We start from the raw sequence: 125,562 nt of genomic DNA, 5'->3' as shown, positions 1-125,562 counted from the left end.
ACAGGTTTATATTAGTGTAAGAGAGAAAGCGAGAGAGAGAGAGAGAGAGAGAGTACGAGATGAAGGAAGCGAGAGGAGTGAAGGAGAGGAGAGATGAGAGAGAGATGTCGGATCGAGAGGAGCAGAGAGAGGAGGAAGAGGGAGAGGAGAGAGTGAGAGAAGGAGAGGAGAGAGGAGAGAGAGAGAGAGAGAGAGTGGAGGAGAGAGGAGAGAGAGGAGTAGAGACTTAGAGAGAGGGGGAGAGAGAGCGAGGAGAGGAGTGAGAGAGCGAGAGATGCATGAGAGAGATGGAGAGATGAGGAGAGACTGGAGCAGGAGTAGGAGAGAGAAGAGAGAGTGAGATGAGGAGAAGAGAGAGAGAGAGAGAGAGAGAGAGAGAGAGAGAGAGAGAGAGAGAGAGAGAGAGAGAGAGAGAGAGAGAGAGAGAGAGAGAGAGAGAGAGAGAGAGAGAGAGAGAGGAGAGAGAAAGAGAGAAAGAGAGAGGGAGAGAGAGAGAGGGAGGGAGAGAGATACAGGCATACATACATGTATACATAATTTGCATTAGGTTTCATCACTATTATTTTCATATACTTGCCTTTCTATATATATATATATATATATTATATATATATATATATATATATATATATATATATATATATATATATATATATATATATTATACACCTTACATTTATATCTACATATGTAAATGCATTTATATATGCATATATGTATATATATATATATATATATATATATATATATATATATATATATTGCGCATTACCATCTTGAGAGCATCTTTCGGTACGAAAAGAACAAATCAAAGATGAACAATTGAGGTAATGCAAAATTGTAGCATTACTTTCATACATATAAAATACGCCCATGATGAAAACACTACAAAGACACGAACAGATTGCAGCAATCACATCTGTAGTATTACCGCTCACCACCTAATAACTCAAGGGTTGTGCAAGAATTTGTTTGTTTATTGTTGGAAAGAGCTCGTCGGTAAATATGTTTTCCCAAATTTAAATGTATCTCCCATCATTGCACGTTTGAAGAATGTCAGTGCTGTCCGTCGGTTATGTCAATGTCCTGTCACGCTCGTTTCGCATGTGCTCCAGAGGTGCCCCGTCACATGGGTGCATTGTCAGGTGTCGTGAGGGCATGCCCGTCACGCCAATGCAGTGTATGGAGCAAAGTTTGTAGATTTCGATATTGCAGTTGAATTGATACACTATATTGGTGTATTTTAGTTAGTCGGTTTCGTTTGGGCTGTTTCTTAGAATATAAGTTAGAGATTCTCCCATTGTGACGACAAAATAATTTGCCAGGGTCGCTAAGGAATAGAACTAAGTGTGCAAAATATAATACCCTGTCTTGACATGACTGTTGATAGACAAGGAAAGCGACTTAGAACGACTTAATATCGAAAGCAGGCTAACAGAGGATGGTGCTTCAATAACAATAGTGAACATCCTCAACGTTACGGAATTAGTGTCACAGGGTCATCCCTTAGACGAGCATTTAAGAATTGCTCTGATTGGACAGAATTGCATTCGAAATCGGTACGAATCAGACAGATCTTGGTGAATGGTGGGTTTTCAAATTCCGACTTTGAAAAAGAGTTGCAACGGCTTATCACCAGACACTTTGACAGCCAACCAAGACAAGGCAAACAACCAACGGACCAACTGAATTATCGAAATCAAATGGCATCTGCCTGCAAACATGGCGCCAAAGCTCTACGGAAAATCGCCTAACGACATTTTAAAGACAAGAACGACCACAACACGGACATTATCATCTATCATCGCAGTAAGAAAATCTCTAACTTTTATGTGAGAAACAGCCCACACAAACCCGATAAACTAAAATACACCAATGTAGTATATCAATTCAAATGCAATATCGAAGGCTGCAAACTGCGTTTCATACACTGTATTGGCGTACCAAAACGATACTCACGACGCCTGACAATGCACTTACGTGACGGGACACCTCTGGAGCATATGCGACACGAACACCCCAGAACATTGACACGGTAACAACTAACATTCTTCAGACGTGTAATGACGGAAGACGCCATTCTAGTTTGGGAAAGCATGTTTATTAACGAACACTCTCCAGTTGGTAACAAACAAACAAATTCTTGCACACCCTTGGGTTATTAGGTGGTAGGCAGCAAGTAATATAGATGTGATTGCGGCGACCGCTTCGTGTCTTCGAAGTGTTTTAATGACAAGTGCATTTTAGCCGTATCACAGTAGATAGGAGCTTGTCTTACCACAACTGGGCATGCTTTATTTGTCTTCTCCATACCTAAAGGCGTTCTCACTATATATATATATATATATATATATATATATATATATATATATATAGATGATTGAAATATTTCAATAAATTTAACTACTATAAGAAGGTAGCGCGATGTCACACAAGGAATCCTTTTTGCACTGTTTGCACTGATGTACGGTTTGGCAAAGCCCCGGAAAATTTCGTGATCCCTTGCATGCTACAAAAATACTAGAAATAGGCCAGTCGGCATTGTTTTGGGAACGAATGGGAAAAAGTTTGTTCGATCAACTTTTTATTCTGTTTTATTGTATTTGACAGTGACAATCAAGGTTGAACTGATTGGTCGAATCTAGGAAGATAATGGGTGCTTTTTCACTCCACACCCAAGCATAAAACTAGTTATAAGGCCCGGCAGTAGCCAGTGACCATCAGTTGGGCACATAATCGGCTAGCGGACTAGCTGACGGTGCCGGGTCAGCTCGCTGCGAGACCGAAAACCGGCCAGCCGTGACCGACTCGGATGTGCAGAGGCCATCAAAGTTTGTCCTCTACCAAACAGAGCGTACGTTGTAATCCTAGATGGGGCCCTCATCAAACGGAGCCTGCAACTAGAACCGCATCCCCCAAGCAGGAGTGAAGTGCAGTGCACCAGCAACTCGACTCTCTTCTGCGCTCAACCCCCTCCTCACGTAACCGCGGGACAAGCCGTTTCCCCGGGTCTTCATGCTGCCGTGTAACCGCCAGCCATTGGCTGCGACTCGGAGCCGAGGTCCCTCCTACCCCCCGTCCAATCTACATGGCTAGCGAGGAAATGGCTTAACGCCCGCGCAGCTCCCAAAGCAACGCGATTGTCACTTCCGTACTTGCCTGGCTGCGGCGGGAAGTTGGCTAACTTTTTGGCCGGCGCCGGCGGGCTCGCCGCGGCGACGGCGTCAAGCTGGAGTCTTCGTGATCGACCCTGCTTGTACTCGGCGCGTCTCCGAGGGGGGGGGGGGCCCCCCCCCCCCCCCCCCTCCCCAGAAGGTGGGTATTTTCCACCTTCGCCGTGTGTAGGTTGCAGTGATGCCATTCTGGGTGATTTTTTCAACCCAGAAATATCGCGATTCCGTAATGCATAATTTCCAGATCCCAGGATATGCCAGGATTAGAACAAAACTGTGCAGACCATTCGTTTTAATGGATTGAGATGTGTATCGTTGCCAAAACTATGCATATTACCAATAAGCAAGCCACACTATCAGTTACCAGATACTCACCTGTACCCATCTACGGTCATCGGAAATGGAAACCAACTACCGCAAACCTAAAGGCGATCTTTAGAATCGTTGGCTACGCATTGTTTTAATTACATGTGATATTGTATTAACGCATCCCCAGCTGCTCATAGCCCTTATTTGCTTTTTCAAGCAGCGTTCGGATTTTGTCATTTATCATTACGGCTCTGGAATTTCCATATTTAGGTCACCATGCATCAGTGTTCTGCGCCCGAGCTGTCAACATGCTAAGCCATGCTCAACACACACACTACCGTGTGAACACAATATGCGCACACCAAGCTGAAGCGGCATCACTTTTACCACATTCTCAATTGATAGAACAGTAACGCCAAGCGTTACAATCCAATTCCATAACAAAAAAAGGTTTCTGGCCTTCAACGAATTGTCATGAATGACGATTTTTGAACGCTAATTTGCATTTCACTCTGGGAAATATCGAAATGCTGTGGGACTTAAGAAACTTAAAACCGGGATAGTTTGGTTTACATCATTGTCTGGACAATGATTGGAACTGTGCCCTTAATGATTCATTACATTTACTTCCCCATACATTTGGCATCCATGATGTGTTTTTCTTAATATCACTCACCACCTGTTTTTGGAGAAGTGGCCCAAGTTGAATCTCTAAAACTGAGCATTGAACCAAACCGAACAAGCTGAACAAGCTTAACTGAGCAAAAATCTCCGGCTCTCGCTGCACCTGGAGTCTCAACGGATCGCGTTGGCCTGCAATCCTAGGTTTTCACGCATGCGCTTGAGGAGGTCAGCCTTGCACAGTCCGCTGATCTGTCACCTGATCTGTCACTTGATCTGTCTCTTGTAATGTTTTTAGTTAACTTTTAAAATTGTGTTTTCCAGGAAGGAAATCAAGCTGGATTATGCGCCTTTTTGTTAACATCGGGATGACAAAATTGAGCAAATTCCAATGCCGGAATTGGCCTGGCTAGTCGAGTCCGGGATTCCGAGATCCTTCTCTTAATATTGTCATCCGTGGTTGGTACGCCCATCCCTTGCGGCGGGTGGGTGCCTCCTCCCTCCTCCTCGGCGGATGGGCAGCATCCTCCTTGCGTCGGGTGGGTACTTCATAGATTCATACGCGGCGACAGGTGCCACCCTCTCTCACGGCGGGTGGATGCCACCTTCTCTCGCGGCAGGCGGGTGACTCCTACGCGGCGACAGGTACCACCCTCTCTCACGGCGGTTGGGTGCCTCCTCCGTGGCGGGTGGATGCCACCTTCTCTCGCGGCAGGCGGGTGACTCCTACGCGGCGACAGGTACCACCCTCTCTCGCGGCGGGTGAGTGCCTCCTCCGCGGCGGCAGCGGACGGGACGGGATGACGCCCCAGACAGAGACGCAGCGACGACGAAAGCGCCGGAGTCAAGGCGTAAGAGACGGCCGAGATGTGCACTCGGCCGTCGGGCGGCGGCTCGTTGACATTTAGAGGACGCGACGGAGCGTGAGATGAGTAACGCCTCCTCTTCCCGCCCCCCTCCGGCTCCACTCAGCTGTACCCCCCCCCCCCCCCCCCAGTTCGATGAGTAGCACCGGAGCGGATCTAGTGCAGGCCTGTTCAGTCGGTGTCGGCGTAGCTCCAGTCCGGCCACAGCCCAGCTACGCCCTGGCATGGAATGTGCTTCAGCGCTGTCAGCCTGCAAGTGCACTCCAGGCAAACTCCAGGACCGTGTCGAACTGGACCACGGCGGCTCTCTTCGTGATGTCATTAATGGTAGCCATGCTCCCAGTCGTCAGTGCAGGCCAAAGTCGGCAACCTAGCCATACAGCACGCCTACCAGCAATACCCAGATGAAAGTATTGTCTAATCTGAACTTACAGCGCACTAGTCCGTAGTGTTAAGCCTTTGTGCTTGTTGATTGCGCTTGTAATGGTGCTTAATGCGGCTAGTAACTCAAGAGTTCACTAGCATCGATCCACAGTCGGATCTTGTTGCAGAATGGGATCGCATCACAACGCAGTGACCAGTGACCAGTGCCACGTGTCTGGCTAGTACGATAGCCATAGTTCCGCCATTTTGTTTGATCTGTTTCAGTCTGGTGGCAGTTCAGGTCCTCTCGAGACGCGGAAGGACACAACCGAAGATGATAAGGTGTCGTCCATCCCGTCAGGCTCAGCGCTCTGCTCAAGTAGAAAACGATTCGGAAAACGGTCGTTTATTCAGCGAGTGTACGCGCTGGTCATTATCCGACAGGTAATGTAGCATTTCAACACTCGGCTCAGATCGTCCAACACGAGCCTACATCATCATTGAGCTCACACGCGAACTTTTGACAATGCATCCCATGAATGGAGGAAGAACGCACCAAATGTGACGCTTATACAAACAGGTACCCTCATAAACATATATAAATACCACAAAACAACAGTTGAACCGGGAATGGACCAGTGTCATCTGACACCAGCACCACAAACAGCGGGGCCCCACACCCATCACTAAGCGTGCACGATCCATGCATGACTGTGCACATAAAACAATTTTGGATTCAAACAAACTGGATTCCATACTCCCCCGATAAAGCAGCACGCGTACGAGCATGTGGCAGTCAGGTCTAGCGGGGGAATCAGCCAGGTCTGTCATGCAATAAACGCATAGCTGTCTTATAGGACGTTAGAAATATAAAGCACGCTCGGGTAATGCACACAGGGGTTCGATCTGACAAGTTTCGTAGACAGCATGTGGCAAAATGACTTACCCTTCGTCAGATGAGTAAACACTGAAAAATTGGGATCGGTGGTGGCTGTGATAATGAAAAAGTAAATTCCTGTCGATAAAAATGATTGCAATGGCAGCTTTATGGCTCGGGATTCAGTTTTTATTTCAGTTTTCCGCACCAGATTACATTGCTTTACCATTTTTACGAGTGAATGCGGCACATTGTAGGCAACCCGTTTGCCAACGTGGACCACGCATCGGGCCCCACACCAAATTTCGCTAGATTTAGAGGTCTCTTGTATCCAACTTTGCAGGGCATGTTGCCAGAGCCAGAGGATGACGTTATTTAGTACCGCAGAATATGTTTAAAAGATCGACTTTTGTCCGCTTAAGTCACGTACAGCGGAATACATTTGAGATTTTACAACAGTGCACACAGTGCCATGATCTAGGCAAGTACAAAAGGTCAAGCTGGGTTACTCCGGGGTCAATTAAAGACTTACGTTGAGGTGATCCCCCCCCCCCTCCAGAATGGCGTGATTTTAACAGCGGCACATAACACGCACCTTTGTGCATGGTGTAAGGACTTCGTTTGCCAATTTGGCGACCAACGTCATTGCCTGACCTAATGTGACGCCGGCTTCAGATATCCTTCGGAATTATGTCAAACATTAGTGATATTCATTACATTGCCGTCAGTAAGTTAACTAACAAATAGCACCTCAAGGACAACTAAAACACAAGAAATGTGTCACACAGCACGGCAAAGGTGTCATGCAGAATGGAGAGCGCCGAGCTTCTTCACCTTTACCTCTAAGGCCTGTGAGGACGATGTAATAGATTGATGCCCTCCAGAGCTATTTATGGGTTGAATGAATCCGAGATTAAATCGAATAGGATTGGGTTAACTTAAACGCTAGCCAATACTAAAACATTGAAAAAGAGAGAAAGTTCTAAATGTTGAGTTATGAAATAGTGAACGTGTCCATGCGCTACATTCAACACCTGTCTTCAACTGGATAGGGTATGGTGAAATGGACGGATCATTCCGGGAAATATTTTCGCTGAGAGGGATTGTGAAGGCTCGGCTTAGGGAGTTTGTGCAAAAAGCGCATTTTAGAGCAGACTGGATTCGTGATCGATGGATTGCACTAGAACGAATTCTGAGCAAATCGGTTTATGAAGAGCTACATAGACTTGACGCCGTGTGAAGTGGAAACTTTAACCAAGATGTAGTTAAACTGATAGCGCAAACTGGATAGGCTGGATTTATCGGCGCGGGCCAGTTTCATCTGCGGGAGGCCGAGCCTGGCATCGACGCCTCGTGGGCTGACAAGACGCTGAAACTCAGATACACGGGAGTGAGAGTGAAACGTCATGGACGTTATCTGTTGAAGCAAACTCCTCCAAAGATCACGACCATCAGCACTTCAGAGCCAACGCACAATCAAGATAGCGTGCCGCCGGGGCAAGACTAATACCGTTCCGGCCTCCATGAGTGCATTCCCATTACGGCTTAATAACCCGCTTATCTGCTCTCCTACGGCGCCCCGGTAGCGCCGACCCACACCGGTGGCGGCGTGGCCCATGCAGAGGGCGGGACTTTGCTTGCGACACGCGCCCCCACTGAGGTTAAACTCAGCAGGCGGTGCGGAGCGCACCCACTCACGAGCGTGTCTCGAGCCGAGCGCCCGCGCGCGGCCGTCTCTGATAGAGCCGCACACTGGGCACTGGGTTTGCAAACGACGCCGTGTGCCACGTCGCGTGACCCTCTGGAACTTTCCAGCGTCATTGAGCACCATATGACACCCGCCCGGCTTCGCTGCCGCCCAGTCTCCGTCGACGCTCATAAATGTGAAGCCGTAGTGCTGAGCTCGTCTCTGGGTGACGCCACTATGCTTGCGAATATTTAGTGTCTCAGAGACCGTTTAATTTTTTCCACTTTGGCGAGGTGGCTCAGAGACCTCTGAGCTCCGAGCTGGCGGCGGGCCTCAGAGACTGCTGTGCGGCCCAGGTACCGCCGAGATTCGGTCCCGTCGTACGGTTCAGATGCTGCTCAGATTCTGTCCTTACGTCGGGTTCAGATACTGCTCAGTTCCCGACTGCGGTCGCGCCACTCCGATTCAAACCCTGAGGACAGAGGGGCAGGTTAGGGTCTGGTGGTGCGGCCACGGGCGTGCCACGCATAATGTCGCGCGTTGCTCAGCGTAAACCAAGGGCACCACTGCCACACGCATTCGGAGGAAGGGCTTCGACGTCAACGTATTAGCGCGTCCGATACCTCAGTTGGTTAGGGTGCCGGCGTTCTAACCAACTGAACCAAGAACCAACCAGGGCAGGCCTGCCTTCTGATCTACCCATCAGCGACGAGGTGGGTTAGAGTCGCTTTAGGTGCACGTTATGATAGACAGATATGTCCTGCAGCCAGTGGCTGAGACCGCGTTAAAGGTCAGTTGATGTCAGAGAGCAGGAGGGACCGTGTCAAGCATTGCGGGACATTCCATTTTTGCCATCAAATTCTGTCCTTGACCTGGAATCGGATTCACGATCGGACGATACGGATCACGGCTCACACAACAAACAGCTTTGCATGCGCTCGGATCCTAAAAACATGTATATTCATAGAGTTTGGATTAAATTAACAGTCTGTCACAACGGGAAACAAATTGTAGTCGTTCATGTGCATTAAGGTGGGTTTGGGATATATATATATATATATATATATATATATATATATATATGTATATATATATATATATGCACACATACATACATATAATTAGTATATCTTGCAGAACCTTCTCTTTTACGCATGTTTGATTAAGAATGACCGTTGACTCAGCATTGACGAGCGTTTTTATGCATCGTTCGAGTTTGCGAGCTTTCGACTTAGTGTTATCGTTTAGATCAGAGATAGTGCGTTCCAAATAACTTATATCTCCGTCCATCTGTGCATTTTTATGTTTCAAGATCTCATCTCATCGTCGGCGGTAGTGTTATCTGCAAAACATCTTCCATTACGGAGAAGGGAAATGAAGCATGGCTGATTCAATTCACACCAAAATCCTATTATTACTTTGATACATGTAAAATACTCTATGCATACATAGTGAGAACACCTTTGAGTATGAAGGAGACAAATCTAGTAAGCCCCATTTTCGTAAGACAAACTCCTCTTATTACTGTCATACACATAAAATGTCCCCAAGCACTTCAAAGACACGAAACGATTGTCACAATCACATCTATAGCACTTTCCACCCACCACTTAGTAATTCAAGGGTGTGGGAAAATGTGTTTGTGTGTTAAAGGCAGGAGATAGTTCGTTAATAAATACGCTTTCCCGAATTTGACGGCGTCCTCACTCATTGCACGTCTGAAGAATGCCACTTGTATCGATGTTCTGGGATGTGCGTGTCGCATATACTTCAGAGGTGCACCATCACGTAAATGCATTGTCAGGCGTCGTGAGTGTCGTGGTCACGCCAATATAGTGTGTGGAACGATGTTTGCAGCCTTCGATATTGCATTTGAATTGATACAGTACATTGGCGCATTTTAGTTTGTTGGGTTTGTGTGGGCTGTTTCTCATATGAAAGTAAGAGATTTTCCAGCTACTATGATAGATGACAATGTCTATCTTATATGGTCGTTCTTGTGTTTTACATGTCGAGTGATGATCTTCCGTACAGCCTTGTCGCCATGTTTGTGGGCAGATGCTTTTTTATTTTGGTAATACAGCTGGATGGTTGCTTGCTTGTCTTATCTTGGTTTGTTGTCAAAGTGCCTTGTCATATGTCGTCCAATCAGAGCAATGCTTGAATGCACGTGTAAGGAATGACCCCGTGACGCTAATTTTGTAGCGTCGGGGACACTCACGGAGAGCGTTAAAACATCGCCCTTTGTTAATCTTCTTTCGGTATACGGTCGTTCTAAATCGCTGTCATTAGCCCCGTTTACAGGGGGAATTGAAAATGTTGACGGATTGACATCAAAGCTAGTCACCTGCAGTTATTTTAATAGTTTTCCTGCACCCGCGGTGCTGGTAACGTGGCGCCTTTGAGTCAAGCTGTGCAGCGTATTGCTATCGCACTGAACTAGCTGTAATAAAAACCTTACCTCCCTTCTGGGAAATCCGTGTCAATCTTATGTCCTCCGCTACAACTTAGTAATACTACCGCACACCACAATACCAACAGCAACTATGTCATGGCCGGCGTCACCCTAAACGTGGTGCTTCTGCGGCCTAACCCTCGTGCATACACAGATTCCAGCAACCACCTGACAGCTGAAATTAAACCTGACCAATCAGCGAAGAGCTTTCAAAGATCAAGATCGATAAAAATGGCATATGGAAGCGAGGTCGTTCATCTCGGGACCGCTGGACTACCATATTCGATATGGTAGCTTGGCACAGATTCGTTCCAAGATGCTGTATTCTCAATGCATAGAAATATAGTTCAAGATGTTAAACTGTTGCGCAAGAGAATAACCGAGATCGCCATCATTGGCACTCTTTTGTTTCAGTCTGGCAACCATTTATTTTCCAATGTAACCAGTGCAATTGTCCATCAACGGTCACGTCAAGAAAGGGTATTATACTTTGCACACTTAGTCCTTCTGTGAATTTTAGACCAGACTGCTCTTCAACGTTTTTTTTTTCCTGAGACGTTCTAGGTGGTCAGTGTCCCCAGCCTCCACAAATATATGCTCTACATAGCGACAGTAAATGTCCGGTCTGGTGCTGTCTTTTCTATGTCGTCCTAATATATATATATATATATATATATATATATATATATATATATATAAAGAGGCCCGGGACTCCGCTCACCGAGTCCGGGACTCGTATGACCGAGCCCGGGACTCCTTTGGCCGAGCCCGGGACTCCGCTCACCGGGCCCCGGGACTCCTCTGGCCGAGCCCGGGACTCCACTCACCGAGCCCGGGACTCGCCGCATCCGACCGGGGGCCAGTACTTCGCATCCGCCTCCGACCGGTAGTCCGTCTCCTAATCTCATTGTCACGTCATTCACTGCGGAACTTTAAGCCCCGAGCCACATTCGATTTGGCGGCGAACAACGGGCGAGTACTGCACGCCCTCCGGGGACGCCGTCCCATCACTGGTGTCGACGGTAGAGGCAGACAACACCGTCGATGGAAACGCGACCGCAGGGCTGAACCTCAACGGACGGGCAGCTCCTGACGAGAACGCGTCCAAGTCGGGACGGAATGGCACATTCACAGCTGGGAAGTTAGTACCCTGCGAGAAATCTCTTGCGGCATTTGGAACAAGATGCTTGCACCTGCCCCTCCAACGGCTCTCAGCATATCTCTTGTCCCATCTTAAGGTGGCATAGAAGCTTGCCCTATGTCCTGTAGTCCCCATAAGGCTCTCCGGTGTCAGTTGGCAACCACGATGCATTAAGTACGCGTACTTCTAGCCCTTTGGTTCTGCGTAAGCACAAATTATACAGAACAAGAAGAAAAAGGAAAGCGTTTTCAAAAGTGCTTCTGATTAAAGAAATAACGAAAAAGACACATTAATGCATTGGCGCGCTGCGGGAGACTACAATAACACTGAACAACTGGGTGCTGATTAAACACAGCACACGACCTTCTGCTTTTGTGGTTTTATACTTGGCCTACGCAAGCTAGTCTTCTCGTCTTCATGCAATGAATATGGCAACTGTGATTTGATTGAGGTCATGCGTTGTTCAAAAGACACTTTAAAAACGGATAACGGCGAACAAGTAAGCGCAAATTAGCCCTTAACTTACACATATTTGAACTCCGTGCACCTGGACTTATGTGAAATGTCGCCACACAGTGCCCAAACTTTTTTTAGTACAAATGAGAGTGGTACAATTGATAATACCAACAAGGTATTATCAATTGTAGGAACAAGAAAAGGAACGAACACCAGCCCGCTTTCACGGAACAAATGCTCTGACCATGTAAGCGTGACCCACCGTTCGTTGAGAACAGCCTTACTTCCATATTGTATTTCGATATAGGGCGACCGCCTTGTCTTTGGGCGCCAAATTTCGATAATCCTAAGCATCCTACCAAAATCCACAACCGGAAGAACGACACCCTCCTCATCTCCTCCCACCTCCGCATGTACACCACTCTGTCGCTTTGGCAAGCTCTCATCTGGCAGCCGGACGCCGTGTCCACCCACCGTCGTTTCTGCGCGAGCGGTCGGCGGGTCGCCGGTCGCCGGCGCGACCGCAGTATTTGTTGTTGTTGAGCGCCGGCGTCGCGGCCTCAGGCGGACCGCTCGCCGCTCCGGACGGTGCCGCCGCGGGCGCGGGCTGGCAGAACGACGTCTCCACGCAGGTCCCCGTCTCCTGCCGGCCGGGGGCAGTATGACGTGCGCTGCGGCGATGGACACTCGCTGGCGGGAGTGGGTGTCGCCGGAGCAGCCGGCGGTCCGGCGGGGTGGACGGCTCCGTTTGACGATATGAGAGGCCGTGCGAGCGCAAGTGCCAGAACACTGGATTGATGAAACGCAGGCGTCGACGGCCGAGGTTTTCGAAAAGCACGAAGTGGAGGTCCGCCAAGATACCACATGGGAACGATTCCCATTTCATCTGACAGTGGGCAAGGCCTGGCAGTGGTCAATACGAGCTGTGACAATATGGCTGAAGAGTACCAACCACCCACTGCCGTGGCTGCCAGGCATAGTAAAATGGATCAGGTGGTGTTGAAAGCCGATGCATTCGCCGACTATCCCGACCCTAACCCGCACGCGCGCAATCCGCATGCATGAAGCTGAAAATAGAATGGAGTTGCACTGCATGCCGTTGCGACACTTTGACCTTTAGATAAATACTCTGCTGCGATTTTCGCAGTCCCGTTTGATCAATGATGTGCGTAGAGGAGTTTCAAATAGGTTCGTGAGGTTGAAAGGTGGACTGAAACTGGCGCACTGGCAAACTATCCGTGGCGGTTCATTAAATATTAATAGTGATTTATGTCCCAAGAGCATCAGCCAGGATATGGCTATTGCGTCTTAACGTCGAGCAGGGGATCCGAAAGCTTCGCAGTCTGGGACGGCGCTGCGTCTTCCGAGGCTGCTGAACGCATGGAGTTGAGTGTAAGCATGCTACGGACTAATCCATGGCTAGTGATGCTGTTCCGGCCGGGTACCAACACGATCTGCTTTTCGCGGAGGGAAGCGCTTCTTTCCATCTGCACGACAAGATCCGTGTAAGCGATCCCTACTGGATGTTGTGGAGCCGAATTATCCAAGCGGCACGCACGCAGCAAGATGGCATCCGAAGGTCACGTACGACCATTCCCGGCAGTACACAGTACACTCGCAGACGTCCATTTTGAGCACACGCTGTCGAGGTCCTCAGCCCCGCTGGCGCAGATGTTAATGCGACGCCTCCACCGCCGGTGAGCAAATCCTGTCCAGCAGCCTGGCGCTCCCGGTGAGCCCGGTGAGCGCGCCACTTGACGTATCGGCCAGATCTGATCCGAAATCCCCGGGGTAACATCCTGACATTACAGCGTGATTAGGTATGCAGACGGCTTGCTCCAATATCGCCTAGTAAGAGCAGTTGGTGCATATCAAAACGCAGCCCGCGCCTGATCATAAACCGTGCGGTGCCGACCGCTGGATCGGGGACTGCAGAGGTCCTTCGGACCGGCAGAGCAGCGAGTGTCATCGCTCCCGTCAAGAGTGTCATACGCGCCTACGCATCCGGCGGGATCTCAGCCTCAGCTCAGACTGCTGCGACACAGACTGCTCAGACTGTTGCAGCACACTGTTGGCTCTCGGAGCAGCCAGACGGCACAGTCCGGTACCGCCCACGGACTGCTCCTGAGAGAGCTCTCAAGTTTGCCTCACTCGGGGCGCCATGGGATCCTGTTGGCGTATCGGTGCATCGGGTGAACCATAGGGGGTTGGTCCCAGACACTCATGTTAGTCAGCTGTTGATTCCTATCAGTTTTCAACTCCGGCGTCCTCAGCATTGCGGGAGAGTTATTCATCTTTAGCATGTGGGCCTCTCAACGCACGCAACATAAGTATGTGCCAAGAGCCATTGGTGTAACCAAGCCTCAAACACTACTGGGGTTCAGTTCTGTTCTGGTGTCATTTAGCATGGCCAAAACATAAAAAATAATCCAATCGGCGTAAAAAGGTATTCGGGTTTGAAACTCTCCGTCAGTAACGGCGGTTACGCCCGTGCCAAGCGCTAAAGCGACCGGGAGTACGGCCAACACGCACCGTACGTTAGCTAGTGCTGTGGGTCTGATAGTCGGCAAACATTACTACAAAGGATGAGGTGTTCACGATAGGCTGCACAACATTCATGGAAGTTCGTCTTCTTCACAAGGCATTGATGTACGTGTTGCGGTCTACTTAGCTGTCTGCCTCCCCTGAGCGCGACCCGTTCAGTCGAACAGCCACTGTTTACGGATGACAGTTTAATTTGTCAGAGGTCAATAGGTTATGAGCGATCCGGAACAAATGTTAGTTTGCATGCACCGAGTATGCTTATAGTGGTATCCATAGCCACATGTTTATGTTTTGTGGTCGCAGTAACATTTTAGTCAAATCGCCATTAAGTATAGATTTGAGAAAACGTCTCACGCAGTGGCATCGAAACAGCAGGCAAGTAATCAAACAAAAACATCCTTATCAGAACAGGCACCACCGTTTAAGCAGCATCGTATTCATCCGGTACCACATCAGAAAGCTTATCGGTGCCTTCCCACACGCTACGGTCTGGGACCAGCTGTACTAACCGTACCGCACACCGTCCGACCCGGTCTCAGAGCCCCGTTACGCCGGCCCTCCGTCTAAGATCATGCTCCTCCGCTCCCACCCCAGCCGCACCGCACACCGTCCGACCTCGTCTCAGAGCCCCGCTGCGCCGGCTCTCCGTCTAAGATCACGTTCCTCTGCTCCCACCCCAGCCGCACCACAGCTGCGGGGCTCTGAGCGGCTATGAGACGGCTCTGTCCGACCCCGTCTCAGAGCCAGGCTCCGCCGCCGCTCCGTCCGAGATCGCGTCGCCCCTGCTCCCGCCCCCGCCGGCAGCCGTTTTTACGGCGATGCGAGCAGATGGGCGACGAAAGAACAACGCCTGCCTGATTCCCATTTGCCTCCCGCCTCGTTAGTTTAATTCAGCGGCGGGCGACGGCGCTCGTCGCCGCCGCGGGCGCCGCGCCTCGTCACTGGCGCCTCTCGTGGCGGGGCGCCCGGGCGCCCTCTCGGCGGCTGCATTAGCAGTGCTGAAGCGGGTGCCGCGTCGGACCAGTCGGGTAACGATCTTTGATGTCCTCGATTCCCGCGCTGATTTGGATTTATCGGCGCGCCTCGTTGTTTTGAAGCCGGGGATTATGGGTGGGCCGCCGGGGGGACGCGAGCGACGCTGGCCGGGTCAATGGCGAGCTGGCCGTTTCGCAGCGTCGCCGCTCTCCAAACGGCGGCACTCGGCGATGTCCGGCCGCGCGCGGCCGAGCCGAGCCGGTCCCCAGCCGCAGTATCGCCGCTTGGTTTGCCGTGAGATGTCGGCGCTCGGTCCGCGCGTCTCGGCCGCCGGCCAGCGCGGAGGGCTCCGCACTAGCCCTCGCTGTCTCTCGGCCGAGTCGCAGCGGCGCGGAATGGGCGCACGCAACTGGAACGCAGGCCTGGCGAGCGCTGACGGGCACTGCCGCCGGCGGCGCACCGGCCTCCCGGGGGCGCCCGCTCGCTGCTGCTCCCGGGGGACGCAGCAGCGGGCGGGAGGGCGGGCGCCGCGGCGGGATCGGTCGGTCCGCCTGTCATCCTCCCGGCAGCAGACGGCGGGTGGGCCGGTCAAGCCGGCAAGCGACGGTAGGGACGGGATAAGGGGCTCGCCCCGCGCCGCGTCCGCTCCGCCCGCCTCTCACTTCTGCCGCCAACACGGCCCAAATGCCACCGCCTCTTATGATGGCCCATAAAGTCGAGGACGCCACTGCGCCCCGAATTAAAGAGTGGACGGCGAAATCAGGCGCGTTCAGCGCCACCATGGCGTCAGCATACTGAGCGCGAGTGAAACTGCCCATGTCGGTCTATTGGTGGACGAGCCGTGCCGGTACCTTAATCGACGACTGATATTGGTCCAGTACTGGATCGACCCTGTCAGTTCGCCCCTTTCGGCGTGTATCAGTGCGGTTCCGGAAGGTCGATTTAGGCTTGCTTCCTTAAGTTTCTTGCCGTCAACTTTCTTGTGCTACTTGACTCCTATGATGTACATGCCTGCTAAAGGAATCTGCACGTAAAAGAGTCCCTGCGGACGAGACTGGTCTCGCTCAGTGCGGGTTCCATGCGGCCCGTCCATGAAGGCCCGTACCGCTCAGTTTCTGTAAGGTCGAATATGGTTGTCCATGGCTGTAACGTTCGCATTCGTCCTCTGCAAGCTTCGATTCGACTGGATGCTACACGCACCGTGGTCAATGAAATTTACACGTCGGACAACAGCGTCTTACAAACTAGCCTAAAGGCAGGATTTAGTTCCCAATAAATTAGAAACATGGACGTATTGTTTGTTGCTGCTGCGGTTTGGCCTCGGCCATAACGCAGCGGACTAAAACAATTACCGTGATTAATGGTTCGCTGACCGCATAATTACTTCCATTTGCAATTCATGCATGTTGAAGATCTTACGCCTACCGAAAACTCTGTTTTTCGTTTGTGTCACTATGACGTTTTATTCATCTTGTAACGACCCTGCAAAGATTTGACACGGACCCTGAAGGAGGTGACTATGCTCTCGTGATGCTTCGCAAAAGTAGCACTATTTCAAAAATGACAAGTGGTTTTTGTTGACATTGGAAAGCGGCTAACTGGAAACATAAATTTCAGTTCGGTCAGCAAAAATAATTTTACTTCTACTTAGAAAAATAAAGGCTAGGAGCAGAGAGAAAAAATAAAACGTATTTGGGGAGAGCACAAAAAATATGCTAAACGAATTGGAGGAATGTGTCGGTGCGTTCTGTTCGTGCACCTTGCTCTTATACAATTTGAGAAAAAGTACCGTACCTTCATGGCCGTGATGCTCTTATACGATTTGGGAAGAGGCATCGTACCTTTAAGGCTGTGATAATGCATTATTATAGTATCCTCCGTAATTAAGCTATTACCTTACATGGTCAAATGCCGAGGTGACGTTCTATTTGGTTTCATCAGCAAAGCACGTGTCGCTACACGCCGTTGCAACCGGACAGCCATCGCAGGCGACGGCGGCTTCCTGAGAGATCCTTCCAAGGCAGCGAGGCGGCCACCGTCGGCCCGCTCCCACAGGGCGCGTGATTCAGCAAGTTCCGGGCGAGCTGGCTGCCATTCAGCCTGCTAGACTACCACCAGCGCTATGAGTTCCACGGAGTTCGCCCTACGCGGTGACGAGCTGGCGGCAGGTCGGAACTCCGCTCGGCCGGCAAACGGGCGATGCACTCCGCCGCGGAGTTGCTGCCGACCGACACTAGAGACAGCTGGAGCTGGGCGATGAGAATCTGAGTTTGAGAACCCCGATCGGACGCGCTGACGAGAGCCTGTCTGTGAAGAGCGTCGGGTGTGTTCATCTGTCACTGGCGGAGGCGTGGGACCGTTGGCCACTGACGCGCGTGGGATCGTTTGTCACTGATAAACATGAAATCGTCTGGCGCGGATTGAGGGATGTAACAGCTCCGTGCAGCGAGCGGCAGATGGTTGTCCCAATACCCACTGGGAGCAGGACGGGCAATCACGCCCACCCCCTCCCTGTCACCTGCCACCCCCAAAAGCCAGGCCTCAGGCGGATGTACCGAACTGATCTGCCTGCGAAGCCCCAGGCAGGAGACTCCTCTCTCTCCTTCTCTCTCTCTCTCTCTCTATCTCTCTCTCTCTCTCTCTCTCTCCCTCTCTCTCTCTCTCTCTCTCTCTGATTTTCTCTCTATCTCTCTCTCTATTCTCTTCTCTCTCTCTTTCTCTCTCTCTCTCGCTCTCTCTCTTCTCTCTCTATTCTCTCTCTTCTCTCTCTCTCTTTTTCTCTCTCTATCTCTTCTCTCTCTCTCTTTCTCTCTCTCTCTTCTCTCTCTCTCTTTCTCTCTCCTCTCTCTCTCTCTCTATCTCTCTTCTCCCTTCTCTCTCTCTCCTCTCTCTTCTCTCTCTCTCTCTCTCTCTCTCTCTCTCTCTCTTCTCTCTTCTCTCCCTCCTCTCTCTCTCTCTCTTCTCTCTCTCTCTCTCTCTTAAAACCACTGGACAAAGAACAGAAAACAGGGACGGTTCTGTCTGCTCCGTAACCGTCCATCTTCCCAGTCGATCATTCTTGCAGCCATTCCTGCAAGGAGGCGCATGACAGAACTCGGCTCGCGCCGGATATAGTTTATCGGGCAGCCGAGAGGGGCGGGGCGTCGTAACTGGGCCGTCCATCAGGGCCGCTTCGCCGGCCGGCGGCTTAGCGCGTTTATCGGTGGGCGGTGACGATGTGTGGGGTCGTAAAGTGGGCATCGCCAGATGGTTGTGAGGACGTGGTCTGCACATCAGGGTCGCGTCCGGGCGGCGTCCACCACCCGCAGCAAGCGGACGGTTCCCCCACCCCGCAGCGAGGGCGGTGTCCCCGCCCGCAGCGAGCGGACGGTTGTCCCCGGCCCGCAGCGAGCGGACGGTGTTCCCCCCGCAGCGAGCGGACGGTGTCCCCCCCGCAGCGAGCGGACGGTTGTCCCCGCCCCGCAGCGAGCGGACGGTGTCCCCGGCCCCGCAGCGAGCGGACGGTGTTCCCATCCCGCAGCGAGCGGACGGTGTTCCCGCCCCGCAGCGAGCGGACGGTGTTCCCATCCCGCAGCGAGCGGATGGTGTTCCCATCCCGCAGCGAGCGGACGGTGTTCCCGACCCGCAGCGAGCGGACGGTGTCCCCCGCCCCGCAGCGAGCGGACGGTGTCCCCCGCCCCGCAGCGAGCGGACGGTGTTCCCGACCCGCAGCGGGCGGACGGACGGTGTTCCCATCCCGCAGCGAGCGGATGGTGTCCCCACCCAGCAGCGAGTGGGTGGTGTCCCCGCTCCACAGCAAGCAAACAGCGTCCCCGCCCCGTAGCGAACGGGCAGGGCTCGGACGGTGCCCCATTCGGAACACCGGTGGCGTCCGCGAGCTGCCCCTTCCTGGAGTCCAACGGGGACCAGGTGGCGTTCTGCTGTGGAAACCTGCCTCTTTCTCAGAACAGCCCAGGCGGTGTTCTATACTGAGCATGAATCGAGGTCGAATGTAGAACAGAGACACTGAGTTCCAATATGATGATATAGATAATGCGGGAACAGATATAGCCGAGCAGACTCCAGCGATATAAAAAGGAGGCAAGAAATACTGTCATAGTCAGGTGGCTGGACGCAAGAGAAGTAGCACGTAGTTTGTGAAGCCACCGCAGGGCGATTGCACGGACCCATGCCAAGCGAGATTCTGGGCACTGTGAAGTGCTCGGCGTTTTGGACACTATGGCGTAGACATCTTGGAATCGGTAAATAATAGCCTTAGCAGCCCGCTCCCCAGTGATCAGCGGAGAGCAGTGACCGGATCCAGCTCGCATGACCAGATGATATACCAATATTTCCTAGATGTCCGTGATATTTAATGTCCAATATGATCAACTTTTGTGATGGCGAGGAATCCATACCACTTCCTTGACAACCTGCGGAGAATCAAGGTGAATTAACACGCGCCCGGGTGAGGGTAGGCGTCAAATTAACCCCCGAAGGTTTTCCTGAATGATTTCCGAACGGCGTGACTTCACCGCGCCAAATTTGGAGAGCTTTATAGAATTGAATGGCGGATCTTTTGATGCAAAAGTTTAATGTACTTGCCAAGGTTGTTGACCAGTGACAGGTCAAAGTCAGGCCATGGCTGTCAGCGAAGGACATTTCTGAGGAATTGTTTGATGCCATCCCACAACGGAGTGTTGAACGAACCCATACATATATGAAATAATACCTAAGACATTAAACCAGTCGAATTTAGAACTACAACCAATTCAACTGACCCAGGGTAAGTTGTAAAGATCAGGCCAAGGTCAAAACTAACCTGTTTTTTTACTCGAGAGCTTGGTTGATGAGGAAGTTTCTGGTGCTTATTTCGAATACATTAGTGACAGTGACTGACAATAATATTCCATATTACAGACCACATCAGACCGTATTTCATATTTCAGACATAAAGAGACCGACAACAATACTGCACACTCAATAACACACATATGTCATGGTCTTTTAATGGCTAGAATAGATCACTGAACTAAAATGACCGAGGTCAGTATTTTGTATTTTAAGGAACATGCCGTTTCACGTAATCCCTGACTCTGATCTGAATGGCAAAATGGGAGTAATCTCGTAGGTATTTGGTCACCTTGACCATATAAACGTCACACAAGGTCGCTGATCCTTAGTTGAACACCACTGACCTTTTGCTTGGCCACAGGTATCTAGCTTCACGCCGGTTGCATTAGGAGGTCTGGGCCATTTGCGACACCAATCTAGAGTTTGATATTACCTGACCTCACCTGATCCCAAGGTCATGACGTATGAGCCTAACATTTTGACACAAGTGGAATCTATGTACGGGCCAACCTACCCTATAATTGAGGTGTTTCTAGCAGGGATGAAAAAGCTTTTGATTTACCGGATATGATCGCTGACAAAAAATAACACTTTTGCGAGCCAATTGGTGACAAAATAACGAAAATGTAAACCAATTTCATTAGACCATACAATATTACCACTTACTATCCCAGCTTAACGAAACTCAAGGTTTGGCATTGGTCCATGCTTGTTAACACTTGCAGCGTGATCATGTGTAGAACACATGCCGAAGCGTCGGCGATTCACTATATCAACAAATTCAATCATAAGATGCTGCCAAATGTAGTAGCTTTAATCAGGATAGTTTTATCAAGTACCAGAAAGATATTACAAACTATGCTATATTAGTGCTGACGCCACAGATCAGCGGTGACACGGTGCTTTTCCAGTGCCCCTCAGATCGGTGCTCTTCACAGATTTTGCAGTCAAGACTCACTTCACATACCACACAGTATAAAAAAGCAAATAACCAGGCTTATTACTAGTTGTAAGGATCGCGGTTCGCCGCAGCATCTTGCGACGGACGTGATCAGTTTGCTACGCAGCGTTTTAAACGTCGTGCCATTGGAGACACTGTTCGTTGTGTTCATGTCGTGAGAAGCTGACTGGCTAGAAGTCCGTAGCTAATCGTCGTCTTTTTAATGCAATAACGTTAAAAGCCTTGCCGATTTACGAGGATTGTTGTGTGGATATCTGAGCTGTAACTCCAGAGATAAACGGAGGACGTCGGAGCGACACATCTAAGATATTCATCCGGGGCTTTCTGCTGCTGAGAGTAACAGCGGTTTTGAGGTAAGAGACCGAGCATCACTATTGTAGGCCTCTCACATTGCCCGTTGCGCTTCTGGCTTAGCGCACTGATCGGTGAACAGGCATGAGACAAAACGCTTTTTACTTTCATCATATTACATATAAAGCTGAGTGAGGGCGTTTGAGGTATTAAAAAAGGTGCTGCTGTTTGTATCTATATATACCAATTTTGCATGGGTTTTGCTCTAAATGATTCGGACTACGTTAGAATGTGTGAGTTCTGCACCGGTAATGGTTATGCGAAAATAGTGTAGGTCGCCCGCGCGCTCACCTGATGCACAATGACGCCATACAACCAAAGGTGACATTGTAGTCATGTGCTTGGAGAACCATGCTGTCGGTAAATCTAGGACCACAGGGATGCAGTTTTGCAAAATACGTAGGATTGAAGGATGGAGAAAAGGGGATAAGAAAAAAATGACTGAACCTGCCTCCAAAATGCACTCACAACAGTTTTCTCAACAGATTTGACGCACTTTCTTTTCACAGTTGAGAACAAGGGTGTAGTTTCTGGAAATTGGCTTGGGAGGTCACCCCCTAAAAATAACCAATGATGAAAAATAATGCCTAAAAATGATAACTAAAAACAGGAAACTACATCCATAGGAGACACAATCCCCTCCATTATCTGAATAGGAAACTGCACGTCTCCAAGCTGATTATGTTAAGCATGTCCTTATCTGATAATTGTATTTTTTAAGCCTTAACCGTCATGCACTGCTTAATGGGCAGCAAATGATACTTAAATGCAAATGAACTAACGAACCAAAGATGTTTGATGGTTACGCCGCATCGCATCAAATTTGTCTTTGTTCTGTGGTTTACTGCATTTAAAGTTATATTGCAACGGTTTCTGTGAGATTCGGCTGCAGGTGACAATTTAGACGGTTCCAAATTTCGTCGGTGACAGAAAAGGCACTTTTCTCAACCCCGATTTTAAGCTATCTTAGTTTTTGAGATTTCAGGGGTCAAACTGAGCCCCTTTCCCGAGCAAAGGGTACTCAACGGCCCCCGGGCGCATGCTAATCAAAGTGAATACCGCACCCAAATATTCAGTTTGGGTACGTATCCTAATAGCTTGGTTAGTGTCAAAACCAAAGATAATTACAAACCTGACATCAAGACGAAGGACAGCCCCGGAGTCATTTATAACTAAGTGGTCCGTCTCCTGAGTCCTCTCCTGAGTCCTGAGTGGTTGGTCCACTCTAGCAAGGCCAGTTTTTATACCCACAATCGATCATAGCGACACCACCCCACGAGCGAGGGCGAGAGCTACGACGAACCCAAAACGCCTGCAGCAGTACCAATCATCGGAATGAGGGCGTGGCGTTCCACGCCGCCCAAGGCTCTAGCATGCATAGCTTACAAAGGGCCGGCGGGGGGGCAGCGGTGGTCGATGCAGTTACCGGCCGATCTGGGGACAGGCAGCGGGTGAGGGATAGCTCACCTGGTGAGAGGCGGGATGAGCTCACCTCTCAGGAGGCGAGATGACTTACCTGGTGAGAGGCGGAGATGGCCCCCCCGGTGGGAGGTGGGATAGCCCACCTGGTAAGAGGTGGAGATGGCTTACCTGGTGAGAGCGGAGATGCCTCACACTGGTGGGAGGCGGGATAGCCCTACCTGGTAAGAGGAGGAGATGGCTCACCTGGTGGGAGGCGGGATAGCCCACCTGTAAGAGGCGGAGATGGCTCACCTGGTGGGAGGCGGATAGCCTACCTGGTAAGAGGCGGAGATGGCTCACCTGGTGAGGAGGCGGGATAGCCACCTGGTAAGAGGCGGAGATGGCTCACCTGGTGGGAGGCGGGATAGCCTACCTGGTAAGAGGCGGAGATGGCTTCACTGGTGGGAGGCGGGATAGCCTACCTGGTAAGAGGCGGAGATGGCTCACCTGGTGGGAGGCGGGATAGCCTACCTGGTAAGAGGCGGAGATGGCTCACCTGGTGAGAGGCGGGGACTCACCTGTCGAGAACTGCGGCCCGGTGGAGGTGCCGTCTGCAGACCCCCGTCTGACTCGGCCAGGTCGGGGTCGGGTGGCCAGGGCCCGCGGTGGCGCCAGCGGTTGGTGAACGCCGCCCTGAAGAGCGCTGTCGCCATATTCCTGTGCTACCTCTGCAGTGGGGGAAAATCCGGTCTCAGAGGTCTCCATGCGCCCGGATCAGTCCCCATCAGCGCGCAGGCGTCGCACTAGTGGCATTGCGTTCCAGCAAGTTCGCAGCATGTAGTAGAACGAAGTTGCTACGAGTATCGACATTTTGACATCCCTATCCGTGTTGATATATTTTTGTCGTCATTCGGACTTTACGATGCACTCAGCTGCTGAGGCTATGTGGCGTCGCCTGCCTCTCCCGCCGGCAGGAAGGGCGGGCGACGCGGGGAATCGAACTCCGAACCTCTGGTTTCCCAGACGCGCAGTGATTAACGCAGACGTATTAACCGCTACATTATCAGTACCCTTATAAGCTCATGAGGCCATTACGAAATGCTAAATAAACAAGTATAAACTATTGTCTGCACTCACTGACAAGTGGCTACATCAAGCGAGCCTTTGTCGCATCGAAATTGTGTTTCTTCGAATGCTGCCTCCGAGTGTCTGGATCTAAGCTTAAAAGCCATGGGTGCTTTATTTCCCCGACCGCGCGATGCATTCCAAATACGCGGTGGCGCCAAAACAAGCTCAGAAGTTTGCAGTTGGCCAAAGAAGTCAGCACCTCAGGGCGGCTGCTGTTGACAGCTCACCTTTGAAGTGCAAATGATTCCACAGTTAATACATTACTGACAAATTTCGAACGAAGTTCGCTAGTTTATTTCCAACTTTGCACTCACTGCATATAAGAAAGCGCGTTCAAGTCGCTAGTTTAGGAACCCGAAAGTTCGGAAGTAGTTGGTGAGTCTCCAGCGGAAGGAGACACTTCTGGGCGTTTTATTAACTTCTCGGAGCACCTCCAAGAATGGATGCCGCAAACGTTTTGACGCAGCCGAAGCGGTGAGCGGTTTGCTGAGGGTGTTGCTGCTTAAATCTATTGGTCAATCGGCTAAAAGACAGCCCAACATTTTCTATAAATGCCTAGTGTCGTGGGAGAACCCAGCCATGCTTGATTGGCATAGCTATAAATCGCACCGCCACTGCTTCATCAAAAGTAAACCATATGGATTCACACCAGTTCAGCAATATGGATCCCTGATGTAGCATGTCCATATGCTACGCGCGCAAATAAGACGAACTACAAACAGCCGCGGCGTGAGCGTCACGAAGTGGCAGACACAGGCGAAAGTGAAGACGACGCTCATATTTTTACGCCTCTTCTTGTGTCTTCTGGTGAAGCCAAGGACGGCTAACCTGGTGACAGGCGCTGTCGCAGCCCACCTTCCCCTCCTTTCCCGTCCCGGTGTCTGCCCCTCGTTCTCATCCTTCGCTCTCGAGCAGGCGTGTACCTTGTTTGTCTGCCGTCCGCGAGCGGCAGTGGCAGACGAGGCCAGCTGTGAGCGCCAGCAGCAGCAGGCCGCCCAGCACACTGCCCACGATGGCGTACAGTCGGGCCCGGGAGCGGTCCACCCCTCGGCTCGTGACGACCGGCACCAGAGGGCGCCGCGCCTCCACGGACGAGCCCGTCTTCGCCGCGCCCTGGGCAGCTGTCCACACAGGGGTACTGTCAGGGGTGTCCACAGGGGCGCCATTCCGCCAGCGATACACGCTGCCCACAGGGGCGCCCCAGGGATCCCCGCTGTTCACACGAGGCGTCTCAGGGATCCACGCTGCAAACAGGTGGAGCACGCCAATGTGATGGAAACATGGTGTACGCTACGGGACAGTCTACATCACAGGGATATTTGCGACGAACGGTGCAGCAAACATGCGGTGCCCTGCGTGACAGGCTAACTTGCAGGGTGCTGGTCCCAACCGGATTTGTACCGTCTTCCTGTTATCACTGTGCGTAAAATTCTGGCGGTCTGGCGGGATGGCGCTCAGCGGCAAAAAAAGGATCTTCACCAAGTCGAGTTATCAACGTGTTCGACGTACTGGACACCGCTCGGCGTTTCGCGTGAGCTCGGTGTAATGCAATGTGCTCCAATGACGTGTCATGCGCACAACAACACGAACAGCCTTTACACTGAACTTCTTTACGCCCCTTCCGTACCCCCAGCCTCCCCAGCTTCCTCCAAAGAAACGGACACATAAGCCGCGAGGGTTGAGCCGGCGGCCGGCTCACCTCCCGTGCGCTCGGTGACGATCGGCGAGAACTCGGACACGCCGCCCGCCAGGTTGAACGCCTGCACCTTGATGTCGTAGGACGTGGCCGGCAGCAGCGACGTCAGCGTGTGCGTCTTGGTCGTCTCGCCCAGCACTGTGACCTGTAACGGCGATCCTGTCCAGCTGATCACGCTCAGCGATGCGTGTCATTCACGCTCTGGCATGGTTCAACTTCCAAGCACGAATTCTGGAATCAACCACTGTGCCAGCTTAAGGCATTGTTTGGGTGCATATAGCGAATGAACATCAGTGGCTGACTGACTGGACGCGACGCCGAGTGCAACGGGCATCGTGGGAACATCCGGCGAGACAGTGTATGCCCTAACGTTTCAACTGCTGGGACATAGCAGCCTCTTGTAAGTTAACAATATTGTAAGCTCAGACTGAAGCTCACACAAAACATGCGCAATATATGCTCTTTATCAAAATGTCCTTCAAAATATCTGCAGTCTTGATAGCTCTTTATTATCCCCTAAGTATTTTAAAGCCACCTCTTGCTGAGCATTGCAAAACGTCTAAATAGCAAAAAGCCGGGCTAAAACGCTTAGAGCTGAACGGGCTTATCATCATGACCATCTTCATCATCTATTTACACGCGCCCGGGTGGCCGGTTGGATACCCTTGCTCGGGTGGGAGGGGGGGGAATTTGACACCCCTAAGATCTCAGGAACTAAGAGAGCTAGAAACGCCAAATTCACAAAGGTGTGTTGACCTGTACGTGAACTCACTTTAGTCAAGATTTACGGTTCCTAGGTCATGACCTTCTGGTCAAATAGGGTCAAACAAGGCCAAATCTTGTATTTCCAAATCCTGTATTTCACATTTTCACAGCGTTCGCTCAAAAGAAAAGGGACAGCTGTCATAAAGGCCAAACAAGGCCAAGGTCGGTCTTCAAAGGACCCTAGAACCTAGATAACTGTTCTAAGGAAAAAGCTCACATGCTCATCTAAGGTAGTGACCTTGTTTGACCTTTTGAAGGTCATGGTGGCCAAAAAAATACAACACCTCTTTGGGTTTTGCATTTGGATAACCAGCAAACATTACGCTAGACGGTATGTTCCTAAAAAAAAAGTTGACCCGGGTCATTCTAGGTCAATGACTTATTCTGAACTTTGAGAAGTCTATGGAAGGTATATAATGCGGTTACTGCTATCAATAACTTCGAAATAAGCACCAGAAACTACCCCATACAGCAATCGCAAGAGTATCAAAACAGGTTGGTTTTAAGCATGGTCTGACCTTCATACCTGACCTTAGATCAATCTGATCTGTTCATTCAATTGTTGTGTTGCCTACAAAAGTATCTCACAGATGTATGTCTTCATCTAACACTCCGTTGATAGATCAGATTAAAAGATTCCCTAGAAACTGTCTTGGCTGAAATCATGGCCTGACTTTGACCTGCCACAGGTCAGTGACCTTACAAGGTACATCTAAATTGCTGTTGCCAGACGATCCGCTGTTCAATTTTCCATTCTATGAGAAATTTGGCGCGGCTACGCCGTGCCATTCGTAACTCATTCCGGAAAAACCTTCAGGGGGGGGGGGGAGGAATTTGATCCCCCCACTCGAGCGCGTGTTAAACGTCCTGGCGGACAACATACAATGGGAGAACATCCAACTATTTGGACGATTAAAACAAAACAAAATGAGCAAAAACGAACGCACCGAAGGACGCCCGTACCGTAAAAATGTAACAGTAAAGCATGTTTTGACAGTAAAACATTCTGAAATTTTGGAAGGACTGCCCTTAGCGTTGTGTCAAAGTTTAAATTGCATGTAACGAAATTCCGCACGTCACACAGAATAGCACGCACACATCACAAACTGTTATGGGCGCAAAATGACCTCAGTAGTCGGCACGTCCCAAAACTCCAATCAACAATAAAACGCACATCGCACTTACGCACTTACATTCAGTCCAAATGGCATGAAAACATGAACAGTCGTCGACCACCGGTTAAAACGATATATATCAGATGTGTGGTTCAATAGACAGCGATCGGACATTTAACTGTGTTATATAACAACTGCAGACTACTAGCGTCGCGCCCAAAGCGCAGGAGAGCCTAAGGATGACTCGATACTGAGGATGCAAGGCATTGTCGGGGCACTTGACAAGGCGACGAGGGAAAATGTACCGTCACCAGTCACCAATCATTACAAACGGGTTAATATTGCTTAAACTTGTCCACCAACCCACCGATCCGCCATGACCGCCAATCTAGGCTTAACAACTTATCATAGTTTAGTGGCCGATTAGGCTGTCATAATCGGAACATTTTGGCAAAGGGCTCACCTGTTCCTGTATTTCACATTTTCACAGCGTTCGCTCAAAAGAAAAGGGACAGCGGTCATAAAAAATGCAAGGGTTGCCCAATGCAATAGACAATTTTGCTGCTGCATAACTGCGTTGATATGGACAGTGATACGTTCGTTTTGTCCACAGGTGAATATACTCCGCCATTTTTGGGGCATGTGCAGGGAAAAGGAAAGCACGTTTGTTTAGTTACCCTTTCTGCTTAGATGTGTCAGACAGTCTAATTGACGCATCCATGGGCGTTCATATCTTTCTAGCCAAATGTAGTTATATATAAACACATGCACTATGCGTCATTCGTGCGAACCCATTAACTTGATCAATGAGTCGTGGATAATGTGTTATGACAAGGAGCGGACGGCGGGACTTCGTTCGGTGTTGTGACCTTTCGCGGGCCGCGCTGGACCTCGTGTAATGCTGTGACCTTTCAAGGACCCGGCCCGCCGCCACCGGTCGCGCGACGCAGCGATCTTCAACCCAGCCGGCCCATCCTGGGAGCAGCGCGGCGGTTCGCAAACACAGCTCTGACTTCAAGGGAGACGGTAGCATGCCAGTGAAGCGCTGCTTAACACGGGCTGGACAGGTAGCAGGCCCTGCTCGCTGTGCGTCATCATCTGACAGACGGGCTCATGCTGTGGCTGAAAGTCACTGTCGCATGTGCAGTGCCATTTTGGTTTTAAAACAACGATGTGCCACTTTTGGTGAAGAAAAAGGTGCAATTTCACGATGAGTAAGTATATTAGGTGCACGGACACAGAGGGGAAAAGAAAACTTAACGGCGATGCTTGTAATTTTCCAGTGACCCTGAATATGACAATACAGGCGAGGCATTTCGCCACCAACAGGTGCTTGCAAATTTCTTCTGAACACTCCACCCACTGTACAGTGCCATCTAATACGCCAAGCGTCAGCTTTGCGGACGGAATGCTGCCGCCTTCCACTTCAATGAATCAACCGCACCAAATAGCGCTCGTGCAGCCAGTGGGTCGCTGAGGCCTGCAAGGCGAGCCCCACGGTTGCAGGCTGTGTACAGCATGCATCAATCTCGCGCAAGGATCAGCGCCAGTTGGACCACAAAGCCCCGCACGACTGCTGCGGCTCGGCGGCTGCTCCAGATGGTCCAGCAGGCCCGACATAGACCCACAGAGGATTACACGGGCGCCCCGGGGCGTCTGCGTGGTTCTTTTGGACACGGATTGGACGTATTTCAGTCCGTTTTCACGGCACGTTAGAATCTATTTGACGACTGCACTCAATTCCTGAAGTCATAAAGTGTTATGCCTTATTTCGCCGAGCCTAAGGTACTGTACTAAACCGTCCATCCGAGCATGTGATCAGATCCAGCGGCTGTCTGAACATGTGATCAGATCCAACCACTGCCTGAGCATGTGATCAGATCCAACCACTGCCTGAGCATGTGATCAGATCCAGCGACTGTCTGAACATGTGATCGGACCAAGCGACTGTCTGAACGTGTGATCATGAGGAGACCGGGGCACAGCCGCTTCGGAGCCGAGTTGACCCTAGCCATAACCAGAGAGCTGTAGGATCTGGCTGAGCGTCAACACCAGAACACCTGCACTGATGCTTGATTGCTCCATGATGGTGGGATGCATGGTGTCCCCCCTCCCCACAACCTCACTCCAACCATGGGACTGTGGGCCGACCATGGGGTAACCCACCTGAGGCGACAGTTCAGCAACGTCCGTCCGGGACCTTGAACACTTCCCTGAATTGAAATGTGGTAGGCCGTGGCTTCTGTTATGTAAATAGAGCCGCCACACCGCAAAATAGAGGTTGGGCAGGGATGTCGAAGAATGCAGACTGAGGTACCACGGCAGTGAGTAAGTGTTAAGCCACCACAGCACAGGGGTTGGACGTGCACACGCATTGTGAGGGTGGACGCTCGGGTCGAGCTGTCTCACGGTCACATAAGGCAGAGCTAGCGCGACGAGCAAGGTTGACGACTGGCTGGGGGTACCGTTCGGCATCGATGGAGTGAAGCTGCGCCCACAGTTCGTGCAAACAGACGTCAGAATCACGGGAGAAGTGTGTTTTGCCTGGAGGCATTCACGGGTATGATCTTTGTTACCCAATAAACCCGCTACCTATGAAGCTATGCGCGTACTCACCGCTACCCATTCGTAATTAGTTGTACCCATCCGCTGGCCACCCAATTGCATTTTTCAAAGGCTCACGTTCAAAAGTATGGAAGAGTTTCGGGGCATACTGTTTGTGTTGGTTATCGTGACAGCAGTGCAAATGGAGCTAATTGTGGCGGAAAGAAGTGCGAGCGGTATTTTTAAGCTTTAAAGTATATATATATATATATATATATATATATATACAAATTTATACACATATATACATATCTAAATATATGTGCGTGCATGCATGCGTGCATGCATGCGTGCATGCGTGCGTGCGTGCGTGTGTCCGTCCGTTCGTCCGTGTGTGTGTGTGTGTGTGTGTGTGTGTGTGTGTGTGTGTGTGTGTGTTGTGTGTGTGTGTGTGTGTGTGTGTGTGTGTGTGTGTGTGTGTGTGTGTGTGTGTTGTGTGTGTGTGTGTGTGTGTGTGTGTGTGTGTGTGCGTGTGTGTGCGTGTGTGTGTGTGCGGTAAGCTCTCCAGGATGTCGAAGCTTCCCGACTTTTCGGAAACGGCATACCCATACCTGTACCCGTGCCCTGGATTTTACATGAGTTGTAAGTTTTTACGCATCTATATCTTCATTGTCCTGGTTTTTCTCCCAGGAACGAGACTCACCACTGTCTTATCTGCCCTGGATTTTCCCAAAATACATAGCCAGCCCAGTCTGTTACCCATTTCAGATGACTGCCCATGAGTTTGCCCACCCCTGAAGTCCTGTAGTTATCACCGATGGAGTCACAACGAGGAACATTAAACTTCAATCAGCTTATGATATTGCCATCATGCTGTAACATAAAATGCTGCTGCCAAATTACGGCGCCCTTCGATACCCCATCCTGTGAGACGGCGCGCCTGCGGCGGTCGTTCACTTAGCGACTCTGGTGTGTGCACTACACCGTGCAGCCGAGTGTGTCATCGGATTAGGCGACCGCCTGAGCATGTGATGGAGTTCGATCGTTCCCCTGAACGGCTGGTGGGAATGGCATGTGATGGACGAGGCTAAGCAGGAGAGAGAGATAGTGGTGATGTAGTTGTAGTGCCGACCAACTAACAATAAGTAGTAAACCTAGAGTTTGCGCCAATAGTATGCCCGAGCTACGTAAGCTGAAGGCACGTTCTAACCCGTCAAGTAAGCAAAGGTTTGCATAAACACAAAGCAAGGCAGCCAGCACGTTCTGCAGTAGTCACCTGTAGATTGCGGAGCAGATAAACAGACGAAAAATCAAACCGCAACCCTACCGCATTACATGAAAATGACTTCAAATCTAACCACTGCCATCTCCCTTCCAGCTGTTAACGAGGCCCCACCGCCGTCGGTCTCATGGTAACACCCCGCGGCAGCCACCCCAGTCCGCCCCGTCCCCCGTGCTGCGAACCCGCGCGCTCGCCGCCGCTAGCCGCCCCTATCTGCTGCACGGAGCACCCGAGCTCCAGCTGCTGCTCTACCGCTGCGAGTCCCACCTCGCGGCAGTCCCGCCCCAGCCCGCAGCGCTCCCGAGCCCCGGCCGCCGCTCCGGCGTCCCGGCCGCAGCTCCGTGTCGGCCTCGAACGGCGGCCGGCTCGCCGCCCAGCCGCGGGCGTCTCGACAGGGCGGGACTGCACAGCCGGACGCCTCTCTCGCCGCGCACAGTCGAGCCGCCGCCGCGCCAGCGCCACAGTCTATGTCGATGCAATGCGATATACCTTCGCCGAGGGTGTCCCGCCGGGACGGGTACATCGTGTTACAGAGAGTGGGGTGAGGCAGGCTCCGGGGCTAAATAAGACAAATGGACACTGTGGACAACTGTTTGTGAATCGCACGGCCGATGGAAGACACGGGAAAATATGCAGGCAGTTGTCTTGTGCTACTCCATCACGAGACGAGAGTAGGGCAAGCTTTTCCGCATATTTGACCAACAGTGCGCTTGCTCACTGCCTATATATGTTCTGAGATTTTCAGAGATATTAGGTAATGCACATGCATAGATCCGCCTAATACCAAACGAGACAAGAACATGGTATTAACAGAGACAACCACAGCAGATTCATGGGATCCAAATGGTTCACCCCATGACTGCAGTATGTGGAGGGAGAATGCCCACTAATTATTTACGGAAGCAGAGCGCATCGGCAAATTGTTGTTTTATGAAACGCACACCAAGTGGCAGTGCGCTGGCCCGATTCATTTAAAACCTTTCTGTAGTTTAACACGATTCCTCCTAACGCTATCTTAAATCTGTGAAGGGCATACCGTGTGTTGTGTGCGGAGGAGAGAACGGGATAGTGGTACTCTCAGTTAGCGATACTTTAGTGCACCAGTGAACACAACAAGCGAAACTGACAACATTGCAGATCATAGGGAATTGTATTAAAGAGCATTTAGACAGATGAAATATATTAGAGGTGAAAAACAACTTTTGAGCTGAAAATTGTAATCTTATTCTAAGTAAAGATAAGCCTTTTGGATGACACAATTTCTTTATTTGCAAATGTTTTTATTCGGCTGTTCAAGGGTCGTGGTTAGTTTAAAGGGCCTCGGGTGAGCCATGGGACCGCCATGCCAACACTCCCAGGGTTGGAGACTGCCCTCCTCGGAGACGGATCGTACGGCAGCATTATCTGACCGCTGCATCCTCTCTGAGCACCTTGGCAAAGGATGTGGACCGCCCGCCCCCTCATTCAAGAACCCGCCGATCGGGGAATAAATGGTGTGAGCGATAAGCACGCACTGCCCCGTGTATCGCGCTTTGCCAAACGCCGTACAGGACATTCCAACATTGCGACACGTGTAGGGTATGAATCTCAAACGCTCAACATAACTCGATGTGCACCATACACACTTTTTGATAGCCACTTAGTCCACATTTAAGCAAAACATCGCCAATACGTGACTCGCTTTTTTAATGCTTCGGTGGGAACACAGCGCAAACGATGCGTCTCAGATGCGGTCAAGAGCCAAGCAAGAACAGCCCGCACCTGGCCCAATTCTCGTCTGGATGACGTTTTTATTACTAAAAGCTTTCCGTTATTAGCTCAGCTGAGTCCATTAACTATTCGTAAGCATCTGCGTCTGAGAACGGCCGCCGAGGGCCACTAACCTTGGAGTAGTCTCCTGCCGTTGTGGTGTCACGGTAGTAGATGAAGTAGCCCTCTATCGGCGACGCCTGCAAGTTGTAGTACATCCACGAACACCGGATGCCATTGGGACCCTCTGAGCTATGCATGGTGATGATGGGTGCTCCTGGAGGCTTTGACTTCTTACTCATGCGGATAATCTTGACTTTTCGTGAGTTTGGTCCGTGTTTGTTGTCTTTATTTTCGTAAACAGCTAGCACGCGGAATCTGTGAACAATGAAACCGATATCATGTCACTTGCATACCGCCACACTTGCCTAAGCAGATGCTTCCACCACATAAGACACCATTATACGAAAGTTTACAGACCACAGACGACCCTTTCATCCTCTGTCTTGCTTCATGCTGCATCCTCGCAACACCCCGCTTGTCCGGGGCAGGCTGCACGCGTCAGCCACGAGTGGGCCGAGAGCCCCGTGGGAGGGGGGACCCCAACCGGATACCCAGCGCATATGCGGGGGTCAAAGCTCGGCGGTTGGTCCGCCAGGAGCATGCAAGTCTGCTCCATCATTAACCACTTTTCTTCATCCCACAGACCTGAAATCATTGTTTCTGGTCGAAATGGCTCTAATCCAAACAACCAAACTTACAGCTGCCAGCATTTAGTATATTAAGAAAAGCTCCCGAAACGGGCTTTAAGTTCCTCAAAGCTGAGATCATAACACACCCATTAGCAAGTCGAACAACACACAAACGCCCCAGCCACCAACAAACCGACTCAACAAGCGCGTTCCGGACCGCATCGCAGCCGCCCAGGACCGCCACCGCCGGGAGACGAGACAAACAGCGCACTCACTTGTACTTGGCGCCGAGCTGCAGCTGGCCGACCTCGAACGAGCGAGCCGTGCCGGGCACGTCCGAGTCGAGCGTCTGCCAGGCGTGCAGACGCCGCGGCGCGCGCCGGTACTGGATCTTGAAGAAGAGGATGGCCAGGCCGTCGTTGGGCGGCACGTCCCACTGCAGCATCACCGAGCTCTCCGAGATGGGGTACACGCGGGGCGCGCCAGGGGGCACCATCAGCGCTGCCGGACACACGGGTCGGGTCACGTCGGGTTGGATTGACTCGGACAAGATGAGATAAGATCAGGTCAGGTCAGATCAGGTATGGCCGAGTCTGGTCAGCTTAAATCCGCTCGGATCGGTCCGGCCCGGTTTTGGTTTGGTTTGGCTTGATTTGGTTCTCACCGATCTGGTCTGGTCTGGTCTCCCTCCCCCACCGTGCTCAACCCCACCTCTCCTCCCACCGTGCCCAACCGCGCCTCTCCTCTCAACGTGCTCAACACCGCCTCCCCCACCGTGCTCACCCTCGCCTGCCCTTCTGGCGCCGTGACTGCGCCGGTGACTGCCAGTGTGACGGGGCGCTGGGGACGCCGGTGAGGTAGGCATGGCTGTCCGGGACGGCAGCACGTCCAGCGATACGGTCGTCTTCGGGATCACCTGCCGGACAAGAGCAGCACGCTTTTTCCAGCTCTGAGGCACGGCTGAGGGCGTGCGCTGGGAACTGCCGGGCTCCAAAAAGCAGCTGACTGAAGAGCCGATTCGTAATAAGAAGGTGGTGCGACACGCCTGCTCATTATATTCCATACGTCTTTGTGACGCATGGACGGGCGCAAAACTGCATTCCGCAAACAGGGCAGGTATGGGCAATAACGCTAGGTGAAACCCGCGCCGCAAATTTCTTACAGAGTGTCTATATTCAGCGGGTGCAGAAAACTCGCGGCAAGCCTCACTGTGCATCTACTGCGGCAGTGACCCTGCGCTGGTGACAAGCCAGCGCAGCAGCGCAACCGGCCGCTGAGCCGCTACCTTAAGAAGCACGGCGGTCTTGGCATGGCCCGCCTCACTGCGGCCGAAGCACTGGTACAGGCCGGCGTTCTCCCGAGTCACGGCGTCGAACAGGAGCCGGTCGCCGTCCAGCCGCGGCCGGCCGTCTCCCACCAGCGGCCGGCCGTCCAGCACCCACTCGAGCCGCGGCGGCGGCCAGCCGCGGCCCGAGCAGCGCAAAGACGCCGGTGAACCCTCGGGCACCGTCAGGTCCGAGGGCGAGGTGTCCACCGTTGGCGGTTCTGGTGAGGAAAGCGAGCGTCAGGTTAGGACAGCCGGCGAAGCCTCTACCGACGGTGCATTTGGAGATAGGTCAGATCAGGTCGGGTCGGGCGGGGAGAGTTTAGGAGAATTCAAACAGCTCCAACACAGGAGCCATACCAGACCAGCGTGAGCAGCACAAACCTAGCGCTATCACGCTGGCCAGAGCCCGCCTGACAGCCGCGTCTTAAGGTGCGATATCCCTCACCTGTGACGCGCACGGCAGTGGCGGCGGTGAGCGACCCCTCTGAGCCGGTCACATCGCACGCGTAGTCGCCCTCGTCGGCGGCCCGCAGCCGGGAGATCTCCAGCCGGCCGGCCAGCTGCACGTAGCGGTCCGACCAGCGGCCGTCCAGCCGCCTCCAGGACACGGCGGGCAGCGGCCAGCCCTCCGCCGCGCACTCCAGTCTGCGAAGCGCACCGGCGGCGGTCAGAGCCGGCGCGCAGGGGCACGCGTCAAGCGAAATGCGCGTGTGTTTGAGCGCGCGTCATTGGGGATTTACGATGCGTCTTGCAGCCAAGGCTATATGGCGACGCCTGCCTGCCTTTCTCGCTTTGACCAGAAGGGCGGGCACTGCGGGAAACCAAACCCCGCATCTCTAGTTTCCCGGCGTAGCAGCTTAACCACTGCACTAGCGGTAACCCCAAGTGAAATTCGAGCGCGCTCATGAGCACGGTTTGGTGTTGTGAAGGACGTCGTGTCTAAGGGACACCGTGGCAGCCTTTGCCGTGTTTTTTTGTTTGCCTTTGCGGGGTATGGAGTCAAGACAGCCTACAAATTTGATCAAACGAGAGGATCAGGTTAGAAAAAAAATAATCGAATTCGATTACACGTCCATCAACTTTTCCAGTACATCAGAGCAAAGCGGCTGGCAAATCTCCGGATTGCGGTAAAGGCTGGCCTAGCCTGGCCTGGCTGGCACATGTCGATAAGGCACGACATTGAATGAACAGCTTTTTACTTTTTGGCACGACTCAACGTCCAAGGCACAAAGCCTCAAACTTGTCGGAAACGACAACAGACAGAATAAACGCAGCACTAGTGAAGAGCACCTCTTGCATGGAGTTATGGCATCACCACATACCGCTCACACAACATGACCAGTCGCGATGACTGGCTTATAGAGCAAGCTGAATTTAGGCTGTGGTCATTAGGCTGCGAGCCGCTTTGTGCAGACCGGCGGCGTATGACAATAATCAGGTCGAATCTTGGTCAGGCGCGAGTCTGGTTGGAGTTAAGGTGCGGTGCTAGGCGATGGGCGGTCGTGAATATAGTGCACCTGAACCCTCGGTGCCTTCGACGTGGCGGCCGTCTAGAACTGGACAGTACGACATGGCCAAAGGAGGCGCGATCTGTGCGGGTGGGGGAGGGGAGCTGACCTGAGGGTGTCTCCGGCTGCGGCGCGGTACTCGACGCGGGGCCGCACTGTCAGCCGCGGCGGCCGACTCTCCGCCGCCTGGCGCACCTCCAGCCGGGTGGCAAACCGTGCTGCACCTGGTGTCCGGATCGAGGATTACGCGCCTGAGCAGGTGTACAGCCCGGCGTCCGCGCTGCTGACGACGGTCAGGAGAAGGCGGGGCCGCCAGAGAGCAGCACCGCCGTGTCTGGGGATGGGCAGGTGGCACCACCGGGTCAGGCAGACCAGCGGGGCATGCATGGGCACCTCCAACGCAGACGCAGTGATACCGATCTGGGTCCTCAGCCGCCAGAGTACAGCACTAGTTTGTGCACGACAGTCAGTACGCGCTCTAATCCCCTTCAACTGAAGCAGTTTGAATCAGCACACGCCATGTTCAAATTAATAGTGCCTACTGGAGCTCGAGTGACGACGAGTCGTCGAGAAGTTTATTCATCAGATGCCAGGGGACGCTTCCGCCGCTTATGTCCTACGTAGGTGCATCATAGTATTATGCAAAGAATAGGTAAGTTTTCGGTCATATCCATTTGGGCAAAATGGCAACAGCCACGGAATGCTACATGGTAATAAATGATCACACGACATGCTTTACACGCGTAAAAATCCTATATCCACGGCCTTACGGCGCTGGTAATTTTGGTTGCTTGTGCTACTGTCTGATAAGGTTCCTTTCACTCTCCGATCTTTTCAAGCCATTGTAAGCCACCTCCTTCTGCACTATGCGTCGCATCCTTATCTGAATTTAATAAGTCATAATTAGGGTAGGATATGAGTATTTTCATTGAAACAGAGGGCGTAAATATAATTTGCTGTTAGGACCAAGTAAGTCTAAAGCGACAATAAACAATAGCTAACTAGCCCCCCGTCTCAAGGTCACACTCTCGGCACTCGGTGCCAGTCGGTGATAGCAGCACTCACCCTCCTGCGGCGCTCACTCACCCTCCTCCAGCACTCACCCTCCTCCTCACCCTCCTGCGGCGCTCGCTCACCCTCCTCCAGCACTCACCCTTCCTCCTCACCCTCCTGCGGCGCTCACTCACCCTCCTCCAGCACTCACCCTCCTCCTCACCCTACCGCGGCGCTCACTCACCCTCCTCCTCACCCTCCTGCGGCGCTTACTCACCCTCCTCCAGCACTCACCCTCCTCCTCACCCTCCCGCGGCGCCAGGGGCCGGCCGTCGCGGTAGAACTGGACGGCGGCGGGCGGCGCGCTGGCCGGCGGAGGACACGCCAGCGAGACGGAGCCGCCGGGCGGCGCCACCAGCGTCGCGTTCTGCCGCAGCGCGAAGGGCTCTGTGTGGGCCACCTGCACCGAGGCCGGCAGAGAGGCCAGACCGATCGGTGCGATCCAGGCCATGCACTGTCGGGCGGACAGGGCGGATATGAGCGGCGGGCAGGGCAGACACGAGCGGCGGGCAGGGCAGACACGAGTGGCGGGCAGGGCAAGACACGAGTGGCGGGCAGGGCGGACGTAAGTGGCGGGCAGGGCGAACATGAGTGGCGGTTACAGCTGATGGCTGGACACGGGTGGTGGTCACGGCTGATGGCTGGACATGGGTGGCGGTCACAACTGATGGCTGGAGACGGGTGCCGGTCAGAGCTGATGGTTGGACACGGGTGGCGGTCGCAGCTGATGGGCGGACACTGGTGGTGGTCACAGCTGATGGGCGGACACGGGTGGCGGCCACAACTGATGGCTGGACACGGGTGGAGGTCACAGGTGATGGCTGGACACGGGTGGAAGTCACAGCTGATGGCTGGATACGGGTGGAGGTCACAGCTGATGGCTGGACACAGGTGGAGGTCACAACTGATGGCTGGACACGGGTGGTGGTCACAGCTGATGGCTGGACGCGAGTGGTGGTCACAACTGATTGCTGGACACGGGTGGTGATCACAGCTGGCGGATCTGAGTGATGAAAGTGCCAGACTATGTCAGGCTGGCGTCCACGTGCAGTCACCGACTGACCCTGTACTCTCCGGTATGCCGCCGGTACAGATCCGGATCCTGTCCGATCCGGATCCGCAGCCGGCCCGGTCGCACGTCTATCGTCGGGTCGCTGCCAGGTTCCAGGGGCTGCCAGTCGCGCAGCCATCTAGCGAGAGAAAAAGACACTGCTGACATCAGATTTCACCTCACGATGAGCCCCGGCTGGGTTTGGCGGGCGACGGCACGCCTTGTGCCAACTTGCCAAACGCAAAATGGACCACACGTAAGTTACAGATAGCTGACATGAATGGCTGACACAAAACCGACAAAGCAGGACAGATGGAATGTTTGGAGACATGGAACACCAGCAGTATGTCACCTATCACAACGACTTCTTGGCAGTGATGTGTACAGTTGTAGCACTTCAAAAATGTAGGCTATTAGTAACCCCAGTGGCTTAATTTCGTTTGAGATGCAGAACCACATCAAGCTTGTTTTTCACCTATAGCCTCTAATTCCACCGCTAAGACATCTCTTGAAACGCGGCACTCGACAAAGGATTTCACAAACTTCTCTGTTTCGCTCATTCCTTCAGCATTTTGGCAGTCGCTTGCAGCGGTGCATAGACCAAGCACGTCTGGGACGGCCAGCGGCTGGACCAGTGACGCGGTGCTCACCCGAGGTGGTCGACGGCCAGGTTGGTGGCACATGTCAGGACCGCCTCGCCACCAGGCAGCGCCACCACCGACTGCGGCTCCTTCACGAAGAAGATTCCCAGACCTGCGGGTTAGGTGCGGCGCTGTCAAGAGTCAAATCCAGGGGGAACGCCGAAAGTGAGCGTGGAGCGCCCAGTGCGGGACGCAGTATGGCGCATGGCGTGTCCAACAGCGCGTACTGTAATCGGCAAGAGTTTATGGTAAACAGCAGCTAGGGGTATTTTGCCGACAACATCCCGTGTTTACTCTGACCGCACGTAGCCTCATGGATATCATCACAGCGTGGCTTCAGATTTGTGGGAAGTAGATCTAGCTCCTGTTCATTACTGAACACGCCTTAAGGAGAAGCGGTTGGCACCTAACATATTGTTCCAGATATGAAATAACCTCCTTTCTACTGGCTCGGTAAGCATACTGCATGTGATCCATACTGTCCTGGTTACTGATAGATGTGTATGATGCAAGCGTCGACTTGGTTCACCTTTGATGAGACATGTGCACAGGCGTAATAATTGGACATAAAAAGTAATCGCATTAAAGTAATCGCGTAAAAAGTAAATGCGTAGAATAGGTTGTCCTTTCACATGCATTAAATTGCCCAAGCCGTCGGTCATTCAGGCATCTGTCGACAGCTTTGGAACAATTTCAGTATCTTATGCCTATTTCCGAGCAAAACTATCATCAGTTCTTGAAGATAAGGCATCATGGAAGTGACGTTTATCATCTAAACTGTTCGTTGTTGAGGGACGGTGCGACGGCTGAAGCGATCTCAGATGAGCGTCAGTCATGTGGAGCGGAAGCTGGCGCGTAGGTGGTGCGGCACACGTGTCTTACAGCACGACACGGGAGCATCGCGCATGTGTCTTACAGCACGACACGGGAGCATCGCGCATGTGTCTTACAGCACGACAAGTGAGCATCGCGCATGTGTCTTACATCACGACATGGGAGCATCGTGCATGTGTTTTACAGCACGACACGGGAGCATCGGGCAAATGTCTTGCAGCACGACACGGGAGCATCGCACACGTGTCTTACAGCACGACCAGTGAGCATCGCGCGTGTGTCTTACAACACGATACGGGAGCATCGCGCATGTGTCTTACAGCACAAGTGAGCATCGCGCATGTGTCTTACAACACGACACGAGAACATCGCACACGTGTCTTACAGCACGACAAGCGAGCATCGCGCATGTGTTTTACAAAACGACACGGGAGCACCGCGCATGTGTCTTACAGCACGACACGAGAACATCGCACACGTGTCTTACAGCACGACAAGTGAGCATCGCGCATGTGTTTTACAAAACGACACGGGAGCACCGCGCATGTGTCTTACAGCACGACGCGTGAACATCGCGCACAGCTCGAGAACCACGCGGTATGCTCGCCAACGTTTTCACTATCTTACTTCAGCGTACTTGGGTCGCCCGATGCTCTCTTTCGACATGATTAACAAATCAAACGCAATTAAGCAACTAGCTGACCAACAGCTCATTTTCCAAAGCTGCAGCGACGAACATCAACCAGACAATAAGTCTGAGATGCTACAAGCCACCTTGATTGCCGCGCGACTTTCAAAATGGCCTGCAACTCTGCAATCAGCGGCTGCACCAAGCGTCGCTTCTGGTATGCCGACTGTTTCCATGACCCGTCCGCACAGTGATTAGGCTGCACCCAACACATATCTCGGGCGCCTTGGTTGTGCCGACAAAGGCAGCGGTGCCAGAGGCGGCTCCGCCCACCCATCTCCTCACACCTCGGCTCTGGCTCTGGCCCGGCCTCACACCTCGGCTCTGGCTCTGGCACGGCCTCACACAACGGCTCTGGGTCTGGACCGTACCTTACACCTAGGCTCTGGCTCTGGCTCTGACCCATACCTCACATCTCGACCCTGGCTTCAGACCGGGACCTCACACCTCGACGCTGGCTCTGACTCATACCTCACATCTCGACTCTGGCTTCAGACCGGGACCTCACACCTCGACTCTGGCTCTGACTTATACCTCACATCTCGACTCTGGCTTCAGGCCGGGAGCTCACACCTCGGCCGATCCCCGACACGGCGGCTGGCGAGCCGGACCAGCCGACAGGCGGCAGGCGGCAGGCGGCGGCGCCAGCTCGGCCGCTGACAGGCTGACGGGCAGCTGCAGGAGGAGCCCGCTGCTGGATGGGTACCACACCAGGCAGCCCTCTCCATCAACACGGCATGTGGCGAGAGGTATCGTACTACGCGACTGCGGGGCGTTGAGTTCAGACGGCAAAAATAACTGAGGGTTGGTGATGCTCCATTTCGCAGGGCTGAACCGCTGTGAGAAGCGGCGGGGGATCAAATAAGAAGAAAATTGTTGCATGCAGAATGTACGATGCGCTTCACATCAGGCCACTGGAGAGGTGTCACTTCAGCAGGCTCAGTAACATCTGCCCGGATCACATTGCTACAGATACACACCCGCATGTGTGACTCCTGTGCGACGATGCGGATCGGATGCGGATGCGGATCCTATGTGGATCCTATACCTATGTGTCTCGATCTTACCATCAGAGTCGCACATGATCCATACTTATGCGCCTTGTACTCTGCGCCTGTCTTGGCCACGACGTGCCATCCGGGTTGTAGTTCAACCACGTTTGTTCCAAGGCTGCCTGTCTATCTTGTCTGTTCCGAAGTGACTGTTGCTGTCTTGGACGACCTGTCTGCGTGCGGGATCAGTCAGCTTGTTTGTGTCTATCCCAAGACAATTTATTCACTTCTCTGTCGCCCAAGGGCGATGCTGCGATCTTGTTGGAGGGTGGAAAGCTCTGTATTCTTGAGGCCCCGACCATGCAAAGGCTTCCTCGGGCTAACTGACTTTTCAATATGTTCCGGCTGATTGTGCTTGTGGCTACTTTGTAATGCAATGTTTAATTATGTATGTGCATAATTTCCGGTCCTGCCGACAGTGACAAAGTCGTTTATGTTTCCTTACACCCAAAGTCATATCTCACTTGTCCGAGGCACGGGTGACTGTCAGCCGTGCCAGATATATGCGAATTGATTTAACATCGTGCCTACCAAACGGACGTTGGGGGCCGCCTTTTTGGCAATGATATGTGGGAACATAGCCATCATGTGTGGGATTCTACGATCTCAGTGCAGCTCTAGCTTTCAGAGATTTGCGTAAAACCATCCAACAAGTCTGCATGACTTATCCCATTATTGCTGGCAAGCATGTGCCTGGATCCCGAGGGTGGATCCAGCATTCCATTAGGCTCCTTGCTTATGGGATCCTGGGATCCCTTTCCGGAACCTCAGGCACATGTCCCAATTGACTGAAGCGTCCTCTCGAGCCAAACAAACGCCTTCTCTCCGCCGCGACGGGGTTCCTGATCATGAAAAGGCAGCCTCTGTTCCGAATGCGGTCTCCCGCCTTGCTGCGGGAGATGTGAATCCCTCCTCTGTTCCCTACCTTGGAATGTCACTGCACAGAATATCAAGTGAGAATATTGACTGAGATAATCGTGCGCTGATCATCTCAGTCATTAATCTTCTGTTATTGTCTTGATAAAGACATTTTGCCAAAATGTCAACCAATCTGTTACTTCATTCTTCAGGGTTTTCTCCGAGGAATACGGCTGTTGCTACCGTCTAATCTATGTAAATAATGCTCCTCACGAATGCACTGAACAACCCCTTGAAACTTGGCATGTTTGCCCAAGCATCGTTTTTACATGCTGTGTCAACATTAAAGGGCAAACATATCCGGGAGTCCTGGGCCACATTATGCGCGGGCGTTCATTGCAATTGGCTATGTTCTCCTCAATGTCGATGTCTATGTGATAAAAGTAAAATTTGCCTACTGTTTAGTCCTTCGGAGTTCAAAGAAGAGACGTGTGCATAAAAGTATGATCTAATATAAACCGAATGTACCATTGTTGGCGGCGGTAGTTTCAGCACAGCAGATATTGGGGGATGCATAGCAGAATGAGGAATACTGACAGCAGCCTTTGCTGCCGTACAGTCACATGGTTGTTTGCAGCAGCGAACAGTCTGACACTTTGCATTGACCAAGGCGTAGGATCAAATAACTACCCGTTCATTTGCCTATTAGTCTTGCAGGCGCTTTAGGTGAAACAGTTACGTGTATGAAGTACATAGAAGCAATATTTGATATTCCGTGCAGGGACGTTCCAAAATAGAGAACGGAGAAGGTATTCGCATTTCCGGGTAGGCAAGCAGACATGTTTGCCTTTGCTGTCTAACGACAGACTGGGCGCCTGCTCACCTGGCTTGCCCGAAGGCGCCGGCAGTGCTGTTGCTCTACAGAAGGAAGGCGTAATTCGCATTCTACATTTTGAGAGACACGCCCAGACATATCTCGCTTTGGCCCGAAGCATTGGCGAAGTTCCCCCTGAAAAATGCTATTGCACTCAACGACATGCGGTATAGTTCATTGCACCAGCTTACGACACACATCGTCCCTCTTTCGTGCAGCAGTCCAACCCGAGGCAGCGCATTACATCCGGGACTTCGGCTTCCGCGGGCGCCCAACCGCTGTTTCGCATTACAGCCCGCTGGCCGCAGAGAAAACACTACTAAATCACCGCTGGTAGCATCCCGCCGATGACGGACGGCCCTCCCCACTGGGCTGCCTACTGAAGTAGGAGTGGGGGGGGGGGGCATGGGAGCTAACGGCGCGTGACCGGGACCGTGACAACATCAAAGGCGCCGACGGAAGCCGGCTGAGAGATGACCGTCCAGATTGGGTTGTGAAAAGCGAGAGACCACCGCAGTCACCGTCAGCACCCAGCAGACTGTAATTAGAGGTCTTCGCGGACCGGCTTCCGTCCCGGGTGGGACTGGACTGGTTCAGGAGAACCACAAGCCACACGGGTTGAAGCCGGGTCGTGCACCCAAGATTGTCGGCATAAGTTGACCGGGGCCAATTGACGAATCTGGCGTGATACTTCACACCTCAAACCCAAATGTCCAAATCTCTAATGTAGGATATCAAATGCTTCAAGGTCACAAATGCACCGGCAAGAGATACTTCTTCGCAAGATATGTTAGGCCGGGCTGAAGCGCAATGGGCATATGTGGGCCAGTGACAACATGTTTCCCATGATATATTCAAGCGAATGTCATTCCGCACGCATGAAGAGGTGCAACTCACGCACTTCTGCACATGTCTGCACCACATGCACAGACTGACACCCGGCACTCCATGTCTACACCCGGGTTCAGGGCCGACCGCGAGGCTTCTGTCATCGCGACACGCTGCCGCTGCGCTGTACCGCGCTGTTGCAGGGGGACAGGCGGCGCGGCGTGACCAGTTGGGGTCCGGTCGTCCCTCCCCCCTCGGGCACGAGCGACCGTCATCCGTCACCGTCACCGGCCTCGGTCGGCCATCTGTCATCGGCCGGCGCAGTCAGCGGACGGACCGGCCGCGGCGGACGCGGTCAGTCGGCTGAGCCGGCTCCGCCGCCGGCGACCGGCGGGTGCCGCGCGCCGAGCACCGGAAGCCGGCGCGAGCGCTGGTGGAGGACGGGAGGACGGTTTGCAAAGGGCAGTGAGGCGAGGGAGCTGCGAGACTGGCGCTTGTGGAAACCAAGCAGGGTTGTGCCACCATGGGTTCCAATTTTTCGAAGGGGATGTCGAGAGCTTACGGCGATTGATTAAGGCAACGGTGTGCAGGCAGGCGGTCAGTGTAAAAAGAAGACGTGAAGCGAGTTAAAGCCACTCAGAAATGACACGCAAACACTTCACGTCGGCTGTAATGCCGCCGCCTGTAAGTGTGTTCAAAAGGCCCAAGCATGTCCTTCGGAGTACCAATGAACAGAAGTGAGTCCCCGAGCTTCGAAATCAAACATAAGGAACCACCTGTGACGGCCACGCTCGTCTACTCGGAGCGGACGAGCGAGGTGCGGACATGGTGCGAGGTCTCCACAACTGAGACCAGGGGGCGCCAGCAGCCGGCTCTCCGGATGGGAGACCCTGTCAGCGCCAGCTCTCGGCCGCGCCCCTCAAAGGCCGCACCCAGCCGACCGTGCGGTGGTCGTGCGCCCGCTGGCAGCGTGCTGCCGCCAGGGAGAGGCGGCCAGTGCCAAGGACGGCTTCCGCCGCGCTAGATTCGCGCAGCTGTGATCTGGGAGTACCGGGCAGAGCGGGCTGAAGCGCCGCCGAAGCTGCGCAGCCAGGCACGCAGCCAGAGCTGTCAAAAACGGGGGCCGCGAGCCAGTCTTGATTGATGAACAATCCGTATTTGTCACCACCGCCTCTTTCTGTCGTGTTCGGCCTCGTGTGCCCGTGCTCGTGCACTTCGCGAGAAGACAAATCGCTGACTGGTAAGGCGGCTTGCTGACACTTGTGCAAGTCACCAGCACACCATCGCAGAACTAATCCTTGAAGGCATTTAACATGCATAGGAATAACACGTGTTGGCGCAGGCGGAGAGATGCTTATAGGGCTGTCAGCAGTCCACAATCAACGATCTATTCCGAAAACAGCCGTGATAGGACTTTGTAAAGGAAAAGCCCCACGGCGAAAATCTACTAAGTTGGATCCATTGTTCGACACGGCGTTTGGTGGGAGCCGATACTAAGGACATGCTAACGAGCTTGGCTGTTGAATAATGTCTATCTGTGACGATTTATTAGCCACGCGACAAACTAGCAGAGTGATTGCTTATTTGAGCTTGAGCGCGCGCCGACAGCCGACCACACGTCTCCCATGCAGATGAGCCCGATGCAGCGAAATGACGATCCATCAGCGAGCCAGCCGGCCGGGAAGCCTCAGTGATATCTCGGTCCACCGGTCGAGCCCCGGGGTTGCGTGAGCCGACGCCTCTCTGCCTCTCATCACCCGATCGTAATGACGGCCTGCGGTGCTATCACCTGCTCACGTGCCGCCGCCTCATCGCGCGCCTCGCCCGCCGCCACGCCGAGCGCGACGCCTCACCTTGCTGGGCGGCGATGAGGCAGATCCATCCGAGGGCGACCAGCAGCCGGAGAGGGAACATCTCACAGACGCTGCCGTGCAGCACCCATCGCCTGCAACATCGGACCGGCGTCAGCGGCGTCACCAGGGGACCGGCGTCAGCGGCGTCACCAGGGGACCGGCGTCAGCGGCGTCACCAGGGCGCAGGACCGGCGTCAGCGGCGTCACCAGGGGACCGGCGTCAGCAGCGTCACCAGGGCGCCGGGTCGCAGAAATTAGTTGGGAATGCGCCAACAAAATGACTATACATACCTCCGAAAAACCAAAAGCGGACTTCTCCCCAAATTTTACCAACCGCCTTCTCCAAGTTGGGACTGGAGCCCTCTAACTGAATGGGAGGCCGCGCCGTCGTCTGTGCCGGTCACAGGTCCCTGACGGGTCGCGCCGGGGTGCCAGGCGGTGCACAGGTCCCCAGGAGGTCGGGCCGGGGTGCCAGGCGGCGTTCATCCGCCAACTCGACAGACGCTTAGTCAGCAGCGAACGGCCACGGCACCGGTCGAAGGGCATATAATTCAGTATCCCGTGTGGCTCGTTTATAGCAACATGACAGGGGTTCTTCATCGACAAGGTTATTACTGAGCACCATAAACAGCAGAGGCGGCTGCCGCAGGTCTGCGCCGGCCTTGACCAGTCGTAGCATGCCTCACACTCCGCCGAGGTAAGCTCGGTACGGTACCGGGCTGCAACAAGCGATCGCTGTTCAAGGAACATAAGGCTGCAGTCAGGGAGATTCGAAATCTTAGGCATGTTGCTGCCGGCCCGGAGGTATGCTCAGATCGTATCCGTTCATCACCAATAGCTTATGCACTACATGGCAACACACCGCTTATCCCACGCCTCCATACAGCAAGGAACACGACTGGGTAATTTGAGATCCTTATGATGCATTGCTAACTGACAGCTGTCCTGAACGGCGTCTCTATGCCGTAATTCCCAACAATCATTAACACGATGCGCCGCGAAGTAAGAGATCCATTTGTCTGCGAAGTAATCGACCGCCCGTCCATGCATACCGACTTCATTATCTCACCGTTTGGGTATGTGTATGCGACTCAACTCCGGCGGCGGCACATCGCACACCGCACGGCAGCTGTGTGCGATGTGCCACTGATCCCGACTCCATTATCTCGCCGTTTGGGTATGTGTATGCGACTCAGCTCCGGCGGTGGCACATCGCACACCGCACGGCAGCTGTGTGCGATGTGCAACTGATCCCGACTCCATTATCTCGCCGTTTGGGTATATGTATACGATTCAACTCCGGTGGTGGCACATCGCACACCGCACGGCAGCTGTGTGCGATGCGCAACTGATCCCGACTCCATTATCTCGCCGTTTGGGTATATGTATACGATTCAACTCCGGTGGTGGCACATCGCACACCGCACGGCAGCTGTGTGCGATGTGCAACTGTGATATCCCTGCCCGCATAAAGTGTAGTTATGATCTTGACTTTTATATAGGCCTGTCCACTTTCAGCTACCTCGGTTGTGTTATCAGAAAGTGCGTGTCCTTTGCAGCACTGTCTCACTCTGTCGTATTAAGAGATTCAAATGGCCTCACCCACTGTAAGCGGGTAACGCGAGGGGGGCACAGGGTTAAAAAGGACTCCTGCTGGTAAGAGCCTCCTTCCCCAAGAAAGAGATCCCATACTTAGCCCGACTGATTTCGAGGTGTGGATTTTGTTTGTTTTAATTTTGTTTCTTGCCAGGAGCCAGAGGCCAACGGAAGATGCAATTCTGATTCTATGTTGAAGGTAATTACCTAAAGGTATGAGGCGTAAATGATCGCATGGAATGAGCCGCCGGCACTTTTTTAACGCCGCAGTGAACTTTTTCTAAACCGATAGCCCTCCTGGGATTCGCAGTACATTTGCAGGTTCTACAAAGAAGTGAGGACGGACCCCGTGGATTAAACGTACCTTGCGGACCGCAAGGACTAAGGTCAAAAACTTGTATTGACATGGGCAGCCTCTGTTCGTCTAAGAATGTTCATCTATCGTTCAAATTCAAGTGGCGAAAGAGCATCCAGCATGGTTTTGAACAAACGCGCTCACAGGTTTCAGACATGAACACCGATGCACAGCGTTGCAGTCTCCATTGACCGCGCGGGTTTGGAGTTGTAGCTAGCACTAAGCAGCCAACGAGAGGACGAAGGCGATACATGACTGACAGAAGCACCTTTGAAAACGCTATGACATAAATTTGTAATTAGGAAGGTAGTCCTTGCCATCGATTTCACTGCTGCGATTTCTTCAATAACGGGATAGACTGACATTTACAGCACCGCGAACTCCTCACGTAATTGTGAAATTTGTTTTTTGTGTCGCGCTAACTGTCAATATGCTCAAACGGCAAACGTAATAGGATATATATATATATATATATATATATATATATATATATATATATATATATATATATATGTAATATGCAGTCCAGTTTAATCTTTGAACGGTACGAATAAATTTGAAGTGCTATCAGAACCCTTATTTTGCGACACACGGTCGTTCCCGGGCGTGCTTCGTCCGTCGCCTGGCGTTATCTGCAGCGGCTAACACCGTTAGGGCTGACAGAAGCTGCTACCCCGGCTGTCGGTGTTCTTGGTCCAAAAATATCGAGAGCACGCATGCACGAGAGCACGCAAAGCACGCACGCAAAGCACGAGAGCACGCAAAGACATCTTAGTATAATTTGCTTCATCGGTCTATTCTGAAAAAGGGCGGGGTCCTCAGATAAGGCTGGATCGACTGTGTCAATACGCAATGTTGTCCCCATTTTGATCCATCCTATTGCACTCTAAAAAAGCGCTTACCTCACCTTCGCCGGGCAAGGGGCCCAGTGTGTAGAGAACTAAGGGCACGTCATTTCTTTCAGTCATGGGCCAAATGGCCATTTCATACCAGCCCGGTATGTCTACCGGCTGCCAAGCTGGCGATACATGGCGGGGCCTCCTGCTCGCCCCGGAACCCTTTAGAGGGATACATCACACATCGGTTCCCTCTCCGATATGGGAGATCCTCTCACCGGGCAGTTCTGACCACAGAATCCTGACCCCCCCCCCCCCCCCCCCCACTGACCCAAGAAGGTCCCTTCTCGCCACAGGTGTCCAATGATTGGCACAGAGCCTTCAGTTCGGCTTATCGTGTCCCTGGCTGAAAAGGAGTGGCGGTCCCCAGTTCGGTGCTGAGGCTCCTGATTGGCATTCACTGTTTCACTGTGGACTCTCGTCTTAAGTTTTCATATCTATCTCCTTTCATTGTCAGAGGCCCCCGACCAACGGAAGAGGACCTCTGACATTCAGGGTTCCGTCTCTGTCCCTGTTCTGAAAATGCGCCTCTGGCTGACTTAGAGCCCCCATATGGTATTGGTGATCCCTGAAAGACAAAGGAGCCTCTCATTGCATCAGGAGCCCCGACCAACGTAAATCGCGGGCTCCAGACTTATCCCTGCTTAGGAAATGGACTTCCGGGGCTCAGACCGACACGTAACCGGCTGATCGGTGTTGGTCGTCCCCGGCCCAAATACAGGCCCGCGTCCCAAGGGTTCCCAACCGGTGCAAGGGGCCGTCTGACCGACATTAGGGACGACGGCCCTACGGGCTGGCGTCCTTAATACGTCCTACGGCCAGCCCTTCTAGTTCTTCCGGTGCCTCAATTGGGGCCTTGATCGCCGGTTTCGGGTCCCGTGGGACCTAAGGAGGGGGACACGTGCCTTCCGTGTTGCTCCCTTCCCGCACCCATGACTGCAAGTAATGTGGAAATGCAAGACAAAATGTCCATAAAACTGCCTCACACTAGACGTATCTAGGCTGTGCTGTTCAGAGCTGTAGCTGCAGGTAACGTCAGAACATCTGTCAACAGCAGTTCTATCCGCCTGTTCAACTCTGCTGGCGCCGAGGTCTCGTTAAGATGACGTCCCATGTGACACTCCTGCTCAAATATGGGCTTATTACAAGGGATCTTGATTTGGCCGCTCTTAAATGGTCTGGAAGACCATACTGACCACCACCAATAGCAGTTTTGATAATTTAGAATGTAGCCAATGCATTCAGCTTCAAATTCTCCATGATCCCTTCGACTGTCCACAACCATAACATAGCTGCTTTCCGAAGACATCACGCTTAAACTGTGGAATTCTTCCACTAAAATCAGAAGATAGTGTTGACAATAAGCTTCTTCTCCTCCAAATGTCCCAACACTGCCATCCATCTACGATCGCAGTCGATCGCCTCTGCTTGTACCTGCAGACAACCGACCTTACCGTTCGTCACTGGAGTCAGGCGACCCCTAAATACGTTCCAGACGACAATGAATCCCCAGCGTCCACCTCAGAAGACAGTCCCTGACTTCTGTCCCTGAGTACAGAAGACCCCATAGCTCGTCCTGGAGACAGAAGATCCCTTAATCCTCTTTCGGGTGTAAGTAACGCACAGTGTCCGCCCCTGGAGACAGCCGACTTCTGGCGTACGTCCATGAAGTCAGCCGACTCACACCTTTCGTCTCTGGAGACTGGCAGCCCTTATACTACCCTAGCCGACAGTCAACCACTGACGTTAGTCCTTGAAGACACCGGAGACCTGCTAATCGTCCATGGGGATGGACAACTCCTATGCCATCCTAGGTGGCGGCCAGTACTAGTGTATGTTGCTGGGACCAGCCGCTGGGGCCAGCCGCTGCCCGCCGTCCAGTCTTGAGGCGGCGGCCGGACGGCGCCGGCCAGCCCGTGACGTGCTCTCCCGTGACGCGTCGACGCGTCACGCCGCCGCCCGCACATCTCAACAGAGCCGTGGGAGCGGCGCCGGCGCCGGCCTACGCGCCGCGCACCCAGGGGAGGGCCGCCGCCCGTAAACAGGGCGGCGGCCGCAGACGCGTACTCCGGCAGGCCGGCGCGCCCCTGCGCCCGTCGGCGGCGGCGGTGGCGGACGCCGTGGTGCGCCGGGCTAGCGCACGGAGGCAGACCCGCTGCTGGTGTCGCAGGAACAGGGTGGAGGGGTCAGAGGTCGCGCGGGCAGGTGGCCCGGATTACGCGTACGCGTGCTTCATGCCGTCGTGTGGCTGAGCGGCAAACAGTGCCGACTATCGGGCACCGCGCGTATCCGCGCGGCGCACGGGACCGGAGACCACTGGTCGGCGGCCATGCGCCCGTCTGTCACAGCGAGGACGGATCGGCCTCACAACGCGACTCCCGGCGCTGATGGACCGCAGGGCCCGCGGGACCACACACGCACACGTACCGTCGCGTGGTACGCACACGCACCGCGGCCAGGCCATGGACGACAGCGACAAGCCGCAGCGCGCCATCGCGCCCGTGACGTCACCATCCAAAACGTGCGGGTGGCGAACGCCAGTCGTCAGCCACACATAGCACGGTGACGCGCACCAGCTCGCCCCCGGCGGTGGATCCGGACCCTTCCCGCGGCGGCCGACCCGTCCTGAATCGCCTCCCGGCCCGCTGCATAGCCGGACGCGTTCCGAGAACTGGCCCAGGCCCGCCGCCATCGCCAGGCTCACATTTCACACCGGCAAATGGCTCCGTGCATATCGTGCCAACTTCGCTTCACAAGCAATTGCTCAAGATTAATGGGGCGGGCAATCGCTTCATCCCATGCCAGTTTCATTTCAATAAGTTATGACTTCCAGCGTGGGTGCGGTTCGCCCCACAGCCCACGTTTCGTAGCGGGCCGCTCTGTGTGCGGGTTTCTGCTCGGTGTACGTGCAATGATCGACCTGCTGTTCATACAGGCCGGCATTGCACTACGAACATAGCATGTAAGCAGGTAACTCACAGCTAGCGGGGCTGTACGTTGTTTCCTCAGTTACAGCAAGCTGCCCGCCTCATGAGAATGGATAGCCCAACGCCGACTCGACCGCCGTCGGAGCTGCTGAAGGTCAAGCCGTCGAAAGGACACAGTACTGCGGGCGTGAATATTGCGCCCCGCGTGCGTGCAGTGTGCTACCTCTCTCCGATGAGCCGTGTCGCCGTCGCATGCTCCATCCAGTCTAGTGCACGAGCCGCGTGGAGCACCGCCGCGAGCAGCCAGCTGGCGGCCCGGCAGCGCCACCTCATACCCGGCAGGGCGACCTCCGCGAGCCCTCGGCCGGGGGCGGCGGTGGTGGCGGCGGCGGCGGCTCCCGTGGCGCCGGCCCGCGTCAGGACCCGTCGGGGCGGCGGCGGCGGCGGCGGCTCCCGTGGCGCCGGCCCGCGTCAGGACCCGTCGGGGCGGCGGCCTGGCCGTTATTTACCGGCCGTAAAGATGGGTTTGGCGCCTGTCACGCGCTCTCCAGATGGTATCGGGACGCGCCGCCTCCAGTCCCGGTCAGGCCGATCCAGGGGTCACGGTCAACGGCTGCAGAGAGCGGCCGCTCGGGCTCCTGATCGACATGTGTGCGTCCATCGCAATTCAGCAGGACCAAATTTTTCAGCAGGACCAAATTCAGCTTGGAGTTGGTGCCGTTTTATGCACAACCGCACGTGCAAAGGTCCCTCTTTATCGCCTGGGGTTGGAAATAGTCTGTGGGAAAGAAACAAGATAAGAAGCGCGAGCACGGGCTACCTGGCTGGTCCCGTTCCTCATACATCCCGCGATCTTTTCTCGGCCCAACAGAATCATTCATTAAGGTCACCTGGGTGCACACAGCTGATGTTTATTGCCTCTGATGCTATTGTTCCATTGAAGGTATGTTTTGGACCGCATAGTTCAGAACACACTTTTTCTCAAATAACCTACAAGTTATTGGCTATGAATATCTTAACAGCTTTTGAGTATTTCACATTATTTTTGTTTAATTCTTGGCGTTGAATTTTACATGCGGCGCAAGACGCAAATAAATGACATCCGATTGCACACCTGCTTCATGTATAAATATGCCTTCGGCGGCCGCATGAATTTGCAGGAAGTTGACCTTACAAAGTTCACATGTTGTTCTTGCTGTACCTTACAAAAGAACCATTTGGTTACTCGAAACATTATTGTGTGCAAATGTATGCCGAATCTGAACTTTGTAGCTTGTACAGGTTTGGAGCGGGCCCTTATCGATGATATGCTCGATATCCTCCGTGTCCCTGTATGCAGATGTACCATGCACATACAATTATTGAGCTTATATTTAGGTGCCCCTGGTGGGATGGTCTATACTGCTGTGACTGTTCTTTAGCTCTGGATAGATCTTGATTCGCCTGGGTAGGCAGTTGTCCTCAAATATTCATACATAGAGCAATGCTATGACCTTAGGTCTGCGGTGTATGACAAGAACATACGCGAACGAGAATGCAGGGACAACTAGCGAAACTGATGCAGTCACAGTGATGCGGTACGTTTATTAGCGTCATGTTTCGAGCAATACTTGATTTGAAAACGGCTCTTCAGTATACGGCACTTCATTAACATGCAGCGTTAATAGCCCGTTGAGCCCATGACAGATACAGCTGCCGCTCAGACACCTGTCGGTCGCTTCAAATATCCTGAATGCGTCTTTATTCGTGAAAATGCAACTTAGGGGTTTGGCATTGGGGACCATTCGGTACGTCATGCTTCTCCCCCCCCCCCCCCCCCAGTCATACGCATGCACCAAAAGTACTCCAAGACATCATTAGATACTCCGGCCACGTCTCCGGATCCCCATCCGTCCGTCAGTTTTCTTGTGCGCGTTTTTCTCGCCGGGCCTCCGGAATGCGAGGCGTGCGCTGAATCCCAGCACCCCACTTGACCGCTGGCTTCGTGCGGACGCGTCCCGCTGCTGCGGATGAGTCATTGCAATAAGCTGTCTGCATCGATCCGGCTGCGAGCACCGCGGACCGGCCCGGCACCACAGTGCACCGTCTGCGATCTCCCGATCAGACCGTCCATCTGGCCCCAGACACGGGACCCACGCAGCCCGGCCACTGGACAGGGCAACCCACAGCCGTCGGCGCGCCCCGCCCGTAAATACAGAGATAATCCCCCCAGTAGGCGGCTCCCTGGCGTCAGTACCCCTCTGTCGCGCCGGCGGAGCCACCCGGTCACCATGTCCCCAGGGGCGGCGGCGTCGCCCGCAGAGGGCTGCCCCGCCAGCTGAGCTCGGCCACCGACGACAGAGGCGATTGGCCGCGCCCGCTGAGGTCACCCCGGCAGCACAAAGCGGCTGTCAGTTCTGGTCTCAACAATGTGTCTCGCATGCCACGCTGACGGTGGCTTCAGTTGGTGTCAGGCTCAGGACAAAGGGGCTAGATGATGAGGCGGCGTCTGGAGTGCCGATGCCCTGGCGCGCATTGCTGTCGGATGCAGAATATGTTGAGAGAGCTCCTAGTGTGCAACTTGACAACGCGGCGAATTTACTGCGGCGTAAAGCCCTTGCGACTCCGATCAGCTGTCGTCTTCCGAAGGGTGTGCATACTTTACCATGTATCATAACTTCAACGACACCTGCAATGTGCAGCGCATCAACCGAAGTTGCGGTCGCACTGCAGTTGGTCAGTCGCTCCCGCCCTCGACGACCGTGTCTAGCGAGACGCCCGCCCATGATGGCCGCGGCCTCACGCCCCTGCATTCTCAGCCGCGCCGCAGACTCCTGATCTCTTCCATGGCAAAAGGGATTGCGTGTGGCCCGCGCTCACGCCCGCGCGCCTCCGGCAGCGGCCCGACACGTACCCGCCATCCAATAACAGGTCAGGTCGTAAACGAGGCGCCAGTTCCAGGCCATTACACACCAGCTACACAATCCCACATCGACGCTGGGAGAATTTATAGCCAGCGACAGAGAGACGGACGCCGGGACAGGAGCGATTACAGCGGCGGCATCGGTGCAAGGATAGGAGCGGTCACAGGGGCGGGGTCGGCGCTGATCGGAGGAGGTGCGGTGGGTATCAGGAGAGAACCGGTCGGAAGCGAGCGCTGCACTGTCCGGCAACGTCGGCCGAGCGCCTATGCCGGCTCAGCGTACCCACGCAGCTTCGGCAGCCGCTGCGGCGCCACGAATGAGGACGTAGCCGGCCCCACGACGGTTCCACTGTCCTCAGACAAGTCAGAGCAAACTGACTTCGTGCGGGCCCGGAAGACCGACATTGTCTGCCCGCAGAGCACACCGCTGCGCATGCGAAAATGATTGCCTCTCCCACTGCCGCTGGGAATTCGCCTTTTGTGGTCTCAAGGCTGTCGCCGCCTCTAAGTCGGCGGCGCCGTCCGTCCATCCCGACGCGCCGAGTTCGCCTCTGGCCGCGCCGCGCTCGTCCCCGCCGCCGCGCCGCACTCGCCACCGGCCGGTGGGAGGTCGGCGTCCGTCTGCAGCGTCGATACGATCGCGGCGCGCCTGCGGTCCGCGCCATAAATCGCCGCTATTAATCGAGCCGTCATGTTCGGCCGCGGGCGGCCGCGTCACAAACAGGTCCGGCTGCGCTGCGATTGAGACATTCCCGGCGCCCGACCGCGACCCAGGGGCGGGTCCCGAGGGATAGAGGGATCATGAAGAAAGAGGCGCGAAGGATGGAGGGAGGGGACAACCGGGAAGGAGGAGAGGAAGAATGGAGAGGCATGGTGAAGGTGGTGATGAAGAATGAAAGGACGAAAACATGGATGGTCAGACGGAAGACAAATGGACGGAGACAGAAGGATGTGGACAAAAGTATTGCGGGACGGAGGGACAGATAGGGAGAGGAACCAATGCACAGAGAGGGAGAGCCAAGAGCATGGAGGAGCATGGAGACGGAAGGGCCGATATCAGAAGGGACGCGGGGTTGAAGGAACAAAGAGGCGTGGAGGGACGGATAGAGCATGGGTAACCATGGGATAGAGGGATGGAGGGACAGACGAGCGGGAACAAAAAGACGGAGAGACAGAGGGATAGGGCAACATAATACTGCGGAGCTTCGTTAACAGTGATGGGGGTGCGAATGCATGAAGGAAGGATACAGAAATTCGGACGGTGAGAGACTGACCCAGGAAAATTGAGGCTGTGGAGGAATGAAGGACCAGAGGAAGGAAGAATTAGTGAAGAGAAAGGCGGAAGGGAGGTACACATTGCCCCATTTGATGGTTGAGAGAAACCAGGATATCGCGCAGAGACGGACGGAAAGGGAGAGAGAGAGGGGGGGGGGGGGTATGGCGGCGGAGAGGAAAAGGGGAAAGTCGGTTCATTGACGAAGGGTGAAAGGTGACGAAATTTCATGACGAAGGGTGAGGAGGAGACGACTCTTACGGGCCAAAATATGAAGAAGTATGAGAGAGTGCCTCACCAAGAGCCACCGGAGACGTGAGAACCGATGAAGCAACAGCCACGTGGCAGGCGAATACCTATGTGAACAGCGCGTGGAGGACAGCGGCCTGAACAAAACGGGACATCAAACAGAATGCCGTCTGTCAGTGGCAGGCCCGCTGCTGGTCGCAGCATGAGCGACCATTCGCAAATCGGGTTATGACTGATGACAGCGTCGTGAGTCGGCGGTTCGAGGCTCATTCTGCAGCTTCTCGACCCACCACGGCGGACCCCCGACTGGTCAGTCCGAGGACCAGCGGCCCACACAGAGCTGCACGCTCGTTAATCAAAGCCGCCGCGCCGCTTCGGCGCCGCTGACGTCACGCCGAGAGCTACGCGGTCGGAGCCGAACCCGGCGCTGTCGTAGCCGAACCCGGCGCTGTCGGAGCTGAACCCGGCGCTGTCGTAGCTGAACCCGGCGCTGTCGGGGCCGAGCCCGGCGCTGTCGTAGCTGAACCCGGCGCTGTCGGAGCCGAGCCCGGCGCTGTCGGAGCCGAGCCCGGCGCTGTCGGAGCTGAACCCGGCGCTGTCGGAGCTGAACCCGGCGCTGTCGGAGCCGAGCCCGGCGCTGTCGGAGCCGAGCCCGGCGCTGTCGTAGCTGAACCCGGCGCTGTCGGAGCTGAACCCGGCGCTGTCGGAGCCGAGCCCGGCGCTGTCGGAGCCGAGCCCGGCGCTGTCGGAGCCGAGCCCGGCGCTGTCGGAGCTGAACCCGGCGCTGTCGGAGCTGAACCCGGCGCTGTCGGAGCTGAACCCGGCGCTGTCAGAGCTGAACCCGGCGCTGTCGGGGCTGAACCTGGCGCTGTCGGGGCTGAACCCGGCGCTGTCGGAACCAAACCCGGCGCTGACCACTTCCTGGGCGATGTCGGCGCGGCTTGAGTGATGTGAGCTGATAGGATTCCGTGTCGTAGGCGGAGTGTACGTCAACAGAGGGCAGCGCTACTGCCGGTAGGTAGCGCAGTACAATGGCAATCAGAGCCTGGACTAAGCTCCTAGTATGCAGTTATTGTAGTGAAGTAACGGATAAATGAAATTTACGTCCAGATGATTAGCAGCAACTGTGCTGGCGCCGCATAACGGCGCTACCAGCAGATGATTTGGTTGTGTTGGCATTAGCAGGTAATTGTTTGACTCCCGAGGTACGACGAGCTCCAGGCGCGGAGATCTGTCATAGGCGAAGATGTTGTCTCGCGCTCTCACAGCTTATTTTGGCTTTGGATTTTACTTTGGTGTGATATCGGCTTACGCAAGCTATGGCGTTTTTTACCCAGCGAAGCGCAAACCACGTAGTTTGCTCCCCCACACGTGCATTACTATGATAAATCCAGCTCCTGATAGCTGGAAAAGATCTTTCATTGAGCTAGAAGCTCCGCGTCGTATTGAGATCATTTGAGTAGTCAGGAGCTGATAACTAACTGGTATCGATCATAGCTTGTCAGAACGATTTCGCGCGCACGTTATTTCTTCCATAGCGTGAGTTTTACGACTTGTTGTCAAACAGGTCCATCCATGACGACTTGAACAGAGTGAACGCATTTCACATCCATCCATTCTATAAAAAGCACTAGCAGACTCCACAGTTAAGTGCATTTCATCGTTAGCTTTGTATATGTTTAGAAATGGCCAGTAAATAGCACGGCCACAGCAAACATGTCCTTGTTTTGACACACGTCAATGTTTGTTTGCCTGGCAATCGAATGCTCGTGCATCCGAGGAAGGTGTCAAAACAGCCCTCCGCAACTGACCTCGCTGGGGGCGGGCTCTGCGCGCCAAGCCGCTGACTCATGCCGCAATACCTCCTGGGACTAGCTGGTCTCCGTGGTCTCCTGGGACTAGCTGGTCTCCGGGGTCTCCTGGGACTAGCTGGTCTCCGGAGTCTCCTGGGACTAGCTAGTCTCCGGGGTCTCCTGGGACTAGCTGGTCTCCGGGGTCTCCTGGGACTAGCTGGTCTCCGGGGTCTCCTGGGACCAGCTGGTCCCCGCATGTTTCGTGGAACCAGCTGGTCCCCTCACGCCTCCCGGAACCAGCTGGTCCTGCTGATTCCAGGATCAGCAGGTCCTGGAATCAGCGTGCTGTTTATGCAGGACTAAGCTCGCATGTTGTTTGTGGCATTGAAGTGGCTTCGATATGCTGTTTGTGGCATTCACAAACAGCATATCCTCAGCGAGTGCGCGCGTGAGCAGTCAACGGCGGCTGGCCCGGGGGGCTGCCAGCTCCTGAAGCCCCTGTTCCTGTCATGGAGGTCTCTGTCTCCTGTCCGCAGGGAGCAGCTCGCCGGCGCGGACCCAGAGCTGTGCCGCGCTGCCGCCGCCGACGGCAGAAGCGGGCGCAACCCTGCACCACACCCGCCTCCCCTGTGCCGTATTTGTCTTCCGCGCGGCGGCTGCCCGGCGTCGGCACAACGAACGTTGCCCGCGCGCGTGCCGTCCTGACTCGTGTGCGGCTGACAGCCCCGGCCTGCGGTCCGGACGTGGGAGACGGTCCAGACGCCGGCAGGCTGCATCGATACCCAGTGACTCGACATACACGGCGCCTCAGAGCAGTCACTTGTCGCATGAGGTGGACTGTGGCACGCTACTTGTAGCTGGTCCGACCAGAGTGACAGCGTGTTTTGTGCCTGGCCATCATTCGTCAGGGAATACGTGAAACTTCATTTCAAAGTTCTGATTTCTGTCCGAGTTCATTCGATGCACATGGTGAAAAGTATTGATGGATTTATCACACTCACGGCAACGGCCGCAAACATAATACACCACTTACAGTCAACCTCCTGCAGCGCATAAGACCACACTCCAAACCACATCTCCCGCACATTACGGCCTTGTCATCTGGACGCGCCAACTGAACCCATCTCACAAATTGGCGATGACACCCGTCGCGTGCTGCAGCGTAGCCGCGGCAGCCGCGCCGACACTGCAGCGGACACCCGGCCGTCATCACGGTCTGTTTTGCTCCGGCGGAATTGCTCGGGTGCCGCAGATCGGATGGCCGAGGCCGGCTCCGGCGTGTTTACATCGTTAAGCGAGCAATTTGTCTCCATTAGGGCGGCACGGGCAAGAGCACGCGGCCGGTCATCCCGCCGCGGGACCGGTCGACATGTCTGCACGGCCGGGCCGACCCTGTCAACACCAGCTCCCGTCACTCGGCGCGGGTACGCCACCAGTGGCCAGATATGCAACGGCATCCGTGTTCACTATGCGGTGTTTTGATGAAAAACTGCACTGCCCACAAAGTTTAATACTACGAATGTTTTGTGGCGGACGGCTCTAGTGTGAGGCATACATTACACTCAGCGACACAGTACTAGTTCATGACATTTGCATCGCTCTTTCCATGCCCTGTCTTTCCTGTTTCTCCCCAACGGACAGCTCCAAAACTCGGGAGTACTGACCAGTTTCCCGCAAGCTAAAATCTTCGCCTCCATCCCCTTCACACGCAGTCGTATTGACGCTCATCTGACACATCTCACACACCCTTGCACATCTCCTTCATGCGTGTCACCGCGGTCGTAGCAGCACTCATCAACGCTTACCGATCGTCGGCCTCCATCCAAACCCACGTCGTAGCTGGTCGTAGCAGCACTCATCAACGCTTACTGATCGTCGTCCTCCATCCGAAGCCAGCCCCGCCCCGTGGCGGCGGGTGCGCGGCGCCCACACGCCGTCACAAATGCATACTTGAACGCGCGCGCGCGCGAGCGGTCAGCGGCGGCTGGCTCAGGGGCCGTCCACCGGCGGCGGGCCGGCGCGCCGACTCCGGCCCAAACAGGCACCATTTACGCAGCGCGGCAGATCTGACGATCGTCTCACTCGTGGCCAACACGCGCTGGGCGCTGCTCAGGAGCGGCGGCGCGGCGGCGGGCCACCGCGGCACCAGCACACCGGTCCCCGGGGACCTCGGGGATCGGGCGCCAGCACACCATCCGGCAGAGAACCGGGCGCCAGCATGCCGGTCCCCGGGGGACCTCGGGGATCGGGCGCCAGCACACCATCCGGCAGAGAACCGGGCGCCAGCATGCCGGCCCCGAGGTACTAGGGAGACCGGGCGCCAGCGCGTCGGCCCCCGAGGGACTAGGGAGACCGGGCGCCAGCACGTCGGCCCGGGGGATCACGGGAACCAGGTAACAGCACGTCGGCCTGGGGACCGGGGGCCAGCACGCCGGCTCCCGAGGGATCAGGGGGACCGGGCGCCAGCATGCCGGCCCCGGAGGGACCGAGCGCCAGTGCGGCGTCAGGTTCTGTTGTCCGCGGACAGACCGTGCGCGAGACAGAGCGCTCACCGCCTGAGCCTGACAGCGCAGTCGTCGGCGTCTCGTCAGCGGTAGGAGCCCGGAGAGGCGCGGCCTCAGGCGGCCTCAGGTGGCCGTCAGCGCCGGCCTCAGGCGGCCTCAGGTGGCCGTCAGCGCCGGCCTCAGGTGGCCTCAGGTGACCGTCAGCGCCGGACTCAGGTGGCCTCATGTGGCCGTCAGCGCCGGCCTCAGGCAGCCTCAGGTGGCCGTGGCCATCAGGTGGCCTCTGGTGGCCGTAAGCGCCGGCCTCAGGCGGCCTCAGGTGGCCGTGGCCATCAGGCGGCCTCAGGTGGCCGTGGCCATCAGGTGGCCTCTGGTGGCCGTAAGCGCCGGCCTCAGGCGGCCTCAGGTGACCGTGGCCATCAGGCGGCCTCAGGTGGCCGTGGTCATCAGGTGGCCTCTGGTGGCCGTCAGCGCCGGCCTCAGGCGGCCTCAGGTGACTGTCAACGCCGGCCTCAGGCGGCCTCAGGTGACTGTCAACGCCGGCCTCAGGCGGCCTCAGGTGACTGTCAACGCCGGCCTCAGGCGGCCTCAGGTGACTGTCAACGCCGGCCTCAGGCGGCCTCAGGTGGCCGTGGCCATCAGGCGGCCTCTGGTGGCCGTAAGCGCCGGCCTCAGCCGGCCTCAGGTGACCGTGGCCATCAGGCGGCCTCAGGTGGCCGTGGCCATCAGGTGGCCTCTGGTGGCCGTAAGCGCCGGCCTCAGGCGGCCTCAGGTGACCGTGGCCATCAGGCGGCCTCAGGTGGCCGTGGCCATCAGGTGGCCTCTGGTGGCCGTAAGCGCCGGCCTCAGACGGCCTCAGGTGACCGTGGCCATCAGGCGGCCTCAGGTGGCCGTGGCCATCAGGTGGCCTCAGGTGCCTCAAATGGCCGTCGGATTACCGCCGCTCGCAGCCCCAGGTGCGATCCCGGGCTGCAGCCGATCATCAGTTTAGTGAAGACACGGAGCGCGATTAACCACCAGCAAAAATGACACCTTGTTACCTCGGCGACTGGTGGTTTAGGGATTCACCTGTCAGCTGATGCACTCGCCAGTGGCTGTAGCGGGTCAGGACATTTTGTGCGTGTAGGGCATTCTTGCGAACGATTTGTGGAAACATGTCAATTCCAGTGACAATGGGCATGAAGGAGGCTGTCGCTTTGTTCCCGACGTTAGAAATTGTCGCATTAATACCTTGCTGTGATAGCAAAGAAGTAGACAAAAAGTAATAATAAAAAAACTGCGCAGGCTAATTTTCAGAATGTGTTGACGTTTCTGACTAGTGACCACGCTCGCTTTTGCCATTGCCAGGTTTAGGTTTAATCGCACTGCATTCACCATTCTGGTTTGAAATGAAATGGCGTGACAAGCAGTGGTGTCAAATTCTTAAGCCGTTTAAGGCCTGAGCAGGCAGGGTTGACCTAGCATACCCCCAAAATTAAATTTGATTTCCTCTCGGTTTTAGGTCATTCAAAGTTGCGTCCCCATGGCTAAAATAAACGGAAAACTTTTTGACTTTTTCGTTGATTCCAAAATTGATCTCGCTGTCGAGAAATGGCCTCCGATTGCACGGTAATGTAAAGCTGCCTCTTTTGTGAAAAACTTGAAATGTAGTGTATGTCGCAGAAAAACAGCTTTGTTTTTACACCCCTTTTGATCAACGAAACGATGTATCGTTCATCGTACATCGAAGGTGGTCCGAGACATATAAAGACGACTTTATGTAGAATGGTGCGGCTTGACACGTACGGGCGATCGCATATGACAAGTTCCCTGAGTGCACCGCCACTATGTGCCTCTTTATAAAAGTAAAACTTGAACTTTTACCACCTTGTCAACAGACGTGTCAGTAATTGGAAGCACCGAGTGGGTAAAGACTGGTGGTCAAATGGATCCCCAGTGGCCGTGTTTAACAGCGTGACTAAGGTTTTAAAGCGTGCTAAAGGTTGGCATAAGCAAGACAAGTCTTGAAACTCGGTCTTTCGTAGTGATGGGCTGGGAGTCCTGCCGTCATAAATAGCCGACCTTCAGTGCACCTAAAGGTGGGGGTTCAAAACCCACATGTAGTGATGGGCTGGAAGTCCTGCCGTCATAAATAGCCGACCTTCAGTGCACCTAAAGGTAGGGGTTCAAAACCCACATGTAGTGATGGGCTGGAAGTCCTGCCGTCATAAATAGCCGACCTTCAGTGCACCTAAAGGTAGTGGTTCAAAACCCACATGTAGTGATGGGCTGGGAGTCCTGCCGTCATAAATAGCCGACCTTCAGTGCACCTAAAGGTAGTGGTTCAAAACCCATATCGAAAAAGTTGGCGGCGTTGAGAAGACTCGACGATTTGAAGCTGCGTCATGGAAAGATTTATTCGCAAAAGTCAATCAACACCACGTCAATATTTCTAATGCCCAGGAGCACACCGTGCAAAACGTGTCAATTTCATTCTTCGACACTCTTTTTGTGGCGCGGTGGCAAATACACCGCTGAACTGTACTTTAAGCCTGCCGTGTTGCAGTAGTTTCTTACTCGCTCAGTACTCTCTTTTTCGCTCATATCCATTGCGGGTGCCCAGAGGAGCTCATATGGACGTGACGTGACGAGCATTGGGAGACGTTAAGCTTTCAACGGAAGACTCTTCTGCTGTCCCGGAGCTCTACGATCGGATGGTAATGCCCAGTCTCAGGCAACAAAGACCGCTTGGCGTTGACGCTGATTCCATAAATACCTCCAATCAAAAGGGTAAAGACTTACTATTGCTCACAAATATAAAAAGCGTAGGTCGTTTGACACATCTAATTGCCTGTGTTGCTATAAATGACAAATGTAGTGAGCCTGGCTGTGGTATTCATACAGTACACGCACATCTGTGCCTTTTACCTTTGTGAAATACTTACGGTAGCTAAGAAGACATCTGTTTTTTTATCATGTACTCGGTTTTTAGCATGGTAGCGAGAACATGCATGCCTGGATACGTTCCAGTTGGTGCAAGCCAGCTTGTTGAAGACAAATGTGCATACGGATTCAGTGGTCCGAATTGAGATCAAATGCTTGACGCCCATGGGATGTCACAACTCGTAATTCAGCTATCATGCCATTGCCCATGCATTGATCTTCATGTGTCGCGGTCCGTTACCGCATGACATCTCGGTACGCCTTATGCAGGTACCAACGCACGCAGCGGCGCAGTAAGACGGGGGAGGAGGAAGGCTGACGAACTGACCCCCCCCCCCTCCCTCCCACCGAACCCGCACGACCCGTAAAAGTTACGAAACAGCACAGACGAGCGTATTCGGGTCTATATGTCACAGCACATTCAGCTTTCTGGCGGTGCAGTTTACTCTATGACAAAAAATGTCAGCACAGTCATGTGATGCAACCCAACCCAGAGTGGGGCAAATTGCGTCATTCAAAAGGAGATCATTCAAAAGTCATTTACCAAAAAACAAAGACGTGCTCTCCAAAAACTTTACCGCTACAGATGACGCTGAAAGTTATAGCTGTCTACAGCTATAATAATTTTAGCCCTTTCCCAACTAGTTATAGCAGGAGGGAGCTCAGAGTAAAAACTGATACAAGTCTCTCCACTCTCCCTACAACTCTCCCTATCAACAGCGAAAGCGGCGAACGAATATCGGCGGCGAATGCGGCGCACGGATGGCGTGCTGGCATGGGCGCCGCTCTGCAAACAAAAGCTGTGGCCGGCGCAGTTATAATGGCCAGTAATCATCCAACGTCGATGGAGATGCCAAACGGTCGGCCGAGATGCCAACTGGTTATTGGACGTGCTGGGGTGCGAATTTATGGCGCCGATAAACGCCGTCGATAGCTATTGAGATGCTGCAACGACCTGCCACGAGGGCCCTTGAATCCCGCCCGAAAAAATACAACAACCCATTGGCTGATGGGCAACGATGGAGACGGTCGTAAAACTGGCCGGATCGCTCCGAGCTAACTTGGCAGAACGACGATGTTCTGGTTCTCAGGAAGATCCGCTGGAATCGACATAAATGACGGCCTGTGCAGTCAAGGATTGTTGTGCTACAGAGCGCGTGAGTTATCATGACTGGCCTGCGGTCGCAGAGCAAACGCGCTAAGCTTAGACAATCGGAAATGGCAGCAAAACTCTGCGAAGTACAACGCATATACAAAAAGCAGGGCGCCACGTCTCGAAAAATATAATTCTTGTTTGGAAATGGCACCATATGATTTTGTTCTTTCGCCTTGTGGCTACAAAAGCCGTGATTTGTGTGCTTCTTAAACAGCCAGCAGCGGTATTTGGTGACGCCTATAAAGCCGAGCAAAATGTGCACCTGTTAATGGAATAAAATGTGCCAGAGATTCCAGCCCCGATGCACCGCAAACGGCGTTTCACGTCAAAATTGAGATCTGGTAAGCTGTGACTGATGCTTACTTCCCCTGCTCCGGTAATATATATTTAGATTTTACGTTCCACCACCCTGAGCGCAGTTTGTTAGCTAGTTCGTACTTTGTAACCGAAGATAGATCAGAAGAGTTGGGCTTCATCGGTGATGCCAGTTCTTGCAAATCCTTCTGAATAACTCAGTGTAGATTTCCATTAGCCGCTACGAGGGGAGAAATATCGATGTCCTCCCCGCCTGCCACCATGAAAGCAATACCTTTCGGCATTTGCTTCGCTTTTTCCACGTGTGTGTGTTCTGCGATGTTTTAATACACTTCTTGGCCAAAATGCTAGAGCAATGAGCGCTGTGAAAGCTTGGAACACTCTATTTAGGGAAAAGGGCATACAAGTATGATGTCATTAGCAAACGAATTCAACGAAATATAATCCCATGGCTTTAATTTATTTCTGCGGCGTTTAGCACACTGACTCTTTGGAAACACGTTTCAGCAATTTGTGTACTTGAATACCGAGACAGTTGCAAGGCTGTGTTTACAAGACAGGCATATGTCAGCAGCATACCGCATGATCTTGACACACTAGTTCTAACTTCCAACACTCTACTTCTCGCTAAACGGCTAACGCCGCCCGCTATGTCAGTCACAAACGTTCATTACTACTGAGGTATTTCTTCCTAGAAGTGCCACTTTTAAGCCCGCAGGTGCTTAAGGCGCGGGTCAATGGGTAAGTTAATATCTGATAAGTGGCACCTTAACTTTCACACTCAGATAAGTTGCATCTTTAATAGCTTTTACAGTGCTCATTGCTCTAACATTTTGGCCAAGAAGTGTATTAAAACATTACAAAAGACACACGCTGGAAAAAGCGAAGCAAATGGTGAAAGGTATTCCTTTCATGTACTTAGTCCGTAACATTCGTGGACGGCCCGCAGCGCAGTCCGTCAGCGCTAGCTGTTACGGACTGTAGGCACCACTTTTGAGCTCATTTTTCCGACTTTCGCAGGCCTACGAACTTTTCGTTCCAAAGTTCAAGTTCCCGCGACATTGGAAACGAGCAAAAATCGAGAAAATGAGCGTGCAAGAAAGGTTTGCCACTCCAGCAGAGCACAGATGGAGATAGTTCGCTGCCAATTTTGACCTTCGTTTTTTTCATGCATCGCCATATGGGCAATCTTAAACACGCTTTAAAAAGTGGGAAGCGACGATTACGCTCCCCTCCCCTGTTCTCACGCCCGTGGTCTGAAGTCTGTAGCATTGCAGCCCTGCAGCCTACAATGCAGTAGTTTAGTGTGTGTTATGAGGTTTCCTCTGCAGCTTCTGGCTTTGTCTGCAGTCCTGTGATTTTGTCTGTAGCTCCGCGGTTTAGTGTGCAGTTTCCTGGTTTTGTCTACAGTCCTGTGATTTAGTCTGTGGTCCTGTGGTTTAGTCTGCAGTCCTGTGGTTTAGTCCACAGTCGTATGACGTCTTGTCTGCAGTTACGGGGCTTGTTCTGTAAACAGCAGTCTGTAGTGCGTGCTGGGAACCTGGTCGCGCCGCCGCCGTGAGAACAGGCCGGGGTACCGACGGCCCCCATGGAGGCGCGTCGACACGGCGTGCTGGGGGTGCTGGGCTCGAGCCGGGGTGGGTTCAGGACAGCAGCCGGGGTAAAGACGGCGCCTGACAGCCCGACGGGTCTGATGGCGCGCGTATAGCGGCAGCGCAATGTAGACTTCCGAGAGCGGTGATGGAAGGGGTGTAGAGACCCGGGAACGGTGGCATAGGCCAATCAGGCTCAGGCACGGACATAGGTTCCAGGACACGGGAAGAGAAGGAACGTTCTTGTCCGAGAAGGGCGATGAAAATGGCCTATGGGCTCCTGCCGACGGTGAGGAGAGGGGTTTCACAGGCTGCCGAGGAATGGTAGCAAAAAGGACCGAAGTTCTCCCGCGGCGATGAGGGGAAGGGCTTCACATGTTCCCGGGAACGATGACAGAGAGCTTGTAGCTCCGATGGCGGTGACAAAAGGGCCTGCATGCTGCTGAGAGCGGCGGCAGAAGCAGCACCCCGGCATGAGAATGATGATAGAAGTGGTCAGCAGTCTGGGCACGGCCACAGGACGGGATTGACGGCACAGTACGATACCGGCAAGGGCACAACTAGACTATATTGCAACAATCGGATCAAACTTTCGTAGTTGCTCGATAAAATATACCAAATTATATGCCATGGATGGAGGAAGAAAGGCTTGATATGGCGTAACGAAACGCGCTGTCCCGCTTCCGCACACATGGATATAGTGCAAACTTTACGCCTTCATGTTACTTGATGAAAAACCTTCACAACAAGTATCTCAAGCGTAAAACGTTTGTCACGAGCGATGTGCCATGACGCATAATCACTTTTGGTATTTTCTGGTCACCACCATGTAGTATCACACGTAGAGTATATGTTTGAATAGACTGCGAAATCGGGGCCAACGGAACTGTTCCCGCCAGTTGTGTGTCACAAGAGACGCTAGCCTATGGCTTAATGCTGTGCCTGGAAGCATGGTAATGCCAATCTATTTTCAGTCTCCGTTATGTGTGCCTGTTATGTGTGCCGGTGTGTGTGCCCTGACAACCTCTGTCATGTCCGTCAGTAACAAGGTGGATGGAAGTATGGTTTTAGGTGCTGTTTCGTCATAAGTCCGGCAGAAGGGCGGTACTCAGACCAGCACGAGTGCCGTGGAGCGCGGTCTAGTGTTCATCGCAGTGCCTATGGGCTAGGAGCCTCCGTTCCATTTGTTATAGCGAGAATGCATATAGATGAAGCAGAGCGCCTGGATGGGTGGCAAAAAAAAACGAAACCCGTTTTGGGAGAAATATAAATTAAAGAAGGAACTTACGCATCTAGATCGAGGCAGGCGCTGGGAGCGGTCTTGCGTAATGTGTAACCACGCAACCCAACGTTAGCACCGTCAGCCTCTCGGCCCCTCCCGAACTTTGCGCGACAGCTGAGCCTAAATGCACAGACTAAGCAGCAACTGTAATGCCCGCGCCGTAGCTACCTATTGTGCGGCAAGGCCATTAAAAACCGGCACGCCAGTCTGTTCGCATCTACGCCGTACCTCAGTTCGCCTTCCGCGCAGTCACCGTCGTCCCAGGCACGTAGTCTCTCCGGCAGGGCCGCGGCCACCTGGCCAGAGGTCACTCACAAGCTTGCTGGGCACGCCTGCGACGATCCGGCAGATCACGCGAGCGCGAACATCCGCCCTCCGCCGTCTCTTCGCCACTGGCCACAGTGACTGACCGGACTCGCCTCGCTCCTCGGCCGGCGGGACGAGCCCCCGGCAGCTCGAGCTGTAATTGGTCGCCGCCCCCGTCGCCCCGCCCACCGGCCGACGGCTCTCGTGGCTGCCTCCGACTCTGCGCTGCTGCAACCCGGGCATGTAACCGAAATGCGTTTACCTGCAGATATTTTTCCCCGATGTATACTACTAACTGCTTTACAGGCGACTCACTCCTGTCGCGGTGTCAATGAGGCGAAACGCTAAAGTTTGAACATGCCGCAACATGCCGACACATCAAATTGAAAAAGTTTAACAGTTGAAATACACATTCAATGAGTGTCAATCTGGCCAAATACTCTTTATTCAAACGGCAATCAGTCGAAACGTTCTTTAGCAGGGTGCAAAGTGCCCAAGGGTTTTTTGGTGGAATATCAAGTTACCAAATTACCCTTTAGTCAAATACCACTTTGGCGGAACATTTTTTTCGTAGAATGTGAACCACGAAGATGTGCTGTGGTCGAATACTGATTAACAGAAACGCTCCTCAGTCGAATGTTAATTAGCCGATGCTCTTAAGTGGAATGCTTTTGCGTCGAAATGTTTTGACTGGATATAGACATAACCCCCCTAGGCTTCGCCCTATAGTCCTTTTTCACCGCCGTCATGCGATGGAAGGCATTGGTAACTCTACATAAGATCTCAAAAACCAAGCAAGCTAGGCACGGGAAAGACGAACTTTGAAAGCTCTGGTTGAACCACATCAGAAAGGTGTGACAACACAATGGCAAATGTAACTTAGACACGCTAAATCATGATCAGTTGAAACTTCTTATATTCAGTCAACGGCCTTTAATATACCAGGAGGCATTTTTAAACGACGTGATGCTAACCGACGATTTTACTGACGGCACTAAATATAATCGTTATTTAACATCGCAACGTTGTTTAACGAGTACTCCGAAGGTCGCTATCCCATCATGCAAACCTTCAATCATAATTCCGAAAAAAAATGGGAGCTGATCACATCAAGTACAGGTCAGATCAGATCCCCCCCTGTCACTGTAAGAACTAAGCATGGCACAATGCAGAAAACGGTGATGAATAACTCTTAAAAATATCTTTCAAATCGGCTCTATCAGTCTAGTCAAATCTAGTCAAATCCAGAGTCAAATCGACAGATTTGACTGTCATGCGTCATGCCAGGTCACAGGGATGAAAGCTTTTGTTCCATCGGCCCATCCAGCTTGATCAAGAACATAACATGCGAAACGAGACTGAGTATATCTATGCCCTTACACTATTGGTTACATGCTCACCGACATGATTCCTCTTAATGTGGGACATAATTCATGGAAGAACCTTTGCGGTCTGTTGGCGGTATCACTTCGAATAATTTGCAATCGTCTAATTCGCATTTGAGCAAGATCGGTTCGTACAATTGACCATTTAGCCAGTTTACACTCATCTTGTTGCCATTTCTTATATCTCTTGTGACATTTGGTGGTCCAAAAATTGGGATTCCACATTTGGTAAAATAGCAGTCGTTTAAACGCCATTCAGCAATTTGTCCTGCAGCCGTGCTTTTTTTACGCATGGATGCGATGGAAACGGAGAATGAATTGATAACAAATGTAATCGTTACGGCCGAAATGGTGTCTTCTGAGATGGCGACCAAGTCTTCGCATTCTCTGGTCAGTATCGATGCGATGGGGGAAATATCGATCGTTTGCTTGTTGGTGTATCTGATGATTTGTTCTCATGTCCGACCCGGAACTAGTGTAACACGAAACATATGATCCATTTTTGTCGACGCTCGTACAAAACGACTTAACAAAACACTCGGAAGCGTTATTTACCGACATGTCTCGCTTTTGCCCACGCACTTATGCCGCTAGTGTTAGTTTTGGCAGCCGACCATGGGCCGCCTTTGGAGACTGCAACGCCGGAAGATGATGTGTTTGTGGTGAGATATTGTGAGCGCAAATGTTGGTTCAAATCAGGATCGCAGGATCAGGAGCACATGGTCTCTCACCACGGAAAAGTAGTGCTTCACAATGGTTACTGTAAGCATTGTCCAATGCAAAGCGCACGAGAAAATTCGAGCTTTCTGTGAAAAGTATCTGTGAAAGATCACATACGGTGCTAAAATAACTAAAAATGCGAATAATGGGTGGGATGACTCCCTCCACATTGCCTGCGCTGATCTGGAGTGACCTCCGGGATTTCGTCAAGGGGATGCACGGGCGCTATGGCCAGAGTCACGGTAAGAAAGGTTCACCGTTGTTAACAGAGGGCCCCTGCTGGTGGACAGCAAATAATCAAATTCCCTACGTCCTCATTAAAAAGGTACGCCATATTTAGCCCACTTTGATTCGAAAGGTAAATTTTGTTCTATTTTGATGTTAACTCAGGGATGGCAAAACTTGGTGCACAGAACTCGGTGCGTGAGGTTGGCAAAACAAATATATAAATTAAACTGACACCTGGTACCAAAAATGTTTTGACTGAAAATTTTGATGACAGCCAGGACCAAATGTTGCAAAGCACGCTACACAACTAAAATTCATCCAAACCCGGGCCAAAAACATCCTAGGACATCCTAGGATCCCCCCAAAAAAGTTTCCGCTAGCACCCAGTGATCAAAAATGTTGTCAACAAGAAGTAGCCTTGGTTGACATCGTTGGCAAGTTAAAGCAGCCTTCGAATTTCATTGTTTCGCTAGATATGAGTTTGGAACATTTTACTACCCGAAAAACGGCTGTTATCAATCTGAGCATCCATCCAATTTGTACGCGTGCCAGTTTTCATGTTTGCCCTCATATGGGTTGGAAAAACGTCCGTTTCAGAAATGGGCCGGTTTTGCAACAGAGTGACCGCGGCCATATTTGTGATCACCTGTATGTTGACAACATTGTTACTGAATGCTTGTTCCACCACTGTGTGTCGCCTGCACCGGCAATCTGCTTTCAAGCGGATAGGCTCTCAGAAACAAAACAGTGGAAACTTGCGGCAAACAAGAATGCTATATGTTTCCAGCAACGCACTAATGTTTTACTATATGCCATTCGACGCGCAAATGCACGGCGAACACCATGGTATAACATAAAACATTAACGCACACATAGTTTGGATGTTGTTTCCAAAAACTCTCTCAAACGGCCCTCGATGTTGATTTTGGACTTTCTGCACAAACTGTTTGCATGTACAGAAACACTTGCCGCTGCACTTCCACACTAAATTGACCATGCACTTTCGTTCAGAACTGACAAAATCGCGTATGGAAAAGCTCCAATTTTTTCGAAAAAATGGCCCCAAAAACATTTCGGCGAGCACCCATTGATCACAAATTTTGTCAACACGTGGAAACATCGGTTTACATCGTTTGCAAGTTCAAGCACCCTTCCATTTTTAATGGTTCGTTAGATATGAGTGTGGAACATTTTACTTCCCGAAAAAAACGGCTGTTTTCAATATAAACATGAACCCAATTTGTACACTTGCTGGATTTCATATTGGCCCTCATGTGGGCATGACAACGTCCATATCTGAATTGGGTCGTTTTTCGCATCAAAGTGGCCGCGGCCAGATTTGTGATCACTTGCATGTTGAGCACAATGACACTGATTGCTTGTTTCAGACTGTGTATCGTCTGCACCGGCAATCAACTTTAAAACAGAGCGGCTCTAGGAAACAAAACCAAGGAAATTGGCGGCCATCAAAAATGCCATATGTTTCCAGCAACGCACTAATGTTTTACTATATGTCATTCGACGCGCAATCGCACGGCGAACACGATGGTATAACTTAAAAAAATAACGCACCTATAGTGGGGAATCAATTCCAAAAAACTCTCAAACGGTACTCGATGATGATTTTGCAATTGCATGCACAGAAACACTTGCCGCTGCACTTACACACTAAATGGACCATGCTCTTTCATTCAGAAATAACAAAATCGCCATTGGAAAAATTCCATCTTTTACTTCCATATATCTATATTTATATTTTATACAAAATTGCTCCCCCCCACATTTTCGGCCCGCACCCGGTGATCGAAAACTTTGTCAACAAGTTGTACCATCGGTTTACATCGTTTGCAAGCCAAAGCAAATTTCGATTTTTCTTAGTTTGCTAGAAATAAGTTTGGAACTTCTTACCACTCGAAAAACGTCTGCTTTCAAACTGAACCTACATCCAATTTGTACGCGTCCTGCATTTCATATTGGCTCTCATATGGGTCGAAAAAACGGCCATTTCTGAAATGGGCCGTTTTTTGCATCAAAGTGGCCGCGTCCAGACTTTTGATTACTTGCATGTTGACAACAATGCCACTGAATGCTTGTTCCACCACCGTGTATCGTTTGCCCCGGCAATCTGCTTTCACACGGAGCGGCTCTCAGAAACAAAACCGTGGAAGATTGCAGCCATCAAGAATGCTATATGTTTCCAGCAACGCACTTATCTTTTACTATATCTCATTCGACGCACAATCGCACGGCGAACAAGATGGTATAACTTAAAACATTAACGCACGTATAGTTTGGAAGCTATGTCCAAAAAATTCTCTCAAACGGCGATCGATGTTGATTTTGCAACTGCTGCACAAACTCTTTGCATGCACAGAAAGATTTGCTACTGCATTTGCAGACTAAATAGACAATGCCCTTGCAATCAGAAATAAAAAATCGCGATTGGAAAATTTTCAGTTTTATTCGAAAAAATGGTGTTTCAAAAATTTTCAGCCACTTCCCGGTGATCCAAAATGTTGTCAACAAGTGGAAACATCGGGTAACATCGATTGCAAGTTAAAGCACGCTTCGGTTTTCATTGGTTCGCTAGAAATGAGTTTGGATAATTTTACTACCCGAAAAACAGCTGTTTTCAATCTGTACATGCATCCAATTTGTACGCGTGCTGGATTTCATATTCGCGCTGATGTAGGTCGAAAAAACGTCCGTTTCTGAAATGGGCCGTTTTTCGCATCAAAGTGGCCGCGGACAGATTTGTGAACACCTGCATGTTGACAACAATGCCACTGAATGCTTGTTCCAACACTGTGTATCGTCTGCACCGGCAATCGCCTGTCAAACGGAGCGATTCTCAGAAACCAAACCATGGAAACATGCGGCCATCAAGAATGCTCTATGTTTCCAGCAACGCACTTATCTTTTACTATGTGTCATTCGACGCGCATTCGCACGGCGAACACGAAGGTATAACTCAAAACATTAACAGACGTGAAGTTGGGACAAAACATTGACGCACGTATATTTTGGAAGTGATTTCCAAAAAACTTTCTCAAACGGCGCCCGTTGTTGATTTTGCAATTGCTGCACAAACTGTTTTCATGCAATAAAAGACTTGCCGCTGCACTTACACACTAAATGGACCATGCCCTTTCCTTCAGAAATTAAAACATGAAGTTTGTAAAATTTTCAATATTTTTGATAAAATTGCTCCTCCGAAATTTTCCGCCAGCACCTGGTGATCAAAAATGTTGTCAACAAGTAGTGACATCGGTTTACATCCTATCAAGTTAAAGCTCCCTTCGATTTTCATTGGTTTGCTACGCATGAGATAGGAATATTTTACTACACGAAAAACGGATCTTTTCAATTGCACATCCATCCAATTTGCACGCGTCCTGGATTTCATACTGGCCCTGACATGGGTCCAAAAACCTCCGTTTCTGAAATGGGCCGTTTTTGGCATCAAAGTGGCCGCGGCCAGATTTGTGATCACTTGCATGTTGACAACAATGCCACTGAATGCTTGTTCCACCACTGTGTATCGTCTGCACGGGCAATCTGCTTTCAAACGGAGCGGCTCTCAGAAACAAAACCAAGGAAATTTGCGACCATCAAGAATGCTGTACGTTTTCAGCAACGCACTAATCTTTTACTACATGTCATTCTACGCGCAATCGCACTGGGAACACCATGGTATGACTTAAAACAATACGCACGTATAGGTTGGAAGTTATTTCCATAAAATTCTCTCAAACGGCGCTCGATGTTGATTTGCAATTGCTGCACAACCTGTTTGCATGCACAAACCACTTGCCGCAGCACTTACATACTAAATGGACAATGCCCTTGCATTCAGAAATTAAAAAAATGCATTGGAAAATTTTCGATTTTTTCGAGAAAATGGCCTCTCAAACATTTTTGGGCCAGCACCCGGTGATCAAAAATGTTGTCAACAAGTGGAAACATGGGTTTCCATCGTTTGCAAGTTAAAGCACATTGCGATTTTTATTAGTTTTCTAGAAATAAGTTTGGAACATTTTACTACCCGGAAAGCGGCTGTTTCTTACCTGAACATGCATCCAAATTGTACCCGTGCTGGATTCCATAAAGGCCCTCATATGGGTCGAAAAATCTCTGTTTCTGAAATGGGTTGTTTTTTCTATCAAAGTGGCCGCGTCCAGATTTGTGATCACATCCGTGTTGGCAACAATACCACTGACTGCTTGTTCCACCACTGTGTATCGTCTGCACCGGCAATCTCCATTCAAATGGAGCGGCTCTCAGAAGCAAAACCATGGGAATTTGCGGCCATCGAAGTTGCTATATGCTTCCAGCAACGCACTATTGTTCTACTAAATCTCATTCGACGCGCAATCGCAATGCGAACACGATGGTATAACTTAAAACAGTAACGCACTTATAGTTAAGAAGTTATTTCGAAAAAAATTATCCCAAGGCGCACGATGTTGATTTTGGAATTGCTGCACAAACTGTTTGCATGCACAGAAACACTTGCCGCTGCACTTACACACTAAATGGACCATGCCCTTTTTATCCAGAAATGAAAAAATTGTGATTGGAAGAGTTTCAAGTGTTTCGACAAAGTTGCCCGGCCCCAAAATTTTCGGCCACAACCCGGTGATCAAAAATGTTGTCAACAAGTGGTGCCACCGGTTTACATCGTTTGCAAGTTAAAGCACTCTTCGATTTTCATTGGTTCGCAAGATATGAGAATGGAACATTTTACTACCCGAAAAACGGCTGTTTTCAATCTATACATGCCTTCAATTTGCACGCGTGCTGGATTTCATCTTGGCCCTCATATGGGTCGAAAAAACGTCCGTTTCTGAATTGGGCCGTTTTTCGCATCAAACTGGCCGCGGCCAGATTTGTGATCACTTGCATATTGACAACAATGCCACTGAATGTTTGTTTTAACACTGTGGATCGTCTGCACCGGCAATCGCTTTTCAAACAGAGCGGCTCTCAGAAACAAAACCATGGAAATTTGCGGCCATCAAGAATGCTATATGTTTCCAGCAACGCACTAATGTTTTACTATATGTCATTCGACGCGCAATCGCATGGCGAACACGATGTTATACTTTAAAACATTAACGCACGCATAGTTTAGAATTTTTTCCCCAAAAAACACTCCCAAACGGCGCTCGATGTTGATTTTCCAAATGCTCCACAAACTCTTTGCATGCAAAGAAACACTTGCCGCTGCATTTGCACACTAAATGGACCATTTCTTTGATTCAGAAATGAACAAATTGCGTATGGAAATTTTCTATTTTATGGACAAAATGGCCCCCCAAAAAGAGTTCGGCCAATACCCGGCGATCAAAAATGTTGTCAACATGTAGTATTATCGGATGACTTCGTTTGCAAGTTAAAGCACCATTCGATTTTCATTGGTTCTCTAGATATCAGTTCGGAACATTTGACTACCCGAAAAACGGCAGTTTTCAATCTGAACATACATCCATTTTGTGCGCGTGCTGGATTTCATATTGCCATTCATGTGGTTCGAAGAAACGTCCGTTTCTGAAAAGGTCCGTTTTGGCATCAAAGTGGCCACGGCGAGATTTGTGATCACTTGCATGTTGACAACATTGCCACTGAGTGCCTGTTCCACCACTGTGTATCGTCTGCACTGGTAAGCTGCTTTCATACGGATTGGCTGTGAGAAACAAAACCATGCAACTTTGCGGCCATCAAGAATGCTATAGGTTTCCATTGACGCATTAATGTTTTACTATATGTCATTCGACTCGCAATCGCACGGCGAAAACGACGGTATAACTTAAAACATTAACGCACCTATAGTTTGGAAATTATTTCTAAAAAAACACTCAAACTGTGTGCATGCATAGAAAAACTTGCCGCAGAATTTACACCCTAAATGAAGCATGCCCTTGCATTAAGAAAGGAAAAAATCGCGTTTCGAAAATTTTCAATTTTTCGACTAAGTGTCCTCTCCAAACATTTTCGGCTAGCACCCGGTGATCAGAAATGTTGTCAACAAGTGGCAGCATCGGTTTGCAACGTTTGCAAGTTAAACGACCCTTCGATTTTCATTGGTTTGCTAGATATGGGTTTGGAAGATTTTAGTACCCGAAAAATGATAGTTTTCAATCTGAACACGCATCCAATTTGTACGCGTGCAGGACTTCATTTTGGCTCTCATATGTGTCGAAAAAACGTCCGTTTCTGCCGGCCGTTTTTCACATCAAAGTGGCCGCGTCCAGATATCTGATTACTTGCATGTTGACAATAATGCCACTGAATGCTTGTTCCACCACTGTGTATCGCTTGCCCCGGCAATCTGCTTTCAAACGGAAAGGCTCTCAGAAACAAAACCATGCAAGTTTGTGGCCATCAAGAATGCTATATGTTTCCAGAAACGCACTGATGTTTTACTATATGTTATTCGACGCGCAATCGCACGGTGAACACGATGGTATAACTTAAAACATTAACACTTGTATAGTTTGGAATTTATTTGCACAAAACTCTCAAACGGCGTTCGATGTTGGTTTTTCAATTCCTGCATAAACCGTTTGCATGCACAGAAACACTTCCCGTTGCACTTACGCACCAGATGGACCATGGCCTTTCATTCAGAAGTGAAAAAATCGCGTTTGGAATTATTTCAAGTTTTTCGACAAAATGTCCCCCAAAAAATGTTCGGCCAGCTCCCGGCGGTCAAAATTTTTGTCAACAAGTGGTAACATCGGTTTACATCGGTTGCAAGGTAGAGCACCCTTCGATTTTTATTGGTTCGTTAGATATCAGTTTGGAACATTTCACTTCCCGAAAAACGGCTGTTTTCAATCACAACATGCATCCAATTTGTACACGTCCGGGATTTCATAATCTCCCTCATATGGGTCGAAAAAACGTCCGTTTCTGAATTGGGCCGTTTTTTGCATCAAAGTGGCCACGCCGAGATTTGTGATCACTTGAATGTTGACAACAATGCCACTGAATGCTTGTTCCACCACTGTGTATTGTCCACACTGGCAACCTGCTTCGAAACGGAGGGGCTCTCAGAAACAAAACCATGGAAATTTGCTGCCATCAAGGGTGATGCATGTTTCCAGCGACGCACTAATGTTTTACTACATGTCATTCCACGCGCAATCGCACGGCGAACACGACGGTATAATTTAAACCATTAACGCACGTATCGTTTGGAAGCTATTTCCACAAAATACTCTCAAACGGCGTTCAACGCTGATTTTGGAATTGTTGCACAAACAATTCGCGTGCACAGAAACACTTGCCGCTGCAGGTATGCACTAAATGGGCAAGGCCCTTTCATTCAGAACTGAGGAAATCGTGTTTGGAAACTTTTTGAATATTTTCGACAAAATTGCCCCCCCCCGCATAATATTTTCGGCCAGCACCCGCTGATCAAAAATGTTGTCCACTAGAAGTACTATCGTTTAACATCGTTTGCAGGTTAAAGCACCCCTCGATTTTCATTGGTTCGCTAGACATGAGTTTATAACATTTTACTATCCGAAAAACGGCTGTTTGCAATATGAACATGCATCCAAACTCTACGCGTGCTGGATATCATATTAGCCCTCATATGGGTCCAAAAACGTCCGTGTGTGAAATAGGCCTTTTTTCGCATCGAAGTAGCCGCGGCGAGATTTGTGATCACTTGCATGTTGACAACAATGCCAGTGAATGCTTGTTCCACCACTGTGTATCGTGTGCACCGGCAATCTGCTTTCACACGGATCGGCTGTGAGAAACAAAACCATGCAACTTTGCGGAAATCAAGAATGCTATATGTTTCCAGCAGCGCATTAATGTTTTACAACATGTCATTCGACGCGCAATCGCACGGCGAACACGATGGCATTAACTAAAACATTAACGCACCTATAGTTTGGAAGTAATTTCTAAAAAAAACACTCAAACGGCGCACGATGTTGACTTTGCAATTGCTGCACAAACTGTTTGCATGCATCGAAACACTTGCCGCAGAATTTGCACACTAAATATACCATGCCCTTTCATTCAGAAATGAAAAAATAGCGTTGGGAAAATTTTCATTTTTTTCGACAAAATGGCCTCTCCAAAGATTTTCGGCTATCACCAGGTGATCAGAAATGTTGTCCACAAGTGGTAACATCCGTTTACATCGTTTGCAAGTTAAAGCACCCTTCGATTTTCATTGGTTCGCTAGATATGAGTTTCGAACATTTTACTACCCAAAAAACGGCTGTTTTCAGTCTGAACCTGCATCCAATTTGTACGCGTGCTGGATTTCATATTGGCCCCCATATGGGTCGAAAAAACGTCCGTTTCTAAAATGGGCCGTTTTTGGCATTAAAGTGGCCGCGGCCAGATTTGTCATCACTTGCATGTTGACAACAATGCCACCGAATGCTTGTCCCATCACTGTGTATCGTCTGCACCGGCAATCTGCTTTCAAACAAACAAAAAAAAAACAAAAAACAAAAAAAGAGCCGCAGGGGCGGCTCTCAGAGCCAAAACCATGGAAATTTGCGGCCATCAAGAATGCTATATGTTTCTAGCAAGGCACTAATGTTTTACTATATGTCATTCGACGCGCAATCGCACGGCGAACACGATGGTATAACTTAAAACATTCACGCACGTAAAGTTTGGAAGTCATTTCCACAAAACACTTTTAAACGACATTCGATGTTGATTTTGCAATTGCTGCACAACCTGTTTGCATGCACAGAAACACTTGCCGCTGCACTTACACACTAAATGGACCATGGTCTTTCATTCAGAAATGATAAAATCGTGTTTGGAAACTTTTTTCAAGAATGCTGTATTTTTGCCGCCATCCATTATGTCTTAGTATAGCTCATTCGACGCGTAATCGCATGGCCAATACAATAGTGTGAATAAAAAATTATCGCATGCATAGGTTTTAAGTTATTCGAAAGATAATTCTCAAACAGCGCTCAACGCAGGTTTTGCAATTGCTGCAGAACCTCTTTTCATGCACAGAACCGCTCCTTCCTGCATTTACACACTAAATGGACCATGCTCTTTCACCGAGAAATGAAAAATCCGTGTATGGAAAATTTTGAACTTTTCCTGTCAGACACAAAACAATGGAGTTTGCGCCCATGAAGAATACTGTATGTTTCCAGCCCTGCAATAATGTTTCATCAGACTCGGTCGACGTGTAGGCGCACGACGAACAAGATGGTGTAACTTAAAAAGCTAAGCCATGTATAGTTTTAAGTTACTTGATGGAACACTGTCAAACAGCGCTGAAAGTAGATTTTCCAATTGCTCAAGAAACCGTTCACATACAAAGAAAAAAATTGCTGCTCAATTTACCCACTATTTGGACCATGCCCTTTTCATCCGTATTGAAAAAATCGCCTTTCAAAATTTATCAATTTTTAGTCTCAGAAGAAACACTATGGAACTTTGCGCGCATCAAGAATGCTGTATGTTTCCCGCCATCCATTAAGTGTTATTATAGCTCATTCGTCGTGTAGTTGCACGGCCAACACGATGGTGTGACTTAAAAATCAACGCATGTATGTTTTTTTTGTAATCCGAAAGAGCACTCTCAAACACCGCCCGATGCAGATTTTCCAATTGCTGCAGACACTGTTTGCATGCACACAAACACTGGCCACTGCACTTACACACTAAATGGACCATGCCCTTTCATTCAGAAATGAAAAAATGGCAATCGAAAAATTGCAAATTTTTCGACAAAATGGCCATCCCAAAAAAATTTTGGCCAGCACTTGGTGATCAAAAATGTTGTGAACAAGTGGTGACATCGGTTTACATCATTTCGAAATTACAGAATTCTTCGATTTTCATTAGTTCCCCTGATATGAGTTTGGAACATTTCACTACCCGAAAAACGGCTGTTTTCAATGTCAACATGCATCCAATTTGTTCCCGTGCTTGATTTCATTTTGACCCTCATATGGGTCGAAAAAACATCCGATTCTGAAATCAGCCGTTTTTCGCATCAAAGTGGCCTCTGCCAGATTTGTGATCACTTGCATGTTGACAACAATGCCACTGAATGCTTGTTACACCACTGTGTATCGTCTGCACCGGAAATCTGCTTTTAAACGAAGGGGCTCTCAAAACAAAACCATGGAAATTTCGCCATCAAGAATGCTATATGGCAAACAATGGCACGGCAAACACGATGGTATAACTTAAAACATTAACACACGTATAGTTGGAAACTCATTTCCAAAAAAACTCTCAAACGGCCCTCGATGATGATTTTGCAATTGCATGCATAGAAAAACTTGTCACTCCACTTACACACTAAGTGGACCATGCCCTTTCATACAGGAATGAAAAAAATGCCTCTGGAAAGTTTTCAATATTTTCGACAAAATTGCCCCCCCCCCGAAAATTTTCGCTCAGCACCCGGTGATCAAAAATGCTGTCAACAAGTAGCAAGATCGCTTTATACCAGTGGCAAGTTAGAGCACCGATCGTCTTTTATTTGTTCGTTAGAAATATTTTTGGAACATTTTACCTACCGAAAAACGGCTGTTTTCAATTTCAACATGCATCCAATATGTACACATGCCCGATTTCATGTTGGCCGTCATGTGGGTCGAAAAAACGTCCGTTTCTCAAATGGGCCGTTTTTCTCATCAAAGTGACCGCGGCCAGATTTGTGATCTCTTCCATGTTGACAACTATGCCACTGAATGCTTGTTCCACCACTGTGTATTGTTTGCCCCGGCAATCTGATTTCAAACGGAGCGGATCTCAAAAACAAAACCATGGTAATTTGCGGCCATCAAGAGTGCTATATGTTTTAAGCAACTCACTGATCTTTTACGATATGTCATTCGACGCGCAATCGCACGGCGAACACAATGGCATAACTTAAAACATTAACGCACGCATAATTTGAATTTTTTCCAAAAAACTCTCTCAAACGGCGCTCGATGTTGATTTTGCAATTGCTGCACAAACTGTTTGCTTGCTCAGGAAGACTCGCTGCTGTATATACAGACTAAATGGCCCATGCTCGTACATTGGGAATTTAAAAAAATCGTATTTGGAAAATTTTTCATACTTGCGAGAAAATGGCCGCTCAAAAGTTTTCCGCCAGCACCCGGTGATAAAAAATGTTGTCTTGCCGCTGCACTTACACACTAAAAGGGCCATGCCCTTTCATTCAGAAATGAAAAAATCGAGTTTGAAAAATTTTCAATATTTTTGACAACATTGCTCCCCCCCGAAAGCTTCGACCAGCACCCGGTGATCAAAAATATTGCAAACAAGTAGTAATATCGGTTTACATCGTTGGCAATTTAAAGCATGCTTCGAAATTCATTGCTTCGCTAGATATGGGTTTTGTATAGTAGATACGCTTTTGTTCAATCTGAACATCCAAACAATTTGCACGCGTGCTAGATTTCAAAATGGCTCTCACATGGCTCGGAAAACGTCCGATTCAGAAATGGGCCGTTTTTGGCATCAAAGTGGCTGCGGCCAGATTTGTGATCACTTCCATGTTGACAACATTGCCACTGAATGCTTGTTCCACCACTGTGTATCGTCTGCACCGGTAATCTGCTTTGAAACGGAACGGCTCTCAGAAACAAAGCCATGGAAAATTGGGGCCATCAAGAAAGTTAAATGTTCCCAGCAACGCATTAATGTTTTACTATATGTCATTCGACGCGCAATGGCACGGCGAACACCATGGTATAAATTAAATCATTAACGCACGCATCGTTTGAATGTTATTTCCAAAAACACTCTCAAACGGCCCACGATGTCTATTTTGCAATTGCTGCACAAGCTGTTTTCATGCACAGAACCACTTGCCGCTGCACTTCTACACCAAATGGACCATGCCCTTTCATTCAGAACTAAAAAAATAGCGAATGGAAAATTTTCAATTTTCTCGAGAAAATGGCTCTTCAAAAGTATTCGTCCAGCACCCGGTGATCAAAAATGTTGTCAACAAGAGGCAACATAGGTTTAAATCGTTTGCAAGTTAAAGCACTCTTCGATATTTATTGGTTCGTTACATATGAGACTGGAACACTTCACTTCCCGAAAAACGTTTGTTTTCAATCACAACATGCATCCAATCTGTACACGTCCCGGATTTCATATTGTCCCTCATATGGGTCGAAAAAACGTCCGTTTCTGAAATGGGCCGTTTTTCGCATCAAAGTGGCCACGCCCAGATTTGTGATCATATCGATGCTGACAACAATGCCACTTAATGCTCGATCCACCACTGTGTATCGTGTACACTGGCAACGTGCTTTGAAACGGAGCGGCTCTTAGAAACAAAACCATGGAAATTTGCGGCCATCAAGGATGATATATGTTTCCAGCGACACACTAATGTTTTACTACATGTCATTCGACGCGCAATCGCACGGCAAACACGACGGTATAACTTAAAACATTAACGCACGCATCGTTTGGAAGTTACTTCCACAAAACACCCTCAAACGGCGCTCAATGTTGATTTTGCAATTCCTGCACAATTTCCGTCAACAGAAACACTTGCCGCTACACGCATGCACAAAGTGAATAAGGCCCTTTCTTTCAGAACTGAAAAATAGCTTTTCCCGAATTTTCAGTTTTCCACGAAATTGCCCCCCCCCCCCCTCCTTTATATTTTGGGCCAGCACCGGCCGATGAAAAATGTTGTCAACAAGTAGTAATATCGCTTTACATCGTTTGCAGGTTAAAGCACCCTTCGATATTTATCGGTTCGCTAGACATAAGTTTCAAACATTTTACTACACGAAAAACAGCTGTTTTCAATCTCAACATGCATCCAATTTCTACGCGTGCTGGATATCATATAGGCCCTCATATGGGTCCAAAAACGTCCGTTTCTCAAATGGGCCTTTTTTCGCATCGAAGTAGCCGCGGCGAGATCTGTGATCACTTGCATGTTGACAACAATGCCAGTGAATGCTTGTTCCACCACTGTGTATCGTGTGCACCGGCAATCTGCTTTCATACGGAGCTGCTCATAGAAAAACCATGGATATTTGCGGCCATCAAGAATGCTATATGTTTCCAGACACGCACTACTGTTTTACTATATGTCATACGACGCGTAATCGCACCATGAACACGATGGTGTAACTTAAAACATTAACGCACGTATAGTTTGGAAGTTATTTTTTAAAAAAAACTCTCAAACGGCGCTAGATGTTGATTTCGTGATTGCTCCACAAACTGTTTTCATGCAATAAAAAACTGGCCGCTGCACTTACACACTAAATGGACCATGCCCTTGCATTGTCGAATAAAAATAACGCAATTGGAAAATTTTCTATTTTTACGGGAAAATGACCCCTCAAAAATTTTCGGCCAGCACGCGGTGAACGAAAATGTTGTCAACAAGTGCTAGCATCGGTTTACATCGTTTGCAAGTTAAAGCACATTTCGATGTTGATTAGTTTGCTAGAAATAAGTTTGGAACATTTTATTACCCGAAAAACATCTGTTTTCAACCTGAACCTGCATCCAATATGTACGGGTCCTGAATTTCATCTTGCCCCTAATATTGGTCGAAAAAACGTCCGTTTCTGAGATGGGCCGTTCTTGCATCAAACTGGCCGGGTCCAGATTTGTGATTACTTGCGTGTTGACAACAATGGCACTGAATGCTTGTTCAACCACTGTGTACCGTCTGCACCGGCAATCTCCTTTTAAACGGAGTGGCTCTCAGAAACAAAACCATGGAAAATTGCGCCATCAAGAATGCTGTATGTGCTTCCAGCAACGCACTAAGCTTTTACTACACGTCATTCGACGCGTAACTGCACGGCGAACACGATGGCGTAACTTAAAACATTAACGCACGTAAAGTTGGGAAGTTATTTCCAAAAAACTCCCAGACGGCGCTCGATGTTGGATTTGCAATTGCATGCACAGAAAAAATTTCCGCTACACTTACACACTTAATGGACCATGTCCTTTCATTGAGATCTGGAAAATCGCGTGTCGAAAAAATTCAATTTTTCAACAAAATGGTCGCCCCAAATTTTTCGGTCACCACCCGGTGATCAAAAATTTTGTCACCAAGTGGTAACATTGGTTTACATCGTTTCCAAATTGAAACACCCTTTGATTTTGATTGGTTCGTTAGATATGAGTTTGGATAACTTGACTACCCGAAAAACGGCTGTTTTCAATTAGAACATGCATCCATCATGTACGTGCGCTGGATTTCAGAATAGCCCTCATATCGGTCGAAAAAACGTCCGGTTCTGAAATGGGTTGTTTTTCGCATCAAAGTGGCCACACCCAGCTTATTGATCACTTGCATCTTGACAACAATGCCACTTAATGCTTGTTCCACCACTGTGTATCATGTGCACCGGAAATCTGCTTCCAAACGAAGAGGCTCTCAGAAACAATACCATGAAAATTTGCGGCCAAGAAGAATGCTATATGTTTCCAGCACCACACCAATGTTTTACTATATGTCATTATACGCGATATCGCAAGGCGAACACGATGGTACAACTTAAAACATTAACGCATGGGTGGTGTGGAAGTTATTCTTTAAAAACTCTCACACGGCGCTCGATGTTTTTTTTTGCAATTGCTGCACAGCTGTTTGCTTGTACAGAGACACTTCCCGCTGCACTTACACACTGAATGGACCATGCCCAATCATTCAGAACTGAAAAAATCGCGTTTGGAAAATTTTCAATTTTTTGCGAAAAATGGCCACACCAAAAAAAATTCGGCAAGCACCCAGTGATGAAAAGTGTTGTCAACAAGTGGTTGCATCGGTTTACATCGTTTGGAAGTTAAAGCACCCTTCGATTTTCATTCGTTCCTGATATATGAGTTTGGAACATTTTACTACCCGAAAAACGGCTGTTTTCAATCTCAACATGCATCCAAATTGTTTGCGTGCTGGAATTCACATTGGCCCTCATATGGGTCGAAAAACGTCCGTTTCTGAAATGGGCCTTTTTCGCATCAAAGTGTCCGCGGCCAGATCTATTATCACCTGCATGTTGACAATGCCACTGAATGCTTGTTCCAACACTGTGTATTGTCTGCACCAAAAATCGCCTTTCAAACGGAACGACTCTCAGAAAAAAACATGGAAATATGCGGCCGTAAAGAATGCTGTATGTTTCCAGCAACGCACTAATCTTTTACTAAATGTTATTCGATGCGCAATCGCACGACGAACACGATGGTATAACATAATACATTGACACACGTATAGTTGGGAAGTTATTTCCCAAAAAATCTCACATACGGCGCTCGATGTTAATTTTGCAATTGCATGCACAGAAACACTTGCCGCTGCACTTACACACCAAATGGACTTACACACCTTTTAAGTGCAGCGGCAAGTGTCTTACACACCCTTTCATCCAGAAATGATTAATTCGCGTTTGGAAAATTTTCAATATTTTCGAAGAAATTGCGCCCCCCCGAACATTTTCGGTCAGCACCCGGTGATCAAAAATGTTGTCAACAAGTAGTAACATCGGTTTATATAGTTGGCAAGTGAAAGCACAGTTCGATTTTAATTGGTTCGTCAGATATGAGTTTGGAACATTTTACTTCCCAAAAATCGGCTGTTTTCAATCTCAACATGCATTCAATTTGTACACGTGCTGGATTTGATTTGGCCCTCATTTGGGTCGAAAAAACGTCCGTTTCTGAATTGGGCCGTTTTTCGCATCAAAGTGGCCGCGTCCAGATATGTGATTACTTGCATGTTGACAACAATGCCACTGAATGCTTGTGCCACCATTGTGCATCGTCCGCACCGGCAGTATGCTTTCAAACGGAGGAGCTCTCAAGAACAAACCCATGGACATTTACGGCCATCAATAAAGCTATATGATTCCACCAACGCACTAATGTTTTACTATATGTTATTCGACGCGCAATCGCACAGCGAACACGATGGTATGAGTTAAAACATCAAGCACGTATAGTTTGGAAGTTGTTTCCAAAAAACCTCCAAACGGCGCATGATGTTGATTTTGAAATTGCATGCACAGAAACACTTGCCGCTGCACATACACACTAAATGGACCATGCCCTTTCATTCAGAAATGAAAATATCGCGTTGGGAATTTTTTTAAATATTTTCGACAAAACTGTCCCCCCCCCCTCCCAATATTTTTCGGCCAGCACCCGTCGATCAAAAATAATGTCAACAAGTAGCAACAACGGTTTAGATCGTTGGCAAGGTAAAGCACAATTCGAACTTTACTGGTTCGCTAGATATGAGTTTGGAACATTTTACTTTCCGAAACAAGGCTGTTTTCAATTTGAACATGCATCCAATTTGTACGCGTGCTAGATTTCATATTGGCCCTCATATGTGTCGGAAAAACGTCCGGTTCAGAAATGGGCCGCTTTTTTGCATCAAAGGGGCCGCGGCCATCTTCGTGATCACTTCCATGTTGACAACATAGGCACTCAATGTTTGTTCCTCCAGGGTGCATGGTCTGCACCGGCAATCTCCTTTCAAACGTCCCGGCTTTCAGCAACAAAACCATGGAAATTTGCGGCCATCAAGAATGCTAGATGTTTACAGTAGCGCACTAATGTTTTACTATATGTCTTTGGACTCGCAATCGCACTGCGAACACGATGGTATAACTTTAAACATTGACGCACGTATATTTTGGAAGTCATCTCCAAAAATCTCTCTCAAACAGCGCTTGACTTTGATTTTGCAATTGCTGCACAAACTGTTTGCATCCACAGAAATTGCATCCCTTTCATTCAGAACCCAAAAATTGCAGTTGTAAACTTTTCAATTTTTTCGAAAAAATGGCCCCAACAAAAGAACTTCGGCGCGACATCAGTGATCAAAAATAATGTCAACAAGTGGCAACATCGGTTAACATCGATTGGAAGTTGAAGCACCTTCAATTTTCATTCGTTCGTTGGATATGACTTTGGGAAATTTTATTACCCGAAAACGGCTGTTTTCAAACTGAACATCCATCCAATTTGTACGCATGCTGGATTTAATATTGGCCCTCATATGGGACGAAACAACGTCCGTTTCTGAAATGGGCCGTTTTCGAATCAAATTGGCCACGCCCAGATTTGTCATCACTTGCATGTTGACAACAACGCCACTCAATGCTTGCTCCACCACTGTGTATCGTCTGCACCGCCAATCTGCTTTCAAACAGAGCGGCTCTCAGAAACGAAACCATCCAAATTTGCGGCCATCAAGAAAGCTACATGTTTCCAGGAACGCACTAATGCTTTACTATATGTCATTCGACGTGCATTCGCACGCCGAACACGATGGTATCACTTAAAACACTAACGCACGTATGGTTTGGAAGTTATTTCGAAAAAGCACTCTCAAACGGCGCTCGATGCTGATTTTGCAATTGCATGCACAGAAACACTTGCCGCTGCATTTAAACAATAAATGGACCATGCCCATTCATTCCGAAAGAAAAAAACCGCGTCTGGAAGATCTTCAAAACCTTTCGATAAAATTGACCACCCAAAAAAATTTCGGCCGGCACCCGGTGATCAAAAATGCTAGCAAGAAGTAGTAACATCGGTTTACATCGCTTGCAAGATAAAGCACCCTTCGCTTTTCATTCGTTCACTAGATATGAGATTGGAACATTTTACTACCCGAAAAACGGCTGCTTTCAATCTCAACATGCATCCAATTTGTACGCGTGCTAGATTTCATATTGGCCCTCATTTGGGTCGGAAAACGTCCGTTTCAGAGACGGGCCGTTATTCACATCAAAGTGGCCGCGGCAAGATTTGTGATAACTTGCGTGTTCACAACAATGCCACTGAATGCTTGTTCCACCACTGTGTATCGTTTGCGCCGGCAATTTGCTTTCGAACGGAGCGGCTCTGAGATTCAAAACCATGCAAATTTGCGCCTTCAAGAATGTTGTATGTTCTTCCAGAGACGCACTAATGTCTTAATATATGTCATTCAACGTGCAATTGCACGGCAAACAAGATGGTATAACTTAAAACATTAACGCACGTATAGTTTGGAATTTATTTGGACAAAAAACTCAAACGGCGTTCGGTGTTCATTTTGCAATTGCTGCACAAACCGTTTGCATGCACAGAAACAGTTGCCGCTGCCCTTACGCACTAGATGGACCACGCCCTTTCATTCAGATCTTCAAAAAAATTGCGTTTGGAAAAGTTCAATATTTTCGACAAAATAACCCCCCTTCAAATTTTCGGCTAGCACCCAGTGATCAAACATGTTCTCAACAGGTAATAAACTCGGTTTACATCGTTCACAAGTAAAAGAACCCATCGACTTTCATTGGTTCGCTAGATATGAGTTCGGAACATTTTACTACCCGAAAAACGGCTGTTTTCAATCTCAGCATGCATCCAATTTGCACACGTGCTAGATTTTATATTGGCTCTCATATGGGTTGAAAAGTCTACCTTTTCTGCAATCGGCCGTTTTTGCATCAAATGGGCCGCGGCCAGATTTGTGATCACTTCCATGTTGACAACAATGCCACTGAATGCTTGTTCCACCACTGTGCATCGTCTACACCGGCAATCTGCTTTCAAACGGAACGGCTCTCAGAAACACAACCATGGAAATTTCAGGCCATCAAGAATGCTATAGGTTTCCAGCAACGCACTAACGTTTTACTATTTGTCATTCGACGAACAATCGCACGGCAAACACGACGGTATAACTTAAAACATAAACGCACGTATAGTTTGGAAGTTACTTCCACAAAACACTCCCAAACGGCGTGCGATGTTCATTTTGCAATTGCTGCACAAACTGTTTGCACTCACAGAAACACTTGCCTGTGTACTTACACGCTAAATGGACCATGCCGTTTCAATCAGAACTGAAAAAAATGGCGTATTGAAAGGTATCAATTTTTTCGAAAAAATGGCGCCCCCAAAAAACTTGGACGAGCACCCAGTGATCAAAAATGTTGTCAACAAGTGGCAACATCAGTTAACATCGTTTGCAAGGTAAAGCACCCTTCGATTTTCATTGATTCGTTAGATATGAGTTTAAAACCTTTTACTACCCGTAAAACGGCTATTTTCAATCTGAAAATGCATCCAATTTATACATGTGCTGGCTTCCATATTGGCACTCATGTGGGTGAAAAAAACATCCGTTTCTGAAATGGGCCGTTTTCGCATCAAAGTGGCCACGGCCAGATTTGTGATCACTTGCATGTTGACAACAATGCCACTGAATGCTTGTTCCACCACTGTGTATCGTCGGCACCGGCAAGCTGCATTCAAACGGAACGGCTCTGAGAAATAAAACATGCAAATGTGCCGCCATCCAGAATGCCAAATGTTTCCAGCAACGCACTAATGATTTTTTATATGTCATTCGACGCCGAAACGCACCGGCGAACACGATAATATAACGTAGCACATTCACGCACGTATAGTTTGGAAGTTATTTCCACAAACTCTCTCAAACGGACCTTGATGTTGATTTTGCAATTGCTGCAAAACCTGTTCGCATGCACAGAAACACTTGCCACTGCACGTAAACACTAAATGGACTATGCCCTTTCAATCAGAACCGAAAAAATCGCGTTGGGAAAATTTTCAATACTTTCGAAAAATTGCCCTTTCCCAAAGGTTTCGGCCAGCACCCGTGGATTAAAAATATTGTCAACAAGTAGTAACCTCGGTTTACAAGGATTGCAACTTAAATAACACTTCTATTTTTATTAGTTTGCTAGAAAGGCGTTTGGAACATTGTCCTACCCGAAAAACGTGTGTTTTTAATCTATACATGCATGCAATTTGTACGCGTGCTAGATTTCATATTGGCCCTCATATGGGTCGAGAAAAACTCTGTTTCTGAAATAGGCCTTTTTTCGCATCGAAGTGGCCGCGGCGAGATTTGTGATTACTTGTATGTTGACAACAATGCCACTGTATGCTTGTTCCACCACTGCGTATCGTTTGCGCCGGCAATTTGCTTTCAAACGGAGCGGCAGAAAGAAAAAAAAAACATGGAAATTTCCGGCCATCAAGAATGTTTCCAGCAACGCACTAATGTTTCACTATATGTCATTCGAGGTGCAATCGCACGGCAAACACGGTGGTATAACTTAAAATAGTAACGCACGTATAGTTTGGAAGTTAGTTCCAAAAAACACTCTCAAAGAGCAATCAATGTTGAATTTGTAACTGCCGCACAAACTATTTGCATGCACAGAAACCCTTGCCGCTGCATTTACACACTAAATGAACCATACCCTTTCATTCTGAACTGAACAAACTCTCGTTTGGAAGGAATTCAATATTTTTGACATCATTGCCCCCCCCCCCAATTTTCGGCCAGCATCCGATGATCTAAAATGTTGTCAACAAGTAGTAACATCGGTTTACATCGTGTGCAAGCTATAGCACCCTTCCATGTTTATTGGTTCGTTTGATATGAGTTTCGAACATTTTACTACCCGAAAACGGCTGTTTTCAATCTGAACAAGCATCCAAGTTGTACAGGTGCTGGATTTCCTATTTGCCCTCATCAATGTCAAAAAAATTTGTTTAAGAAATGGGCCGATTTTCGCATCAAAGTGGCCACGCCCAGATTTGTGATCACTTGCATGTTGACAGCAATGCCACTGATTGCTTGTTCCACCACTGTGTGTCGTCTGCATTCTGCTTTCAAACGGAGCGGCTCTCAGAAACAAAACCATAGAAATTTGCGGCCATCAAGAATGCTATATGTTTCCAGCAACGCACTAATGTTTTACTATACGTCATTCGACGCGCAATCGCACGCCGAACACGATGGTGTAACTTAAAACATTAACGCACGTAGAGTTTCGAAGTTACTTCCAAAGCATTCTCCCAAACGGCGCTCGATGTTGATTTTGCAATTGTTGCACAAACTGTTTGCATACACAGAAACACTTGCCGCTGCACTTACACACTAAATGGACCATGCCGTTTCATTTAGCAATGAAAATATCGCGTTTGGAAAATATTCAATTTTTTCAAAAAATGGCCCCCCAAAAGGAATTTCGCCGAGCACCCAATGATGAAAAATGTTGTCAACAAGTTGTAACATCGGTTTACATCATTTGCAAATTAAAACATCCTACGATTTTCCTTGATTTGTTAGATATGAGTTTGAAACATTTTACTACCCGAAAAACGGCTGTTTTCAATATAAACATGCATCCAATTTCTCCTCGTGCTGGATTTCATGTTGGCCCTCATATGGGTCGAGAAAACGTCCGTTTCTGAAATGGGCTGTTTTTCGCATCCAAGGTGCCGCGGCCAGATATATGATCACTTACATGTTCACAACAATGCCAGAAGTTTGCCGCCATCAAAAATGCTATATGTTTCCAGAAACGCACCTAATGTTTTACTATATCTCATTCGACGTGCAATCGCACTGCAAACCCGATGGTATAACTTAAAACATTAACGCACGCATAGTTTGGAAGTTATTTCCAAAAACCTGTCTCAAAAAGCGTTCGTTGTTGATTTTACAATTGCTGCACAAACTGTTTGCAGCCACAGAAACACTTGCCGCTGCACTTACACCCTCAATGGACCATGCCCTTTCATTAAGAAATGAAAAAATCGCGTTTGGAAAAGTTTCAATATTTTCGACGCAATGGCCCCCAAAAAATCTACGGCAAACACCCGGTAAACAAAAATATTGTCAACAAGTGTTAATATCGGATTACAACGTTTGCAAGCTAAAGCACACTTCTATTTTTATTAGTTTGCCAGAAATAAGTTTGGAACATTTTTCTACCCGAAAAACGTCTGTTTTTATTCTGAACATGCATTCAATTTGTAGGCGTGCTGGATTTCATATTGGCCTTCATATGGCTCCAAAAATCTACGTTTTCTAAAATCGGCCGTTTTTCCCATCAAAGTGGCTGCGGCCAGATATGTCATCAGTTTCCTGATGGCAAAAATGCCACTGAATGCTTGTTCCACCACTGTGTACCGTCCGCACCGGCAATCTGCATTAAAACGGAGCGGCTCTCAGGAATAAAACCATGGATTATTACGGCCATCAAGAATGCTATATATTTCTAGTAACGCACTAATGTGTTGCTATATGTTATTCGACGCGCAATCGCACGACGAACACGATGGTATAACTTAAAACATTAACGCACGTATAGATTGGAAGTCATTCACAAAAAACTCTCCCAAACGGCGCTCGATGTTGATTTGCAATTGCTGCACAAACTGTTTGCATCCACAAAACACTTGCCGCTGCACTTACACACTAAGTAGACCATGCCCTTTTATTCAGAAACGAAGAAATCGAGCGTGGAAAGTTGTCAATATTTTTTCGAGAAAATTGCCACCCCAAAAAAGTTCCGCCAGCACCCAGTGATAAAAAAATGTTGTCAACAACTAGTAGCATTGGTTTACAACGTTAGCAAGTTAAAGCAGCCTTCGAATTTCATTCTTTCGCTAGACATGAGTTTGGAACATTTCACTACCCGAAAAACGACTGTCATCAATCTCGGCATCCATCCAATTTGTACGCGTGCCAGATTTCATGTTGGCCCTCATATTGGTCGGAAAAACGTCCGTTTCAGAAATGGGCCGGTTTTGCATCAAAGTGGCCGCGGCCATATTTGTGATCACCTGCATGTTGACAACATTGCCACTGAATGCTTGTTCCACCACTGTGTGTCGTCTGCACCGGCAATCTGCTTTCAAACGGATCGGCTGTGAGAAACAAAACCACGCAACTTTGCGGCCATCAAGAATGCTATGTGTTTCCAGGAACGCATTGATGTTTTACTATATGCCATTCGACGCGCAATCGCACGGCAAACACGATGGTATAACTTAAAACATTAACGCACCTGTAGTTTGGAAGTTATAAAAAAACACTCAAACGGCGCTAGATGTTGATTTTCCAATTGCTGCACAAACTGCGTGCACGCATAGAAACACTTGCCGCAGAATTTACACCCTAAATATACTATGCAATTTCATTCAGAAATGAAAAAATAGCGTTGGGAAAATTTTCAATTTTTTCGAGAAAATGGCCTCTCCAAACTTTTTCGGCTAGCACCCGGTGATCAGAAATGTTGTCCACGAGTGGTAACATCCGTTTACATCGTCTGCAAATTAAACCACACTTCGATTTTCATTGGTTCGCTAGATATGTGTTTGTAACATTTTATTACCAGAAAATCGGCTGTTTTCAATCTCAACATGCATCCAATTTGTACACGTGCTGGATTTCATATATGCCCTCAAATGGGTCGAAAAAACGTCCCTTTCTGAAATGGGTCGTTTTTGGCATCAAAGTGGCCGCGGCCAGATTTGTTATCACTTGCATGTTGACAACAATGCCACTGAATGCTTGTCGCAACACTGTGTATCGTCTGCACCGGCAATCTGCTTTCAAACGGAGCGGCTCTCAGAAACAAAACCATGGAAATTTGGGGCCATCAAGAATGCTGTATGTCTCTAGCAACGCACTAATGTTTTACTTTATGTCATTCGACGCGCAATCGCACGGCGAACACGATGGTATAAATTAAAACATTTACGCACGTAGAGTTTGGAAGTTATTTCCACAAAACACTCTCAAACGGCGCTCGATGTTGATTTTGCAATTGCTGCATAACCTGTTTGCATGCATAGAAACACTTGCCGTTGCACTTACACACTAAATGAACCATGGTCTTTCATTCAGAACTGAAAAAATTGCGTTTGGAAAATTTTCAAGAATGCTGTATTTTTGCCGCCATCCATAATGTCTTAGTATAGCGACGCGTACGCATTCGACGCGTAATCGCATGGCCAACCCAATATTGTGAAAACAAAATTATCGCTTTCATAGTTTTTAAGTTATCCGAAAGATCACTCTCAAACAGCGCTCAACGCAGATTTTGCAATTGCTGCAGAACCTCTTTGCATGCACAGAACCACTCCATCCAGCATTTACAGACTAAATGGACCATGCTCTTTCATTCAGAAATGAAAAAAGCCGTGTATGGAAGATCTTGAGCTTTTACTGTCAGACACAAAACAATGGAGTTTGCGCCCATGAAGAATACTGTATGTTTCCAGCCCTGCAATAATGTTTCATCAGACTCGTTCGACGTGAAGGCGCACGACGAACAAGATGGTGTAACTTAAAAAGCTAAGCCATGTATAGTTTTAAGTCACTTGATGGAACACTCTCAAACAGCGCTGAAAGTAGATTTTCCAAATGCTCAAGAAACCGTTCACATACCAAGAAAAAATTACTGCTCCATTCACCCACTATTTGGACCATGCCCTTTTCATCCGTATTGAAAAAATCGCCTTTCAAAAGATTTCAATTTTTAGTCTCAGAAATAAGCCTCTGGAGCTTTGCGAGCATCAAGAATGCTGTATGTTTCCCGCCATCCACTATGTGTTATTATAGCTCATTCGACGTGTAATTGCACGGCCAAGACGATGGTGTGACTTAAAAAATTAACGCATGTATCGTTTTTATGTTATCCGAAAGAGCACTCTCAAACACCGCCCGATGCAGATTTTCCAATTGCTGCAGAGACTGTTTGCATGCACAGAAACACTTGCCGCTGCACTTACACACTAAATGGACCATGCCCTTTCGTTCAGAAATGAAAAAATGACATTGGAAAAATTTCAAATTTTTCGCGAAGTGGCCACCCCAACAAAATTTTCGGCCAACACCCGGTGATCAAAAATGTTGTCAACAAGTGGTGACATCGGTTTACATCGTTTGGAAATTACAGCACCCTTCGATTCTCCTTGGTTCGCCTGACATGAGTTTGGAACAATTTACTACCCGAAAAACGGCTGTTTTCAATCTCAACATGCATCCACTGCAACGCGTGCTGGATATCATATTGGCCCTCATATGGGTCCAAAAACGTCCGTTTGTGAGATGGGCCTTTTTTCGCATCGAAGTTGCCGCGGCGAGATTTGTGATCACTTGCATGTTGACAACAATGCTATGGTGGAACATGGTATCCACACAGTGGTGGAACAACCATTCAGTGGCAATGTTGTCACCATGGAAGTGATCACAAATCTGGCCGCGGCAACTTTGATACCAAAAACGGCCCATTTCTGAATCGGACGTTTTCCGACCCATATGAGAGCCATTATGAAATCTAGCACGCGTTCAAATTGTTTGGATGTTCAGATTGAACAAAGGCGTTTTCGGGTAGGAAAATGTTCCAATCCCATATCTAGCGAAGCAATGAAATTCGAAGGGTGCTTTAACTTGCCAACGATGTAAACCGATATTACTACTTGTTCACAACATTTATGATCCCTGGGTGCTGGTCGAAGATTTCGGGGGCGGGCAATGTTGTCAAAAATATTGACAAGTTTCCAAACCCGATTTTTTTCATTTCTGAATGAAAGGGCATGGTCCTTTTAGCGTGCAAGTGCAGCGGGAAGACAACATTTTTGATCACCGGGTGCTGGCCGAAAACTTTTGAGCGGCCATTTTTTCGAAAATATTGAAAATTTTCCAAATGGGATTTTTTTTAAACTCTGGATGGACGAGCATGGGCCATTTAGTCTGTAAATGCAGCAGCGAGTCTTTCTGAACATGCAAACAGTTTGTGCAGCAATTGCAAAAAATAAATATCGAGCGACGCTTGAGAGTGTTTTTTGGAAAAAATTCCAAACAATGCGTGCGTTAATGTTTTAAGTTATACCATCGTGTTCGCCGTGCGATTGGGCGTCGATTGACATATCGTAAAAGATTAGTGAGTTGCTTGAAACATATAGCATTCTTGATGGTCGCAAATTTCCATGGTTTTGTGTGTGAGAGCCTCTCCGTTTGAAAGCACATTGCCGGGGCAAACGATACACAGTGGTGGAACAATCATTCAGTGGCATAGTTGTCAACATGGAAGAGATCACAAATCTCGCCGCGGTCACTTTCATCAGAAAAACGACCCATTTCAGAAACGGACGTTTTTTCGGCCCACATGAGGGCCAACATGAAATCCAGCACGTGTACAAATTGGATGCATGTTTATGCGGCCCATTTCAGGAACAGACGTTTTTTGACACATATGAGGGCCAATATGAAATACGGCACGTGCACAAATTGGATGCATGTTGAGATTTAAAACAGCCGTTTTTCGGTTAGTAAAATGTTCCAAAAATATATCTAACGAACCAATAAAAACGATGGGTGCTTTAACTTGCCACTGACATAAACCGATGTTCCTACTTGTTGACAACATTTTTGATCACCGGGTGGTGAGCAAAAATTTTCAGGTGGGGGCAAATTTGTCGAAAATATTGATATTGACATAAAAATATTGATATAAAAATATTGACATCAATATGATTTATGTTTACAGCGACGCACTTATGTTTTACTACATGTCATTCGACGCGCAATCGCACGGCGAAGACGACGGTATAACTTAAAACATTAACGCACGTATCGTTTGGAAGTTTTTTCCACAAAACACTCTCAAACGGCGTTCAATGTTGATTTTGCAATTCCTGCACAAACAGTTTCCGTCCACAAAATCATTGCCGCTGCACGTATGCACTAAATGAACAAGGCCCTTTCATTCAGAACTGAAAAATCGCGTTAGCGAAAATTTCAATATTTTTAACCCAATTGCCCCCCCCCCCCTTTTATATTTTGGGCCAGCACCCGCGGATCAAAAATGTTGTCAACAAGCAGTAATATCATTTTACATCGTTTGCAGGTTAAAGCATCCTTCGATTTTCATTGTCTCGCTAGACATGAGTTTCGAACATTTTACTACCCGAAAAACAGCTGTTTTCAATCCAATGCATGCATGCATCCATGCATGCATGCATGCTATGCATGCATCCAATTTACACGCGTGCTGGATATCATATAGGCCCTCATATGGGTCCAAAAACGTCCGTTTCTCAAATGGGCCTTGTTTTGCATCGAAGTAGCCGCGGCGAGATCTGTGATCACTTGCATGTTGACAACAATTCCAGTGAATGCTTGTTCCACCACTGTCAATCGTGTGTACCGGCAGTCTGCTTTCAATCGGAGCTGCTCATAGAAAAAACCATGGAAATTTGCGGCCATCAAAAATGCTATATGTTTCCAAACACGCACTAATGTTTTACTATATGTGATACGACGCGTAATCGCACGGTGAACACGACGGTATAACTTAAAACATTTACGCACGTATCGTTTGGAAGTTATTTTTTAAAAAATAACTCTCCCAAACGGCGCTAGATGTTGGATTTTGCAATTGCTGCACAAACTGTTTTCATGCAATGAAACGCTTGCCGCTGCACATACACACTAACTGGACCATGCCATTGCATTGACGAATAAAAATATCGCAATTGGAAAGTTTTCAATTTTTACGGGAAAATGACCCCTCAAAAATGTTCGGCCAGCACCCGGTGATCAAAAATGTTGTCAACAAGTGTTAGCATCGGTTTACATGGTTTGCAAGTTAATGCACATTTGGATGTTTATTAGTTTGCTAGAAATAAGTTTGGAACATTTTATTACCCGAAAAACGTCTGTTTTCAGTCTGAACCTGCATCCAATTTGTACGGGTCCTGGATTTCATCTTGCCCTAGTATGGGTCGAAAAAATGTCCCTTTGTGAAATGGGCCGTTTTTTCCATCAAATTCGCGGGGTCCAGATTTGTGATTACTTGGATGTTGACAACAATAGCACTGAATGCTTGTTCTGCCACTGTATATCGTCTGCACAGGCAATCTCTTTCAAACGGAGCGGCTCTCAGAAAAAAACATGGAAAATTGCGCCATCAAGAATGCTATATGTGCTTCCAGCAACGCACTAAGCTTTTACTACACGTCATTCGACGCGTAACTGCACGGCGAACATGATGGCATAAATTAAAACATTTGCGCACGGAATGTTGGGAAGTTATTTCCAAAAAACTCTCAAACGGCGCTTGATGTTGGATTTGCAATTGCATGCACAGAAAAACTTGCCTCTGCACTCACACGCTAAGTGGGCCATGCCCTTTCATTAAGATCTGAAAAATCGCGTGTCGAAAAAAATTCAATTTTTCAACAAAACTTTCCTCCTAATTTTTCGGTCACCACCCGGTGATCAAAAATGTTGTCACCAAGTGGAAACATCGGTTTACATCGTTTGCAATTAGAAACACCCTTCGATTTTGATTGGTTCGTTAGATATGAGCTTGGAATACTTTACTACCCGAAAAACGGTTGTTTTCAATCTGAACGTGCATTCAATATGTACGTTTCCTGGAAATCAGATTGGCATCAAATCGGTCAAAAAAACGTGCGGTTCTGAAATCGATAGTTTTTGGCATCAAAGTGGCCACACCCAGATTAATGATCACTTGCATGTTGACAACAATGCCACTGAATGCTTGTTCCACCACTGTGTACCGTGTGCACCGGCAATCTGCTTTTAAACGGAGCGGCTCTCAGAACCAAAACCATGGAAATTTGCGGCCATCAAGAATGCTATATGTTTCTAGCAACGCACTAATGTTTTACTATATGTCATTCCACGCGCAATCGCACGGCGAACACGATGGTATAACTTAAAACATTCACGCACGTATAGTTTGGAAGTCACTTCCACAAAACACTTTTAGACGGCATTCGATGTTGATTTTGCAATTGCTGCACAACCTGTTTGCATGCACAGAAACACTTGCCGCTGCACTTACACACTAAATGGACCATGGTCTTTCATTCAGAAATGATAAAATCGTGTTTGGAGACTTTTTTTTCAAGAATGCTGTATTTTTGCCGCCATCCATTATGTCTTGGTATAGCTCATTCGACGCGTAATCGCATGGCCAACACAATAGTGTGAATAAAAAAGTATCGCATGCATAGTTGTTAAGTTATCCGACGGATCACTCTCAAACAGCGCTCAACACAGATTTTGCAATTGTTCCAGAACCTCTTTGCATGCACAGAACCATTCCTTCCTGCACTTACACACTAAATGGACCATGGTCTTTCACTCAGAAATGAAAAAACCGTGTATGGAAAATTTTGAACTTTTACTGTCAGACACAACACAATGGAATTTGCGCCCATGAAGAATACTGTATGTTTGCAGCCCTGCAACAATGTTTCATCAGACTCAGTCGACGTGTAAGCGCACGACGAGCAAGATGGTGTAACATAAAAATTTAAGCCATGTTTAATTTTAAGTTACTTGATGGAACACTCTCAAACAGCGCTGAAAGTAGATTTTCCAATTGCTCAAGAAACCGTTCATACAAAGAAAAAATTACTGCTCCATTTACCCACTATTTGGACCATGCCCTTTCCATCCGTATTGAAAAAGTTGCCTTTCAAAAGTTTTCACTTTTTAGTCTCAGATATAAGACTATGGAACTTTGCGCGCATCGAGAATGCTGTATGTTTCCCGCCATCCATAATGTGTTATTATAGCACATTCGACATGTAATTGCACGGCCAACACGATGGTGTAACTTAAAAAGTTAACGCATGTATAGTTTTTTAAGTTATCCCAAAGAGTACTCTCAAACACCGCCCGATGCAGATTTTCCAATTGCTGCAGAAACTGTTTGCATGCACAGAAACACTTGCCGGTGCACCAACACCCTAAGTGGACCATGCCCTTTCATTCAGGAATGAAAAAATGACATTGAAAAAATTTAAAACTTTTGGACAAAATGGCCACCGCAAAATTTTTTTTCGGCCAACACCCGGTGATCAAAAATGTTGTCAACAAGGGGCTACATCGGTTTACATCGTTTGCAAGTTAAAGCACACTTAGATTTTCCTTAGTTCGTTAGATATAAGTTTGGAACATTTTACTACTCGAAAAACGGCTGTTTTTAATCTGAGCATGCATACAATTTGTACGTGTGCTATATTTTATATTGGCCATCATATGGGCCGAAAAAACGACTGTTTCTGAACTCGGCCGTTTTTCGCATCAAAGTGGTCGCGGCCAGATTTGTGACCACTTGGAGGTTGACAACAATGCCACTGAATTCTGGTTCCACCACTGTGTACCGTCTGCACCGGCAATCTGGTTTTAAACGGAGCGGCTCTGAGAAACAAAACCATGCAAAGTTACGCCCATCAAGCATGCGATCTGTTTCCAGCAACCCACTAATATTTTACTATATGTCATTCAACGCGTAATCGCACGGCAAACGCGATGGTATAACTTAAAAGAAAAAACGCCCGTATGGTCTGGAAGTCATTTCCACAAAACAGTCTCAAACGGCGTTCGATGTTGATATTGCAACTTCTGCACAAACTGTTTGCTTGCACAGAAACCCTTACCGCTGCACTTACACACTAAATGGACCATGCCCTTTCATTCGGAAATGAAAAAAAGGTTTGGAATATTTTCAATATCTTCCACAAAATTGTGCCTACAAAAACATTTACACCAGCACCCAATGAACAAAAATGTTGTCAACAAGTAGTTACATCGGTTTACATATTTTCCAAGTTAAAGCACCCTTCGATTTGCTTTGGTTCCCTAGATGTTAGGTTGGAATATTTTTACACCCGAAAAACGGCTGTTTTCAATATGACCATGCATCCAATTTGCACGTGTGCTGGATTTCATATTGGCCCTCATATGGAACGAAAAAACGTCCGTTTCTGAAATGTGCCATTTTTCGCATCGAAGTGGCTACGCCCAGATTCGTGATATTTTGCATGTTGACAACAATGCCACTGAATACTTGTTCCACCACTGTGTATCGTTGGCAATCTGCTTTCAAACGGAGCGGCTCTCAGAAACTAAACCAAGGAAATTTGCTACCATCAAGAATGCTATATGTTTCCAGCAACACACTAATCTTTTACATGTCATTCGACGCGCAATGGCACTGCGCACACGATGGTATAATTTTAGACATTAACGCACCTATAGTTTGGAAGTTAATTCCAATAAACTCTCTCATACGGCGCTCGATGTTGATTTGGAGTTGCTACACAAACTGTTTGCATCCACAGAAAGACTTGGCGCTGCATTTTCAGACTAAATGGACAATGCCCTTGCATTCAGAACTAAAAAGTCGCAGCTGGAAATTTTTTTCATTTTTTCCAAGAAATGGTCTCTGAAAAATTTTCGGCCAGCACCCGGTGATAAAAAACGTCTTCAACAAGTAATATCATCGGTTTACATCGTTTGCAAGATAAAGCACCCTTCGATTTTCATTCATTCGATAGATATGAGTTTGGAACATTTCACTACACGAAAAACGGCTGTTTTCAATCTGAACATGCATCCAATTTGTACAGAAACAAAACCATGGAAACTTGCAGCCATCAAGAATGCTATATGTTTCCAGCATTGCACTGATGTTTTACTATATGTCAATGGACGAGCAATTGCACGGCAAACACGATGGCATAACTTAAAACATTAACGCACGTATAGTTTGGAAGTTATTTCCAAAAAACACTCAAACGGCTCACGATGTTGATTTTGCAATTGCTGCACAAACGGTTTGCATCCACAAAACACTTGCCGCTGCACTTACACACTAAATAGACCATGCCCTTTCATTCAGAACTGAAAAAATCGAGTTTGGAAATTTTTCAATATTTTCGACAAAATTGCCCCCCCAAAAATTTTCCGCTAGCATCCAGTGATCAAAAATGTTGTCTACAAGTGGTAGCATTGGTTTACATCGTTGGCAAGTTCAAGCAGCCTTCGAATTTCATTATTTCGCTATACATGAGTTTGGAACATTTTACTACCCGAAAAGCAGATGTTATCATTCTGAGCATCCATCCAATTTGTACGCGTGCCAGATTTCATGTTGGCCCTCAGATGGGTCGGAAAAACGTCCGTTTCAGAAATAGGCCCGTTTTGCATCATGGTGGCCGCGGCCATATTTGTGATCACCTGTATGTTGACAACATTGCCACTGAATGCTTGTTCCACCACTGTATGTCGTCTGCACCGGCAATCTGCTTTCAAACGGATAGGCTCTCAGAACCAAAACCATGGAAATTTGCGGTAATCAAGAATGCTATATGTTTCCAGCATCGCACTAATGTTTTACTCTATGTCATTCGACGTGCAATCGCACGGCGAACACGATGGCATAACTTAAAACATCAACGCACTTATAGTTTGGAGGTTATTTTCAAAAAAATCTTCCAAACGGCGCTCGATGTTGATTTTGAAATTGCATGCACAGAAACACTTGCCGCGCACTCACACACTAAATGGACCATGCCCTTTCATTCAGAAATGAAAAAGTCGCGGTCCGGAAATTTTTAATATCTTTGACAAAATTGCCCCCCCCCGAAAATTTTCCGTCAGCACCCGGTGATCAAAAATGTTTCCACCAAGCAGTAACATCGGTTTATATCGTTGGCAAGTTTAAGCACCCTTCGATTTTTTTTGGTTCGTCAGATATGAGATTGGAACATTTTAGAACTAGAAAATCGGCCGTTTTCAATCTCAACATGCATCCAATTTGTACACGTGCTGGATTTGATATTGCCCCTCATATTGGTCGAAAAAATGTCCGTTTCTGAAATAGGCCGTTTTTCGCATCAAAGTGGCCGCGTCCAGATTTGTGATTACTTGCATGTTGACAACAATGCCACTGAATGCTTGTGCCACCACTGAGAATCGTACGCACCGGTAATCTGCTTTCAAACGGAGCGGCTCCCAGGAACAAAACCATGGATATTTACGGCCATCATGAATGCTATATGTTTCCATCAACGCACTAACGTTTTACTATATGTTGTTCACCGCGCAATCGCACGGCGAACACTATGATATCACTTAAAACATTAACGCACGTATGTGTTGGAAGTTATTTCGAAAAAACTCAAACGGCGCCCTATGTTGATTTTGCAATTGCTGCACACATAGTTTTTATGCAATGAAAGACTTGCCGGTGCACTTACACACTAAATGGACCATGCCCTTGCATTCAGAAATAAAAAAATGCATTGGAAAATTTTCAATTTTTTCGAGAAGATGGCCCCTCAAACATTTTTGGGCCAGCACCAGGTAGTCAGAAATGTTGTCAACAAGTGGTAACATCGGTTTCCATCGTTTGCAACTTAAAGCACATTTCGATTTTTAGTAGTTTGCTAGAAATAAGTTTGGAACATTTAACTACCCGATACGCGGCTGTTTCTTATCTGAACATGCATGCAAATTGTGCGCGTGCTGGTTTCCATATTGGCCGTCATATGGGTCGAAAAAATCTCCGTTTCTGAAATGGCCTGTTATTTTTGTTGTATCAAAGTGGCCGCGTCCAGATGTGTGATCACTTCCGTGTTGACAACGATGCCACTGAATGATTGCTCCACCACTAAGTATCGTCTGCACCGGCAATCGGTTTTTAAACGGATCGGTTCTCAGAAACAAAACCATGGAAATTTGCGGCCATCAAGAATGCTATATGTTTCCAGCAACGCACTAATGTTTTACTGTGTGTCATTCGACGCGCACTTACAGAAACACTTGCCGCTGCACTTACACCCTAAATGGACCACGCCCTTTTTATTCAGAAATGAAAAAATGCGATTGGAAAAGTTTCAAATGTTTCGGCACATTTGAACCGCTCCAAAATCTTCTGCCACCACCCGGTGATCAAAAATGTTGTCAACAAGTGGTAGCATCGGTATACATAGTTTGCAAGTTAAAGCACCATTGTATTTTCATCGGTTTGCTAGATATGAGTTTGGAACATTTTGCTACCCGAAAAACAGCTGTTTTCAATCTAAACATGTTTTCAATATCCACGCGTGCTGGATTTCATCTCGGCCCTCATATGGGTCGAAAAAACGTCCGTTTCTGAACTGGGCCGTCTTTAGCATCAAAGTGCCGCGGCCCGGTTTGTGATCACTGGCATATTGACACCAATGACACTGAATGTTTGTTTCAACACTGTGCATCGTCTGCGCCGGCAATCGGTTTTTAAACGGATCGGTTCTCAGAAACAAAACCATGGAAATTTGCGGCCATCAAGAATGCTATATGTTTCCAGCAACGCACTAATGTTTTACTATGTGTCATTCGACGCGCAAACGCACAGCGAACACGATGGTATAACTTAAAACAGTAACGCACGTATAGTTTGCAAGTTATGTCCAAAAGCAATCTCGAACGGCGCTCGATGTCGATTTTGCAATTGCTCCACAAACTGTTTGCATGCAAAGAAACACTTGCCGCTGCATTTGCACACTAAATGGACCATCCCTTTCATTCAGAAATAAAAAAATCGCGTATGGAAATTTTCCATTTCATTGACAAAATGGCCCCCCAAAAAGTTTTCGGGCAACACCCGGTGATCAAAAATGTTGTCAACATGAAGTAACATCGGATGACATCGTTTGCAAGTTAAAGCACCATTCGGTTTTCATTGGTTCGCAAGATATGAATTTGGAACATTTTACTACCCGAAAAACGGCAGTTTTCAATCTGAACATGCACAAATTTTGTGCGCGTGCTGGAGTTCTTGTTGGCATTCATGTGGGTCTAAAAAACGTCCGTTTCTCAAATGGGCCGTTTTTGGCATTAAAGTGGCCGCGGCCAGATTTGTGATCACTTGCATGTTGACAACAATGCCACTGAATGCTTGTTCCACCACTGTGTATCGTCTGCACTGGTAAACTGCTTTCATCCGGATCGGCTGTGAGAAACAAAACCATACAACTTTGCGGCCATCAAGAATGCTATAAGTTTCCAGCGACACATTAATGTTTTACTATATGTCATTTGACCATTCATGTGGGTCTAAAAAACGTCCGTTTCTCAAATGGGCCGTTTTTGGCATTAAAGTGGCCGCGGCCAGATTTGTGATCACTTGCATGTTGACAACAATGCCACTGAATGCTTGTTCCACCACTGCGTATCGTCTGCACTGGTAAACTGCTTTCATACGGATCGGCTGTGAGAAACAAAACCATACAACTTTGCGGCCATCAAGAATGCTATATGTTTCCAGCGACACATTAATGTTTTACAAAATGTCATTTGACCCGCAATCGCACGGCGAACACCACAGTATAACTTAAAACATTAACGCATCTATAGTTTGGAAGTTATTTCTAAAAAAAACACCCAAACGGCGCTTGATGATGATTTTGTGATTGCTGCACAAACTGTTTGCATGCATAGAAAATCTTGCCGCAGAATTTACACCCTAAATGGACCATGCCCTTTCATTCAGAACTGAAGAAATAGCGTTGGGAAAATTTTCAATATTTCCGACTAAGTGGCCTGTCCAAACATTTTCGGCTAGCACCCGGTGATCAGAAATGTTGTCAACAAGTGGCAACATTGGTTTACACCGCTTGCAAGTTAAAGCACCCTTCGATTTCCATTGCTTTGCTAGATTTGGGTTTGGAAGATTTTAGCACCCGAAAAACGGCAGTTTTAATCTGAACATGTATCCAAAATGTACGCGTGGAGGACTTCGTTTTGGCCCTCATATGTGTCGAAACAACGTCCGTTTCTGAAATGGGCCGTTTTTCGCATCAAAGTGGCTGCGCCCAGACTTGTCATCACTTCTATGTTGGCAACAATGCCACCGAATGCTTGTGCGACCACTGTGTCATCCGTACCGGAAATCTGCTTTCAAACGGAGCGGCTGTCAGGAACAAAACCATTGATATTTACGGCAATCAAGAATTCTATATGTTTCCAGCAACGCACTAATGTTTTGCTCTATGTTATTCGACGCGCAATCGCACGACGTACACGATGGTATATCTTAAAACATGAACGCACGTATAGTTTGGAAGCTATTTCCAAAAAACTCTCTCAAACGGCGCTCGATGTTGATTTGCAATTCCTGCAAAAACTGTTTCATGCACAAAATACTTGCCGCTGCACTTACACATTAATTGGACCATGCCCTTTCATTCAGAACTGAAAAAATCGCGTTTGGAAATTTTACAATTTTTTCGACAAAATGTGCCTATAAAAAACTTTCCGCCATTTCCCGGTGATCAAAAATGTTGTCAACAAGTGGTAACATCGGTTCACATAGTTTGCAGGTTGAAGCACATTTCTATTTTCATTGGTTGTTAGACATGAGTTTGGAATATTTTACTACCCGAAAAACGGCCGTTTTCAATCAGAACAAGCGTTCAATTTGCACGCGTGGCGGATTTCATATTGGCCCTCATATGGGTGGAAAAAACGTCTGTTTCTGAAATGGGACGTTTATCGCATCAAAGTGGCCGCGGACAGATTTGTGATCACCTGCATGTTTACAACAATGTCACTGAATGCTTGTTCCAACACTGTGTATCGTCTGCACCGGAAATCGTCTTTCAAACGGAGCGACTCTCAGAGACAAAACCATGGAAACATGCGGCCAACGAGAATGCTATATGCTTCCAGCAACGCCCTAATTTTTTACTATATGTCATTCGACGCGCAATTGCACGGCGAACACGAAGGTATAACTTAAAACTTTAACACACGTGTAGTTGGGAAGTTACTTCCAAAAAAACTCACATACGGCGCTCGATGTTGATTTTGAAATTGCATGCACAGAAAAGCTTGCCGCTGCACTTACACACTAACTGGACCATGCCCTTTCATTCAGAAAGGAAAAAATCCCGCTTCGAAAATTTTGAACATCTTCGACAAAATTGCCCCCCCCCCAAGTAGTTTTCGGCCAGCACCCGGTGATCAAAAACATTGTCAACAAGTAGTAACATCGGTTTACATCGTTGGCAAGGTAAAGCACAATTCGAATTTTACTGGTTCGCTAGATATGAGATTGGAACATTTTACTTCCCGAAACACGGCTGCTTTCAATCTGAACAAGCATCCAATTTGTACGCGTGCTAGATTTCATATTGGCCCTCATATGTGTCGGTAAAGCTCCGTTTCAGAAATGGTCCGCTTTTTTGCATCAAAGGCCCCGCCGTTATATTTGTGATCACTTCCATGTTGACAACATAGGCATTGAATGCTTGTTCCACCACTGTGTATGGTCTGCACCGGCAATCTGCTTTCAAACGGCCCGGCTCTCAGAAACAAAACCATAGAAATTTCCGGCCATCAAGAATGCTAGATGTTTCAGTAACGCACTAATGTTTTACTATAGGTTATTGGACTCGCAATCGCACTCCGGACACGAAGGTTTAACTTTAAACATCGACGCACGTGTATTTTGGAAGTCATTTCCAAAAAGCTCTCAAACAGCGCGTGACTTTGATTTTGCAATTGCTGCACAAACTGTTTGCATCTACAGAAAGACTTGCCGCTACACTTACAGAGTAAATGGACCATGCCATTGCATTCAGAAACAAAAAAATCGCATTTGAAACATTTAATTTTTTCGAGAAAACGGCCCCTCAAAAATTTCCGGCTAGCACCAGGTGATCAAAAAAGTTGTCAACAAGTAGTAGCATCGGTTTACATCGTTTGCAAGTTAAAGCACTCTTTAGTTTTCTTTGGTACGCTAGATATAGGTTTGGAAAATTTTACCACCCGAAAAACCGCTGCTTTGAACCTGAACTTGCATTCAATTTGTACGCGTGAAGGATTTCATATTCGCGCTCATATGGGTGGAAAAAAGTCCGTTTCTGAAATGGTCCGTTTTTGGCATCAAAGTGGCCGCGGCCAGATTTGCGACCACTTGCATGTTGACAACGTTGCCTCTGAATGCTTTTGCCACCACTGTGTGTCTTCTCCACCGGCAAGGTGCTTTCAAACAAAGCGGCTGTGAGAAACAAACCATTGAACTTCGCGGCCATCAAAAGTGTTATATGCTTCCAGTAACGAATTAATGTTTTACTGTATGTCAATTGACGCGGAATCGCATGGCGAACACATGGAAAAACTTAAAACATTAACGTGCATATAGTTTGAAAGTTAGTTGCAAATAACTCTCAAACGGCGCACGATGTTGATTTTCCAATTACATGCACAGAAAAACTTGTCACTACACTTACACACTAAATGGACCATGCCCTTTCATTGAGAAATAAAAATCGAGCTTGAAAAGTTGTCAATATTTTTTCGAGAAAATTGCCCCCCAAAAAAGTTTTCGCGCAGCACCCAGTGATAAAAAATGTTGTCAACAAGTAGTAGCATTGGTTTACATCGTTGGCAAGTTCAAGCAGCCTTCGAATATCATTGTTTCGCTAGACATGAGTTTGGAACATTTTACTACCCGAAAAACGGCTGTCATCAATCTGAGCATCCATCCAATTTGTAGGCGTGCCAGATTTCATGTTGGTCCTCATATGGGTCGGAAAAACGTCCGTTTCAGAAATAGGCCGGTTTTGCATCAAAGTGGCCGCGGCCATATTTGTGATCACCTGCATGTTGACAACATAGCCACTGAATGCTTGTTCCACCACTATGTGTCGTGTGCACCGGCAATCTGCTTTCAAACGGACAGGCTCTCAGAAACAAAACCATTGAAATTTGCGGCAATCAAGAATGCTATATGTTTCCAGGAACGCACTGTTTTACTATTTGCCATTCGACGCGCAATCGCACGGCGAACACCATGGAATAACTTAAAACATTAACGCACGTTCAGTTTGGATGTTATTTCCAAAAACTCTCTCAAACGGCCCTCGATGTTGATTTTGCACTTGCTGCACAATCTGGTTGCATGCACCAAAACACTTGCCGCTGCACTTCCACACTAAATGGACCATGCCCTTTCATTCAGAACTGACATAATCGTGTATCGAAAAGTTCCAATTTTTTCGAAAAAATGGCCTCCCAAAACCATTTCGGCGAGCACCCATTGATCAAAAATTTGGTCAACAAGTGGTAACATCGGTTTACATCGTTTGAAAGTTAAACCTTCCTTCCATTTTTCAAGGTTCGTTAGATATGAGGGTGGAACATTTTACGTCTCGAAAAAACAACTGTTTCGATCTAAACATGCATCAAATTTGTACACTTGGTGGATTTCATATTGGACCTCACATGGGTATGACAACGTCCGTATCTGAAATGGGTCGTTTTTCGTATCAAACTGACCGCCACCAGATTTGTGATCACTTGCAGGCTGACCACAATGCCACTGAATGCTTGTTTCAGACGGGCGAAGTTGAAATGTCCCAAGATGCCCTTTTGTTGTTGCCCTTGATGCTGATTTGTTGCGGGCGAAGTAGCCGTGGCAAGATTTGTGATCACTTGCATGTTGACAACAATGCCAGTGAATGTTTTGTTCCTCCACTGTGTATCGTGTGCACCGGCAATCTGCTTTCAAACGGCTCGGCTGTGAGAAACAAAACCAGGCAACTTTGCGCCACCAAGAATGCTATGTGTTTCCAGGAACGCATTAATGTTTTACTACATGCCATTCGACGCGCAATCGCACGGCGAACACGATGGTATAGTTTGAAACATCAACGCACCTATAGTTTGGAAGTCATAAAAAAAACACTCAAACGGCGCTCGATGTTGATTTTCCAATTGCTGCACAAACTGTGTGCATGCATAGAAACACTTGCCGCAGAAGTTAGACACCAAATATACCATACCCTTCCATTCAGAAATGAAAAAATAGCGTTCGGACAGTTTTTAATTTTTTCGACAAAATGGCCTCTCCAAACATTTTCGGCTGGTACCCGGTGATCAGAAATATTGTCCACAAGTGGTAACATCTGTTTACATCGTTTGCAAATTAAAGCACCCTTCGATATTCATTAGTTTGCTAGATATGAGTTTGGAACATTTTACTACCAGAAAAACGGCTGTTTTCAAAGTGACCCTGCACCCAATTTGTACGCGTGCTGGATTTCATATATGCCCTCATATGGGTCGAAAAAACGTCCGTTTCTCAAATGGGCCGTTTTTGGCATCAAAGTGGCCGCGCCCAGATTTGTGATCACTTGCATGTTGACAACAATGCCACTGAATGCTTGTTCCAACACTGTGTATCGTCTGCACCGGCAATCTGCTTTCAAACCGAGGAGCTCTCAGAAACAAAACCATGGAAATTTGCGGCCATCAAGAATGCTATGTGTTTCCAGCAACGCAATAATGTTTTACTACATGTCATTCGACGCGCAATCGCACGGCGAACACGATGGTATACTTAAAACATTCACGCACGTATGGTTTGGAAGTTATTTCCACAAAACACTCTCAAACGGCGTTCGATGTTGATTTTCCAATTGCTGCATAACCTGTTTGCATGTATAGAAACACTTGCCGTTTCACTTAAACACTAAATGGACCATGGTCTTTCATTCAGAAATGAAAAAAATTGCGTTTGGAAAATTTTCAAGAATGCTGTATTTTTGCCGCCATCCATTATGTCTTAGTATAGCTCATTCGACGCGTAATCGCATGGCCAACACAATAGTGTGAATAAAATATTATCGCATGCATAGTTGTTAAGTTATCCGAAAGATCACTCTCAAACAGCGCTCAACGCAGATTTTGCAAGTGCTGCAGAACCTCTTTGCATGCACAGAACCACTCCTTCCTGCATTTACACACTAAATGGACCATACTCTTTCATTCAGAAATGAAAAAAGCCGTGTATGGAAGATCTTGAGCTTTTACTGTCAGACACAAAACAATGGAATTTGCGCCTATGAAGAATACTGTATGTTTCCAGCCCTGCAATAATGTTTCATCAGACTCAGTCGACGTGAAGGCACACGACGAACAAGATGGTGTAACGTAAAAAGTTAAGCCATGTATAGTTTTAAGTTACTTGATGGAACACTCTCAAACAGCGCTGAAAGTAGATTATCCAGCTGCTCAAGAAACCGTTCACATACAAAGAAAAAATTACTGCTCCATTTACCCACTATTTGGACCATGCCCTTTTCATCCGTATTGAAAAAATCGCGTTTCAAAAGTTTTCAATTTTTAGTCTCAGAAATAACACTATGGAACTTTGCGCGCATCAAGAATGCTGTATGTTTCCCGCCATCCATAATGTGTTATTATAGTTCATTCGACGTGTAATTGCACGGCCAACGCGATGGTGTAGCTTAAAAAGTTAACGCATGTACAGTTTTTAAGTTATCCCAAAGAGCACTCTCAAGCACCGCCCGATGCAGATTTTGCAATTGCTGCAGAAACTGTTTACATGCACAGAAACACTTGCCGCTGCACTTACACACTAAATGGACTAAGCCCTTTCAATCAGAAATGAAAAAATGACATTGGAAAAATTTAAAACTCTTCGACAAAATGGCCACCACAAAAAAAAATTCGGCCAACACCCGGTGATCAAAAATGTTGTCAAAAGGGGTTACATCGGTTTACATCGTTTCCAAGTTAAAGCACACTTCGATTTTCCTTTGTTCGCTAGATATAAGTTTGGAACCTTTTACTACTCGAAAAACGGCTGTATTCGAACTGAACATGCATCCAACTTGTACGCGTGCTATACATTATATTGGCCCTCATATGAGTAGAAAAAACGACCGTTTCTGAACTCGGTCGTTTTTCGCATCAAAGTGGCCGCGGCCAGATTTGTGATCACTTGCATGTTGACAACAATGCCACTGAATTCTGGTGCCATCACTGTGTACCGTCTGCACCGGCAATCTGGTTTCAAACGGAGCGGCTCTGAGAAACAAAACCAAGCAAATTTACGGCCATCAAGAATGCTATCTGTTTCCAGCAACGCACTAATATTTTACTATAGTCATTCGACGCGTAATCGCACGGCGAACGCGATGGTATATCTTAAAAGATTAACGCACGTATGGTCTGGAAGCTATTTCCACAAAACAGTCTCAAACGGCGTTCGATGTTGATATTGCACTTGCTGCACAAACTGTTTGCTTGCACAGAAACACTTACCGCTGCACTTACACACTAAATGGACCATGCCCTTTCATTCAGAAATGAAAAAAAGCGTTTGGACTATTTCAATATATTCCACAAACTTGCCCTTACAAAAAAATTTTCGCCAGCACCCGATGAACAAAAATGTTGTCAACAAGTAGTAACATCGGTTTACATCTTTTCCATGTTAAAGCACCCTTCGATTTGCATTGGTTCCCTAGATGTGAGGGTGGAACATTTTTATACCCGAACAACTGGTTTCAATCTGACCATGCATCCAATTTGCACGCGTGCTGGATTTCATATTGGCCCGCATATGGAACGAAGAAACGTCCGTTTCTGAAATGCGTCGTTTTTCGCATCGAAGTGGCCACGCACAGATTGGTGATAACTTGCATGTTGACAACAATGCCACTGAATGCTTGTTCCACCACTGTGTATCGTTTGCAACGGCAATCTGCTTTCAAACGGAGCGGCTCTCAGACACCAAACCAAGGAACTTTGCTGCCATCAAGAATGCTGTACGTTTCCAACAACACACTAATCTTTTACTAGATGCCATTCGACGCGCAATCGCACTGCGAACACGATGGTATAATTTTAGACATTAACGCACCTATAGCTTGGAAGTTACTTCCAAAAAACTCTCTCATACGGCGCTCGATGTTGATTTGGAGTTGCTGCACAAACTGCTTGCATCCAGAGAAAGACTTCGCGCTGCATTTTCAGACTAAATGGACAATGCCCTTGCATTCAGAACTAAAAAATTCGCAGTTGGAATTTTTTCAATTTTTTCGAGAAAATGGTCTCTGAAAAATTTCCCGCCAGCACCCGGTGATAAAAAACGTTGTCTACAAGTAATATCATCGGTTTACATCGTTTGCAAGTTAAAGCACCCTTCGAATTTCAATGATTCGCTAGATGAGTTTGGAACATTTCACTACCCGAAAACGGCTGTTTTCAATCTGAACATGCATCCAATTTGTACAGAAACAAAACCATGGAAATTTGCGGCCATCAAGAATGCTATATGTTTCCAGCAACGCACCAATGTTTTACTATATGTCATTCGACGAGAAATTGCACGGCAAACACGATGGCATAACTTAAAACATTAACGCAGGTATAGTTTGGAAGCTATTTCCACAAAACACTCCCAAACGGCGTTCGAGTTTGATTTTGCAATTTCTGCACAAACTGTTTGCCTGCACAGAAAGACTTCCTACTGCATTGACAGACTATATGGATAATGCCCGTCCATTCAGAACTAAAGAAATCGGAGTTGGAAAATTTTTAATTTTTTCGTGAAAATGGCCCCTCAACAATTTTTGGCCAGCACCCGGTGATCAAAAATGTTGTTAACACGTGGTAATATCGGATTACATCGTTTGCAAGTTACAGCATCCTTCAATTTCATTGGTTCGCTAGCTATGAGTTTGGAACATTTCACTACCCGAAAAACGGTATTTTCAATCTCAACATCCATCCAATTTGAACGCGTGCTGGATTTCATATTCGCCCTCATATCGGTGGGGAAAACGTCCGTTTCTAAAATGGGCTGCCTTTCGCATCAAAGTGGCCGCGGCCAGATTTGTGATCACTTGAATGTTGACAACAATGCCACTGAATGCTTTTCCACCACTGTGTATCGTGTGCACCGGCAACCTGCTTTCAAACGGAGCGGCTCTCAGGAACAAAACCATGCAACTTTGCGGTCATCAAGAATGCTATATGTTTCCAACAACGCACTAATGTATTACTATAGGTCATTCGACGCGCAATCGCACGGCGAACACGATGGCATAACTTAAAACATCAACGCACGTGTAGTTTGGAGGATATTTCCAAAAAACTTCCAAACGGCGCTCGATGTTGATTTTGAAATTGTATGCACAAAAACACTTGCCGCGTACTCACACACTAAATGGACCATGCCCTTTCATTTAGAAATGAAAAAAGTCGCGGTTCGAAAATTTTTAATATCTTTGACAAAATTCCCCCCCCGCAAATTTGCGGTCGGCACCAAGTGATCAAAAATGTTGCCAACAAGCAGTAACATCGGATTATATCGTTGGCAAGTTAAAGCACCCTTTCGATTTTTATTGGTTCGTCAGATATGACATTGGAACATTTTACAACCAGAAAATCGGCTGTTTTCGATCTGAACATGCATCCAATTTGTACACGTGCTGGATTTCATATATGCCCTCATATGGGTCGAATAAACGTCCGTTTCTCAAATGGGCCGTTTTTCGCATCAAAGTGGCCGCGTCCAGATTTGTGATTACTTGCATGTTGACAACAATGCCACTGAATGCTGGTGCCACCACTGTGTATCGTCCGCACCGGCAATCTGCTTTCAAACGGAGCGGCTCCCAGGAACAATGCCATGGATATTTACGGCCATAATGAATGCTCTATGTTTCCACCAACGCACTAATGTTTTACTATATGTTTTTTGACGCGCAATCGCACGGCGAACACTACGATATCACTTAAAACATTGACGCACTTATATTTTGGAAGTCATTTCCAAAAAACTCTCTCAAACGGCGCCCGATGTTGATTTTGCAATTGCTGCACAAATTGTTTTCATGCAATGAAAGACTTGCCGCTGCACTTACACACTAAATGGACCATGCCCTTTCCTTCAGAAATCAAAGAATGAGTTTTGAAAAATTTTCAATATTTTTGACAAAATTGCTCCTCCCAAATTTTCCGACAGCACTTGGTGATCAAAAATGTTATCAACAAGTAGTAACATCGGTTTACGTCCTTGCAAGTTAAAGCTCCCTTCGATTTTCATTGGTTCGCTACATAGGAGATTTGAATACTTTACTTCCCGAAAAACGGCTGTTTTCAATTGCACATCCATCCAATTTGCACGCGTCCTTGATTTCATATTGGCCCTGACATGGGTCAAAAAACCACCGTTTCTGAAATGGGCCGTTTTTGGCATCAAAGTGGCCACGGCCAGATTTGTGATCACTTGCATGTTGACAACAGTGCCACTGAATGCTTGTTCCACCACTGTGTATCGTCTGCACCGGCAATCTGCTTTCAAACGGAGAGGCTCTCAGAAACAAAACCATGGAAATTTGCGGCCATCAAGAATGCTATACGTTTTCAGCAACGCACTAATCTTTTACTACATGTCATTCTACGCGCAATCGCACTGCGAACACCATGGTATGACTTTGAACAATACACACGAATAGTTTTTAAGTTTTTTTTCCAAAAAACGCTCTCAAACGGCGCTCGATGTTGATTTGCAATTGCTGCACCATGCCCTTGCATTCAGAAAAAAAATTGCGTTGGAAAATTTTCAATTTTTTCGAGAAGATGGCCCCTCAAAAACTTTTGGGCCAGCACCCGGTGGTCAAAAATGGTCTCAACAAGTGTTAACATCGGCTTCCATCGTTTGCAACTTTAAGCACATTTCGATATTTATTAGTTTGCTAGAAATAAGTTTGGTATATTTTACTACCAGAAAAGCGGCTGTTCCTTTTCTGAACATGCATCCAAATTGTGCGCGTGCTGGATTCCATATTGGCCGTCATATGGGTCGAAAAAATCTCCGTTTCTGAAATTAGCTGTTTTTTTGTATCAAAGTGGCCGCGTCCAGATTTGTAATCACTTCCGTGTTGACAACAATGCCACTGAATCCTTGTTCCACCACTGTGTATCGTCTGCACCGGCAATCTCCATTCAAACGGAGCGGCTCCCAGAAACAAAACCATGGAAATTTGCGGCCATCAAATTTGCTATATGCTTCAACTAACACACTATTGTTCTACTCAATCTCATTCGACGCGCAATCGCAAAGCGAACACGATGGTATAACTTAAAACAGTAACGCACGTATAGTTTGGAAGTTAGTTCCAAAAACAATTATCAAAAGACGCTCGATGTTGACTTTGGAATTGCTGCGCAAACTGTTTGCATGCACAGAAACACTTGCCGCTGCACTTTCACAGTAAATGGACCACGCCCTGTTTATTCAGAAATGAAAAAAGTGCGATTGGAAAAGTTTCAAATGTTTCGACAAATTTGACCCGCCCCAAAATTTTCGGCCACCACCCGGTGATCAAAAATACTGTCAACGAATGGTAGCATCGGTTTACATCGTTTGCAAGTTAAAGCACCCTTCTATTTTCATCGGTTCGCTCGATATGAGTTTGGAACATTTTACTACCTGAAAAACGGCTGTTTTCAATCTAAACATGCCTTCAATTTGGACGCGTGCTGGTTTTCATCTCGGCCCTCATATGGGTCAAAAATACGTCCGTTTCTGAACTGGGCCGTTTTTCGCATCAAAGTGCCGCGGCCAGGTTTGTGATCACTGGCATATTAACAACAATGACACTGAATGTTTGTTTCAACACTGTGCATCGTCTGCACCGGCAATCGCTTCTCAAACGGAGCGGTTCTCAGAAACAAAACCATGGAAATTTGCGGCAATCAAGAATGCTATATGTTTCCAGCAACGCACTAATGTTTTGCTATGTGTCATTGGACGCGCAAACGCACAGCGAACACGATGGTATAACTTAAAATATTAACGCACGTATAGTTTGGAAGTTATGTCCAAAAGCAATCTCAAACGGCGCTCGATGTTGATTTTGCAATTGTTCCACAAACTGTTTGCATGCAAAGAAACAATTGCCGCTGCATTTGCACATTAATTGGACCATTCCTTTCATTCAGAAATGAACAAATCGCGTATGGAAATTTTCCATTTCATCGACAAAATGGCCCACCAAAAAGTTTTCGGCCAACACCCGGTGATCAAAAATGTTGTCAACATGTAGTAGCATCGGATGACATCGTTTGCAAGTTAAAGCACCATTCGGTTTTCATTGGTTCGCTAGATATGAATTTGGAACATTTTACTACCCGAAAAACGGCGGTTTTTAATCTGAACATGCATCCATTTTGTGCGCGTGCTGGATTTCATATTGGCATTCATGTGGGTCTAAAAAACGTCCGTATCTGAAAAGGTCCGTTTTGGCATCAAAGTGACCACGGCGGGATTTGTGATCACTTGCATGTTGACAACATTGCCACTGAATGCTTGTTCCACCACTGTGCATCGTCTGCACTGGTAAAATGCTTTCATACGCATCGGCTGTGAGAAACAAAACCATGCAACTTTGCGGACATCAAGAATGCTACATGTTTCCAGCAACGCATTAATGTTTTACTATAGGTCATTCGACGCGCATTCGCACGGCGAGCACGATGGTATAAATTAAAACATTAACGCACCTATAGTTTGGAAGTTAGTTCTAAAAAAAATCACTCAAACGGCGCTCGATGTTGATTTTGCAATTGCTGCACAACCTGTTTGCATGCATAGAAACACTTGCCGCAGAACTTACACACTAAATATACCATGCCCTTTCATTCAGGAATGAAAAAATAGCGTTGGGAAAATTTTCAATTTCATCGACAAAATGGCCTCTCCAAACATTTTCGGCTAGCACCCGGTGATCAGAAATGTTGTCCACAAGTGGCAACAACCGTTTACATCGTTTGCAAGTTAAAGCACCCTTCGACTTTCGTTGGTTCGCTAGATATGAGTTTGGAACATTTTACTAGCCGAAAAACTGCTGTTTTCAGTCTGAACCTGCATCCAATTTGTACGCGTGCTGGATTTCATATTGGCCTTCATATGGGTCGAAAAAACGTCCGTTTCTCAAATGGGCCGTTTTTGGCATCAAAGTGGCCGCGGCCAGATTTGTGATCACTTGCATGTTGACAACAATGCCACTGAATGCTTGTCCCAACACTGTGTATCGTCTCCACCGGCAATCTGCTTTCAAACGGAGCGGCTCTCAGAAACAAAACCATGGAAATTTGCGGCCATCAAGAATGCTGTATATTTCCAGCAACGCACTAATGTTTTACTATATGTCATTCGTCGCGTAATCGCACGGCGAACACGATGGTATAACTTAAAACATTCACGCACGTATAGTTTGGAAGTTATTTCCACAAAACACTCTCAAACGGCGTTCGTTGTAGATTTTGCAATTGCTGCACAACCTGTTTGCTTTCACAGAAACACTTGCCGCTGCAGTCACACACTAAATGGACCATGCTCTTTCATTCAGAAATGAATAAGTAGAGTTTGGAAATTTGTTCAAGAAGGCTGTATTTTTCCCGCCATCCATTATGTCTTAGTATAGCGACGCGTACGCATTCGACGCGTAATCGCATGGCCAACACAATAGTGTGAAAACAAAATTATCGCTTTCATAGTTTTTAAGTTATCCGAAAGATCACTCTCAAACAGCGCTCAACGCAGATTTTGCAATTGCTGCAGAACATCTTTGCATGCACAGAACCACTCCATCCAGCATTTACAGACTAAATGGACCATGCTCTTTCACTCAGAACTGAAAAAACCGTGTATGGAAAATTTTGAACTTTTACTGTCAGACACAAAACAATGGAATTTGCGCCCATGAAGAATATTGTATGTTTCCAGCCCTGCAATAATGTTTCATCAGACTCAGTCGACGTGAAGGCGCACGACGAACAAGATGGTGTAACTTAAAAAGTTAAGCCATGTATAGTTTTAAGTTACTTGATGGAACACTCTCAAATAGCGCTGAAAGTAGATTTTCCAAATGCTCAAGAAACCGTCCACATATAAAGAAAAAATTACTGCTCCATTTACCCACTATTTGGACCATGCCCTTTTCATCCGTATTGAAAAAATCGCCTTTCAAAAGTTTTCAATTTTTATTCTCAGAAACAAGACTATGGAACTTTGCGCGCATCAAGAATGTTGTATGTTATCCGCCGTTCATTACGCGTTATTATAGCTCATTCGACGTGTAATTGCACGGCCAACACGATGGTGTGATTTTAAAAATTAACGCATGTATAGTTTTAATGTTATCCGAAAGAGCACTCTCAAACACCGCCCGATGCAGATTTTCCAATTGCTGCAGAGACTGCTTGCATGCCCAGAAACACTTGCCGCTGCACTTACACACTTAATGGACCATGCCCTTTCATTCAAAAATGAAAAAAATTATAGGTCAAATTATAGGTCAATCGACGTGTAATCGCACGACCATCACGATAGTGTAATTTAAAAACGAACGCATGTATAGTTTTTAAGTTATTTCAAAGAACACTCACAAACAGCGCTCGATGCAGATTTTGCAATTGCTGCAAAAACTCTTTGCATGCTCGGAAACACTTGTCGCTCTATTTACACACTACATGGACCATGCCCTTTCATTCCAAGATTTAAAAAAACCGCGTATGGAAAATTTTAAGTTTTTACTCTCACAAACAAAACAATGGAAATTTGCGCGCATGAAGAACACTGTATGTTTCCAGCCCTCCATTAATGTTGCATTATCCGTTACTCGACGTGTAAGCGCACGACAAACACGATGGTGTAACTTAAAAAGTTAAGGCATGTCTAATTTTGTTGCAATTGCTCCAGAAACTGTTTGCATGCACAGAAACACTTGCCGCTGCACGTACACACTGAGTGGACCATGCCCATTAAATTTTAAATTAAAAAATCGTGTTTGGAAAGTTTTCAAGTTTTAGTTTCAGAAGCAAAAACATGGAAATTTGTCCGCATCAAGCACATCTCGCTAACACTGCACATCTCGCTAACCTGGAGGAAGCACTGAAACGACTGGATCAGGAGAACCTGAGAATCATCCCAAGAAAGTGCCGGTGCTTCCTGCCAGAGGTCTCCTACTTCGGGGTGCGGATCGACAAGGTCTGCACCCAACAGAACAGAAGGCAGCAGCCGTGCGAGACGCCCCACGTCCTGAAAACGTTGGACAGCTGAGGACGTATCTCAGCATGCTGAACAACTACAGCCGCTTCTGCCCGAAGCTGAGTGCGGTTGCTGCACAGTTGTATGCACTCCTGAGGAAAGACGCGGAGTGGCGATGGGGCACAGAGCAGCGGGACGCCTTCAGGGCAACGAAGGTTCTTCTCTCAGAAGCTCCCTGTCTCGCACACTTTGACGGTAATGCACCAGGCATCCTGTCAGCAGATGCCAGCTCCTATGGCCTAGGAGCTGTGTTGTCTCACATGATACCAGAAGGAGAACGCCCAATCGCCTTCGCCTCCCGCACTCTGAACCAAGCTGAAAAGAACTACAGTCAGATCGACCGTGAAGGTCTGGCTCTAGTCTTCGCCGTCAAGCGGTTCCACAGCTTCGTATATGGAAGACCCTTCACGCTCAGAACCGACCACAAGCCGGTCCTGGGGCTCCTTGGGAAAATCAACTTGCCAGAAGCCGTCTTACCACGCATAGTGAGATGAAAGGTCACGCTGGACGCCTACCAGTACCAGTCAGTACACGTCCCTGGCAATGCAGAACAGCATGCAGCAGCAGACGCCCTCAGCCGTCTGCCAACTTCTGAAACTGGCAGAGGCTGCAGTAGCTCCGCTCATGGAAGTCATCCAGATGCTTGAAGCTGCCAATGGGTTGGTAACTGTGAACGCTGTTCGAGAATGGACCAGAAGAGATGCCGTTCTCTTTGAAGTTCTGCACTCCACCCGGAACGGATGGCCCAAGTCTTCAGAGGTGTCGCCAGCTCTCCTGCCGTACTAGTGGCGAAATGCCGAACTGATTATCCAGGGCGGTTGCTTGCTCTGGGGATACCTAGTGGTGATGTCACCACGGTGCCGCCAAAAGGCACTCAGGCTCCTTCATGAAGGGCATCCTGGCATTTGCTCTCCGAAATGTCGTGCCCGCGGTCAGGTCTGGTGGCCTGGAATGGACTCAGACATGGCCGAGCTCACCAAAGTCTGTGATGCATGCTAGCTACACCAGAAAGCAGCGCCTTAAGTGCCCTCTCAACCATGGAGGTATCCGGACGCTCCGTAGGACAGAGTACATGTTGACTACGCTGGCCCTGTAGAAGGCAAGATGCTCCTGATCGTGGTGGATGCGTATAGCAAATGGCCAGACGTCTGGATAACCAACGACGTCAGTACAAGAACGACCGTAGACCACCTACGGATTACCTTCGCCATACATGGGATCCCCGCAATGATCGTAAGCGACAACGGTGGCTGCTTCACCAGTGAAGAGTTTAGCGACCTCACAAGCGCCAACGGCATCCGCCATGTCTTCACCCATCCGCTTCACCCTGCATCTAATGGTCAAGCGGAAAGCATGGTGAAGCTCGTGAAAACCGGAATCAGGAAGCAACGCCTCGCTCCTCTGCTCACGAAGCTCCAGAGGTGGTTGTTCCAGTACAGAAATACGCCACATACAGCAACAGGAAAAGACCGAGCAGAGATGCTGTTCAAACGCGCTCCAAGAACGCGCCTGACGCAGCTCCACCCGTCGGAGGAAATGCAGTACCGCAGCAGCACGGCGAGTGGTTCTGTCAACAGATCGTTCAGTACAGGAGACCCAGTCTTCATCACAGAATTGACTGGTTCGGCCTATAAGTGGCTCCCAGGAACCGTGCTGGATGTCTGCGGACTGTCTTGCCAGGTTCTGTTGCAAGATGGCCGTCAGTTCCGTCGTCACTTCGATCACATCCGTCCCCGTTATACGTCTGGAGAGGACGGACTGCTTGAAACAGAGAAGCACTTCGCACCTAGTAGCCTAACCTCACAGCTGTTAGTGGCTGCGCCCAGGAACGTGACGGCACCACAGCCGACTGATAGCAAGCCAGCGACGTTCGCTCCGTCCGCGGAAGCTGTCAACCAGCCAGCGACGTCCGCTTCGTCCGCGGAAGCTGAAACCAGCCTCCCGCAGCCCAGTGGCGCGCGAACGACGGAAACAGCCGATCAGGTTCCGCCGCCTGCTCGTCCGGTACGCAACTAGAGCACACCAGAGAGCCTGGACTTATAGTGTGTACCGTTAAGCAAGTTGTTGCCAAGCAGAGAGGAGTTCTGGTACTGTAGTGCAGCGAATTACGGCAGTGTTTCAACATGTTCCGTTGCGCCGTTTGGAAATATAACCAACTCACGAGTGGATTGCGACGCGCCAAGCCACGTGTATCGCATTGTGCCTGAAAGCCTGCCCAGCCAATTACCTCCCATCATTCTGCACTGAGCGTATATGCAACAATTGCGAAATCCATCAACTCACTCTGAACCATTTCTATTCTGATCACGAATTTTCGGCCGCCGGGTCCGCATCTCCAGTGGATGGATGGTTGGAGTGCTGGTCTCTCACGCGGTAAGCCCGGGTTCGAATCTCGATGACGGTCGCTGTTAAGCGGGTGGATTCATGGTTTATCGGCGCGGCGTGATGATGCCTACTCGCTTCACTTCTAAGTGGAATCAATTCTAAATAGGGCTTTTCATACCAGACAGCACCGTAGTTTCTGATGCTAGGGGGAGGGAGCTCACACCCTACAGAGATATTGAGGTTCCCGTGAAGGTTCACCGTAAATCTGAGTGCGACACACTGAATAGCCGGTGGAAATGACGCATACGACGGCAGAGGCACGTAGAATTACGTTTGGCAATTGCGTGTAAAAATTCATCGGCGCGTGTTCGACTGCTGCTCAAAGGCGAAGGCACCAAGGCCAATAAGGAGGGATCCTGAGCAGTCATGGGTGCCGCAGGAGACCAACACAGTGGCTCCCGTCAAAAAGTGTAGGGTTCTCAGAGCAAGCGAAAACTGAACTCAAGACCAACGTGGTGGGCACCTAAACGATCAGTAGTGCCTCGACAGGCTGACCTATGAAGCCCCGGTTATAGCACAGGACCCTCCGAACAAAGGGAAATTATTCAGGACTATTAAGTAACACCCCTGTGCAATCAAGAGTGCACGGGCAGGTTAACGACACGGGTCTCGATAGGAGTGGAAAGTCAGTCGCAAATGAGACCACAGGAAAAGCGCCCTCGAGCAAAGTAGGGGGCCCCTGAGCATCGAGCGTCTCCATGCCATACCTTATAAGAGCCCTAGCAACGGCACAAGGCCCTGTCAAGTCCCTGGTTTGTTGGCACACACGATCAAACCAATCAAACGATATATTCTTCTCCGGACACGTGCGCACCGTGCCGACTTGGCGTAACCACACGGACAAGGTTGCCGTAATCGGTATGTCGAACGGCAGGATGGGCTGCCCACACGTGACGTCACTAAACCCGAGCACGAATACCACCCCTCCCCGGGTCGATCGGTAGGTCTTGACCTTCGGGTCGACCTCTACCCTCTCCGGGGCCCTCCGCTGACGGTTGCCTCGACGCGGAGCCACCGTCCTGGGCTGGTCCGCAGATCGCACCTTCTTTGGAGCAGGTCTTGGTGCGACGTCACTGCGTGCGGGAGCCGAATCGCCCTGCGTGGCGTGAACAGGCCGGTACCTACGAATGAACCGCCGGTTCCGCCGCATGGTGCGACCGCTGGGGAACTTTACCAGGTAATCCCTCATTCTCCCGATGGCCACGACTTCTCCCATTCTGTCCCAGAGACCTGTCTCCTTGTCCTGTACGCCCACTTTCGTGCCGATTCGCATCGGGTGCAGTGGCTTTGCTCCTTTGTCGTAGGCTGTAGTCATCGCTCGCATCACATCCTCCCCCTTCCGGTCGCAGTCCTCCGCAGCCTTCTGCCAAGCTTTGTCGAAGGCGCGATGGTGCATGGGGACTGCCGACCGAACTGGATGCCCGTAGAGGATCTGGGCGGGTAGCGTCCGTCCACCCGGGGCGTGTTCCGGATCTCCAGGATGCCTCGGGCGAACTCATCGGAGTCCGTGTTGCCGGCCACATACGTCTTCTGCAGGAGTCGTTTGACCAGCTTGACTGCTGATACCGCGTGGCCATTCGACTGGGGGTAGTGCGGACTAGATAGCACGTGTCTGACCCCCAGCGGACGAGGAAGTCCCTGGTGTGGTGCGCCGTGAACTGTGGGCCTCCGTCGCTTCTCAGGACGTTTGGCACACCTGTGAAGGGGAAGATTTCGCGCAGGAAGCAGACGAGGGTCCGGGACGTCGCTTCTCTGTTGCAGGAGACGACGATGGGTCAACCGGAGAGTCTGTCGGCGTACACGAGGAACGTCTTTCCAGTGTGGTGGAAGAAGTCCGCCGACACGGACTGGAAGACTCTCGTCGGCTTGGGTTCGGTCATGAGTGGCTCCTTCTGCAGGCTGGGCAGTCTCTCATGGCAGTGGCGACATGATGTCACGAAATTGTGGACGTCCTGATCGATGTTAGACCAGTGCACCGACCGTCTGGTGCGCCGCTTTGTCCTGTCGACGCCTTGGTGACCGTCATGAAGGCGTTCGAGCACTTCACGCCGTAGGCTGTGCGGGATGACGAGCCGGGCTCCGCAGACGAGAAGGCCGCCGTCGATGGATGGGCGCTCTTGGACGTTCCAGTAAGGATGAACCAGACTAGCGAGGTTTGCCTTGTGGTCGGGAAATCCTCGCATGACAGTCTTCGCCACTTTCTGGTATGCCTCGTCCGCGCCGGCAGCCTCTTTGACCTTCTCCAACAGAGCGTCCTGGAACGGTGCAGATTCCGTTTCGTCTTCGCCGCCGTCGGTGAGGCGTGTCAGGAGGACACTGCGCGTCTGGTACGTCACGTCGTGTTCAGCTTCCTGGTCTTCAGGGCTCGGCTGATCGACGGGCGACCTTGACAGCGCGTCTGGGAGCTGATGAGTCTTTCCAGCTTTCCAGGCGGCTGTGAAGGTGTATGCCATGAGCTTCTCTCGTAGTCGTTGGAGCCTGGGGCTTTCTATCTCCGCCAGAGGCTTGGTGTTGAGGATGGGCACCAGGGGTCTGTGGTCGGTGACAAGGCTGAACTCTGCCATTCCAGCCAGATAGATGTGGCACTTGCGCACGGCCCAGGTCACCGCCAGCATCCCGAGCTCCACAACAGCGTAGCGTGACTCGACCTCAGACAAGAATCTGGAGCCAAACTGGACCAGCTT

The 125,562-nt window shown here is 48.9% G+C and overlaps 1 protein-coding gene and 1 long non-coding RNA gene across 3 annotated transcripts; both read right to left on the bottom strand.

The window, feature by feature from the left end:
* Nucleotides 1-5,722: 5,722 nt before the first annotated feature.
* LOC119109132 (uncharacterized) lies at nt 5,723-23,681 on the bottom strand. Of its 2 annotated transcripts, XR_005095397.1 has the most exons (3): nt 23,592-23,651; nt 12,423-12,591; nt 5,723-8,368 (listed from the first exon to the last, which is right to left on the bottom strand). It is a non-coding gene; the product is annotated as an uncharacterized LOC119109132 (long non-coding RNA). The 2 variants fall into 2 exon arrangements; XR_005095396.1 differs by lacking the exon at nt 12,423-12,591 and having other exon boundaries at nt 23,592-23,681.
* LOC119099034 (interference hedgehog) lies at nt 8,319-68,689 on the bottom strand. The gene is made up of 15 exons (XM_037222087.1): nt 68,542-68,689; nt 46,552-46,643; nt 39,574-39,676; nt 38,936-39,062; nt 38,194-38,326; nt 36,929-36,974; nt 35,757-35,956; nt 35,270-35,529; nt 34,768-34,900; nt 34,260-34,485; nt 33,427-33,670; nt 25,841-25,982; nt 25,065-25,262; nt 23,592-23,741; nt 8,319-8,368 (listed from the first exon to the last, which is right to left on the bottom strand). The coding sequence occupies exons 2-15, from the start codon at nt 46,610-46,612 to the stop codon at nt 8,319-8,321; spliced, it is 2,073 nt and encodes a 690-aa protein (XP_037077982.1). The 5' UTR covers nt 46,613-46,643; nt 68,542-68,689.
* Nucleotides 68,690-125,562: the final 56,873 nt, after the last annotated feature.

Source organism: Pollicipes pollicipes, unplaced genomic scaffold (assembly GCF_011947565.3).
Source record: "Pollicipes pollicipes isolate AB1234 unplaced genomic scaffold, Ppol_2.1 Scaffold_2555;HRSCAF=2994_pilon_pilon_pilon, whole genome shotgun sequence".
NCBI lineage: Eukaryota > Metazoa > Arthropoda > Thecostraca > Pollicipedomorpha > Pollicipedidae > Pollicipes > Pollicipes pollicipes.
Note: the sequence above shows the minus strand (reverse complement) of the source record. Positions and strands in the feature narration are given on the sequence as shown.

Excerpts from the sequence above, each read along its gene's own strand:
- LOC119099034 (XM_037222087.1), bottom strand. The coding sequence starts at position 46,612 with ATGTTCCCTCTCCGGCTGCTGGTCGCCCTCGGATGGATCTGCCTCATC. Across the intron at positions 39,677-46,551 it reads CCTCATCGCCGCCCAGCAAG|GTCTGGGAATCTTCTTCGTG; the intron begins GTGAGGCGTCGC and ends CCTAACCCGCAG. Across the intron at positions 25,263-25,840 it reads CGTCACCGAGCGCACGGGAG|CTGCCCAGGGCGCGGCGAAG; the intron begins GTGAGCCGGCCG and ends CTGTGTGGACAG.